Below are 144,179 nucleotides of genomic sequence, written 5' to 3' on the forward strand. Positions count from 1 at the left end.
TATCTCAGATGCTTCAATTGACTTGGTTAGGATTGGCCTCTAGCTTGGTGGGAGAAGGTTTCCTTGTACAGAACGTTCCCTGCCTCCATTCAAGGAGGGAGGCCAGCCAGAGGAACTGGCTGTTTATTTTTGAGCCCATGTAAAAGGAGCTCATGAGTAGACACCTCCTGCTGTAGGCCAAGCCTGGCAAAGAGGTCATCTTTGTTGCAAGTGGTTGAGGAATTGCCTCCCCTGCTGATGATTGGAGATATTTTTAGCAACAAGCTGAAACTTTTCATTCTTGAAATTGTTTTCATTTCCACTCAGAGGCAAACTCCATGAGCTGGGGAAGAAAAACAAAATAGGAGGCATATGTGCTAATAGGAGCCGTGTGTCCGTGTAAGAAGAAACTCGATGAAATTGCTTCCCCTGGTGCTGACAACTTAGTCCTGGCACCAGGATGGTTCTAATAGCTGTAGGCTAAAAGAATCATTTCCATAGTGCAGCTCATAATGATAATGTAAATTTCACTTAAGTACACATGATTACAGAAAATTGCACAGAATTGCAACAGACTTTGTGCCATACTGTTTATGGAGCAATATAGATTTACCAATTTTTTTCCCCCTAAATTCAATGAAAGACAAGCTATTTTGACTCTGGGAGAGGATAAAGGTCTACAGCATTGTGTTAATTTGTATTAAAATTTGAACTCAGGTTTTCCACACATTTTCTGAGTGCTAACGATGGGGTGAAAGGTGGGGGGAATTCTACCACATTGACCAGCCTGAAAAACTTCTAATGAAGTGTCATGGAGTCACCATGAGTCCTAGCTCTATATGTGTGTTTATGGCAGGTAAAAACACTTCAAAGGCACTCATGGTTGAGGAGTAATGTGAAGACACATGTCAGAGCATGTGAACAAAAGTTCTCTGAAAAGGAATTTGGAGGAAAGAGACTTTATTCCAATGAACAGTTTGCAAACAGTGAGATGCAACTTTCAGTGTAAGATGAGGGTACCTTCTAGAGAACAAAGAAAGGGTTCATGTTTTATGGCAGAAGTTCCTGTCCATATTCCAATCAGGTTTGCTTATGCAAATGAAGGATTGAAACTTGCTTAGTTCTGATTTATTGATGCAGCTGAGCTCTGATGGCTGAGGCAGATGAGCCCTGAAAATCCCTTTTCAAGGTTGCAGGTTTTCAAAGAACTGAGTGCATGCGTGACGTCTAGTTAGCAAAGGGTCTCTTGGCTGTATTTTAAATTCAGGCCCAGTTAGCCACTTGGGATACATCTTGAAGGATTAGTTCCTTCAGGCTCACATTTGTTCACAGGCATCTGTTTTGCCAGAACTCTTCTAGCACCATGTGTACATCTTTGAGTCACTTCCATGTTCCATCACTCACTATTGTGGTTTGTGTACATGTTGATTATTTCTCCTCTCTTGTATGTTTACAAAGAGTAAGCACTGCGTTTTTGTAGTCGTTGTTGTTTTTTATTTGGCTTAAACTCAGTACCTATTTGTTGAATTAAATTAAACTGGAGTGGAATGATTCCTTCTATTAAAATACAGCAAAATCTATGGCAAGAAATAATATTAAAATCATGATTACCATCCTATTGGATTCTTACCATGGCAGAGGAATCCATTACATGTGGCAAACAGATTTCAAGTAATATCATGTGCTTTTGGAATGTTTTGAGAGAGCTAGCAGAGAACTATCATTTGAAAAGAAAGGAAAGGAAAGTAACTTCATCAAAAGGAATTATTCCTCATTCACTCATTTAATCCTCAAAGAATCTCTCTGAGAGATATTTTTATTCTCAATTTACAGATAAGTAAATTTAAATTTAGAAAGGCTAAACACATTTCTTCGGCTCATGTAGCTAGGATTTGACCCCATCTTTGTCTACATTCTAATTCTAAGCTTCTTCTACCACTATGCCATGTTCCCTAAAAAAGAAACATCTTATCTGTGCTCTTGTGGCATAACTAAGTGTCCATTTCAATTTAATTTTCCTAAAATATCACTAACCAAGCCATCTTCAGAAAGAGGAACTGTAAGATACTGACTTAATAGTATTTCAGTCAAGAATACAAGAAGAATTCAATGGCTTCCCTCTACCTATTGATGATTGACTCATTTTATAGGTGATTACGGGGAGTCAGAGTGGCACATAGCTCACAGACAGCTGCCTCTTGCCTTTTTCCATGGGTGCTCTGAGATTCTACTCCTGCTTCTGGGTTATAGTGAGTAAGAGCATTCCTCAGTAGTGATGGTGGAGGCAGAGGTGCTGAAACTGGCCTCCTCTCCTTCTCTGTGGTTTTGATGGAATGAAATAGTCAGGGAGAAGTGGAAGACAAAGAAGGAGAGTCAAGTAGATCATACACAGGATCCTGCTGTAATAGAGAAAGATGATTATCCTTGGCCATGAGTTGTCTTTTGGGGGAAAAAAAACAAGAAAAAGAAATGCAAAGGGGATATTTCTCTACCCATCACACATCCTATCCCTCACTAAAATATACAGTAGTTAGCATATTCATTTCCCAGGCACAAAAACAAAAGGCCCTGTATAATTATTTCATAATTAGCTGGTAATTACTATGTCATAAGTGAATATCCATAAATGTTTTTAGACCGTCCAGCCTACTTGGTAATTAGACCTGGAATTCTTAAGAGAACCTGGGATCTTTGAAAATGCTTTCCAGCAGTATTTGTTATTGGTGCCATATGAAACAGAGTGTGACTGAAATGCATATGACTTTTGCAGCATTTTGGTTTTTAGGCAGCATTCCCAGGTATGCATGAGGGTTGCCAACAACTATGTCTGTGAGTTGTTTTAACTGAAATCACTAATACTACATACTGATTTAAAGTAAGTACAAATTTTGGATATGAAAACTAGATCCATATATTTCCTCTTCACAATCACAGTAAATAACTTACATCCTCCTGCATGAGTGAAGAACCAGGGGAGGTGACCAAGTATAGGTACGAGAGAAGAGGGTGATGCCGGTTTGTCAATGACGAGGAACTATATTTTTAATGAGGTCACTTCCTCTGAGGTTTTCTATCAATTCAGATTGAAGGCTTCAAGTGTGGGGCAATCATTTTGGAAAACTTGAATACAGTAGTAAAATCAATTTGTATTCAAATACTGCCCAGAAGCATTTCGAGTATAAAGGGCATCTCTTGTTCATCTCTGCATGTATTCTCTGCTACCCATTATCCAGGGCTTATGACCCTGTGGTTACTGACTGTACTAACTTTTTGTGTATTGTTCAGTTGAGAACAATAAATAGTTTTGGCATAAATGAAGGAAAGAAAGAAATGAGAAAATCCAAAGAAACCAATATTTACAATAGGAAGACTGATATTTTGAAAGTCAATGGCTTAAACTTTTCTAATTTACAAATAAGGGTTGAAAACTAAATTTACTTGCAAAATTTGCAACGTGACAAAAAATGAGGAGATAATCTCTAAATCCACTTTTTAAAAGTAAAGAATTAAGGAGGAGACTGATGAACTCTTTTCTGGAATGCTTCATTACTTTTATTTCAAGGTAGGTTTCTTTTATCTTGTATCTTAGGTGTTTCAAATCATTTGTTTTACCAGATTTTGAGTTCAAAGTGATATCAGCATCTGAGACACTGTAATTACATTCTTGTGGTAACTTTACCACTTTTCAAGATATTTATTATTTTCTACCAATAAGTTATAGGCTAATAATTCGCAATTTGTTGATTCCCTGGGAAGGCAAACCTGTCTCCTCATTTCTCTACAGCAGAAATTCTCAAGCCTTTTGGTTTCAGGATGTGCTTAAAAAATGTTTGAGGACCTCAAAGAGCTTTTGTTTAAGTGGGTTATATAATATTTACCATATTGGAAACTAAAACTAAGAAAGTTTAAAATGTTCATTTCTTAATGCTTTAAAATAGAAATAAGAAATCCATTACAGATTAACATAAATCACATATTTTAGAATTTTAAAAAAAAGGTTATGTTTCAAAATGAAAGCTGTAGTGAGAAGATTAGCATTGTTTCATAGCATGGCACAACTTTTAAAGTTCTGGCTTGATAGAAGACAGATGGATTCTCATATTTGCTTCTGCATTCAATCTGTTGTGATATGTTGTTTTGGTTGAATTATATGAAATTGAAAGAAGAGGAGTATTTTTTAAGCTTTTCAGGTAATTATGGATATGATTTGATACTATCCCCAAACTCATCAAGTGTTAGTTTCTTAAAGGTTAGTTGCAATGTGGAATCTGGAACCATGTCAATGAATTTTTCATGCTCTATTATATCAAAATCTATTGATTAAGCTTCTATTTTTATACATTAATGATGTATAACTTGAGTTTCTTTTTTTGTTGTTGTTGTTGTTTTGTTTTGTTTTTGAGAGATTGTCTACCAAATGCTGAAGTCTGAATAGTTTGTCTACAATGTGGTCTTTCAGGTAATTTTTTATTGTGTTCTGGAAAAAGTGTTGCAAGTTCAGTTCACAAAACAAATTAAAAACATCATGGAACTTGTATTTGGTATAACCTTCCTACTTCAATATGTAGCCTTCAGAAATACATCCCATTTCATCAAGTATCAGAAAGTCTAAGGAGTTCAGATTTGAGATTGCATAAAATTAAAAATGTTTACTGCTTTATCAATGTCATTCTTCAGTGAAAGACATGCAACATTTTCGGTTGCAAATGTGTGAGGATGAGCAACATAACTCCCAGTACAGATGGGTGGCACTGCTTTAATTTGTGCTAAGGCACAAGCAATTTTACCCATCATTGCCTTTGCAATATCAGTGCAAATGTCAACTCAATGAAAAGGCAAATCACATCTTAGTATTAGCTTGAAAACAGTTTTTAACTCTGTAGGCCCTTGAAAAGGTCTTGGGAATCTCAGAGAATCTAGACTATACCTTAAGAGTAGCTGTTTGATAAAAACTAAATGTTAAAACAAGATTAAATTCTATTCACCAAATATGTTCTAAGCATGGATTCTGTAGAGAGAATGGTCCATCAAAGAGAAATACTATGATGACATAGTCTTTGTATTCAAGCAATATACCACTTGAGAAACGGCCCTGTTGAGCTGTGCTTTGATTTAAATCCACATTACCTTAAAAGCCTCATAACTACCTTAAAAGATGTTTCCTGTTTTAATGAATTTACACACAGTGAAAAACAATGAGGTACACAAATATCTAGTTGATGCGAGTTTTGAGATACGTACAGTTGTGTTGATGATAGAGCTCGCCATACGTAATACAGTGTGGATGTCTTGAAATAGAGGCCTGCACTACATGTCGGGGCCATCACAGGAAGAATTTGGATTGATGGAATCTGGATTGACTGAGCTGTCTGAAAATGGTTCTTCCCAACGGAGAGAAGGGCTGCCTCTGCAAATCAATCATTTGCTATCCCAGAATGGCTAAAGTTATCTCTCCTGACTCCCCCAATTGCACTCATTCCCTCCCCTTGCCTCCACCCCAAATTTTAGCTGTAATTCATTCTTTGTCTGAGCAATGAAAAGAGCAGTGTATTTCTTTCTTTCTCAGTAACCTGATCTTATGCATATATATGCATCAGACAAAATAAGTGAAACTGAGCTTCCAAAACTATGTTAAACTTCACTACAACCTTTCAACACAGTCCCCTTAGAAAACATTTCCTCCTCTGTGTTCTTCTAATACTACTAAATAGCTATGGGGCAATGGAACACAGTTATTAACACCAATAACAAAAAAAAGGTCATCCTTTGATTCTCTCCATTCCAATTTTTTTTTAAAGTAAGACATATTGATTTCACATGGCAGCAGATAAACTAAATATTAAAAGTCTCTTTATTTTAAGTTGCTGTGATTTATTTGGTTTCATATAATCCTCAGGTTTCTGTCTTTATATTAACTTACTGCATGTTTATATCTTTCTGATAGAGGTAAGTGATTCTTTAGAAACACTATGGATCAATTCTGACAACCTCTCTGCATACACACCACATAATTACATATACATATACATATAGTGTGTGTGTATATATATATACCCACATGCACTTAACATACTTACGTGTTTGAATGACAAAATGATTTGGGGCAGTCACAATATGAACTATTAGGTGTTGATAATTTTTTGTGGTTTTTGAGGATAGGTATTAGGCCTATTCTAACCAAGAATACTTAGTCATTTCTACTGATGAGTTGGTATCATGAACTAACTCATCAGTGTAACTGGGCCATGTTGTAGCCAGGTCCCCCAAAGAAGTTGATTGTTTAAGAGACCCGAATATCCTCCACTTCTAAGGGATTACCTCTGGTTAGTTTTGATATAAACATGGGTGGGAAATTCCCTTGGTTGTTTTTTCTCTACTTTATTCATTCTGAATAAAGAGACATCTAAGATCCTGTTACTCCACCAGTATTTTGTAACTTAAATAAAAAAAAATATATATATATATGTACTTTACAATAGAGGTAGACAGATGAAATATTTACCATAGTAAGATGAGCCAATCTTTTTGTTCTCTATTTATACGCTTATATTCTCCACCCAACTCTTTCTCAAGGGACTGCTCAAGATCATTCACAGAAAAACAAGGCTTTGATTGTTGAGTTTGGCTTATTCTGCTATTTAGAAGGTGTGACAATTTTATTCCTGAAATGAAAGAGACAGATTTTGTAAGCCAGAACACACAAGGGAAATCCACTTTCCTTGAAAAGTCTGGCATCTTGTTAACCTGGCACTTAAGGCAGTTCTACAAAAGGTCTACTTTCCATTTCCACCCAGAGTCAAAGAATTTTTAAAGCAAGTTCAGAGGCATGGCTGCACAGATTGAAACTGGAATCTTCAAGAAATGAAGAGTATGCATCCAAATTCTCCACTGCTCAGATTTTCTTAGGAACATCCTCTGCTTACCTGGTACTCCCTCTGTGTTTGAGGAAAACCCCAAAATATATTAGAAACCTTTATCTTTGTGTGATAGATAACTAGAAACAACTGGCTGATTCCTCTTGTCTACCAATACCAACATACATTTTTGCCCTAGAATATTATACCACCTTTTATTTTTCAACCTGGCACTGCTGTGGGTTTTCTCACACTTAATTTGGTATATTATCATCATATCTTCAAATAGAAGAGATAGATGTTAATAATTCACCTTACATTTTATAGAACTTCAAAGATTGTTGAAAGAGTCTCACATATTAAGTTATAAGAAATATCTCAGAACATCACTAGGCATTTTATCAGCAACTATCCTGAAAATGTTGGTGATATTTGACAAAACAACCTCTATAGCTATCCAATCCAATATCTTTGTAACTTGTCCTGAAAAACATAGCATTTCAAGCAATTTATTAATATATTATCCAAAATAATACATATAGGAATCCCTTATTCAAAGCCATAAACGATAAGGTATTAATACCTAAATGTACTTTAAACACGCATCACTTAAATATTTTGGGAGAATGACTATGGTCGAAATATCAGGAATGTAATAACAAAGTAAGCTCAGGAGGCATTTGTACTGAGGCTAATATTTGATGGATAACTGAGGCAATTTTATCAGTATCCTTTTGCAAGGGCATTAAAACTCAACTAAGATTCAAATTTTAGATCTTTTTTTCTTAATATAACATCATTCTGTGTAGGCATTTGATTGTGGTAGAGTCTAAGTGACACCAATTCAACTAAGTCAGGAAACAACAGATGCCGGAGAGAACGTGGAGAAATAGGAATGCTTTTACACTGTTGGTAGGAGTGTAAATTAGTTCAACCATTGTGGAAGACAGTGTGGCAATTCTTCAAGGATCTAGAACCAGAAATACCATTTGACCCAGCAACCCCATTACTGGGTATATACCCAAAGGGTTATAAATCATTCTACTATAAGGATACATGCATGCATATTTTTATTGCAGCACTATTCACAATAGCAAAGACTTGGAACCCACCCAAATGCCCATCAATGATAGACTGGATAAAGAAAATGTGGCACATATATACCATGGAATACTATGCAGCCATAAAAAGAATGAGTTCATGTCCTTTGCAGGGACATGGATGACACTGGAAACCATCATTCTCGGCAAACTAACACAGGAACAGAAAACCAAATACCATGTTTTATCACTCATAAGTGGGAGCTGATCAATGAAAACACATGCACACAGGGAGGGGAACATTACACACTGGGGCCTGTCAGGGGGTGTGTGGCTAGGGGAGGGATAGCATTAGGAGAAATACCTAATGTGGATGACAGGTTGATGGGTACAACAAACCACATGGCACATGTATACCTATGTAAGAAACCTGGACATTCCTCATGTGTATCCTAGAACTTAAAATATGCTTAAAAAAAAAAAGAAAAGTGAAATCACTAAAATCAGTGTCAAGCAAATGTTTTGATGGACATTCTTCAAGTGAATTGACTAAGTTGGCTTGTTTGGCCAACTCCTGTTTCATGTAGACACATTCTAAGAGAAAAATAGCCCTACTTATTTCCTTTGGCATTTATCAGGGAAATAGGTTCCTGTAGTCGAGTTGTTCTCCAGTAATAGAGCAGCTAATAAATCTAACCCGAAGACTCGTCTTAGGATACCAATTATTCCAGAGTGTTTGAATCTTGTTTTTATCCACTTGCAGTTTATAGCAAACTTGGTTTTTTTACCATTCATAAATCCCTACTGCTCTTCTGTTCTTGGCTGTATATGGATAAAATGTGGTGCTCACTGAAACTTTAGAGTCTCAAAACATTAACTACAATTTCAAGCATTTCAACATTCCACCATCCTAATGGTTTGAACAGTTGCTTTTTAAATCTCAGTCACCCTTCTTCACTGTTTAGGCAGAATTCTCACAGTCTTCCTAAGACTCATTAACCAATCAAATCAATGCAAAAGCAAACTTTTGGTTCTAAAAAGGAGTTGTAACACAGCAACTTTTCTTTATTTTCATGTTCCCAAAGAAGTGGGAAACTTATTGCATTTCAGCTGGACAAAGCTCATCTCATTAAAGTCATAGCTTATAAAATATATACAATTGACCTTACTGTTGACCAGAAGCCTAACATGAACAGTCAATTAATACTGTTTTGTATGTTGTATGTGTTATATATTGTATTCTTTTAATGAAGTAAGCTAGAGAAAAGAAAATGTTATTAAGAAAATCATACAGAAGGCCGGGCATGGTGGCTCACGCCTGTAATCCCAGCACTTTGGGATGCTGAAGCAGGTGGATCACCTGAAGTCAGGAGTTCGAGACCAGCCTGGCCGACATGGCAAAACCCTGTCTCTACTAAAAATACAAAAATTAGCTGGGCATAGTGGCACATGCCTGCAATTCCAGCTACTCAGGAGGCTAAGGCAGGAGAATCACTTGAACCTGGGAGGCAGAGGTTGCAGTGAGCCGAGATCATGCCCTTGCACTCCAGCCTGAACAACAGAGTGAGACTCTGTCTCAAAAAAAAAAAAGAAAAAAAGAAAATCATATGAAGACAAAGCATATTTACTATTTTATTGAGGGGAAGTGAATCATCATGAAGGTCATCTTCACATTGAGCAGGCTGAGGACGAAGAGGAAAAGGAGGGGGTGGTCTTGCTACCTCAGAGGTGGCAGAGGCAGAAGAAAACGTATGTATAGGTGGACCCACACACTAGTCAACAGTAGGGTATTAGTAGTTAAGTATTTAGGGAGCAAAAAATTACATGTAAATTTTTGACTGCCTGGGGGATCAGCACCCTTAACCCTCACATTATTCAAGGATCACACACACACACACACACACACACACACACACACACACAAATATATATATATATATTTTTAAAGATGAGTTCTGAGACATAAAAGTTGACTGGTAAGACTCTCTGCTTTCACTGCAGTCACTATCCTGTGAACAACTCTCTTATCACAATAATACCATACAACATCCTATTGATATAATGATTCTATATACCAGCAATTCCCTTTCTTCTTGCCTTAGAAAAGAATTCCATATGTGAGCCCACCAGTCATTTCAGTGGAAGTTCCAAGTGGTTTGGATAAAACAAGATCTTAGTTGAACCTTTGCCTTAAACTGAAATTGAACCTGGATCATGTTTGAGGTTCAAAAAGTTGAGTTAACTTTTTCCCCTTTATTTTAATTTTTGTGCATCTCTGCACTTCCTGGTTTTGGTTGGGAGTAGAAACCAAAATACCACAAGAAAAGCTATTCTTGTTGCATTTCCAGGCTTTCAAAGCCAAAAAGCACTAGAAATCTTATGAAGAAAACAGTTCCCACCTAATTTCTAGCCCCAAAAGGTTCAGATAAGTTTGAATAAACTTTGGATAATGTTGTATCTATTACTTGGAGAATACCTAAGACAGGCAGTGGTAAAATAAAAATGCTTTAAGATTATAGAAAGAGGGAAGGAAATAAGATGATAACAAATTGGACATTTCTTCAAATTAAACTGAGGACATTATCATCATCTAACCATGGTTTTTTCATCGCAAGGAAAAGCCAGCATATCATACATTTTGGAAGAAAGATTTAAACTTAGCTTTTAACTTCTTAAAGGTTGCCATTTACAAAATACTCCACATTTTGATCACTGTCTTAATATTATTTAAAATGAATCGCCAAAAGCCATTTTAAGATAACTCCACTTGTTACATGAGGAATCTGTGGAAATAAACTATTAAAGCTATACTGATGTTTCTTGAGCTTCATTCAATGCCGTGCAATAACTTTTCATTTATTCAACAAGTATTTGTTGAGTACTTAGTATGTGGGTAGAGTGCAAACTAAAGTTCTGGGGAACTAATAATGAGTATGTTAAATACTTTCCCTCAATAACTCATACTCTGGTGGGAGATAGTGTCAAGTGAATGAGCAGAATCTAACAGAGTTTGCTAAGGGCTGCGTTAGGGATAGGCAGGACAGATTTGGAGAACTTGTAAGGCAGTCCGTATGCTGGCCTGGTGCTCATGTAGATCTTCTGAAAGAGCTGAGGTCTAAAAGAGTAGGAGTGAGCAGGGTGAAAAACCCTTTCTCTGAACTCCAAACATTTCCCTTGTGTCTTACTTTTCCAGGGATAACTTGACAGAATCAAAACCTGGCAACACGAGAAGTCAAAAAGGAACAACGGGATGGTGAAGGCAAAATGGTGACTCAAAATTCCAGACAAGAGATTGCGGAGGGCAAAGGTCAAGTTGGGAAGATGGAGAAGCACAACATCAGGAGTATCTGACAACAGTTAAGAAGCAGGTACTTGGGAGCTGGGAAAAGCCTGAGCTGGGGAAGATGGTTTTGGGAAAAGAGGTCCAGCCTCTCTTTAGACTCTGCAGGAACAGATTTATTATTATTATTAAAGTTATTATTTAACACAGGTTGGTGTTATGGAAAACCATAGGCTTTGGAGTCAGACAGATACAATTTTAATTCCTGGCTCCATATCTCATGTATCTGTGGCTTTGAATAATGTGCTTTACTTAGCGTTTATGTGATCAGGATAATGATATCGCCACCTTAGGGTTCATATGAGAAACAAATGAGATTCATTATGTGACTGTGCCTACCATGATCTCGGGTATGTAGTGATGCTCAGTAAACAGTAGTAACCTTCCCTCTTACTTCAAGTACTGACCATTTGGCCTGTGGACAAAATGTCCCTCTGAGCAGCAAGGCACTCAGGTTACCAACCCTTTAGCTGTCTATCCTTAGAATTAGCATTTTCTCTCCTTCCTCACTGACACCTTTGCTGTTGGAGTTTCACAGCTGTTGTTACACCCCCAAACACCAATGGTGGTTAGCTCATTTTAGAAATGAAGAAACATGATCAGACTGGTTAAGCAATTTTCCCAAAGGGATAACTGATAAATTATGGCATTAGATGAAAACCTGAGGCTACGTGAATCCAAAGTTGGTGTTCTTTCCAGCCATCCCCTGTCTCTGTGTAACATGTAAGAGGTACATCTACTGGGAAACTGATTTTGTAGTTTGGAGTCTGGACAGCAAAACAAATTCCAGGAATTTTGCATTGGGAGATCCCATTTTGAGAGAGGTTAACATACATTTCCTTATTCTACCAATGTAGTAAAAACAGAATAAAGAAAATTTTTATAATCTTTACTAGCAACTTGGAGGGTTGAGAGCTAAGCTGCTCCCTACACTTTTGTCCAGTCAAGTGAGTACTTTGTTCTTAGAAGATAAATGCATATCTGTTTAAAGATATTCTATATAAGCTGGTTCAAGTATTAAAAATATGCAAGGCAAATAGTCCAACACTCAGTATTCTTGCCAAAAAAAAGAAGGAAAAAAAAAGGCTTTACCCTGAATACAGACAGCTCATATGTTGACCACCAGGGCAGATCTGAAATTTAAGTCTGTCTGAATTCATTGCTTGAATTTGCAGCTTTTGCCCTGAATTTCTCAGCTCATTTGTAGAGAAGGAGAAAGTTTATCATCAATAGCACCAGGATTTTACCATTTTCTTCTCACAGAGATGGGTACTTTGTACAAGGAAAAACATTTTAATTCTCTAGATTTCGTGGCTAAGAGATTGCCACAATAGAGAGAGATATTCATAAACAGATGAAATAACATTATCTTTTGTTTTATCTGTATATTAGGATTGCCTAGATTCTTAAAATGAACTCTCTCCTGTGAAAAGACTCATTCAGTTTTCCTAAGGAAAACCTTTAATTAAAGATACACTCATAGCTGTCTGTTTGCCAGAAACTGCAGTTTCAGGTTTCTCCAGGGGAGGATGACCACAAATGCCACTCATTAGCCTAAATTAAAGCACCCATCTATAGCTGGTATTTGAGGTTGAGCCATATACAAATAGAATTAGGGCCAGCCTTTAACAAGATGACTCAAAGAAGTGCCCTGAGTTCTGCACTGGGCAAGGACTGTCATCTACAGTGAACTTCCTTGGTTTTGTGGTATCCCAAGCAGAGTGTTTTGTGGAAAGAGGGGAGATGATGAAAGAGTCAAGGGAGGAAATTGCTTTTCTTATGTGGAAGTCTCAGATCCTCTGCATCCTTTTCTCATACCATTTACCTGTTTTGACCTGACTTAAAATAAAAATTTCCCTATTTTATACTAACATTTAGATAGAATAATAATGAAAGGTACAAACTATGGGCTGAATTGTGTCCCCCTCCCCAAATTCATAAGTCGACATCTTAACCCCAGCACCTAAGGATGTTACCTGATTTGAAGAGAGGGTCTTAATAGAGGTAACTGAGTAAAGTGAGGTCCTTAGGATGGGCCCTACTCCAATATGAGTGGTGTCCTTATACAAAGGGAGAATTTGAACACAGAAATATGCTCAGAGAGAAGATGATGTGAAGACAGTGAATAGGTGGCCCTCTGAAGCCAAGCAGAGAGGTATGGAACATTTTTTCTCACATCCCTCAGAAGAAACCAACCCTGCTGACACCTCAATCTTGGACTTCCAGCCTCCAGAACCATGAGATAATAACTTCCTATTGTTTAAGCCACCCTGATTGTGATGCTTTGTTATGATAAGCAGCCCTTAAAAATTAATATACAGTACTATTTGCTGTCTACTTACTGTGAGCCAAGTACGGTCCACTTGCTTTGTATTCATTATCTCATCTAATTCCTACAAAAAATCTATTTAGGTGGTTTGTTTCTAACCTAATTTATAGATGGGGAAACTGAAGCTCAGAAAATCTAAGTAATTTACTCAAGGTCACATATTGCAAGTGGCAGAACAAGGATACCATCCCAAAATGTTTCTGAAATCCTTGTGCTTCCTAATTCCAAAGGGCTGATACTAAACTATGTCAAAATAACCTTCATATATCACGTTGTTAGGGAATTTGTTCAGTTATGAGGACAGTTTAGCATAAACATAATTTCTTTGAAATGAAAACCTATGGTAGTTCCCCAAGTTTGCTTTGTGGTAGAGATTCAACAACACAAATGTGAAGATTTTAGAAGAACAACAGTTAAGAAAAACAAGGCCTCCAGTTTTAAGTTTTTCTTTTCTTTGCCAGAGCTATCTCTTTAAATGCAATATAATTGTTATGTCTTCCAAATAAAAATTTAGTCTATGATACTTTTAAAGTAAATTCTAATTGCAGATATTTGTTGATTAGTCCTTCTGAATTTGTGATGTGCAATTCTATTAAGAACAATGAATACAATAATTTAGCTGGTTTGAATTTGTTTTCATATGATTTCAGGTGTAAATTCTCTCACTGAAATACAGTTGAATGTGTCACTGTAGATCTAATAATACTTGCATTCACTTAATCTGATATATATCATATATATGATACATATTGAGTTAAATTTATAAATTATACCTAAAAATTTGCACATATAATTAATGACCTGTTTGACATTTTTCCTGACATCTTCTATATCTCCTGTTTTCTGTGCTTTCTGATTGTATTTTTTCCGACTTTTTGTCGGAACATTTGATTTTTCTTTACTCTTTCTTTCTTCTAATGGTTTGAAAATTATATATCACATTTCTATTGTATCTATAAATACACTTAGCATTTAGTAAAAATGTTTATTGAGAACATTGAGTGAGCTAACTGCTTATCCCTTTTCCTCTTTAGATTTTAGGCTCACCAAGAAACAGACATAGAATCCTGTTAGAAATTAAAAGTGGATTGGAGAAGAAACTGATGCTGAGGCTGAAACAAGGCTTCTCACCTCTCTCCTACAAATTGAATATACCCATGTAAGAAGAGAAGCAGAGAGAAAGGGGGTTGCCCAGGTGAGCTAACCTCTTGGTTAAATAGGAATGTTTAACAGCAGCAGGAAGCAAAGAGTGCATGAGCAACTTCCAGCCATGAACAGAACCATTAATAGCTTCTACCCAGCCTCATGAATTAGATAAAACACCCTGAGGTTATTTCAAGACCTTTGCAGCCAGGCACAGTGGCTCAAACTGTAATCCCAGCACGTTGGAAGGTTAAGGCAGGCATATCGCTTGATGTCAGGAGTTCAAAATCAGCCTGGCCAACGTGGTGAAACCCCATTTCTAGTAAAAATACAGAAATTAGCCAGGCATGGTGGTGGGTGCCTGTAATCCCAGTCGGGAGGCTGAGGCAGGAGAATCACTTGAACCAGTGAGTGGAGGTTGCAGTGAGCTGGATTGCGCCATTGCACTCCAGCCTGGGCAACTGAGCGAGACTCTGTCTCAAAAATAAATAAATAAATAAATAAAAATAAGAACTTTGCAGACCCTGGCAATCCTTATTTAGGAGGCCCTATATGCAAATTAAATGGATTTAAACATACTCCCTTATATGTATCTATAATGTAGATATAATTTTTAAAAATAATCTTCAAAACGCTTTTGTGATTTTGGTTCTGAAAAATATTTAGCCCTAAATAAATTCTAAAATGTATGCTTAGCTGTGATTTCTTGGCAATTGTTATGCAGAGTGAGATATTCTGATGAAATCTATAAATTGTTTCCAAAAGTAATTAATTTTTCAATATCACATTTAGTAATTAATAAAGTTAATATATGGAATGCTTTTAAGCATATGATTATATATTTGTTAAAATTTCAACTTTGCAGCTTTCTTCTTTTGGAGAAAGCACTTTTCTTCCCCCTCAGTTTCAACATATTCATGGGTCCCAGACACTGGACCTATAGCTCTTAATCGATAACACAGTTCTGTGGGGAGAAGTCAGAGTGGGTTGAATGACAGAACATTTTCTAAAGCTTCCTGGAACATTTCTAGAACAATTTCCCAGAACATCTCCAAGAAGATAAAAATTTCTGCTTTAGGGACTGGGGATGGGATACTTGAAGAGTTAGAGAAGAACTTCCGATGATGTAGCTATATTTCTCTATTATGTCTTCATTTAATTGGTATCTATTTTCTTCCACAAATATGGAAAAAAATATGTATTGTGACTTTACTTCCTGCTGAGAACTTCCGTGTTGAAATAACTTATAATTTTTGATTCAAATGCTACTATTTTTACATATGATCACCAATTATTTAAACTTAAGATTTACTGAATTTCTTGCTTTTCAAACAAGATTTACTGTTAGATTCACCGTTTTTCCTGTAGGTCTTCATATTAGGTAGATGATGAAATTCTGAGCATAAAAAGTGGGTCTAAGGCTATAGATTCAAAATTATATTTCCTCAGAATGAGGGAGTTAATTGTTCTGTTTTTTTTTTTTTTTTTTTTTTTTTTTTTTTTTACATTCAATGCTGTCAGTAAAAAGTTTGGTTGACAGTCTTATTTTTCAATACTTGATAGACAACATATTTTTTCTTTCTCAAGACTTTTAGCATTTACTTTATATCCTCGATACCTGAAGATGTAGGTCTTGATTAATTCATCCTGCTCAGCACTTGGTTGATTCTTTCAATCTGAAGATTTGGGCTTTCTTCAGCTGTGGGAAGCTTTTTCTATTGTTTCTGTAACTCTATCCTTGCCTCAGTTTCTTCCGTGCTCTACTTCTGTAACTATTACTAGATAGCTGTGAAAAATTCTGGATCATCCTTGATGTCTTCTAGCTCTGCCCCACATATTCTTTGTTGCCCTTTTACATTGCATTCCTGTAGATTTATGGAGCTTAATCTATCAGCTCTATTTTACTCTTCAACTGAAGGTTGGGGTGGTTGTAGCAATTTTTTAAAATAAAACAACAATGAAGTTCGCTACTGTGATTGATTTTTCCACTCACAAAAAAGTTTTCCATAGCATGTGATGCTGTTTGATAGCATTTTACCCACATTAGAACTTCCTTCAAATTTGGAGTCAATCTTCTCAAACCCTGCCACTGATTTATCTGCTAAGTTTCTCTATGACTTTAAGTCCTTTGTTGTTATTTCAATAATATTCACACTATTTTCACGAGGAATAGATTCCATCTCAAGAAAACTTTCTTCCTCATTGATAAAAAGTAACTCTTCATCTGTTACAGTTTTCTTTTGCTTTTTTTTTTTTTTTTTAGATGGAGTCTCCTCTGTCACCCAGGCTGGAGTGCAGTGGCATGATCTCGGCTCACTGCAAGCTCTGCCTCCCGGGTTCACACCATTCTCCTGCCTCAGCCTCTCGAGTAGCTGGGACTACAGGTGCCTGCCACCACGCTTGGCTAATTTTTTTGTATTTCTTAATGGAGACCGGGTTTCACCGCGTTAGCCAAGATGGTCTCGATCTCTTGACCTCATGATCCGCCTGCCTCAGCCTCCCAAAGTGCTGGGATTACAGGTGTGAGCCACATCTCTTACAGTTTTATGATGAGATTAGAGCAATTTAGTCACATTTTCGGGCTCCACTTCTAACTCTAGTTCTCTTGCTGTTTCTATCACAGCTGCAGTTACTTTCTCCACTGAAGTTTTGAACCCCTCGAAGTCATCCATGAGGGATGGAATTGCCTTCTTCCAAACTCCTGTTAATGCTGATATTTTGTTTCTTTCCATAAATTACAAATGTTCATCTAGAATGGTGAATTTTTCTTCAGAATATTTTCAGTTTATTTCACCCAGTTCCACCAGAGGAATCACTGTCTATGGCAGCTATAGCTGTAACAAATGCATTTCTTAAATAATAAAATGTGCAAATAAAAATTACACATTAATCCATGGGCCGAAGAAAGGATGTTGTGTTAGCAGGCAGGAAAACAACATAAATCTCCTTGCATAGGTCCATCACAGCTCTTGGGTGACTATGTGCATTGTTAACGAGCAGTGATATTTTGAAAGAAATCATTTTTTCTGACCAGTAGGTCTCAACAGTGGCTTAAAATATTCAGTAAACCTTGGAGCAAAGAGATTGTGCTGCCATGCAGGCTTCATTGTTTTATTTCTAGCACACAGACAGAATAGAAATTATCATCATTCTTAAGGGTCCTAGAATTTTCAGAATGGTAAATGAGTGTTGGTTTCAATTTAAAGTCATAGCTGCATTAGGATCAGACCTAAATGGTTCTTACAGAGACTTCTTCTGCTCCTTATGTTTCTTAATTCCAAACGTGTAGAAGTCCCAGAATTCCTCCAATCTCTTTTCTTTTACCTTTTTCCACATATTTAAGCTCTGGGCTGTGGTTTATTTTCATTGATCTGATCCTAACAAGATAGTCATCAGCCTGTCCTTTGAAGCGTTAGAGCCAGACATTGACTTCTCTCTAGCTAGGAAAGTGGAAGATGACATCTTCTTCTAATAGAATGGGGCTGGATCACTAGCAACTTCTCCATCAGCACTTGCTGCTTCACCTTGCACTTTTGTGTTATGGAGTCGACTTCTTTCCTTCAACCTTGTGAACAAACCTCTGCTAATTTCAACCTTTTCTTCGCAGCTGCCTCACCTGTCTCAGCCTTCATAGGATTGAAGAGAGTTCTGGATTAGGCTTTGATTTAAGGGAATGTGTTGATTGGTTTGATCTTCTCTCCAGACCACTAAAACATTCTCCATATCAGCAATAAGGCTGTTTTGCTCTCTTATCATTCATATATTCATATATTCACCACAGTAGCACTTTTAATTTCCTTCAAGAATTTTTCCTTTGCATTCACAACTTGGCTAACTGGCACAAGAGGCCTAGCTTTTGGCCTATCTCGCTTTTGATATGCCTTCCTCACTAAGCTTAATCGTTTCTAGTTTTTGATTTAAAGTGAGACACATGCGCCTCTTTGTTTCACTTGAACACTTAGAGGATATTTTAAGGTTATCAATTGGCCTAATTTCGATATTATTGTGTCTCGGGAAATAAGGAGGCCTGAGGAGAGGGAGAGAGATAGGGGAATGGCTGGTTGGTGGAGCAGTCAGAACACACACAAATATTTACCAATTAAGTTTGCCGTCTTACATGGGAGCTGTTCATGGCACTCCAAAACAATTATAATAGTAACATGAAGTATCATTGATCATAGATCCCCATAATGGGTAGAATAATAAGGAAAAAATTTGAAATATCTTGATAATTACCAAAATGTGCCACAGAAGGAAGCACAAGCTATTTTAAAAAATGGCGCCAATAGACTAGCTTGAAACAGGGTTGCCACAAACATTCGATTTGTGGACAATGCAGTATGTGAGAAGCACAATAATGTGAAGTGCAATAAAATGTGGGATGTCTGTGTATTTTCTAGGATATCTGTTCTTCTAATAATAATCTCAGCTATACAATGGAATCTACTGATAACTATTTAAAAATACTGATGCTTTGGATCCATCCCAGATATTTAATTAATTTATGGCTTAGTCTGGACATCAAAGTTAAAAAAAAGGTTTTCAGGTGATTTTAAGGTTGAAAAATGCTCTTCTATATGTTGAGTTATATGCCTCTTATTCAGGCTTGCATCTTCTTGCTTTGTTGTGTTTTTCTTTGTACTTGTGGTCTCTGTTCACCTGATAAAGAATGCTTTTTCTGGTTCACATAGCTTGCTTCTGTGATTGTGGCCAAAGAGAAGATCATTGTCAGAACAAAGTGTCCATTTCAGTAGTGGAGAATCCCTATTCAATATGAGTATGACCAACTGTCTATGATTTCTCTGCTCCAAGTACCCACACTGTCCTATTCAGTGCTTGCTTAGCACAAGTTAGGGGAGAAGCTTTATCTGCCTATGCACTATGAATGCTGTTTGGTAGCCAGTACCCCAGATGGTTTTTATAGAGAATCCTTCTGCTCCTTAAATTTTTAATTCTAAATATGTAGAATTCCCTGAACTCCTCCTACCCTTTTTCATTTACTTTTTTTTTCATATGTAAGCTCTGGAGTGTGGCTTATTTTATTAATCTGATCCTACCAGCTTTTAACCTTTCAGGGAACTCCTCCAAATTTCTGGGCCATTATTGAACCTTTTTCTTGTTTCCTGGAGGAGTTGTGGATTTGAGAGGCATCTTCTCTGTTCTTTCTATAGATTTTAAGTAGGAGAAGTAGATAGGGACATGCTTGATTTAATTTCCCTCCTTACATTACATAGCATGTTCATATATGCTGTATAAATGTCCTTTATACATACAATCTCATTTAATTGTAATAATAATCTTGTCAAAAATGTATTGTTCCCATTTTATAAATAACAAAATTAAGGGTTTTAGACATTCATTGGGTTACCACTGGTTCCACAGCCTTTTGGTGGCATAATGGAGACTGGAGTTGAGATCACCTGAATCGAGTTCAGTGTTCTCACTGTACCACACTGCCTTAAAAATATTCTCAAATCATTTACATTTTCCACAAAAGCTCATATAAACTTGTAGATTCCTTTTATTCCCCTTCAAATCTCTGAACAGGTTGATACTGGCTGGTAGTTACTCTAATGTGTTTCATACAAATAGGCTGGTTTGACACCCATATCTTGAGTAAACAGTCAAATTCAATAAACATGGAGAGTCAGTACTCATTTGGATAGAAAATTCCTTTAATTTCTTTGGATTGTTAGAACAGGCACCAGCAGAATTCTGCCTTCAGGAGAAAGCATTTCTTAGAAGTATGGTGGTATACCCATCTATATGAATGTACAGTGACCATCATCTATTTGGCTGGTTAGAAGATGTAAAACAAGCAGGTAAATACAAATGTGGGAAGGTAGGTCTTTGTTAGGCAACAATATACTTCAAGTGATGAGGCATGAGGATTATCTTAAACAATGAAGATATACAGTTTCTTCGTTCTCAGAAGTGCTAGGAGAGAGAAATGAAAGGCTAGCCAAACTGGAAGAGGAGGACCAAAAGTCTTGCACACTATAGTCAGAGCAATTCTTACTTTTGAAATTCAAACTTTCCTTTGAGTTTAGTGTTTAAAGGGCAATTGGCTGAAATAAAAATAACTTTGGTTAAAAACAAGTGGTGATTCAGTTTAAATGCTGAACAACATTCAGCTTCAACTGTTTTGAGAACAAGCTTATGCTGTGGGACAATTTGGATTAACAGTATTAGAAAGAAACCTGATCAAGGTCTTCAGTCTTTATCAAAAGAGATGAGTTTAGTGAAGTTAACTCCTTTCATCTCACCCCATCTAGGCAAAAACAAAGGGGACGGAGTGAGAAATGGAAGTTTAGCTAGATCTTTATGGCAAACAAAAAGTTTAAATAGGTTTTGAAGCTTTTTATAAAAAGATCTCAATCTATCTGTCAAGGTCATGAAAAGTATTTGTCTTTTTATTCAGACCTCATGATTAAAAGTACACTGGTATTCAGAATTTGCCAGTGGACAGTTGGGGTGGATAGAAGCTTCTTTAAATATTCCATATCACACAGTCATATAGTTAGCTATTTAGGTATTATGCCTTCTAAGCTATGACCAGTCAACCCCAAAACACCTCTGTCCAAAGACTTGATTCATCCAGATACAGAGATAAATAGAGTTAAACAGTTGAAAAATTTATGAAAGAAATGGGCTTGGTCTTTGGTGTGCTCAGCCAATTTTCTGTATTAGATTAATCATGTGCTTGTTATTCTCTATTTGTCCTGCTAGATCTGCACTCCACCCTTTTCCACTTTTCTCTGTGCCCAGGAGATTGATTTATATGGAATTCATCAACTGGAATCTTTCCTTGTTCTCTTTCATTTGCATTTGGCCAATGAGAGCCACTGGCAGGAGGCTTGAGGGTGGTGGGGGGAGGGACTGGAGTATTTTCCTTGCAGCCAACTTCCTTCCTGGCCAGGACTTGGCACTGGTTGCCTTCCTCTAATGAAGGCACTGTTTCCATCAGTGGTCCTCTCCTACAGCCTCTGCTAGAGCCACAGCCTTATCTGAGATTCCCTTTTCTCTTCAGGGATACAGACCCTTGCTGTTGCTAGCCTCTTGGTGTTTCTACTTCTGTTATTATTATTTTTTTTCAGTCCTGGCCTCATCACCATAGATAGTCTCTTCATTAACTCTGCTTAACAATGTTGTTTGGGTGTGCAATCTATGTCCTGTCAGTCTTAGATTGTTACACCACCTAAATCACATCTTCTGCAGATGTAAAAAGGGAGCTGGCACTAGTTAAATTGTTAATGAAATTATCCACCATCTATGTTTAATTATCCAATTTCAGTATATACATATAGTGGTTTCAGAATAGTCAACCCATGCTCCCATGGGAAACAACTTTACTAACTAAAGTACAGTGCTTACATGCAGTTCCTTTGCCTTTAGACTTATAATCCACTTATTTCCAAAGCTAATAGCTTTTGCTAAGTAACTAAGTTTGTTAATAGTAACTAATATTTTAAAATTTTATTTTATTCAAGAAATCTTGTTTGGTGTTAACTATGAGTCACACATGGAATTTACGAGTCTAGTGGGAGGGATAAACTAGTACACCTAGCCTTTACTTTACAAATTAATTTATTTCCCAAAACACTGCTGTTAAGTTCAAAACTGTTAAATAAGAAATTATTTCCATTTATTTTAATGGAAAAAATTTGATTTGTTTTTTCTTAATCCCAAATGTACAATTTTCAAAGATAGAAAGAAAAAAATATTAATGGAACAATTTAAACAAGTTCATGAATTAATTTATTTCCAAAACATTGCTATTAAGTTCAAAGCTGTTAAATAAGAAATTATTTTCATTTGTTTCAATGGAAAAACTTTGATTTGTTTTATCTTAACCTCAAATGCACAATTTTCATAGATAGAAAGAAAAAAAATACTGATGGAACAATTTAAACAAGTTTATATAAGGTATAAAACTTTGAAAGTGAAAAAGTAAAGTTTGTATATAAATTACAATGCTATAAACATTTGTTACATTTTCCAAAGTAAGAAGGAAAGACTAGATGCTAGATGGCAAGTGGTAATTGGGAATCTCATGGACAGCACAAGTTTGAGAATGCACAGAGTATTGAGAGAGGGACTGAGAGGAAAAAGTGAAAAATAAAGTCACTGGTATCTCAGTTCCTCTGCCTCCTACATCTCATCTTTTAAAAGGGTGTGCAATGTTCTTTATCTCCTTCCTCCATCAAATCAAAGAGTGATCTGATGATAGTTGTGTTATAGGATAAAAATATTATCAAGATCAAAGCCAAAACACATCATTAATAAGAGCTACCAGGGCTCTCACATGTTGTATAAACTGAAGTCACTGCCTTTTCCAATCTTAGGTCCGAGGCCTGAATTTATAAATCCTCCAAATGGAGGTGTTCCCACCATTTCTCTCCTTTTGCCTCACAGGACCCCATTACAGGGCTCCATTCTTACACTCTCCTCACCAATGGCTTCCACTGTTCTATTTTATTCTCTGCTTCCATTATAGTTTGGTGAACCAGTGCTTATACCCAGAGCTGACCATTCCATGATCTGGAGTTGTGTTGTCACAAACTGTTCAGCAGCAGGGACTGGCTGTTCCTCTGGGGAAAAGAAGGGTACTGCTACATATGGGCTGCCAAATGGGAGACAGATGGGGGGATGATAGGGATGATATTGGAGTCGAGGGATGGGGAACTCTGTAAGAAGGCCAGGAACCTCTGTGTGAGTCTACTTGAGAGGGAGGGAAATGGAGAGAGAAACTGGGCTGTTGGGAAACCTATTCTGAAAGCTTCACTTTTGGATAAACATCAGTATGTGAAGATGAAGATTAAGCTGTGAATAGAATGAAAGAAAGAATTTACATTTATGTTGCTTATAGCAAAGAGGAAAACCCCAAATTCTATTTCACTATTAAAAGTAATTTCCAAAACAATTGTTCCATTTATTATTTATGATGACTCTCAAATGCATATGAAGAGTTGAGGCCAGGAGCAGTGGCTCGCGCCTGTAATCCTAGCACTTTGGGAGGCTGAGGCAGGCGGACTACCTGAGCTCAGGAGTTTGAGACTATCCTGGGCAACATGGCAAAATCCCATCTCTACTAAAAATTCAAAAAAAAAAAAAAAAATTAGCCGGGCATGGTGGCTCACGCCTGTAGTCCCAGCTACTTGGGAGGCTGAGACAGGAGAAATGCTTGAACCCGGGAGGAGGAGGTTGCAGTGTTCCGAAATTGTGCCACTGCACTCCAGCCTGGGCAACAGAGTGAGACTCTGTCTCAAAAAAAGAAAAAGAAAAAGAAAAAAAAAAGAGTTGGTTCATTAATCCACTTGTTTATTCAACAAGTATTGATCACCTACAATGTGCAAGGGTCTGAGCCATATGCTGAGGACATAAAAGTATATCACATGGTTCCTATGCTTGAGAAGTTCATAAACTTGCTGTGAACACAATGAAATAGCTATCTGTAATGGAGAAAAATAGTTGTTACAACTATCATGATAATGTTATGATATGATGACATATGTTGTAGCTGTCATATAATGTTATGACAGTGACTATGATAATACATAGCTGAAGAAGTAGTTTACCTTATGTCAAAAGGTGGATTCCCCGGAAGCAGATCTTAAGGCAAGGATTTTTACATAAATGATCAGTTAAGGAAGTGCTCCCAGGAAAAGCTAATAAAGGCATGGAGAAAGTAGGACAAGGAAGGAAAAGAAACTGAGAAAGTGTGCAAATGTTAGGCAAAGTTGCAGTCTTAGTCTGATACTGTAGGGAAGTTGCAGAGTTTAAATAACACCTCAGAGTATGTTCAACTGGAGACAAAGGGCATGAGGCTTTCATACTCTGCATCAAGCAGTTATTGACTATGAGCTACCCTACAGGGGGAAGACATAAACTCCCAAGCACTCTCTATCTCTCTAGATGCAGGCAGAGTAACTCCAGCAGCCCAAGGGCAGACTCCCAAAAGGGTCTTGGGTGCAGGGACAGGACTGTTATAAGCAAAACTGTGCAGGAGCTGGGGGACTGATGTGTAGAAATGGAAAGAGAGCTTCAAGGGGATCTCAGCTGGGCACCAAATGTATCTGCTGTATCCTGACAGACAGGATTGGGGAAGACTGCAGAGGAAGTATCATTTGAGGGGATCTTTGAGGATAAGTAGGAATTTTCCAGGTGAATAAGGGAGAGAGCAGCATAAGCGAAGACTTGCACTATATAGACAAAAGCATGGTGAGGATTAATGAATGCTTGTATCTGCTCAGCCTTCTGTTAATTATGTGGGAAGGCTGCTGCTCACAACATCCTGGTTTTTTTTGAAGCTAACCTAAGATATTATATAATTTCATCCATAAATATGTCAGTATGTAGCTCTAAAAATAAGGGTTCCTTTAAAATATCATTAAATACAAGCATGCCTTTTTTCATTGCACTTTGCTTTATTGTGCTTCACACATATTGCATTTTTTAAAAGTTAAAAGTTTGTGGTAACTCTCTGTCTAGCTAGTATATTGCTGCCGTTTTTCCATCAGCATGTGTTCACTGCATATCTCTGTGTCACATCTTGGCAATTCTCACAATATTGCAAACTTTTTCACTATTATTTTATCTGTTATGGAGATCTGTGATCAGCGATCTTCGATGTTACTATTATGATTGTTTTGGGGTGACAGGAACCACACCCATTTAAGATGGTGACTTAATTGATTAATGTTGTATGTGATCTGAGTGCTCCACTGACTGGCCATTGCCCCATCTCTCTCCCTCTCCTCAGGTCTCTGTATTTTCTAAGACATACAATATTGGAGTTAGGCCAATTAATAACTCTACCATGTCACCTAAATGTTCAAGTGAAAGGAAGAGATGCACATTTCTCACTTTAAATCAACAGCTAGAAATAATCAATCCTAGCAAGGAAGACACGTCAAAAGCCAAGATATGACAAAATCTAGGCCTTTTGTGCTGGCAAGCGAAGTTGTGAATGCAAAGGAAGAATTCTTGAGGGAAATTAAAAGTGTTACTCCAGTAAATGTATGAATGATAAGAAAGCAAAACAGGCTTATTGCTGATATGGTGAAAGTTTGACTCTTCTGGATAGAAGATCAAACCAGCCACAACATTCCCTTCAGCCAAAGCTTAATCTAGAGCATGACCCTAACTCTCTTTTACGAAGGCTGAGAAGAGTGAAGAAGCTGCAGAAGAAAAGGTTGAAGTTGATTTAGCAGAGGGTGGTTCATGAGGTTGAAGGAAAGAAGCCATCTTCATAACATAAAAGTGCTTAATTAAACTAAATAGCTTCTGCACAGCAAAAGGAAGGCAGCAGATTAAGCAGACAACCCACAGAATGGGAGAAAATCTTCACAATCTATACATCTGACAAAGGACTAATGTCCAGAATCTACCACAAACTCAAACAAATTAGTAAGAAGAACAAAGAATCCCATCAAAAAGTGGGCTAAGGACATGAATAAACAATTCTCAAAAGATGATGTACAAATGGCCATTAAACATGAAAAAATGCTCAACATCACTAATGATTGGGGACATGCAAATCAAAACCACAGTGCAATACCACCTTACTCCTGCAAGAATGGCCATAATCAAAAAATCAAAAAATAATTGATGTGTGCATGAATGTGGTGAACAGGGAACACTTCTACACTGCTGGTGGGAATTTAGTACAACCACTATGGAAAACAGTGTGGAGATTCCTTAAAGGACTAAAAGTAGATCTACCATTTGATCCAGCAATACCACTTCTGGGTATCTACCCAGAGAAATATAAGTCATTATACAAAAAAGATACTTGCACTTGCATGTTTTTAGCAGCACAATTCACAATTGCAAAAATATGGAACCAGTCCAAATGCTCATCAATCAATGAGTGGATGAAGAAATTGTGGTATATATATCTATACAGTGGAATGCTACTTAGCCATAAAAAGGAATGAATTAATGGCATTTGCAGCAACCTGGATGAAACCAGACTGTGGTTCTATGGAAAGTAACTCAGGAATGGAAAACCAAGTATCATATCTTCTCATTCATAAGTGAGAGCTAAGCTATGAGGATGCAAAGGCATAAGAATGATACAATGGACTTCAGGGCCTCAGGGGAAAGGGTGGGAGGGGTGTGAGGAATAAAAGACTACAAACTGGGTTCAATGTATACTGCTTGGGTGATGGGTGCCCCAAAATGTAACCAAATACCACCTGTTACCCAAAAACCTATGGAAATCAAAAATTTTTTAAAAAGTGCAAGATGGAGCAGTAAGTTCTGATGGAGAAGCTGCAGTAAGTAATCCAGAAGATCTGGGTAAGATCATTCAAGACGGTGGCTACACTAAATAATGGATTTTCAATGTAGAAGAAAGAGCCTTTTAATGGAAGGAGATGCTGTCTACAACTTTCCTAGCTAGAGAGGAGAAGTTAATGCCTGTCTTCAAAGCTTCAAAGGACAGGCTGACTAATGCATCTGGTGACTTTAAGTAGAAACGAAGCTCATTTACTGTCCTGAAAATCATAGGACCCTGAAGAATTGTGCTAAACCTACTCTGCCTGTACTCTATGAGGTAAGCAGCAAAGCCTGGATGACAGCACATCTGTTTGCAGCATGGCTTACTGAATATTTTAAGTCAATTGTTGAGACCTACTGCTTGGGGAAAAAAATTCTTTTAAAATATTACTGCTCATTGATAATGCAGCTGGTCAACCAAGAGCTCTGATGGAAATGTACAAGGAGATTATTGTTGTTTTCATGTCAGCCAATACAACATCCATTCTGAATCCCATGGATTAAGGAGTTGTTTTATTATGATACTCACTTTATTGCAGTGGACTGGAACCAAACCCTCAGTATCTCCAAGGTATGCTTGTAATAAGTATCACCATTAACAATGAACAATTGTTCATTAATATTATCAAATTAACATTAAATTCTTAATATCATCAAATATCCAGAGTTCAGATTTCTCTAATTGCATTTTTTAAATTATACTTTAAGTTCTGGGGTACATGTGCAGAATGTGCAAGTTTGTTACATAGGTATACGCGTGCCATGGTGGTTTACTGCACCCATCAACCCATCATCTACATTAGGTATTTCTCCTAAAGCTATCCCTCTTCTAGCCCCACACCCCCTGACAGGCCCCAGTGTGTGATGTTCCCCTCCCTGTGTCCATGTGTTCTCACTGATCAACTCCCACTTATGAGTGAGAACATGTGGTGTTTGGTTTTCTGTTCCTGTGTTAGTTTGCTGAGAATGATGGTTTCCAGCATCATCCATGTCCCCGCAAAGGACATGAACTCATCATTTTTTATGGCTGCATAGTATTCCATAGTATATATGTGCCACATTTTCTTTATCCAGTCTATCATTGATGGGCATTTGGGTTGGTTCCAAGTCTTTGCTATTGTGAACAGTGACACAATAAACATAAATGTGCATGTGTCTTTATAGCAGAATGATTTATAATCCTTTGGGTATATATCCAGTAATGGGATTACTGGGTCAAATGGTATTTCTGGTTCTAGATCCTTGAGGAATCTCCACACTGTCTTCCACAATGGTTGAACTAATTTACACTTCCACCAACAGTGTAAAAGCATCCCTATTTCTCCACATCCTCTCCAGCATCTGTTGTTTCTAATTGTATTTTATATGTGCATTTATGTATGATACAAAATATGTTTGCACTATATATTAGATATATTTATATTTATACATAAACACATAAATGTGTGTGTTTCCAGTCAGTTTGTTTGATACAGGATCCAAACAAGATTTACACATTAAATTTAGTTTCTATGTCTAATTATCTTGTATTCTGTAGGTTCCCTCCTAGTACTCACTTTGTTTTTCTAGCAATTTATTAGTTGGGGAAAACAGATTATTTGTTCAAGTGTCTGCATTTTGGATTTTCATGATTGCATTACTGTGATGTCATTAAAATGCTCCTCCATTCTGTGTATATTATGTAAACTAGTAGTTATATTTGAGGCAATTAGATTTCTTCATTTGTTTGTTCATTTGTTTTACAAGAATACTTTCTAGTTGGAGAGTTGAATATTACCATATCTCAAAACTATGTATTTACTTCTTGACTTACTAACTGTACTTTAGAAATTTACCCTCAGGAAACACCCCCACCCCACCCATAATACAAAATAACATACATAGCAGAGACATCTCCAATAACAAAATATTTGGAACAACCTAAATGCCTGTGTTTAGGAAATTGATGAACTAGACCATGGTACCGCCACACAATGTACCATAAGTCATACAAAAAAGCAAAAACAAAGAGAAAAATGAAAATCTCTATGACCTAACATGGAACAATTTTCAGTATTTATTAAGTGAAAAAATTCAAGGGGCAAAATGATAGATAGAGTACACTACAGTTTGTATAAGAAAGCATCATGTATATGTTTATACACTTATATGACTATTTTTACAAGAAAGAAATAAAGGATTGGTAAACCATCAGCTAAAGAAAATAGTTAACTATCTTTAGAGTGACAACTGGATGGGAGAGTAGACAAAGGGATGACTTCTCAGAATATACCTTTTGTAAATATAAAGTCTTTACTTTTGAGTCATGTAGATGTTTTACTTATTTAAACATGGTGCATGTAGACAAAAATAAAATTTAATTAAAAATGGTTGATGACAAATAATTTCTCGTTACTACAGAAAGCTTTTCCTCATATCTATCCTTTCTCAAAACGCAATTTTACAACTAATGTATCTTTCACTGTGGATCCCCGAAAAGGAACATGTCACTTTAACTCTCTGCTTAGAGTTATCTAATAAAATTATAGGCTTAGGCAGCATTTTTTTGTGATTATAACCATAATTTAATTGATTTGTTTAGTGCTCAGAATATCTGAAAGTGATATTTTGACACAAGATGTGGGCTCATATTTTACGAGTTGTTCAAAATTGAATTGACATGGTAGCATTCCTATAGGTCTGCTTTGAAAGAGAATATTAAAATCATACAGTTGAGAAGGTGGACACACAAAATAACTTGATCAAACATGCTGAAATGTTATATTTAAAATAATGTTTCAGGGGATCTCAAAACAAAAATATTTATAAATGGTGGCATTTATTATAACCTAAATTAGTAAGATGTTCCTTTATAAGCCTAAAATAGAAAATTGCTTCTCTCCTCTAGATGGTCAGTCTATTTTGCGGCTGTATTATGAAGTCATCTTTCTACAATTTTGAGAGCTGTTAAAAGCATTCTCAGATAATTTGGACGGGCAAGCAAGGAGAGTAATTTTTTCTTTGTAGGTGAATGTGGAAAAATAAATGGAAAGCTTAACAGTGATACCACAGAGCATATCTGCAAGGCCACATCAGAGAGGAGAAAGAACTGTTCCAATGTGGAGAGGGGTATTCAGTGTGCATATTGCTGACTGAGATGTTTCGAAATGTGCTTGAATGGCTTAGATTGTGGAACAAGTATGCTGCTCCAGAGGTGTCAAATTATTTCTCCTCAACTGGAAGAATCAGCACTTTAGTGCCATAATTCTCTAGACTTTGGCAAATGTCTTATCCATCATTGGTATATATGCCCTGCAAAATGAGAGAATTTTTCAGTGATGTTATGTAAAAGTAGAACATTTGTTTCCTGATTTTACAAGGGGAGCGTGACTGTTTGCCTTTATCTAACATTTAAATCATCAATGGAGGGGGCCCTGAAGTCTTGAAGGATTGGCAAGAAGATAGCAAGTCTTTCACATCCAGGAGTTTTATGGCACCTGGGTTCAGATAAGTGGCATCACCCATAGTTATTGTTCTCATGATGTTTTTTATAGACTCTAATACTACTTATGGCTTCCCTTCAAAGATTTTTTTGGCTTTCATGATATGGCACAGTCTTGACTGTTTTCTCACTTCATTTCTCTTCTGTCTTGCTTGATTTTGTTGTATAAATCTTCATTCTCTTACCCCAGATTTTCTATTTTGTTTTATAAACTATTTAGTTTTTAAAAACACCTTTTCAGTTAATATTCCTGGGATTTCAGAGTATACCGTTATATCAAATGCAAATGGTGATAATTTTTATCCCCTTTTCAAAAAGCGTATTTATCTTTTCTGCCCTATTTTTTTGCCAAGGCCTTATATAACAGTATTAATGGAGTTGAAAATTTGAAATTCCATATTTCTGATGCAGTGAGACCTTACATTTCCCACTGTGCTCCAGAAATTGCCTAGAGGTACAGTGAACTGTAGAATATCACAGAAGCCACTGGACCCAGTATCACCACGGTCAGCTCCTACAGGTAGCCTAGGAGGAGGAGGAAAATTTGGAGAAATCATCAAAGACTTTTATCATCTACAGTTTGGAACTCTTCAGGGAGTTATTCATGACTTTCCCAGGTGAACCAGAGAAGTCTCTTTTTTGGTAGGAGAGAGCCTTTTGAGGACATCGGTTGGCTGGGCTTCCTTGATACTGACATGTTCAGCCACAGGCAAGTTATAAAGGGCTCCCTCCTCTTGTGTGGATAATTGGATAAACCTCCCATTTTCTCTCTCCTGCCTGTTTACTCCATATTGTCTGAACTCTTCACTCCACATTTGGTTCTTGTCTCTATGTAGACACTTTGAAATTGATGCTTTGCTTCCTGAAATGCTTATCTGAGATGCTCTTTATAGTTCCTCTTTTGTCCTGTGTCTTGAGAGTTACCACTTTCTCTTCCCTAGGAAGGAAATGAAAATTGATCTTGTTTAGGAGCATAATCCCAGAGGGGTTTTGATTTGTTAATATTCTAGTTAGATTTGAATCTATATTAATTAGAGATGGTGATCTATATATAGTTACTTTTACTATGGTTTAGAATAACTTAAACAGTATTTGAATTATGCAGTAGTATGGTGGTGTTTCAAGTAACCAGCTCTCAGGGCTGGGGGATATGGGTGAATTGCCCTAGTTGGTAGTGAATGCCAATTACTGTGGTGTAAACACTTTCATCATAGCCGTCAATGTAATGTCACTGTACCTGGAGTTGGGAAAAGACACAATTAGCTCCTATCCACTGTTCTAAGAATCTCCAGCACATCCCTGGGATTATCAATTCTTTAATGATAAGAAGGTGTGAACCCAGCCACTTTCTTTACCAGAATATATTAGAAGATTTGCTAGTTGTTTACTACAGCCTTTTCTCTTCTCTCCCTGGCACACAGATGATTTTGCAGCTTCCTTTGCCTGCTGCCTTAAATGTGGCCCAAGACTGGGTTCTGGCCCAGAAATGTAGGCAGAATTTATGTAAGTCATTTTTAAGGCTGGCCCATAAATAAACTTCCTATCTGATTCTTCATGTTCTTTTCTTCCATTGCCTTCCTGCCAAATGCAGAGGGTAGCAAACATCTACCAGGGTCTAGAGAACGGCAGATCTAGTTTACAAGATGAAAGAGCAAGTGGCCCTGAAACATTGCTTGGGGGAGTTAATCACACCTGTTTAGAATTGATGTAGCTAAGATATATACTTCCATTTACTAACGCACTGAGGTTTCTGGGTTTATCTCTTGTAATAAGTAAGTTACTCTGATTGGTACCATGGCAAAGCTTATTAATTTATTTCATATGTCTTCCTTGGAAATTAATATATTCATGTTTCTACTTCATGACTTGATTTTGGTAATTTGGGTTTGCTAGAAAATCATTCATTTCCTTCTCGTTTACAAACTTGTGGCTGTAGAATAGAACATAATATTTGCTTTAAATCCTATTCTCATTTGATTTGTGTTTATGTATTGTTTTGTATACTACTTCAATTACATTATTGTATTTTTTGTTTTAATTGGTTTATTGGTTTTTTATAGATTTTATCCGTTTTCATTTTATTAGTTGTCTTCTACTCTTTTCAAAGAAGCTGCTTTAGAAATTTTGTGTGTGCTTCCTACTATTTTTGATTTTTTAAAAATTAATTTCACCTTTTAACTATATTAAATTTCTCTTACTGCTATCTTACTCTTACTGTAATTTCATATACTATCTCTTAGTGAAATTTTATATAATTTTCATCAGAGAATGTGACCTGTAAAATCTCTAAGAAAAAAATTTCAGCCAAGTATCAGATTTTTATAATTTTTGTGAATGTTCATTGGATGCGGAAAAAGCTTATTCCCAATTTTTAGGGTACACACACACACACGCGCGCGCGTGCACACACACACACATGCAAACACACACACTTTTGTTGATCAGATTACGTGTTGTCTGCTAGATCTATGAAAAAGTGATATTAAAATAGCCTGCAAGAATGAAATTTTTAATCAAGTTATTTTTGAATTTCTAATAATTTTGGTTTTGTTGCACTTGGATTTATTTCTGACAAATCTCCTTCATAAATTTCACCCTTTATCATTACACACCTCTCTTTTTGCTGTCTTTGAAGTGTTTAACCTTAAAGAAACAAGCAGACAGATCTGCTTTCTGTTTGCTTTTGCGCGTGGTTGCTTTACTTATCTTAGTGTTTTCCCCGTTCTTTTATATCACTTAGATTTAAGAATGTTTCTCTTAAACAGTAGAAAGCTATCTTTTGTTTCTTTATTACATTTTGAGTATCTATGTCTTTCAGTAGGGTAATTCATACCACTGAGATACTTGGTTTATTCCAAATATATTAATTTATTACTATATTTTTAGTTCGTATCTCACTTATATTTTCTTCTTTTTATTCTTATTTGGTTGTTGTTATTAATTTAATTTTTTCTTCTTTTGCTACCTGTCAGCAGGAAGTAGGTTGTTGTTAAAAGTTACTATTCATTTCTGTTTTCCCATTACCAGTTCAGAAGTTCTATTATGCTTTTCAATTCTGCTAATAGTTATCTTCTTATCCCTAAAATTCAAAAATATTCACCTATTTCTCCTGTATTAAATAAGTATCAAATAGCAATATCATGACTCATAAAAATATGGTCTGCAAATTGAAAAAGCACAAAATCAGGATAATTTTTCTCTACTATTTCTTTTATTATTGCCTTTCCATATTTTCTGTTTCTTTCATTCTTTCTGGAGATTTTACTATTTACATGATTGGCTACTTTGTTCTATTATATGTATTTGCTTAGTGACCATCCCATTTTTAGTTTATTTATTGATACTTTTAATATAAAAATAAGGAATTATATTTTGTTATAGGAACTCCTTAAGTCTGCATACTATTGTTATTATTTTTGCTAATATTATCGTCTGTCTCAAACAGCAATTCCGTTTCTTTAGAGGTTTCTCTAGTCTAGGTACTCTACTTGCTATTCTTACTTTTGAGTTTTGGGTCCCCTTATGCATGTCAACATTTACCTTTATCTACTCATAGTTTGATTAATCTTGGGGTTCACATAAAGCCACTTGGGCCTACTAAACAGTGACAAACAGATCTGAAGGAAGATTCAGCAGTCTGTGCTCTGGTGAAATGTCACACTGAGTAGTCAGTGAAAATGCTGAGCTGAGTCACCAGGGAAAAGCTGTCTGCCTCCATGCTTCTGTGACTCCAGAGTTATGACTCCCAGTTTCAGGGAGAGACATAGCTCTCTGGGGTTCTGTCTGATATAGCAAGTCTTTCTAGGAACACACACTTCAGGGCTGCATGGGTCTCTTGTGTATAGAGAGCTCCAATCCTTCTTCCTTGTCATTGGTTCTCTGGTTCCCATCTGCTCCAGAAGGAAATGAAGGGATGTGCTTCGGTAGAGATTATGGCCCAGCACATACTTTCCAGGCTCTGAACACCTTTTGGTACTACTGTTCCACTGGACAAATGGATCAGAGTTAGAAGAAGGAGTGGATCTATCAGAAGACTTCTCAGCAGAATTCTTTTATGTTTCTTGGTAGGGGAGTCTAGCTTATTTGTCCTGTTTTCTTTATTTTCCTTTTTATATATAAACAACGAGTTGTTTGCTTTCATCTTTTGGCATGACATGCAAAGTAAAAGTATTAAATTATGTTGGTGGTTGTATTTCAGCTTAATGAATATGTATTTCATCCTTTATTTTTTCAAATTATTAAGATACCAGCTTTTGCTTCAAGGGAGCATGTCTAATGATCGGGTGGTCTTTGGAATCAGATTCCTTGTGTTTGAATTTGATGTCCACTACTCACTAGCTGTGTGACTTTGTTAGCTTCCACATATATAAAATGAAGACATAACCTCATGGGGTTGCTATTTGAATTAAATGAAATAATATAGGTAAGGAACCTAGGGCAGTACTAGAACACTGTCTAGCACACAGTAAGAATTCAATATATATTATCAGTATCATTCTTAATCGTAGTTTCACCATTATTTATTCTTCACTCATTGTTTTATTTGATGTTCGTGATTACCTCCACTCCTTTTTTATAGAAATGTTTTCTACAGGGAATGTTCTTTTAAAAAGTATTAAGTGAGGGACATATTTTACATGCACAAAACACTTTTGGTCATAAATCTAGTTCAGTAGAGATCCAGCACCAAGTGCTCATAGAAACAACAAAGCAAGCATGCTTGCATTACAATATAACTACTTATTTCTAGTGGTGTAATTTATCACAACAGTGGATGATAATGGTAATAAGAATATGTATAAGGCGTTGATATGGTTTGGCTGTGTCCCCACCCAAATCTCATCTTGAATTGTAGTTCCCATAATTCCCACATGTCGTGGGAGGGACCCGGTGAGAGGTAATTGAATTATGGGGGCGGTTACCCCCATGCTGTTCTCATGATAGTGAGTGAGTTCTAATGAGATCTGACGGTTTTATAAGGGGCTTTCCCCCTTTTGCTTAGCTCTTCTTGCTGCTGCCACGTGAAGCAGGACATGTTTGCTTCTCCTTCCACCATGGTTGTAAGTTTCCTGAGGCTTCCCCCGCCATGCTGAACTGTGAGTCAATTAAACCTCTTTCCTTTATAAACTACCCAGTCTTGGGTATGTCTTTATTAGCAGCGTGAGAATGGGCTAATACAGTCATTGTGATATGTAACTATTATTGGTGATACAATTGGTGATTAGTTAGCAAAGCTAATTGTAATCTGTTGCTGGAATTCCTCAGTAATGTTTAAGTTTCATGGTTATAAATTGCAATGCCTCTCTGCTGCCTTCATTAGTGAGAATTTTGTAGAAAAAATGATTTAAATCCAGATTTTCTATTTAAATTATTGTTTTTATAATGTGTTTTTAAATAACCTAGGTTTCTTATAAATATAGTTATTACCATATAGTAGGATCAATTGCATCATGACATTTCTTTTTTTTTTCTTTTTTGAGATGGAGTCTCACTCTGTTGCCCAGGCTGGAGTGCAGTGGCACAGTCTCAGCTCACTGCAACCTTTGTTTCCTGGGTTCAAGCAATTCTCCTACCTCAACCTCCATAATAGCTGGGGGTGCAGGTGTGCGCGACCATGGCCAGCTAATTTTTTTGTATTTTTAGTAGAGACAGGGTTTCCCCATGTTGGCCAGGCTGGTCTTGAACTCCTGACTGGAAATGATCTGCCCACCTGGGCCTCCCAAAGTGCTGGGATTATAAGCATGAGCCACCACGCCTGGCTCCATTATGACCTTTCTTGATTTCATTTTCTGCTCAACTGAGATGACTATTCAAATAATTTTCTTGGGAGAAGGTATATGTTATTACGTCCCTGAATCTGAAAACATCTTTCTATAACTTTCCACATTAATAATAATTCAATCACATAAAATTGTGTTGTAAACTTTTTTTAATCTGGAAGCTTGTAGGTATTTATTCCTTTAAATTAAAAAAAATTCTAAAATTTATTTGTGTGTGGGATACATCTTCTTTCTGCAACCTGCTTCTCAATACTGCATGTAATTTTACATGAAACTCACAAATCTTTTTAATCTGCAGACTCAGATATTTGCATAACCAAGGGCATTTTTCTTACTTGCTATAATTTACTAGTTTCTTTTTCTACTGTTCTGTTCCTGTCTCTTCTGGAGTATCTATAATTCTTCAATGGGCTTACCTTCATCTGTCTTTCATATATAACAACTGTGTTATCATTTTTATCTGAGAACTGCAACATCCCTTATAAATTCAAAATTTTTCTCTAATGTTTTTATGTCTTTGTTACCTTGACTAAAACCAGGCTATTCCCTGAGGTCAAGTTCTCCCCAAGTCTTCTGATGTCTGACGTAAACAGTGTTTTTCTCTTACGTCCCACATACATCAAGGCCAGAAGGTGAAAGTAGGTGCTCTTCCTGCTTGCCATTACTTTCCAACAATTAATCTCCTTTTCTACTGAAACAAAAACTAAACCCAAAACAAGTCTAAGCAAGACTTATTCTTTGAAATGCATGCCATCCAGCTGCATTACTTTCCACTCCTGCTGGTTGCTGTATCTATTGACCCTTACTGGTCTCTCTCCTTTATTGATTAAAAACATTAACTCCAGATTCAGATGCTCTAACCATTCTGTGATGAGTCTTTTTTGCTCTTGCTGCTTTCATGATTTTTTTTTCATCTTTGGCTTTTAGCAGTTTGACTCTGATGTGTCTACGAGTGGATCTCTGTATCCTACTTTGAGTTCATTGTACTTTTTATTGCTTTCATTAATGTTCTTCATTGAATTTGGAAAGTTTTTGGTCACTATTTCTCGAAATATTTACATGTATTTATTTTTAACATTTAATTTAATTTTTAATTTTTTAAATAAAAAAATAGAAACGGAGTCTCACCATGTTACCCAGGCTGGTCTCAAACTCTTGGGCTCTAGAGATCCTCCCACCTTGGCTCAGGAGTTCGAGACAAGCCAGGCAACAAAGTGAAATCCCATCTCTACAAAAAATACAAAAAAATTACCCGGACATGGTGGCAGCTACTTGGAGCCAGAGGTGGGAGGATCGCTTGAGCCCAGGAAGTCAAGGCTGAAGTGAGCTCTGTTTGTGCCACTACACTCCAGCCTGGGTGACAAAGCAGGATTCTGTCCCCAAAAAATTTTTTTTAAAGATTGTTTTTCACTATTTTCTCAGTGTGATGCCCAGTAGGCACTGAATCTGCAGATCTTAGGCACATATTTTCTCTTTTCAGATTGACTGGTTCTATGACTAAACTAAAGCCTCAGATGCAGTTACAATGCTCCTTTGAACTACACAGAACATGAGAAACTTCACCTCCTGCACCAACTGTGCCTTCTCTTTATGCCCACTCTTGCAATATCTAATCTTAGGTGACAAATTTTGCCAGGATATAAACTTTCTCTACCTGTGCACTTCCTTCAACTTCTTTCAGTGATGTCCAGGAATGTATGGGAGAGCAGAGAAATGGCAGTGACTTTGCCTGATACAAAATTCCTACGCATTTGTCGAATGGGCTCCTATCTTTCTGAGTAGCACACACCCTGCTCCTCTGAATTGAGGCAAAATTTGTCTTACCTTCTTTAGGGCCTTCTGCCGGGTTCTGAATCAGAGGGTGGAACCTATGTTCTGTAATCCAAGAACATGCATGCCATTCCATTCTCATTCAGTGGAAACTCTTCCTGCATTTTGGCCTATGGCTTTTTCATGTTTTTTATTTACAGCACTGTCATCACTTTGACTTTTTGTTTAAATTCATGGATATTTTAATTTAGTGGGAAATTTGGAAAAGCCATATTAGACACAGTGTCTGCCAAAATTATAACTTGTAAACATTGGTCTCTTATTTTGTTTTTAATAAAAAGCTGTGATATTTGGAAGAGGACACCATCCTTTTGGACACATTCTGTACAGAATCTAGGTTTATGTTTACCAATTTTTTCCCATCTCCTTTTATTAGGACAAAGATATGAAGGAAATGGTATTTGCTGAATATTGAGTAGCTCATATATGACAGCTATGGCATGAAGCATTTTTACATATAGTTTTGTACTTGATCCTGACAAAAACCCTGCGTGTAGGTATTTTCCCATTTGAATGAGGAAACTAAGTCTTACAAAATGTAAGAACCTTTTCATAGAAGTGTGTGGTGAAAATGGAATTCAATCTAAATTCTTTTGTCTCCAAGCATTGAAGTCAGAAAAGTCAATTTCCCAGTTCCATGAACAACATTGTGTTATTTCTTCTGCTCCCACATGGATTGGTCTTGTCCTCTGTGTAGCAGGGCTTATGGGCACTGTGGGCATTTGAATTGTGATTTTACAAATGGAGTGGGCTCCGTGAAGGTGCTGTACTACATCTCTGGCTGAGGATAGCATCACACAGATGAGCTCCATCCTGGATAGTCTCCAGTAGTACCACCTCCATTTGGACACAGTAAGGCTGTTGGCTAAGTTATCATTCTTGATGTAGATATATTTTGACAAATTCACATCTCAGAGCACAGCCTGGTATGGTCAGGTGGAGGCCTCCTTCTTAGCCTCCCATGTCTGGAAGGGCTTTACTACCTGCCTTTGTAGCATGGGGGTTCCTGCCCTCATCTGGCCTCCCACTCTCTTTAACATGATCGTTTCACCTTCTCAGGCTCCAATCAGGAGTCCTTCTGGATGCTGTTGTTCTCTTCTTCAGGAAGTTCTCTCTTAAGGTTCAATTCTAGTTTTCATCTCTTAGGTTTCTTTGGGTCTCAGTCACTTTCCTGACCTGGTAACCACTAAAACCTCTCCCTCCTTTTCCAGACACATTTTTCCAAAATATTTAAATTGAGCCACATTTTAGCTATATGTTTTCCGTCGTTTTTAGAGAAAAAAAAATTTCTTTTTTCTTTTGTTTATTTTGAGACAGAGTCTCTCTGTTGCCCAGGCTGAAGTGCAGTGGCATGGTCTCAGCTCACTGCAACCTCAACCTCCTGGGCTCAAGTGATCCTCCCACCTAAGCACAGCTTCCTAGCTAGCTGGGACTACAAGTGCATGCCTCCAAGCCTAGCTAATTTTTTTTAATGTTTTTGCAGAGACAGAGTTTCGTCATGTTGTCAACGCTGGTCTTGAACTCCTGAGCTCAAGCGATCCTCCTGCCTCAGCCTCCCAAAGTGCTGGGATTACAGGCATGAGCCATCATGCCCCATCCAAACTATTTCTTAAAGTGGAAAAGTCTGCCATCTAAAACTTTCTGCAGTATTTCTGATTCCCAAGGTATTTGCACTACTTCTGTGTCAACATAAACTTCAAGTGAAGGTATCACATACATGTACTGACTTTCTTTAATGGTTTTTGGGCCTTTGTTTTAATGAGGATTTCAATCAGCTTTCCGTCTACCTTTTTAGTGCAGGTTAGATCTCTGGTGTGTATAGTAGTGGCCATCATTTCTTGTTATTTGTTTCATATAAAGTCCTCTAGTTTTCTGTGGGTAAAAAACTGCAATACAAATCTCTAAGATTCACAGTGTAATTAGCACATGTGGATCAAAGTGGCACAAGTCACCCAATTTCTGGATCATTCCTGCCTCAGCTTAGGATGAAAGTCAATACTACAAATTCCAAGGTGAAAATCTTCTAATGGCTTATAGATCTGGCTGAAATACAGCAAAGGGCATTAGGCCATTCAACTCATTAATGTGTGGATTGGTAAACTTTTCTGTAAAGTGCCAGATGTTAAGTATTTTACGCTTGTGGACCATACGGTCTCTATTGCAACCACTCCACTCTGCCACTGTAGCGTGAAAATAGTCTTAGACAACATACATAGTGAATCTTAGCTGTGTTAAAGTGAATTAAAATGGAGTCTAGGCCTGAAGAATCGCTGTGGGGACAAACCCAGTGAAGCCTCATAAGTGACCTTAGCTTTGCTTGATTTGCAAACAGAAGTGAAATGTAATTTGAGCTGTTTTTCTTGTAGTGCCTATATTAAGGAAAAACAGAACTTAAGCTCAATCAATCAGAAGCAGCCAACAAACTTATAATTCTACAACTAGGGACTTTCTAGTGGGACAGACCAGGTAAGGCAACTTTATAACTGTAATGAAATATTTCCTTTGTGTGATTTCAACATTCATTCTATGAAAACCTGTCACTCAGTCTTCTTCAATGGAGCCCCTAGACCATTTCTGGTTTGAAGCTGCCCAATTCATAAATCACCATTTGCTCAAATAAACTCTTTAAATTTTTATTGTGCCTCAGTTTATGTTTTAACAGCTGTGTTTCAGTAAAACTTTAATTTTTCACTAAAACACGCAGCAGGCCATAATAGGCCATGGGTCGTGGTTTGCTGACCCCTGCACTCATGCCTGGACAGCTGGGGCACAGAAGCTGTCCTAAAGTGCAACTTCAAAAGAATTAAAGGAAGCAGGCAAGGTCAAAGATGTACATGACCTCTATTAAAGCCCAAAGCTCAAAACATGCTTCATGTAACCAAATATTTTATTTGTATGATTTTAACATTCATTACAATCTACCATGATTGGAAGCTTCCTGGGGCTTCATCAAATACCTCTAAGCATAGTTTTGTTTTGTTTCCATCTGCAAATTTCATTCCCTGTCTCTTTCTCTCAAAATTAATGGCACTAGATATTGGGATCATGAGGCAAGGAGGACCAATAATAACAGCACTTTTTCCTATCCAAGGTCTGAACCATTTGAGACATAATAAAAAAGTTGGCCTGTAGAAACCAATATTTTGCTTTTTTTACTATGGAAAGCTAGATCGAAGGCCATGGCTTATAACTGCTGACAAGTAAGCTTCTCCCTATTAAGCATCAAATTTAGGCTTTCTCATCAACCGAAAACTTATGCTCCCTACAGGCAGTTTGCATTCAAGTAAGAGAAAAAAGACCAGGGTTCTGCTTACTTTTCCTATTCCTATTTACCATCCAGGTAAGTGATTCCATCTAGCCTGGGCAGGAGTGATGGATGGAGCCCAGAGAGTCCAATTAGGGTGTCTTCCAGAGAAGAAGGAGGAAGTATTCTCTTCAAACAATGTCAGCTGAAACCTTCAACAATGAGGTTGAAAGGATCATTTTGTGTCTAGTTGAATGAAGCAACTGAAGATACCATAACAGATGGAGGAAGCCAGTGGGAATTTTAGGCTGAATGACATCCACAGACCTATTTAAAATCTCTGTATTTTAAAGAGTTATTCTGCTCCATTGCTCCCCAGAGGATGCGGGAAAGTCAAGAACATTCTGAAAGCTATGATTTGATGAGGTTCCAGGTTTCTTATCTTTAAAGTTATTTATTTTGCAGTAGCCCAACCCTTGAGAGAAACTCATGGTCCTGCAGTATGATTGACAACTCTTTTTTTTTCTCCCTCTACCAGCACCTACTACACTGATGATTAAATAAAAATCTTCAAAAAATATTGTTTAAATAAGTGAATGAATGCAACCCTTCTAAGGTCTTGATTTCCTACCTTCACCATCTTGTTTCAATAGTTAACAATACGTTCCTTCTAAATGATATCTGTCAGACTACTCTTAAAGGATCCCACTCTTCAGTTCATAGACATTTAGATTCATCTTACTATCTTACTTTTCTTGATTAGTTGCTCTTGAGGAAAAAAGAAGGCAAAGTAACATAAGTATCCAATGCATAGCATATAGCCAGAGGTGATGATGTAACTGAAAACTGACAATAATTCTTGTAATAAAGAGGCATCTGCTAATCTGTTGCTAATTTTTATTTGAAAATTGTTGTTGTTGCTTAGGCCTTAACAAGGTCAGGAAAATACAGAAGCTCCTTTAAAAAGGGAAAATGAAACAAAAAAGTAAGTTTCATATTTTCCTTGGTCTCTTGCTTAAGAAGGTTACTGTAGGAAATGTAAATAGACCACAGGAAGCTTTAGAAACTCAGCTCTTTGATTGAAAAAATGGAAATTCTGTTTTTTACAGAAATAAAGTAATTCAATGAAAATACAAAATACAGTTGGTTATCATTTAAAAAGGGTTTGTTTTTTGGATTATGGTTTCTTTGATATAGTACAACTCTGGCACAGACCATTCCAAGTGTATTTCTGAAAGCAAAATAAATGAAAACTGTTTTCTCTCTTCATTAATGTTTTGCTGTGTTCTATTTGTGGAATTCCAAGAGGAGCATGCAGTTTTCCTGGATCGCTTTCAGAGAGGGAAGGATGAATGGGATGAGGGAGTTGACCCCCAAAGAAAAGAATGAGTCAACATGAAGAAATAATGCTTCTCCCAGGCTTGCATTTGGATCCTCTAATTGTAAAAAATAACACCTTTTCCAGACTTCTCATACCAGCCTCCTTAAATGAAAAGAATCCAAAAGACTGTGGGTAGTGGAGGAGAGAATTTGTTTGTTTACCAACCATAAAGTCCTCATGAACCTAACAGGCTAATAAAATGTTCTTTTTGGATTATTCTCTTTGTCGTCCCCTGACCATCACCACCACCTCCAACATCACCACCACCACAACACACACACACACACACACACACACACTTCCCTTCCCTTCTTTTCTTCTCCATTCACCTTGAACTTTGTATCATCTCTTGGTGATGCTCAACTTAACTCCTTTTCTTTCTTGAAATAAGCTTGAAATAAAAATTAAGACACCTTGAAGTTCTTTTTAAAAGGTCCTCATATTTTATAATTGATTTTTTATATTTTTTTATTATTATTTTACTTTAAGTTTTAGGGTACATGTGCACAATGTGCAGGTTAGTTACATATGTATACATGTGCCATGCTGGTGTGCTGCACCCATTAACTTTTCATTTAGCATTAGATATATCTCCTAAAGCTATCCCTCCCACCTCCCCCTACTCCACAACAGTCCCTGGAGTGTGATGTTCCCCTTCCTGTGACCATGTGTTCTCATTGTTCAATTCCCTCTTATGAGTGAGAATATGCAGTGTTTGGTTTTTTGTTCTTGCGATAGTTTACTGAGAATGATGATTTCCAATTTCATCCATGTCCCTACAAAGGACATGAACTCATCATTTTTATGGCTGCATAGTATTCCATGGTGTATATGTGCCACATTTTCTTAATCCAGTCTATCATTGTTGGACATTTGGCTTGGTTCCAAGTCTTTGCTATTGTGAATAGTGCCGCAATAAACATACGTGTGCATGTGTCTTTATAGCAGCATGATTTAGAGTCCTTTGGGTATATACCCAGTAATGGGATGGCTGGGTCAAATGGTATTTCTAGTTCTAGATTCCCAAGGAATCGCCACACTGACTTCCACAATGGTTGAACTAGTTTACAGTCCCACCAACAGTGTAAAAGTGTTCCTATTTCTCCACATCCTCTCCAGCACCTGTTGTTTCCTGACTTTTTAATGATCACCATTCTAACTGGATGAGATGGTATCTGATTGTGGTTTTGATTTGCATTTCTGTGATGGCCAGTGATGGTGAGCATTTTTTCATGTGTTTTTTGGCTGCATAAATGTCTTCTTCTGAGAAGTGTCTGTTTATGTCCTTTGCCCACTTTTTGATGGGGTTGTTTTTTTTTTCTTGTAAATTTGTTTGAGTTCATTGTAGATTCTGGATATTAGCCCTTTGTCAGATGAGTAGGTTGCGAAAATAATCAATATTTTTTTTTATCAGTGACCATATGCCAGAGCATGAGGACATCATGGAGAATAAGCCAGGCATCCTTTCTGTTCTCATGAGGCTTACTGACTGTCTGAAGCATCTGAAGCAGGTGATAGGGATAGGGTTTGGACGTTTTGTCCCCTCTGAATCTCATCTTGAAATGTGACCTCCAATGTTGGAGGTGAGGCCTGGTGGAAGGTGTTTGGGTCATGGGGGTGGATCCCTCATGAATGGCTTCATGCCCTTTTAGCAGTAATGAGTGAGTTATCACTGCTTTGAGTTCTTGAGAAATCTGGTTGTTTAAAAGAGTCGGGAGCACCTCTCTCCATCAGCTCTTGCTTTGGCTCTTGCCATGTGATGAACCTGCTCCACTTTCACCTTTTGCCATGAGTGGAAGCTTCCTGAGGCCCTCACCAGGAGCAGATGCTGGCACCATGCTTCCTGTACAGCCTGCAGAACTGTGAGCCAAAATAATCCCCTTTTCTTTATATATTACCCAGTCTCAGGTATTCCTTTATAGCAATGCAAACAGACTAGTATAGCAGGGATCAGCAAACTGTAGTTCATGGGACAAATTTGGCCCATTGCCTGACTTTGGAAATATAGTGTTATTCTACACAGGCACACTCATTCATTTACATGTTGTTTATGCTGCTTTTGTGACATCACAGCAAAGATGAGTAGTTGTGACCAAGACTGTTGGGTCTGCAAAGCTTGAAATAATTACCACCTGGTCTTTTACAAAAAGTTTTCCAATTGCTGCTTGGGAAAGGACACCAGTTCCTATAATACGCAGAGCTAAAGACAGAGATAGCCAGTAAAGAAATTCGGTAGAAGGGCATGTCAAAGCTTACTAGTTGGCCCCAATATCCATTCTGCCCTTCTTAGAAAAATAGAACTGATTTTCAGTTGGACTTTTTCACTTGGAATATAGATTGTGTTTCACAGTCTCTTGCAGATAGAGGTAGCTTTTAATTAAATTCTGGCTAATGGGATTGTATTAGTCTATCTTCTTATTGCTATGAAGAAATACCTGAGACTGGGTAATATATAAAGAAAAAGAGGTTTAATGGACTGACTCACAGTTCCACATGGCTGGGGAGACCTTACAATCATGGCAGAAAGTGAAGGAGGAAGATCTTACATGGTGTCAGGCAAGACAGCATGTGCAGGAGAACTGCCCTTTAAAAACCATCAGATCTCATGAGACATATTCACTATCATGAGAAAAGCAGGGGAAAAATCTGCTCCCATGGTTCAATTACCTCCCAATGAGTCCTGGGTCCCTCCCATGACATGTGGGGATTATGGAAGCTACAATTCAAGGTGAGATTTGGATGGGCACACAGCCAAACTATATCATTCCACCCCTGGCCTCTCCCAAATCTCATGTCCTCACATTTCAAAACCAATCATGCCTTTCCAATAGTCCCCCAAATTCTTAATTCATTCCAGCATCAACCCAAAAGTCCAACCCCAAAGTCTCATCTGAGATAAGGCAAGTCCCTTCTGCCTCTGAGCCTGTAAAATCAAAAGCAAATTAGTTACTTCCTAAATACAATGGGAGTACAGGAACTCAGTAAATACAGCCATTCCAAAATGGAGAAATTGGCCAAAACAAACGAGCCATACGCTCCATGGAAGTCCAAAATCCAACAGGGCAGTCATTAAACCTTAAAATTCCAAAATGATCTCCTTTGACTCCCTGTCTCACATCCAGGTCACGCTGATGCAAGAGGTGTGCTCCCATGTCCTTGGGCAGCTCCACCCCTATGGCTTTGCAGGGTATAGACCCCCCCTCCCAGATGCTTTCACAGGCAGGCACTGAGTGTCTGCAGCTTTTCCAGGTTCATGGTGCAAGCTGTCAGTGGATCTACCATTCTGGGGTCTGGAGGACAGTGGCTTTCTTCTCACAGCTCCACTAGGCAGTGATGCAGTGGAGACTCTGTATTGGGGCTCCAACCCCACATTTCCCTTCTGCACTGCCCTAGCAAAGGTTCTCTGTGAGGTCCCTGCCTGTGCAGCAAACTTCTGCCTGAACATCCAGGCATTTCCATACATCCTCTGAAATCTAGGAAGAGGTTCTCAAACCTCAGTTCTTGACTTCTGTGCACCTGCAGGCTCAACATCACATGGAAGCTGCCAAAGCTTGTGGCTTGATCCCTCTGAAGCCACGGCTTGAGCTGCACCTTGGCCCATTTTAGCCATGGTTGGAGCAGCTGGGATGCAGGGCAGCAAGTCCTTGGGCTGCACACAGCAGGGAGGCCCTGGACCTGGCCCAGGAAACCATTTTTCCCTCCTAGGCCTTCAGGCCTGTGATGAGAAGGGCTGCCACAAAGGTCTCTGATATTCCCTGGAAACATTGTCTTCATTGTCTTAGTGATTAACATTTGGCTCCTTGTTAATTATGCAAAATTCTGCAGCAGGTTTGAATTTCTCCCTAGAAAATGGATTTTTCTTTTCTGTTGCATTGTCAAGCTGCAAATTTTTCAAACTTTTTTCTCTGCTTTTCTTGAGTGCCTTGCCGCTTAGAAATTTCTTCCTCCAGAAACCCTAAATGGTCTCTCTCAAGTTCACATTCCTGGGCTCTCTAGGGCAGGAGCAAAATGCCACCAGTCTCTTTGCTAAACCATAACAAGAGTAACCTTTGCTCCAGTTCCCAACAAGTTCCTCATCTCCATCTGAGACCACCTCAGCCTGGACTATCACTATCAGCATTTTGGTCAAAGCCATTCAACAAGTCTCTAGGAAGTTCCAAACATTCCCACATCTTCATGTCTTCTGAGCCCTCCAAGTATCTAGGAGTTTCAAACTTTCCCACATTTTCCTGTCTTCTAGCCCTCTAAACTGTTTCAACCTCTGCTTGTTACCCACTTCCAAAGTCACTTCCACATTTTTGGGTATCTTAATAAAAACAGCCCACTCTACCAGTACCAATTTACTGTATTAATCCATTTTCATACTGCTATGAAGAAACACCTGAGACTGGGTAATGTATAAAGAAAAAGAGGTTTAATGGACTCACAGTTCCACATGGCTGGGGAGGCGCCATGATCATGGCAGAAAGTGAAGGAGGAGCAAAGTGATGTCTTATGTGGTGGCAAGCAAGAGAGCATGTGCAGAGGAACTGCCCTTTATGAAACCATCAGATCTCATGATAATTATTCACTATCATGAGAACAGCACAGGAAAAACCCACCCCCAAGATTCAGTTACCTCCCACTGGGTCCCTTCCATGACATGTGGGGAGTATGGGAGCTACAATTCAAGATGAGATTTGAGTGGTGACACAGCCAAACCATATCAGGGATGTGAGCAGAAGTATTATGTGCATCTTCCTAGAAGTTTCCCTAAAGTAGAATATGCATCTTTCTTTAGGACCCCTTTCTTCTTCCTGGTAGTTGCAGTGCAGTTATGATGGCTGCAGCTTGAACAGTCATCTGGGACCATGGCACACAGAAATAATGAAGCAGTAGGAGATAAGGGGCATAGGACTGAGGTGAAATATCAGGTTTGTTTTAAATTGCATTTCTCTATTGATTAGTGATGTTCAACATTACGAATCATCAACTATTAACCCCTTATCGGGTGTTTACTTTGCAAATACTTTTTCCCATTCTATAGGTTGTCTCTTCACAACCTACAAAAGAACCTGATTGATTCCTTTGCTGTGCAGAAGCTTTTTATTTTGATGCTATCTCATTTGTCTATTTTAACTTTTTTTGCCTTTGCCTCTGAAGTTGTATCCAAAAAATCATAGCTTAGACCAGTTTCACTGAGCTTTTTCCCTATATTTTCTTCTAGTAGTTTTACAGTTGCAGGCCTTACATTTAAGTCTAATCAATTTAGCTTGATTTTTGTATATGGTGTGAGATAAACGTCTAATTTTATTCTTCCACATATGGATATCTAATTTTCCCAGTACCATTTATTAAAAAGACTGCTCTTTTCCCTATTGTGTGTTTGTGGCAACATTGTCAAAAATTAGTTCACATGGATTTATTTCTAGGCTCTCTATTTTGATCCATTTGTCTATGTTTCTGTTTTTATGCCAGCATCATGCTGTTTTGGTTGCTGTAGTTCTGTAGTATATTTCAAAGTCACGCAGTATGATGCCTCTAGCTTTTTTCTTTTTTCCGTATGATAACCTTTGCTATTTGAGGTCTTTTGCTGCAAATTTTAGTATTATTTTTTCTATTTCTGTGAAGAATGTCATTGATGTTTTTGGTAGGTATTGCACTAAGTTTGTAGATTGCTTTGGCTGGTATAAACAATAATATTAGTTCTTTCAATCCATAAAAATATCTTTTCATTATTTTTATCTTTTCAGTTTATATCATGGATTTATGATGGTTTTATGGTTTTCACCTCCTTGGTTACATTTATTCCTAAGTATTTTTTGTAACTCTTATAAATAGGATTTCTTTTTGATTTTTTTAAGATAAGTTGCTCTTAGTGTATTGAAATGCTACTTCTTTTTGTATTTTGATTTTGTATTCTACCTTTACTGAGTTCATTTATTAGTTCTAACAGTTTTTTGGTGGAGTCTTTACAGTTTTTCATGTATAAATCATGTTATCTACAAACAGAAACAATTTGAATTCTTCCTTCTCAATTTGGATACTTTTCATTTCCTTCTCTTGATTAATTGCCCTGGCTAGGACTTTTAGTCAATGTTGCACAGAAGTGGCAAGAGTGGTATCTTTGACTTCTTCCAGATCTTAAAGAAAAAACTTTAAACTTTTCCTAATTGTGTATGGTGTAAGCTGTGAGTTTCTTGCATATGGTCTTTATTGTGTTGAAGTACATTCCTTCTATACCTAATTTGTTGAGAGTTTTTGTTATGAAAGGATGTTGAATTTTGTCAGATGCTTTTTCTGCATCTATTGAAATTATCATGTGGTGTTTGCCTTTCATTCTATTAACATGATGTATCATACTGGTATGGTTTGGCTCTGTGTCCCCACTCAAATCTTGTCTTAAATTGTAATCTTCGTAACCCCCATGTGTCAAGAGAGGGACTTGGTGGGAAGTGATTGTATCATGGGGGCAGTTTCCTGCATGCTGTTCTCATGATGGTGAGTGAGTTCTTACAAGATCTGGTGGTTTTATAAGTGTTTAATAGTTCCTCCTTCACATACTCTCACTCTCTCCTGCCTCCTTGTGAAGAAGGTGCCTGCATCCCCTTTAACCTTCCACCATGATTGTAAGTTTCCTGAGGCCCCCCCTCAGCAATGCAGAACTGTAAGTCAATTAAATTTCTTTCCTTTATAAATTGCCCAGTCTCAGATATTTCTTTATGGCAGTGTGAAAACAGACAAATACACATACCTATTGATTTACATATATTGAACCATGCTTGCATCCCTGGGATGAATCCCACTTGATCATGGCGAATGATCTTTTTAATGTGTTGTTCAATTTCATTTTTTAGTATTTTGTTGAGGATTTTTGCTTTTATGATCATCAGAGATATTGGCCTGTAGTTTTCTTTTTTTGTAGTATTCTTGTCTGACTTTGGTACTAGGGTAATGCTGGCCTCATGCAATGAATTTAGAAGTATTCTCTCTTCTTTAATTTTTTGAAAGAGTTTCAAAACTCTAGATGCATTTCTATTAATACCAATTTTTATTCCTCCTCCAGTGTAAGTTGCACTGAACTGTGAGCATACAGTTCAATAAATTTTTACAAATGGAACACAACAGCATCATCAGTAGACAGATAGAAACAGAATATTACTAGTACTCCAGAATGCGTCCATTTTTTCCAATAGCCATCTTCCACCCAAAAATAATAACAATTCTGACTTGTAATAACATTGATTATGATTATTTTTTGTTTTTTTATACAAATGGAATCAGATAGACAACATGTACTCTTTTATGTCCAGCTTCTTTTGCTCAGCATTATGCATGTTGATTTTATCCACATTGGTGTGAATAGATGTGGTAGTTCATTCTCACTGCTATATAGAATTCTACTGAGTGAATATATCACAATTTATTAATACATTCTATTTTTTATGAAAATTTGAGTAGTTTCTAATTCTTTGACTACCACAGTTCTATGACAAATATTTTAGTATACGCCTTGTGGTGAACACATATACACATTTCTGTTTGGTACATGCCTAGGAGTAGAATTGCTGGTCATAGGGTGTGCACGCATTCAACTATAAAAGATACTGCAGTTTCCACAACGTTTGAACTGGCAATGTATGAAAGTCCTGATTGCTCTAAATTCTTGCTAACACTTGGGATGTTTTGTTCTTTATTTTAGCAATTTTAGTGTGTATGTAGTAGTAGTGCATCAACTCTTTATTTGCAATGTTTTGCTCTCAAGTATGTATTGATCTCATGATTTGATCATGATATGATCTCATGTATTGATCTCAAGTATGGAGTCAGGTGGGGATGGGATGATTTGGCAACTCTGCTGTTCTTAGCTGGGCTTGCATACATGACTGAGGGTGTCCACTGACGGCTGGCAGATTGAGGCTAGCTGCAGCTGAAGTGATTGGCATGACTCATCTCTGCTCTGCAAATCTCTCATTCACCAGCAGAGTTGCCCCAGCATTCTCATGGAAATGGCACAGGTGCTAAAGCAAAGAAACCCAATTGTGCAAGTGCTTTACAAGCCTTTGTTTGCATGGCATTTGCTAATATCCCATTGGTTAAAATGAGTCACTCAGCCTTGCTCAGATTGAGAGTTAGTCAGTTCTACCAAGTTGCATGGAAAAGGGTGTAGAGACAGAGTTGGAAGAAGTGATTCATTTTTGCAATCTAACATACTATGAAATTAAGTACCTTTCAGATGATTATTAGCCATTTAGATATCCTTTTTGTGAAGCTGTTGCTCAACTCTTTCCTTATTTCTTCATGGGATTTCAATCTTTTTCTTTTGGCTTGATTGACCTTTATATTTCTAGATATAAGTCTTTTATTGGATATGTGTATTGTCAATAACTTCTTCCCTTCTGTGGGCTGCCTATTTACCCATCAATGATGTATTTTGACAAACAGAACTTTTAAATTTTAACACAATTTATCAATTTTTCTTTATGTTTAATGCTTTTTGTGTTTATTAAAAAGCCTTGCCTACTCTAAAGTCATAAAGTTGTTTACTTATACTTTTAAAAATCTTTATTATTTTATCTTTCATATACAGATAATTTTTCATATATATATATCATAACAGCTTGATAAATATTATAGCTTAGTTTGGGCTGTCTTTTGGGTGTCAATATCAATTCCTGTGTCTATGCCTGGAGAGATACACTAAAGATTAAGTTGAATCCAAGGGAGGAGACAAGATGGCCGAATAGGAACAGTTCCGGTCTACAGCTCCCAGCTTGAGCGACGCAGAAGATGGGTGATTTCTGCATTTCCATCTGAGGTACCGGGTTCATCTCACTAGGGAGTGCCAGACAGTGGGCACAGGTCAGTAGGTGCGCGCACCGTGTGCGAGCGAAGCAGGGCGAGGCATTGCCTCACTTGCGAAGCGCAAGGGGTCAGGGAGTTCCCTTTCTGAGTCAAAGAAAGGGGTGACCGACGCACCTGGAAAATCGGGTCACTCCCACCCGAATACTGTGCTTTTCCGACGGGCTTAAAAAACGGCGCACCACGAGATTATATCCCGCACCTGGCTCGGAGAGTCCTATGCCCACGGAGTCTCGCTGATTGCTAGCACAGCAGTCTGAGATCAAACTGCAAGGCGGCAGCGAGGCTGGGGGAGGGGCGCCCGTCATTGCCCAGGCTTGCTTAGGTAAACAAAGCAGCCCGGAAGCTCGAACTGGGTGGAGCCCAACACAGCTCAAGGAGGCGTGCCTGCCTCTGTAGGCTCCACCTCTGGGGGCAGGGCACAGACAAACAAAAAGACAGCAGTAACCTCTACAGACTTAAATGTCCCTGTCTGACAGCTTTGAAGAGAGCAGTGGTTCTCCCAGCATGCAGCTGGAGATCTGAGAACAGGCAGACTGCCTCCTCCAGTGGGTCCCTGACCCCTGATCCCCGAGCAGCCTAACTAGGAGGCACCCCCCAGCAGGGGCACACTGACACCTCACACAGCAGGGTATTCCAACAGACCTGCAGCTGAGGGTCCTGTCTGTTAGAAGGAAAACTAACAAACAGAAAGGACATCCACACCAAAAACCCATCTGTACATCACCATCATCAAAGACCAAAAGTAAGCTGAGAGAAGAAGGCTTCAGATGATCAAATTACTCTGAGCTATGGGAGGACATTCAAACCAAAGGCAAAGAAGTTGAAAACTTTGAAAAAAATTTAGAAGGATGTATAACTAGAATAACCAATACAGAGAAGTGCTTAAAGGAGCTGATGGAGCTGAAAACCAAGGCTCGAGAACTCTGTGAAGAATGCAGAAGCCTCAGGAGCCGATGCGATCAACTGGAAGAAAGGGTATCAGCAATGGAAGATGAAATGAATGAAATGAAGTGAGAAGGGAAGTTTAGAGAAAAAAGAATAAAAAGAAATGAGCAAAGCCTCCAAGAAATATAGGACTATGTGAAAAGACCAAATCTACGTCTGATTGGTGTACCTGAAAGTGACGGGGAGAATGGAACCAAGTTGGAAAACACTCTGCAGGATATTATCCAGGAGAACTTCCCCAATCTAGCAAGGCAGGCCAATGTTCAGATTCAGGAAATACAGAGAACACCACAAAGATACTCCTCGAGAAGAGGAACTCCAGGACACATAATTGTCAGATTCACCAAAGTTGAAGTAAAGGAAAAAATGTTAAGGGCATCCAGAGAGAAAGGTCGGGTTACGCTCAAAGGGAAGCCCATCAGACTAACAGCTGATCTCTTGGCAGAAACCCTACAAGCCAGAAGAGAGTGGGGGCCAATATTCAACATTCTTAAAGAAAAGAATTTTCAACCCAGAATTTCATATCCAGCCAAACTAAGCTTCATAAGTGAAGGAGAAATAAAATACTTTACAGACAAGCAAATGCTGAGAGATTTTGTCACCACCAGGCCTGCCCTAAAAGAGCTCCTGAAGGAAGCACTAAACATGGAAAGGAACAACCGGAACCAGCCACTGCAAAATCATGCCAAAATGTAAAGACCATCGAGGCCAGGAAGTAACTGCATCAACTAACGAGCAAAATAACCAGCTAACATCATAATGACAGGATCAAATTCACACATAACAATATTACCTTTAAATGTAAATGGACTAAATGCTCCAATTAAAAGACACAGACTCGCAAATTGGATAAAGAGTCAAGACCCATCAGGGTGCTGTATTCAGGAAACCCATCTCACGTGCAGAGACACACATAGGCTCAAAATAGAAGGATGGAGGAAAATCTACCAAGCAAATGGAAAACAAAAAAAGGCAGGGGTTGCAATCCTAGTCTCTGATAAAACAGACTTTAAACCAACAAAGATCAGAAGAGACAAAAAAAGGCTATTACATAATGGTAAAGGGATCAATTCAACAAGAAGAACTAACTATCCTAAATATATATGCACCCAATACAGGAGCACCCAGATTCATAAAGCAAGTCCTGAGTGACCTACAAAGAGACTTAGACTCCCACACATTAATAATGGGAGACTTTAACACCCCACTGTCAACATTAGACAGATCAACGAAACAGAAAGTCAACAAGGATACCCAGGAATTGAACTCAGCTCTGCACCAAGCGGACCTCATAGACATCTACAGAACTCTCCACCCCAAATCAACAGAATATACATTTTTTTCAGCACCACACCACACCTATTCCAAAATTGACCACATACTTGGAAGTAAAGCTCTCCTCAGCAAATGTAAAAGAACAGAGATTATAACAAACTATCTCTCAGACCACAGTGCAATCAAACTAGAACTCAGGATTAAGAATCTCACTCAAAACCACTCAACTACATGGAAACTGAACAACCTGCTCCTGAATGACTACTGGGTACATAACGAAATGAAGGCAGAAATAAAGATGTTCTTTGAAACCAACGAGAACAAAGACACAACATACCAGAATCTCTGGGACGCATTCAAAGCAGTGTGTAGAGGGAAATTTATAGCACTAAATGCCCACAAGAGAAAGCAGGAAAGATCCAAAATTGACACCCTAATATCACAATCAAAAGAACTAGAAAAGCAAGAGCAAACACATTCAAAAGCTAGCAGAAGGCAAGAAAGAACTAAAATCAGAGCAGAACTGAAGGAAATAGAGACACAAAAAACCCTTCAAAAAATTAATGAATCCAGGAGCTGGTTTTTGGAAAGGATCAACAAAATTGATAGACCGCTAGCAAGACTAATAAAGAAAAAAAGAGAGAAGAATCAAATAGACACAATAAAAAATGATAAAGGGGATATCACCACCGATCCCACAGAAATACAAACTACCATCAGAGAATACTACAAACACCTCTACGCAAATAAACTAGAAAATCTAGAAGAAATGGATACATTCCTCGACACATACACTCTCCCAAGACTAAACCAGGAAGAAGTTGAATCTCTGAATAGACCAATAACAGGCTCTGAAATTGTGGCAATAATCAATAGTTTACCAACCAAAAAGAGTCCAGGACAAGATGGATTCACAGCCGAATTCTACCAGAGGTACAAGGAGGAACTGGTACCATTCCTTCTGAAACTATTCCAATCAATAGAAAAAGAGGGAATCCTCCCTAACTCATTTTATGAGGCCAGCATCATCCTGATACCAAAGCCAGGCAGAGACACAACCAAAAAAGAGAATTTTAGACCAATATCCTTGATGAACATTGATGCAAAAATCCTCAATAAAATACTGGCAAACCGAATCCAGCAGCACATCAAAAAGCTTATCCACCATGATCAAGTGGGCCTCATCCCTGGGATGCAAGGCTGGTTCAATATATGCAAATCAATAAATGTAATCCAGCATATAAACAGAGCCAAAGACAAAAACCACATGATTATCTCAATAGGTGCAGAAAAAGCCTGTGACAAAATTCAACAACTCTTCATGCTAAAAACTCTCAATAAATTAGGTATTGGTGGGACGTATTTCAAAATAATAAGAGCTATTTATGACAAACCCACAGCCAATATCATACTGAATGGGCAAAAACTGGAAGCATTCCCTTTGAAAACTGGCACAAGACAGGGATGCCCTCTCTCACCACTCCTATTCAACATAGTGTTGGAAGTTCTGGCCAGGGCAATCAGGCAGGAGAAGGAAATAAAGGGGATTCAATTAGGAAAAGAGGAAGTCAAATTGTCCCTGTTTGCAGACAACATGATTGTATATCTAGAAAACCCCATTGTCTCAGCCCAAAATCTCCTTAAGCTGATAAGCAACTTCAGCAAAGTCTCAGGATACAAAATCAATGTACAAAAATCACAAGCATTCTTATACACCAACAACAGACAAACAGAGAGCCAAATCATGAGTGAACTCCCATTCACAATTGCTTCAAAGAGAATAAAATACCTAGGAATCCAACTTCCAAGGGATGTGAAGGACCTCTTCAAGGAGAACTACAAACCACTGCTCAAGGAAATAAAAGAGGATACAAACAAATGGAAGAACATTCCATGCTCATGGGTAGGAAGAATCAATATCGTGAAAATGGCCATACTGCCCAAGGTAATTTACAGATTCAATGCCATCCCCATCAAGCTACCAATGCCTTTCTTCACAGAATTGGAAAAAACTACTTTAAAGTTCATATGGAACCAAAAAAGAGCCTGCATCGCCAAGTCAATCCTAAGCCAAAAGAACAAAGCTGGAGGCATCATGCTACCTGACTTCAAACTGGAACAGAACAGAGCCCTCAGAAATAACGCTGCATATCTACAACTATCTGATCTTTGACAAACCTGAGAAAAACAAGAAATGGGGAAAGGATTCCCTATTTAATAAATGGTGCTGGGAAAACTGGCTAGCCATATGTAGAAAGCTGAAACTGGATCCCTTCCTTACACCTTATATAAAAATCAATTCAAGATGGATTAAAGACTTAAACATTAGACCTAAAACCATAAAAACCCTAGAAGAAAACCTAGGCATTACCATTCAGGACATAGGCATGGGCAAGGACTTCATGTCTAAAACACCAAAAGCAATGGCAACAAAAGCCAAAATTGACAAATGGGGTCTAATTAAACTAAAGAGCTTCTGCACAGCGAAAGAAACTACCATCAGAGTGAACAGGCAACCTAAAAAATGGGAGAAAATTTTCGCAACCTACTAATCTGACAAAGGGCTAATATCCAGAATCTACAATGAACTCAAACAAATTTACAAGAAAAAATAAAACAACCCCGTCAAAAAGTGGGCAAATGACATGAACAGACACTTCTCAAAAGAAGACATTTATGCAGCCAAAAAACACATGAAAAAATGCTCATCATCACTGGCCATCACAGAAATGCAAATCAAAACCACAATCAGATACCATCTCACACCAGTTAGAATGGGAATCATTAAAAAGTCAGGAAACAACAGGTGCTGGAGAGGATGTAGAAATAGGAACACTTTTACACTGTTGGTGGGACTGTAAACTAGTTCAACCATTGTGGAAGTCAGTGTGGCGATTCCTCAGGGATCTAGAACTAGAAATACCATTTGACCCAACCATCCCATTACTGTGTATATACCCAAAGGACTCTAAATCATGCTGCTATAAAGACACATGCACACGTATGTTTATTGCGGCATTATTCACAATAGCAAAGACTTGGAACCAAGCCAAATGTCCAACAATGATAGACTGGATTAAGAAAATGTGGCACATATACACCACGGAATACTATGCAGCCATAAAAATGATGAGTTCATGTCCTTTGTAGGGACATGGATGAAATTGGAAATCATCATTCTCAGTAAACTATCGCAAGAACAAAAAACCAAACACCGCATATTCTCACTTATAGGTGGGAATTGAACAATGAGATCACATGGACACAGGAAGGGGAATATCACACTCTGCGAACTGTGGTGGGGTGGGGGGAGGGGGGAGGGATAGCACTGGGAGATATACCTAATGCTAGATGACGAGTTAGTGGGTGCAGCGCACCAGCATGGCACATGTATACATGTGTAACTAACCGGCAGAATGTGCACATGTACCCTAAAAGTTAAAGTATAATAAAAAAATAAATTTTCCATAAAAAAAAAAAGATTAAGTTGAATGGCCTGCAGATTCTCACCTGAAGTGGATTTTTGTGAGGAATTTGAATTTGAAATAGTGCAAAAGTTCATTTCACACTACCTGTTGAATGACTGTGGATTAGAGGAAACCTAGTTTTTCTTGGTTAGTGTATTGAACCAGCTATTTTTGAGGTATTTGTAGCTCAAAAAATTTTTTTTAGCTGAATCCAGAAAGCTTTAATTATTCCATCTATTCCTAGGGTGGTGTTATCTTATGTCTATTATGGATTTTGATGTTTTTCATACTAGGATTTAATTAGGCAACAGTGTGTAGAAGATTTGCTTCCTTTCCTTCTGCACAAGGGAAATTATATAACAGAAAAATTATTTTGTGTAAGAACAGATACTTTCTCATTTGTAGCATGGTAAGAAGTGTGGTTTCTAAATATCCAGATGGAGAATCAGGAATGGAGAATGGCACTTTGAATTTTCCAGATCATTTGGAACTGAAGCCTAATAGACCAGAAAGAGAAATTTTCATCATGATATGCCTAAGTTAATCTGATTCCTATTCAGGCCAGACCTAAAAGGGTTTTTATTGTATGTTGTCTGCCAGGAATAGCTATTAAACAGAGGCGGCAAAGTATAATACCAATTATACTATAAATCTAGTATAAATACCAATTTTGGTATTCCTTATGTAATTAGATATTTGGGGCTATTTTATTAGTGAAAGAAATGCCTGAAAATGCAGGTGCTTGATTTGTAATTGCAAATGGATAAATAAACGTTTCAGTAAGAAGAGCTGAGACAGTCTTGAAGCAGTCTAATTCATCTGTGAAATGTTTTTCTTGTTATGATTCCTTAGATAGATTTCCTCTATTATTTTTTAACTATAAGGATGAAAAAATTTTAAATATTTTTTAAAACCCAAACAGATAGATTTAATTTAAATTACTTGTATTGCAGGTGATGAGCTGTGCAAACTGTGAGAAGGAAGTACCAAAGGAGCCTTTGTTCAAGGCTGAAAACAACTTAGAGAGTGATTAAGGGCACTTGCTTCATATAATTTCCTCTTTGTGTCTCAATTCTTCAAGGAAAGAAAGGCTATTGGTCTGCTGGCTCAGTGTCCTTTATATCCATAAAATAAGAAACATTTCTTTTTAGCCATATTTATTTGACAACTACACTCAAATGGTGTTGCTTAATTGTCATTGGCAATGATAAATGAATGAATCCTGCCTTAGACCATTTGTCACAATCTCTATATGTATATGTTGCATCTCTCTAAATTGACTTTCAAAGATAGAAGCTACATTTTAGCATAATGTTCTCCAGAAATTGTAGTATATGAGGTGATGGGTATGTTAATTAGCTTGATTTAATCGTTTCACATTGTAAGCATTGTCATAACATCATATTGTACTCCATAAATATATGCAATTAATATTTGTTAATTACAATAAAGTTTTAAAAATAAGCTACATCTTCATCACTTTTGGCCTCTCTTGTATATTTAGCATACTACTGAGCCAAGAGCAGGTACTCAGAAATTATCAAGAAAGAAAGAATTCCAACAGAGTTAAGAAATTCTAGTGGTCTCTCTCATTCTCTAAGATACACTTAGATCACAATACCTTGAGAAGAGATCTGTAGAATATGATGAAAATTATGAGGATTTTAGGTTAAGACTGTGGGAAGCATCAGCAAAAGCAGGATAGGAACATTGAATAGTTATTAGAGGAGATGGAAAATAATGAGTAAGACAGTCAAAGTAGGGTTTAGGAAATGGGCAGTTTAGGATCCAAGGAAGAGGAGTTTCAGAAAGAAGAGAATTGTCAGTTATGTCAATGTCCCAGAGAGGTCAAGTTAAGGAAGGGAGTCTCAAAATAGATCCTGAAATTAGCTAAAAAGGTCACTTTTGACCTCAGAGAAAGCTTTTTCAATAGAAGAGCTAACAGTAATGAGGTTAACAGTAGTGAACTAAAAATTGAGGGAGAATGGGCATGATGAAACATGAGAAAAGACATTCTTTCTGGAAGTTTTAAGTATTACAAGGAACAATTGGTGTTACTGGAGTTCACAAGAGGAAAAAAGCAGGGAAACGTCATGGAGAAGCTGTGAAGAGGGGAAGGGAAATTCATGACTCATTGGGAAAAGAGCATAAATAATAGTTTAAAATTCTACCCACATATGGGTAGAATAGGAAAGAGAAAAAGGAGAAAGACACTGGAAGATCATGGTGACAGAAGCAATACAACAGGATAATTTGTTGAGTGTAGGGAGGTTGGGAGGTAGATTATTTAGAAATGTCAAGTTTGTGTGATTAGGAATACAAACAACAGTGCCACGAAAAGAAATGGGGCACTTTAAAGAAAAGTACATTTTGCAGGAGGCAAGTAGTGAGATTATATAAGATCTATTGAATATGAGGTGCAAATGGAGCCTCTTGTTGTGGAAGTGGAGATGGCAATGGGAACTTTAGACTAAGGCAGTTATTTCATACCATCCATTCATTGTATCCTAGTGCTTAATTTCCTGGAATTTGAAGCACACAATGTCTTTAATTCACATTGTTGCAACATTCTTATTGCTACTCTTTATCAACTGATATCAAAGCACCTTTTCCAATCTACATCACTAATAGCCTTTATTGATAGTCATCTAATAATTTTCTACCACACAAAAGTACATTTCTGTTGTAATATCATATGTGACAGAGCCTAGACCACAAGTACCTGATTAAACATATCCCCTGACTACAAGACCCTCACTAGCTGCTTTCACTGGTGAAATCCTACTTACCCTTTGCATTAGTTTTCTTTTGCTGCTGTAACTAATTACCACAGCTAGTGGCTTAACACAACACAACTTTATCTTATAGCTCTGGAGGTCAGAAGTCCAAAATGGTCTCACTGGGCTAAAATCAAGGTACCAGCCAATACTAGGATTGTGTTCCTTTCTGGAAGAGAGAATTTGTTTCTTTGCCATTTGCAAATTCAAGAGGGTTCCCGCATTTCTTGACTCTTGGCTTCCTTTCATGTTTAAATTCAGCAATATGAGTTTCTCATATCACATCAGTCTGATACTGACCCTTCTGCCTCCTTCCCCAACTTTTAAGGACCTTTGTGACTACATAAAACACACTCAGATAATCCAAGATAATCTCCCCATCTCAAGGTTAGCTCATTAGCAGCCTTAATTTCATCTTCAACCTTAAATCTCTTTTCCCATAATAATACATATTTCTAGGTTCCGGGAATTAGGGTGCGGGCATTTTGGGGAGATCATTATTCTTAAGGATCACATTTAGGTGTCACCCCAAGCACATGATAACTCCCCAAGATAAAGTGAATCATGTTCTTCTCAGCTTTATTATTCCACACATAATGGCTACCTCTTTTTTTTTTTTTTTTTTTTGAAACAGAGTCTCACTCTGTCACCCAGGCTGGAGTGCAGTGGCATGATCTCGGTTCACTGCAGCCTCCTCCTCCTGGGCTCAATCAATTCTCCTGCCTCAGCCTTCCAAGTAGCTGGGACTACAGGCACACACCACCATGCTGGGGTAATTTTTGCATTTTTAGTAAAGATGGGGTTTTACCATTTTGGTCAGGCTGGTCTCGAACTCCTGACCTCAGGTGATCCACCCTCCTTGGCCTCCCAAAGTGTTGGGATTACAGCCATGAGCCACTGCGCCTGGCCAATGGCTACCTCTTATTCCATCTCTTAGCAAATTGTGCTGTGATTGTTTGTGTCACCAACTGACACCTTCATTCAGGGGAGCAAGGCCTTTGTTTTTCTTATTTATCTCTGTGTCTTCATTCCTCATCTACTTGCCTGGATTTCCATCAAAGTGTGTAGAAAACAGCAAGCTCTTAATAAAAAAAACTGTTGAGTTAACTGAGTGGAGGAAACAGAATATTGGTAGGGTTCTATGAGTTGGGTAAATTGTTTGCGAAGTGGAAGTGAATTTCAGGGCCATTTGGTGATAGGATAGGAATATATGAATGGAAGTCAGATAAATCTTTATCTTTGGAGACAAGGCTGGGAAATCACACTCAATGAAATAGGCACAAGAATTTAACACCAGGCAATGACTGGAATTTGTGTAATTTTATCTCATACTGTATTGTAATTTAGGAATTGCTTATTTATGAAATTTTGCTTCATTAGGAAGAAAGCCTAAAGTGAAAGTCAGGCTGAATGTACTAACATATCACAAAGAGGTACCATAATGATATGAAGTTGGGAAACCAATAAGTACATTTAGTTTGTTTGTTTTTAAGTATAGGTAACTAACACAAACAAGTAGATAAAAGAACCATCCCTGTTTATTCATCACTCCCAAGGGATATTGGTGTTTTGATTTAGATGATAAGGATAGTTCTGTTTCCTTCATAGTCTGAGCTGTCCCTTGGGTGGAGAAGGTCAATAGGTTGGGTTGTATAAGTATGACGCATATTTCCTTCAAGCAACAATCAATTTCCTTTTTTCGATTTTGTGCTTCCTACACGCCCTCTGATAAATAGTCTGGTCTCCCGGGGGAACCACTCACCAGGAAGGGAGTGCCCTGTTCAGATCTGACCAGTCCTGTTCCCAGCCCTGGTAGTGGTTGGACCACTGAAAATTAAGAAATCTGTGTCCTAGTTAATAGCTGTCTTCATGCGTGTTATTAGAATGAATCAATTTTCCAGAGCCTACTGGGCAGTCTAAGAAATAGAATGTACCTAAAAACATATTGTCCAAGACCAGCCCCTTGCTCATAACCAGCCCAGGAGGATGTAACCCTCTATGAGTCCTGTCTGTACTCAGGTATCTGTCTGTGAGTGCTACTGTGACAGTTAATTTTTTGACTAATATAGTTATACCAGCTAGCTGATGGTGTGATTTCATGTGGCAGGCAATAGATAGCCATTGTACCTTCTTAAATCATTAGGGAAGTAAGCATGGTGAAAGTGGAGCTTCAGAGGGATTTAATCTGACCTTGCTGTGTAGAAAGGATTAAAGGGCTACAAAAGACTGGGTAGTCAGTAAGGAGACTGTGAAAATATTTCCTGAAGAAGAGGCCCTGGAAGAGAGGGATGATGTTTAGACATTATGAAGGAAGAAACTGACCACTACCATGGATGTGGGGTATGAAGAACCAGTATCAGCCTAAGATGACTCTTTGATTTTGATTGTGGACACCAGCGTGTGGCTAATATGACAGAATAATTAATCAGAAACTTAATAAAGGTTTTGGTGGCCCCTAAATTAAAGGTATAAAATAATTTCAAATATAATTGTTTTTTGAAAAAAAGAATGTCAGGTAAACTGTTTTTTCCAAAAGATTTATTAGCAACAACTCATATCAAGGATTAATATCCAAACTTTTGAACTATGATTATCAGTTTCATTTGCTAAGCTCTCATTTGCTTTTTAAAAAATTAATTCATATTAGGTGAAAAATTATTTCAGGGAGCAACTGCAAAGTTCAATATAGTCTCTGACATACAGTGCTTAGTAGGAAACATGTTACTCATATCATTTTCTACTAAGAGAATAATAATGGCATTTTAAAAAATTCAATTGCCTATTGTGAAAGGCAACACTAAATGATGGATATGTACCAAGTCTCTTTCTAAGTTATTCTCATTGTGTATAATTATGCAAGAAATCTTTTGTAAAACCATGAGGAATTCTAACCAACACCTAAGAAGCTCGTGCTGTAGATGAAATCTCATCAAGTTTTTAGAGCCCTTGATGATGCCAACCCAGGTAGCATCTTTAGGAGACTTGTATTTCATTTACAATCAAAATCACATTAAATTGTGTGTAAACACTCTGGCTGGACTCCACATCCAATATTCTTTTCGAAGTCATATGAACACAAAAGTAAAGCTAAAATAAGTAAATATAATTCATAAAGAACAAGAGCCTCATTGTCTGGCTTGGCAAATTTACCTGAAGCTGTTCTCTTTCTCTTTCACATACACACTCTTTTTTTAAAAATCCTTAATTGAAAAATTGAGCCTCCGGCAGCCAAAACATACACTGCAAAGCTAAAGACGTTTGGGCATTGGCATTTCCAAGAACCTGGCACTTGTGACTGCTGTAGCTAGTTTTCACACTGTGAGGCTGCTTTTGATTTATTGCTGTCATAAAATGAGACTAGGTGTAGTGTTATGATGATTTGCGATTTGTTCCTAACTCAAAGGGCTCTGGTGGCCTCTTAAACTTATTAGAACAACTTCTATTAGGAAAATGGAACTAATATGACAGGATTCATTCCTTCAGGTCACACAGAAATGGTGGGGGGTTTGCCTCCTACGTGTGGGGTTTGAGCAAAGGGGGAGAATAGAGAGACAGAGGGAAGCAATGGGAAGCAAGAAGAAGAACGTGGCCCCCTAGATGCCCTTACTCTAAAGCATGCATTTTAGGGTTGTTGAGGTTCAGCAGCAGGTATTTAGGCCTTTCTGTGTGCAATTAAAGATATTTCTAAAAGATCATTTAAATCCTCATTTTATTTGCTCCTCCTTATATTTTTCACTCCCCTAGGAGGGTTTCAATGGGATGAGTTTCCTGCCAACACTTGACAACAATATCCGTGCTGGGTCATGGCAGTTTGATTGGACATCAGGGAGAAAAAGGCTCAAACGGGCCACCCAAGACCTCAGCATGAGTGAGTAATTGTAAAAGGCTCCCCACCACGTGTGTTAATACTTAGAAATACAGAACTAAATGTCAACACTTTTCCTCTCCCGAGAGTGCTCACATCTGAGCATGGAGGCTGAGGGTAACACCATGCCAGCCCAGAGTTCAGAAAAGAAAGTCTATGTTATCTGTTTTAAATCACTTGTCAAAAATGAGTTTTTCTTGAGCTCTCTTCTTAGGGGAGGAAAAATATAGAAGAGCCTTTGGCATTAGCCACTTGCCTTGGCATTGAGTAGCAGCCATAAACACTGAGAATGGGCTCCCCATACCAGAATGGCTAACACATCCATCCATCATCACTCAAAAACAAAGCATTTATAGGCAGAAGATTGGGTGGGTATTATTATTCTGCTGTTTTAATCTGCAGCAAGCCTCAAGAATTCTCTAAACCTCAATTTTCTCACAGATAAAAGGCAATGTAATCTTTTGTCCATCTAACAGGTTTGCCATAAGGAACAGTGATGCTGGTCCTTGTTTGTGTGTGTGTGTGTGTGTGTCTGTGTGTGTCTGTGTGTGTCTGTGTGTGTGTGTGTTTTCGTGGTGGAGAGGAACTTCTGCAGTGTCAAAGTGGCATGGCTGTAGCAAAGTTGGAAAAGAATCCTGTACCCACTGAAGAGCTAAATCAATACCATTCGTAAAATCTAGCCACTGCTAGAATCTTAACTATCACTGGAGAGACAAAAGAATTAAGTCCCTTGGCAACATGGCGAACAAGAAATTGCTTAGGGTCTTACACAACACAGCTTCTGCAAAAGAGAAGTTAAATTGTGGGAAACAGAGATATGCCATGTTTCTACTTTAATTCCCAAAGTTTTTCCACCAGTTAGTGTGCCAAAAGAAAGGATAGCACTGTTGGCAAACCCTAATGATAATCTTAGCTTGTCTGACCTCTGTCTGTGCAGCTTGGTGGTGATTCTGCATGACAGGCTGTGCAAAGCTCTCTGGCAAGGTTTGGTCAATTTTGATCAACCCCCCCCCCCAACACCCCCAGAAATAAATTGTCTTACCTCAATTTGGTTTAATGGAAATAGCTCTTTATCAGGCACCAGAATAACCCAGTTCTAGTCTAGCCATTAACTCTTAGCAAATCATTTACCCTCTTAGCCTTAGTTTTCTAGTCTGTAAGGTGTGTGTGTTTGTGTGTCTGTGTGTGTGTGTGTTGGGGATGAGGTGATAGGTGAGTGGGTAAACTAAGTGTTTAGGTTCCTTCTCAACTCAGACATTTCTGATGATGATGTCCTAATGCAGGGATGGTATAACAAAATAGATACAACATGCATAGTCTGGCAGATGAGGAATATTTTAAATAGCTACCAATCATTTAGCATTTTGTATGTGCAATAAACTTTTCTTAGTAATTTGGATGCATTATCTCATTTCCTCTTCTCAACAACCTTAAGAAATAGGTGGTATCACTACACATGCTTTACAGATGAGGAAACTGAGGTATAGAGAAAGATTGATTTTTCCAAATAACGTATCTAGGAAGTAGGAGATGCAACATTTCAGCCTAGGTCCTTTGGCTCCAGCGTTCATGTGCTTAAGCTCCAAACTATAGTGGCTTTCTGCAACATATTTGTAAAAGAATTCTAAATCATCAATGGAAATAATTTCATGATTGATGTTTGCCTAAGTCTTGGAAGTGTGGTGTGCTGAGTGTCCACCCATGCTGAGTGTCCGCTGATCCTGGGGATAGTATTAATTCTCCAGCAGCATTCCTGAATTATCGAACCCAGAGGGATATTTACATTTTTGGTTACAATGGCTGGGTACCTTCACTTAGGCCTCCTACAAGGCTAGGACAGACTGGGGGCAAATGCAGCCATGCTTCTCATTGAAAAGACTATGGCATGTAGCATTAGCCTCTCCTCATCTGAGATCAAGAACTTCAACATCTATTCTTCCACCGTTCACCTCCTTGCTTGCTATCTCCAGAATTTCATAAGTCTTTGGAGAGTAATGCAAAGTAATTCTTTTGCAGAAAAATAATGGCATCTTTTGCTTTAATGCAAGCAAACAGTAGGATTAAGACTAGATATTCTAAATGGTAGGAAGGAATTTGCAGTTGTAGAATTGTCTTCTCAGCAGTACAGCTTTGGCCCCTTGCATTTCCACATAACGTAGATTTACATATAGAGAAATAATATATATCTTGTCAATTCCCAGATGGTTTGTATATTTTCTTGGCTGGGTAGAAGGATACACTATGATGCCCAGAAATAAAATAGAATTCAAATCATGGTAGAGATTTAGCCTAAGTTTAGTATTCGATCAGTTGTCATTTTAAGGCACGTGTAAATAAATGAGGATAAAATAAGTATATTTTAAACACATGACTTATAAACAAGCACAATTATTAACTAGCAAGAGCTAAGATTGTATTAGGTATATAAAAGGTCAGTTTTCTCAGGAACTATCTTTAAGGCATAAAAAAGGACTAGTATAAACTAAATATGGCCTAACTTTAATGTGATGAACATCTATCTAGGTCATCAATTTGTTTCTCTCTCTTTTTTTTTTTTGTTTCCTAAAGTACCTGGTTCAGATCTCTTGTAACACTAACTATATTGTGCTGTTTATGTACATGTCTCTCCAATTAGATCCAATTTCTCAAAAGCAGAGGCTGTCTCTAATTATTGATATCCCCAGGGTCCAGCACAATGCCTAGCACGTTGTCAACAATTACTGAAAAAATGCTTAGGAACAAACTACACTCAAACCAGCATCATACGAAATGTATCACTGATACTCCAGAGCGTCACTCTGTGGTTGGCTATGGGTCGGCAGATCTAGGCTGAGCTCAGCGGGGAGGCTCTCCTTCAAGTGTTGGATCTAGTTATCTTGGCTCTTTGCTGTAGGCTGAGCCATGTTTGTTCCTGGGACCCAGGCTGAAGGTGCAGCAGCTGATTAGAAGAAAAAATTCCCATAGCGAAGGCAACAGCGCAAAAGGCCAAGCCCAATCACACACACACGTCAAACATTTGCTTATGTCATGCTCACTAGTATTTTATTGGTGAAAGGAAGTCACATGATCAAGCTCGATATTAATAAGATAGGGAAATACACTCCATGCTTAGTGGAAGAAACTGCAAAGCCACATGGCAAAAAGTGTGAATATAGAGTAGAGTAAAAAGATGGAAATAGTATTGCAGCCTACCACAATAAGTACTCAAAAAGGCTTATAGAATTAGTGAGTTCATATTTCTACCCTGTCTATTCATACCTTATTTGAGTTTCTAACTAATGACTACATCAAATGCTGTGGGGTTTTTTGCTCAGAATATTATTAGTGGTTGGTACGTATTAAATAATTTGAAGTCTAGAAATTATCCCCATAGAATCTGCATCAGAAGGATTTACTAAGGTGAGGTTGGAAGTTCTGCAAATATCCTTTCTGGCAGTGTGTAGCATTTCTTTTCATGATCCAGACCTGAGCCAAGAAGGAAAAAAAAAAGAATAAAAAATGGAAAAGATTTATAGAAGTATCCACTAGGATTTGAGCTCATAAACATGTGGAGTCTGTTGTTTTCAGTTCTTTTATTTAAGGGCAATGGTTTGAACCAGTGGGTGTAACTCACCTATTTCCATCCTAGGCATACCTAATAGATTTTTCTTTTCAGGACAGTGAACATGATATGCAAAGCTAGAACTCTAAAGGCAAAGGCCTTCCAGGAAGTTGCTGCCCTGTGGGACCTTAGCCTTCTTTCCAGAACCACTGAATGATTTCTGCCATGTTTCTATGAAGCTGACACACCTGTTTTGAATAACAATTTGCCGGTGCCTCTGGATTTCCAGGTGGTGATTTTTATTGCTTTCCAAAGCATGAAATTTGAACTTGAGTTTTCCCTGATGTCAGATTAGCAAAAGCACCTTAACAGTGAGCTTTTTAAATAAAGCAGCTATTTCTGGTGGTTACCTCATATTTTAAGAGCCCATTAGAACTATATAGAGAGTTTTCTAAAAAGCAAGGAGAAGAGTGTTAGGCATTTAAAGTTTCAACTGGTCATCTCTCTATTAAAATATTAGGTGTAGACTGGCTTACATACATTTTATGTTACAAACCATACATCTGATGATAGAGTAATAAGCCTCATAGGCTGGAGATTGAGTTTTTCTTGTCTACTTTTCAAAGAAACTCTGTATCTTTTATGTTGGAGGAGGGGTAGGGAGCAAAACAATTCTAGATGGCCCGGGTACCCTGCTGGTTGCTACAGTGTGAGGTCATTTTGCACTATAAGTCACAGAGCACAACATGATCCTTATAAACTCATAACCTGTTTTAGTGAACACCGGTAATTACAAACGAAACACCACACAGACTGAGATTTTTACGTGGTACCCTATTTTACCAAAGATGAAATGTAAAGCAAAGAAAACTGTGCAACTTGCCATGCAAATTGGTTGCCTGGGGTATAATTATCTGATTAGTCCTTGCAAACCCTTGCTTGTATGTGCAAATTTGATTTAGAGGCCTCTCATAAGATGATAGCTAACTGCTTTGTGTAAACACTGTCTTTACCATGCAGAGCCTACCGCTGAGACCATTTTGCAGGTCTAGTTATGGTTGTTCTATGTATGAAGCAATGGAGCTTGTGGGAATAGCAATGCAGCTATAAGCACACAAATAACTTTTATTGCCAACTACTAGGCTAGAAAAGTATGCATATGATCCATTATTATAGTTCTAACCTGTCACAAAACCTTTCCTACAGAAAATCAAAAGCATTTCTGGCACTTCCTTAAAGCTTATCTTAAATCAGTAGATTTCTAAGATTTTATTTCTATCTCCACCAAGCAATAACACCAGCTTAAAAAATGTGTTAGTAACGTGTTGTCAATTGGATAAGAGTGTAAAACATTATGGCCAGTGAGGCCCTAGCATTTGTTGAGTTCAACCATTTTATTTTTCAGCTGTCAAAACTAAAATTCAGGGAGCCAAGGGCCTGTGCAGGGAACAGAGTACCCAGACTGAATGCCAGATCAGCTGCCCCCTCTCCAATCCCCTATTCACCAATCAGGGCTGCCTCTCACAGTAAAACCACAGTGCAATTTGTATTGAATTTTATAGGTCTGCAAACTGAAACTGAGAAACATGTGACGGATGCAACTGGAAACTGGGAGCAGGAACGTGGCCTCCCCTATTCTTCACTCAAACCATTACCTTCAAAGACTTTATTTTTGTCCTTTCCTTAAGCATTCAAAAAATAAAGAAAAAAAGAACACAACGTATATATGAACATCTTTGCTGCACTCTAAAACTGTACTATCTATGCAACAGCCACCAGCCACCTGTGGCTATTTGGATTCAAATAAAATACAATTTTAAAAGTTGTTTTAAAACATCTTTCAGTTTCTAAATCCAGCTAGCCACATTTCGTATACCCAATAGCCACATGTGGCTAATGGTGACTGTATTGGCAGCACAGGAAATGGAACGTTTCTATCACCACTGAAGGTTCCGTTAGACGGTGCTGCTCTACCATCAGAAAATGAAATTTTGTGCTTTCTATTCTCTTAGACTGTTGTTGGGAACATTTTTTCACAGTTACTGGTGGTCTCAAAAATCTGTCCCTGAGAAAGTCCTGGTTTGTGTAACTGTGTCACAATTGTAACACCATTTTCGTGTGACACGTATTCACATGTGCAGTAGTTTGGCGTTTCAGGCTTTTCATGTTCATATCAATACTTTTCTCTTATCAAAACAAACAAACACATTTCCATTGTGTCCAATTTCTAATGGGAATTTAGGTCCTATACTTTGTTGGAAACATAACTTCAGGCTACTGAACGAAAAAAATTCATCACTTTCATTTTTCTTTTCTGCCAAAAAAATAATCAATATATTTAAATATGAGGCATTTAATCAGTTGTTAATTTGAGTTTAATGTTTGTATCAAGGGTAAGATCATCAGAAACTAAATGTTTATGTCAACTGGTGAAATAAATGATATGAAACCATAAGGACCAGTGAGATCATGTTGTCCTTAATATTGTATATTGTATGTATCAGAGATCACTGGATGGGTTTTATATTGACCCTTCTAGGTACACAAGTGGTTAAAAGTATTTGTGCTTCTGGAACTACTTATTTGTGCTTCTAGAACTGCCTGGTTGTTGCAAAGATTTACTCCATCTGACAACCTGAAATGTGTTTGATCTGTCAAGTTTTAGAAGAGAAAATAATTCCCTTGTGCTATGATCTACTAGAGTAAAAGTCTTTGTAAGGTAAGGAAAATTAAAACAGTGACAAAAATAACATGAGAACTGCCAGGACTCTGGAGCATAAGAAAAACATAAAAATAATTAAATATAGTTATTTGGTGGAGGAAATGATGAAAAATTTCCCACTTGAAGGCAGTATGCATAGTGATTAAAAGGACAGGTTCCAAAGTCTATCCTACTTACTGCCTAGATTCCAAAAGTCTGTTCTACCATTTTCTAACTGTGTGACTTTGAGGAATTTGATTAACCTCCCTGAGGCAACTCTAGAAGAGCCCTTCTAAGAAAGATGCTGATGCAAATGGGCCATTTTTGTGAAATAATCCTGTTATGGGTCAAATTGTGTCCCTCCCCAAATTCATGTGTTAAGGCCCTAAATTACAATGGGACTGTATTTAGAGACAGGGCCTTTAGAGAGGTAACAAAAGTTAAACGAGGACATAAAAGTGGGGCCCTAATCAAATAAGACGGTTATCCTTCTAAGAAGAGAAAGAGGCCGGTGTGGTGGCTCACGCATGTAATCCCAGCATTTTCAAAGGCTGAGGCGGGTGGATCACAAGGTCAGGAGTTCGAGACCAGCCTGACCAACATGGTGAAACCTCATCTCTACTAAAGATACAAAAAATAGCCGAGAGTGGTGGCATATGCCTGTAGTCTCAGCTACTTGGGAGGCTGAGGCACGAGGATTCCTTAAACCCGGGAGGAGGCGGTTGCAGTGAGCCAAGATAGCGTCACTGCACTCCACCCTACCCTGGGAGATAGACCAAGACTCTGTCTCAAAAAAAAAAAAAAAAAAGAGAGAGAGAGAGATAGAAGAGAAAGAGACACTAGAGAGCTATCTTTCTCTCTCTCTGCTCATCACAGACAAAAGAACTTGTGAAGATACAGGAGGAAGGCAGCTGCTTGCAAGCTGGGAAGAGAGGCCTTAACTGACACCTACAACCCTGATGGCATTTTGATCTTGGACTTCTAGCCTCCAGAACTGTGAGAGAATAAATTTTTTGTTGTTTAAGCAGCCCTGCCAGTGGTACATTAGTTTCCCCTTATCTGTGGTTTTGCTTTCCATGGTTTCAGGTCCCCATAGTCAACTGTGAAAATATTAAATGGAAAATTCCAGAAATAAATAACTCATAAATTTTAAGTTGTACACTATAGTATCCTGATGAAATCTCTTGCTGTCCCACTTAGTGCCCTGGGAGAGTCAAGCAGCCTTTTGTTGACCATATCCACACTTCATATGCCACATGCCCATGAGTCATCAGCATCATCTGCTCCTGACATCCAACCATCAACACTGTCCTGGCTCAATGAGTCAGGATCACCCTCAGCAGATGACGCTCCTTCTGACATAATGTCTGAAGGTCAATAGTAGCCCTAAACTATGCCACAATACCAGGTCATTCACCTCTCTTCATCTCATCACATAGGCACTTTATAATCTCACATTATCACAAGAAGGGTGAATACAGTACAATAAGATAAGTTGAGAGAGAGAGAAAGAGTGAGAGAGACCATATTCACTCACGTAACATTTACTTCGGTATATTGCAATAATTGGTCTATTTTATTATTATTGTTAATCTTTTACTGTGCATAATTTATAAATTAAACCTTACTATACGTATGTATGTATAAGAAAAAACATAATATATGTTAAGTTTAGTACTATCTGAGGTTTTGGGCATCCACTGGGGGTCTTGGAATGTATTCCCCTCAGATAAGGGGATGACTGTACCACAGTTTGTTTATTCATTCATCTATTGAAGGACATTCTGGTTGCTTTTAAGTTCTGGTCATTATGAGTGAAGCTGCTTTAAACACTCGTGTACAGATTTTGCGTGAAACTGTCGCATTTTCGGTACATTTGTGCTTTGGATCATCCTTCTGCCAGAAATGACTTTCCCTCTGTTATCCACTTGCTAAATCTATTTTCATAAATTGAATTCAATTTACTGTATTTTGTTGTGGTGGTCTGAGCAGACTAATACACATCACCAATCCAGTTTTCCACTGATGCAAGCCTCCTCGTGTTTCTGATCCCTGGTTTTCAACGCGTGCTTTATTTTCCTTTTTCTCTGTAGTCCATCCATCCAGTTTACCATCTACAAAGCAGCTTCTCCTTCTTGTGGGTCTGGATCATGTGCTACATGTACAGTGCAGAGCTGCCCTACCAAATTTGAGACATCCAGTATTGTTTTCCTGCACAGTAACTGTTTGTCCTCGGGAAGCAGCTGATTCTTTAAGATTTGTGTCTGATAGGATATCTTGAATAAATAGCTTTAGAAACTGTACTTGTTTCCTACATCTCAGACACCTCCAACCCCGTGCCTTCAAGCACTGCTGCAGGGTAGTTCTGAGACAGCAGGGATTAGCCTCTATAACCTATCTTTCCCTCTTTCATCCAAGACCCCGAGGACTAGCAGGAACTTCCCCTAATTAACACATATTCCCTTTGCCTGGTCCAAACAGGGGTACACTAAATGTTAAGTGAGACAAAGATGCTCAAAATGCAGAAGTCAGATTATTCCTTGAAGAGCTATTTGTGTGCTGGCCATTCTGGGAGTGGAAGTCATTTAAGACTCGATCTTTTCAATGAGTAACTTAAAATTTATTCTGGGAAGTATACAATTGAAAAGCATGCCGCAATAGTAAATATAAATTTCTGGATTCCATCGCTATTCACAGGTCAGATTCCAAAAACTGGCCTTGATGAAATTTCCACCAGCTTGCTAGGAAGGACAATACCCACCCAACTGCACTTAAACTTCTCTACATGTTTATGGTTATGGGAGAATCACGTCCAGCCCAGGAGAAGGTCTGGTTCCCAGGAGATAAGCTGAGTTTATAATTTTAAGGAAGGGAGTGAATGTAGCTTGTCTTCCTGGCACCAGAGAGATGAAGGGCAAGGAACAAAGATATTCTCTTATTAATGTCAGCAGGGCTATACAAATCACCAGGGGCAAATGCTCTTAAACTGATGATGTCAGTTGTCATTTATTAACGTTTTCATTCATGAAAATTTATAATGTATTAAAATAAATGGCTTTTCTTTGTTGGTAATTTGTGGATGGCCAGTATAGTTACGTCCTTTGGGGGAGAAGGTCACTGAATTTGTTTCAAATTTCTGACTCCTGAGACTGATTTCCAGGAACTGATTCTACTGGTTGGGTGAGGTGGCTCAGCAGCTACTCGAGGTGACTAAAATAGAAGGGACTCCTGATGTAAAGAGACAGCCTTGGAGGTACAGACAGAAGATGTGAAAGGAAGAGATACCGTGCATAGCAGGAGTTAGGCAAAGCTTATCCATGATCTGGGCCCTGGCAGATAGCGTTGTGCTTGATAAGTAAAGAGAATGTCACAAAAAATCAAGAGAAAATAGGAGAAAACTGATTGAAGAAGTACATGTTGCATAAAACCCCACATTACAAGGTCTAGGTTTTCCTATTATCTCACCATAGCCAACTTTCTTATCAAGTTCGCATGTCCTGTTCCGTTCCAGACTCAGCCTGGGAACTCTCCTTTCCGCTCCTTCCCTCACCCCCTCCCTTCCACAGGAGGCGTCTTGGTCACACAGGAAGAATGGGAGAGAGGTGAGGGGAAAGAATGATGTCACCCTATGTGTGAAAATTTGCATGATTGCTGTAGTATTTTCTGGACTGTAATTTCCACAGCAATTTCCTTAATGGCAGAATAGAGTGGATCAATACCAGTCTCGCGTATGGGCTGTTCTTGGGTTAGATGGCCATAGTAGGTTCAATCAGCTGGGACTGAGCAGTTGATATTGAATAAGACCAGAATTAGTGAAAAGAGTAAAACACTGTCTTTTTGTGCAAAATTTAATGGAGTGCCAAAAAATCAGTAATCAAGATAATATTTAATACAATAGTTAAAATGCAAAATTAGTGAAAAAGAAGTCCTTGAGGAAGAAATAGTAAAATTTTACATAGAGACAGGATGGCACTGTTTGTGTGTTTTACGACCCTGTGTTTTTTGCACAATGGGGGTTTATGAACCATGTGTTTTGCACATGGTTGCTGGACCCTGTGGCTTTTGCCTCCCTCACCAGGTCCTCATGGGGTAGGTTTATGAGGTTTGACAATGAGGTGTGAACAGATTATGCAATGCAGAGCCCTACATGTAGTCACTTTTTTTAGTTGTAGAACTTTAATTATCTTTTCCTGCTTGGTTCAAAACATGGAAGGGTGTTCTGATAAGTATATACATAAGAGCACACACCTTTCCTTTTGCCTCAAGCTTCGATCTGGCTCAGGGTGGCACTGATACTGAGCAATCCATTCACCTGTTAAAGAGGGGAGTAAGGAAACTTTCTGCAGAAGGGGCGAAATGTGAGACAGGTTGTGGCAGGCATCTCCAGTACATTCCTCATATATTTAAAAGCAAGGGATATCCAAGAGGATAACATGACAGTGGCAGAGGTAGTCCTGGGATTCAGATGCTGAATTGAAGGTGAAATTTGGAGTAACAGAATGAGGGCCCCATGGTATGCCCACCCCACTACACTTAAAAAATTCCTCTTCTGGGCCAGGCGCAGTGGCTCATGCCTGGAATCCCATCACCTTGGGAGGCCGAGGCGGGTGAATCACGAGGTCATGAGTTCGAGACCAGCCTTGGCCAACATGGTGAAACCCCTAAACATGGTGAAACTCTACTAAAAATGCAAAAAGTTAGCTGGGTGTAGTGGCGGCCGCCTGTAATCTCAGCTACTTGGGAGGCTGAGGCAGGAGAATTGCTTGAACCCAGGAAGCTGGGATTGCAGTGAGCCGAGATCTCACCACTGCACTCCAGCCCAGGCAACAGAGTGAGACTTCGTTTAAAAAAAAAATTCCTCTTCTATTTTTCTTCTCTTGCTAAGATAGTAAAGGAGTAGATTGTGTTTCTTTTGTTGAGGATGTTACAAGACTAAAGGAGATTGTGAGTTGACACTAGGAAGTAGAAAAACATCAAGAAATTTTAGAGAGAGCAAATGAATAATGGGGGAAAAGCCTGAAGAGGGAATTAGGACCAGACCGAACAATTTCAAATGCTGGTGAAAAGAGTCTGAATTTTAACTGTAACTTAGGACTTCTGATCTAACAGAGACACCTGGATGGTCAGTCCACTGTAGCAGAAAGATCACAGGATTTGGAATCTGATACCAGATTTGAATATAAGAACTAAAAACAAAATCCTAAGCACACCCCCAGCAGCTGACTGAAGAGACCCCTCTTGGCCAAGGGGACCCCAGAGAATCCTTAAAAACTGAGTTCCAGCCCGTGACAGGACGGGAGGTTGGACACGCCTCATTATATCCCCTCCTTTTGTAGTTCAGACAAAACTGACCAGCATTAAAGTTAAAATAGAGATTATAAGACTGACAGAATGGACTCTTTGTGACAATAAAATACCAAATTATAAACAGGACCTAAGGCCACACCAGGCCTTAAGCTGAGCTACGCATCCCTCCACGTAAAGAATAAACTATGTTCTAACTACCACAAGGTTTTTCTTTTTCTTTAGCACCTAAGCAAGCATTGACCTCAAGAAAAGCAGTATTAAAATAAGTGCAGCTCATCCACTGCTGGCTGCTGACTCACTGACTCCCCTGTTCCACAAGCCATTACTGCAGCTTTGATTGGACAAGAAACTAATTTCAATAACCTTGTCCAGATAAGAAGACCCCTAACCTTAGATGGGTTCTGGCTGGTTTACAGAGGCTGCGTACTTGAATGCCTTTGTGTCCTTGCCTCACCTTTTGACATATAGGGCCTAATTGTAATGCATTTAAATGTTAAATGTCCACCTCAAAGTGAACATGGGATGCATGTAATATGTGTGCTTGTTCAGTACACATGTCTCGGGTACTGAACCCTTCATGAATATTCATAGCTCTTCTTATAAACTTGGAATATGTATACTTAGCCAACCCCTTCACCATAAATTTCTGTCTCACCTTTCCTCCTTCAAAGTGTCTGCCAATGGTCTCTGCCAGAGGCTACACTTCCCAGCCTGTCAGCGTGGCCTCCCTGCAGGCTGTAATCCTCTATAAGGAATAAAGTCTCCTTTCTAAATTTAAAAATTTGTGATTTTTTTCAGTTGAAAAATATGGCAAAATATGTTTTTCCACATTTCAATTTTATCATCTATAAAGGGAATAAGTCACTGATTATTATATAAAGTAAGTTCAATGCATGGCTTATAAACTTACTCAATAATTATAAGCTATTCTTATTAATAAGCTCAATTACTTCAGATTTAGTGATTGAATGTAAGTGACAAGAAGTAGCTAGGAATCAAAGATTACATTGGTGTCTAATCTCAGTAAGATGTAGACAATAGTGTTTTCATGGATATCAACTCATACCAAGTTATTAGTTTTCTCTTCTACATAACAAATTTAGCCACTTAAACCAATACATAAACATTTGTTATCTCATAGTTTCTATGGGCCAAGAGTTTGGGCATGGTTTAGCAAGGTCCTCTCCTGAGGGTAACACAAGGCTGTAATGAAGGTATCAATCAGGCTGTGTTTTCTCAGGAGGCTCAACAGGCTCAAAGAATCTACTATGCTCAGCCAGGCTATTGACAGAATTCATTTTCTTGAGGCTATATAACTGAGGACTCACATTTTGTTGCAGTCCTGTCTGGAGTTCTTTGCTGTGTGGGTTTCTCCAATGTAACTGCTTAATTCATCAAGCCAGCAAGGAGTCTCTCTTGCTCCAGTCTGCTAAGTTGGAGTGTTATATAACATAATGTAATCATGGGAGTAACATCCCATCACCTTTGTCACTTTGGCATTTTCTTTTTTCTTTTCTTTTCTTTCTTTCTTTCTTTCTTTCTTTCTTTCTTTCTTTCTTTCTTTCTTTCTTCCTCTTTCTTTCTTTCTCTTTCTTTCTTTCCTCCTCTCTTTCTTTCTGTCTTTCTTTCTTCCTCTTTCTTTCTTTCTCCTTCTTTCTTTCCTTCTCTCTTTCTTTCTTTTTCTTTCTTTTTCTTCTTTCTTTGCTTCTCCCTCCCTTCCTTCCTTTCTTTCTTTCTTTCTTTCTTTCTCTCTCTCTTTCTTTCTCTTTCTTTCTTTCCTTCTTCTTTCTTTCTTTCCTTCTTCTTTCTTTCTTTCTTTGCTTCTCCCTTCCTTCCTTCCTTCCTTTCTTTCTTTCTTTCTTTCTTTCTTTCTTTCTTTCTTTCTCTCTTTCTCTCTTTCTCTTTTCTTTCTTTTTTTTTTGAGCATTGACATGACACTCCAAGGAAATGTTTATTGGAGGATTTTAGATTTCAGATCTTTGGATAAGGAATGCTGAATCAGTAAGTATAATGCAAATATCCCAAAATCCAAAATTATTTGAAATCTGAAACACTTCTGGTCTCATGAATTTTAAATAAGGGATACTGAACCCATGTAAACAATCACTGAAACTTCAGGGGCAGATACGATTTCTGGGGAAGAGAGGACACAGGAAGAAAGATACAAGAATAATGGTTGAACCTCAGCCAAGATCTCTGAAATGTGGGAAGAAGAGATGTGAGGCAAACTGCAGAGTGAAACATCACTTAGAAAATCATCATAAAAAAATTAATAAAGAGTGGCATTTAATGAGCCATGTGCATTTAATGAGCTACTCTTTATTAAATATTTTATTAATGTTAAAAAAAAAAGCCTTCGTTGGAGACCCCAGCTTGCTTCTCAACCTCATGTGCCAGGATTATTTAAAGCACTTTACAGGTATTGGCTCACCTCATCCTCACAAAACCCTGTTAAGTAGGTACTAATATTATTTCCATTTTATAGAAGTAGAAGCTGAGGCAGAAGGTTTTTAAGTAGTTTATGCAAGGTTATGCAGCCAGGCTGATGATAGAATATGGCATTTGGCTGCTAGAGAAGACAGCTGGTAGAAGCAACTTCAGAAAGCCTGGACCTCATCCATGGTAATGACTGGCCTTGTCAGGATGGAAAAGTCACTGGATCCATTGATTAAGCGAGCACCTTTAAGAGCTGTGTCAACACAGTGATGGGTGTAGCATCCAAAGGCAGGACAAGAGAGTAGAGATTTCAACTTCTGTGGCTTAACAACTACACTCAGAAAAAGGGAAACAAAGATAAGCCTTCCTTGGAGATCCCAGCTTACTTTTCAACCTCATTTTATTCGTGATGCTTATATGATGTTTTAGTCCTTTTGTGTTGCCATAAAGGAATACATGAGGCTGGACAATTTATAAAGAAAAAAGGTTTATCTGGCTGAAGATTCCACAGGCTGTACAAGAAGCATGATGTCAGTATCTGCTTCTGGTGAGGGCCTCAGGCATCTCCCACTCATGGTAGAAAGCAGGGAAGAGCAGCTTCACATGGCGAGAGAGGAAAAGAGAGGGGGAGGGGGTGCTAGGCTCTTTAACAATCAATCATTGTGGAAGCTAATAGAGCAAGAACTCATTCATACTGTGAGGATGGCAACAAGCCATTCATGAGAGATCTGCCCCCATGACTCAGATACCTCCCACTAGGCCCCACTTCCAACATCGAGGATCAAATATCAACATGAGATTTGTAGAGGACAAATATACAAACTATATTATACTACATAATTAATGGTGATGATTTCCTTATTTCCATGCCTGTATTGATTATAATATTTAATATTTTATTACATATTATGATATATCTCCAATTATTTTGTTATTTATACATTAGACAGAGTAACTGTGTAACAAACTGGTTAAGAAGTTAGACTGACATTTCAAATTGTGGCTTTGAGCTTCGCTGTTTAGCTGCATGTTGATTAGCTAATTAAGCATTTTGCTGTTGTTCAGTTTCCTCATCTAACTGTGTAGATATAATATTTAAACACATGGTGTAGTTGTGAACATTAATTTAGTTAGTATATTTAAAATGCTTTAGAGAGACCCATAAATGCTAGCTTAGTGTCACCACTTCTTCCTAATTCCCTTATGAGCAACCCATGAAAAGAACCCACGTCTTCTATTATTTGGTAATAGTCTCTCTACTTTGATTAACTAGCACAATGGAAGGCATATGGTAGCTGCTGGAAAAGTGGATAAAGAAAAAGTCATATTGCCAGGAGGAATGTATGAGAATCACAGGTGATGTTAGAAGTGAAAAATCGAAATGAAAAGTTAAAAGAAAAAATAAGATTTGTTTTCAGAGTGAAAACAAAGATTAGATATGAAAACATCCTATAAATGTGCATTTGAATAAGACTGAGAAACTGGAGGATGTGAAGAAAAGGGAACCCTCGTACACTGTTGGTGGGAATGCAAATTAGTACAACCACTATAGAGAACTGTTTGGAGTTTCCTCAAAAAAACTGAAGATAGAGCTACCATACAATCCAGCAATCCCATTACTGGGTATATGCCAAAAAGAAAGGAAATCAGTGTACTGAAGAGATATCTGCACTCCCATGTTTATTGCAGCACTATTCATAATAGCCAAGATTTGGAAGCAACCTAAGTGTCCATCAACAGATGAATGGATAAAGAAATTGCAGTACATAGACACAATGGATTACTATTCAGCCATAAAAAAAGAAAAAAGAATGAAGGACATTATATTGAGTGAAATAAGCCTCACATGGAAAGACAAACATCACTTGTTCTCACTTATTTATGGGATCTAAAAATTAAAACAATTGAATTCATGGACATAGAGAGTAGAAGGGTAGTTATCAGTGGCTGGGAAGAGTAGTAGTGTGGTTGGGTGGGAAATGGGGATGGTTAATGGGTGCAAAAGTATAGTTAGAATAGATAAAATCTAATAATTGATAGCACAACAGGGTGACTACAGTCAACAATAATTCATTGTACATTTTGGAATAACTAAAAGAGCATAATTGGATTGTTTGTAACATAAGAAAAGCATAAATGCTTGAGATGATGGATACTCCATTTACCCTGATGTGTTTATTTCACATTGCATGCCTGTATCAAAACATCTCACGTGCCCCATAAATATATACTCCTACTATGTGGCCACAGAAATTAAAAATTTTACATTAAAAAAAAAAGACTGAAAAACTGGGACATATGAGCACAAAGCAGCATTTCCAGCTCTGACCTGACATTGTTTGTACAAAGCCATCCCAAGGGCATCAATAGGATGAATGTATGAAAAAGCTTTTTGTAAATTTCAAAGCCAGAAACACACATAATACAAGTACGGATTGAACATTCCTAATCCAAAACTCTGAAATCTGAAATGCTCCAGAATTAGAAACTTTTTGAGTGCTGAGATGAAGCTGAAAAGAAATGCTCATTGGAGCATTTCAGGTTTTGGAGTTTCAGATTAGTAATGATCAAATGGGAAGTATAGTGTAAATACTCCACCATTTGAAAAACAAACCTGAAATCCAAAACAATTCTGGTCCCAAGAATTTTGGATAAGGGACACTCAACTGTATTGGATTAATGAGATGACCTGTGAGTCTGAAAGTGAGTTACAATCAAGGCTTAGTTACTTTCCTAACTAAGTATCTGGATTATCTAAGCCTAGATCAGAAGATTTTCACCCACAAACCTGCTTGAGGGTTCCTTGTCTTGTGTTCTGGAGTGGCTACACAGGTAGGACCTCCCTTCTATTTTCTAGCTCCTGGCTTGTGCTTGGTGGAAGTAAACAAAACCATTTCAAGACAACATATTATGGTAGAACCCGGTCTGAGGAACTCTAGCTGGGATGGGTGGGTATCCTAGCACTACCTGGCCAGCTCAGGAGTCAGGTCTGGCTTGGGATGAGCCTTCTAAAGCCTGAGTTTAGAGTAGGTTCTTAGTTCAGAGTCACTGAACTAAGATGGAACTGGGGTCTTAAAATGCAAGCGCATCTCCAACTCCTTCACAGGATTAGGACTGGACCAGGAATTTATTCTTAAGTATTAGAGAGTCGGTTTCCTCTTCTCTAAATTTCATAGCTCCTGTTTGGAAACTGCTCAACTCCTGCTCTAATGAGAAAGTTTCCCCCTCCCCACCCAGCCTTTTATTATATTTAATTGCATAATTACATAATTACACAGGAATAGATTATGGTTGGGACTGTTAAAGGATGCTTGAGGCAGATGTCCCAAGGAACAGATCTTGTCCTGCTGTGGGTAGTATCCTGGCTGAATGGTCTGAGCTGAGGATTAACATGAGAAAGTCTGGAGTGCGTACTCCCTGAACTTGGGGCTAGTCACCTCCAGTAAGGGCACTGTCTCAGGTTCCCAACATTGACTATGGGGTGAATACCACTGGGAAGGAAATTTGTCTAGAAATGCCAATTGCTGCTTTTTTGTTATTCTTTTTACTTTAGTATTCTTTTTCACTGTATTTTGCTTAGCTTTTTTAAAAAGAGAAATTATTTTTATATTTAAAAATTGTTCTTTGGATAAAAGCTACTTGAGAAGGTTAATGTTTGTCTCCTTTCTCTTTCTCTACTCCTTCCTCATCGTTGTTCTGCCTTTCCTAACCACTAAATTTCCACCAACACATACCTTTATCCTCTATAAAGAGAACATTTTCAGGAAGAATATTTTCACCTCTAGAGGGATGAAAATTTTTCTGTAACTCTGAGCTGAGGCAAGTGCTAGTACATAGTATCAGGCTGTAATAGCACATAGTTCTTTGGTGAGGCATGCATATAAATTTATATTCAACATAAATATATGTAATATATTCAAATACAAGTATAATATCAGGTTATGATAGTATATATTCTTTGGGGAAGTGTGCACATAATTTTAGATGCAATAATGTATTCATTGAAATTAAAGAAAAGCTTTACAACTGAATTCTTCCATATAGATATTTTGGAATTTCAAAAAGTATATAAATCACTTGCCTATTATTTTTGCTTATGTTTGCAGGCACACTGAATGGCCAGTGAGATTTTACTAATTAAGCTGCTCCTCACAGGCTTATAGAAGTAACCAAATTTCAATTGAAGCATGCCACTTCTTGGGTTAATACATCAACAAGGATATTATTTCATTTTCTTGAATACTGAGAGTGAATTCTGCTTGGCTAAGAAGTCATAAATCAATAACAGTATAATCCATGCTAAAATATATGGTCCCTGCTATCACTAATTTACAGACTAAGTGATAACACATGTTGTGGTTCATTTTATGTGTCAACTTGACTGGGCCACAGATTACCCAGATATTTGATCAAATATCATTCTGGGTGTTTCTGTGTGGGTGTTTTGGATGAGATTAACATTTAAATCAGTTGACTGAGTAAGGTAGTAAACCATGATATGGATGGGTCTCATCCAATCAGGCCTGAATAGAACAAAAGGCACACACACACACACACACACACACACACACACACTCACACACATGCATACACACATGTAGAAGAGAATTATCCTACCTGCCAGTCTTCAGAATTGAATTGGGACATTGTCTCTTCTTGGTTCTGCGGTGGCCTACCAGTCTTTGAACTCAAACTGGAACGTGAGCTCTTAATTGGTTCTATCTATAACAGCTTCCAGCCTTCAGACTTGAACTAGGACATCAGCTCTTCAGATTTTGCACTGCCAGCCTCCATATTGTCTCATTTGCCATGAGCTGATTCCTTATAATAAATCTTTTTGTGTATATATATGTATATGCAATCTTTATCAATCTACATATATATATATATATATATATATATATATATATATATATATATATATATGTATATATATCTCCATTGGTTGGTTCTGTTTCTCTGGAGAACCCTGACTAATACAGATCACCATAGTTGACCTTTTTGCTATTTCTTGGAGTACTATGTCTAGTGTGTGTATACATGGTGGTGGTTGGGAATTTAGACAGAGCTCATATTACATATACATATTTGTCTTCCTGGGATTTTTCCTTTTTGCTTAACATTATATCATTTTTTTCTGTATCATATAGTTATTGGAAAACAATTTTGGAATTCTATATAACATTTCATAATATGGATATGCCATTTCCCTATTATTAAACTTCAGTTTATCTTACTTTTTTGCTAACACGCATAAAGTTGCAATAAACAATTTTGAATGTAAAATTTGCCTTCATTTCTGATTGTTTCCTTGTGGTAGATTCCTATAAAGGGAATTGCTAGGTCTTGTTCATGCTCTGGCCAGCAGAGCCTGAGAGTATCTTGGTCCCATGAGCTCTGGTACCTGAACAACACTTTTGATAGTGAGGATGATTAATTAAGGTACAGGGCAGTGGCTTAAACAAGTATACTTGCCTGTCCCTCACCACCATCAGAACCTCCTAGGACTGGGGCCCAAGTGGTTATATTTATAAAACTTTCAAAGGGGTTTTAATGGTCAGCCTTGCCTGAGAACTCCTTGAAAGCCTCCTACATACTTTTGACGTCTAGGCAATATGCATACTTGACTTAAACTTTTCTCCCAAGTGCAGCCAGCTAGAAAACCCATGCATTCCTCAGTGACCCAGCTCCAGAATGAGTTTTGTCTGTTTTTTTGTGCTTGCTTTTGTGTCACTCTTGAATGCCAATATGTTCATTATTCTCAACTCTCACTTTTGTATAATCATGCTGTTGGCGCTATTTTGATCCTCTTCCATCTGGCCCTATTGATATTCAATGAGAGAAAAGTGAACAACATCCAGCTATCTAGGCTCCTATGGGGTCTACCCTTCATCTCCCCTCCCTCTGCCTGCTCAGAGGTTGACTCTGTTTGCCTTGAAGAAAGGCTGAGTCAATACTCCCTTCTTTCACAACTGGTTTTCCTTTCTTCTTCTTTCCTGTGCCATAATTTTCTCTTCTATAATCATCTAACCATATAAGACTACTCCAGTTCGTCTTCTTGATCACTGTCCTACTTAAGAACCTCTGGACATTCTTTGTCACTCTTCTTAAAACCACTGATGGATAGTATCATTCTACAGTGCCTGGATGGGGATTGTGTCTTTTGTTAATTAACAATAAAGTCATTGATGATAACAATAGTTATTCTTTTCTCTCTTTTAGGGGTATTTTGTATTTCAGTGAAATATTACTGAGAGACAGATCTTAAACCTAAAGAAACAAATCTTCACAGATAGTATTTTGCAAATAATGTGGTTGTCTGGTAGGGACTTGGGGAGTTTTTTGCTAATGGTGACTCATTAAATGTCATCAAATAAATGAAAACATGTTTTGTTAACAAATGAGAGGGTCCTGAATTACAGACATGATAGTTTAAGTTTGTAACCATACTCTGGCATGTAAAATACCATGCATTCTGTGTGGAATGTAATTTAAAATTCAACCACCCATAACACCAATGCAAGAGAGTAATAATAAGGAAAACTGAGGAAGTGCATAGGAACTCTGTCTACTTTCTGCTCCATTTTTCGGTAAACCTAAAACTGTCCTAAATGTAGTCTATTAAATAGAAAAGTTCAACAACTCTATGAGGTAGGAACTTTCATAGAATTCGCCTGTAGGTGAAGAACCAGAGACTTGAGCAAAGCTGGGTGGAAATTGTTAAAGACCAAACTCATGATCATCACCGATGCTGCTTCTCTTCCTCCCTTATGGAAGCTGAATCCCAAACAGGCCTATTTATGCTTTTCCTTCACATTTATCTTCAAGGACCCTGGAAAAATTTGTCCCTGAGTTGAGAGCGGGGGAAAAATGTTCATTGAAGAGTCAGCACATGAGCCTACACAGGATTTGTGCAAATTGAGAACACCCAGATTGCCTTATGTTTATTCTTACCTCTGATAGTGAGAACACGACAATGCTGTAGTTTCTCACCACTCCAAGTTAGTTCCAAAACAACTGAAATCAAGTTACTTCACCTTTCATATGTAGAGATCTCCCTGTGCAAAGAATAAAGAAAACCATTCTTCTCAGAAGCCAAGGGTGTAATCCATGGGGATACGCCAGTATCTCTGCTGAAAGATCCACCATTCCTGTTTATGATGGCAGAGGAGGCACAGAAAGATTCTGAGAGCCTGCAATACTTTTAGCAGGCATCTGGCATTTAAGACAAGGCCATTTATCCAGAAAACTGCCTTCTCTTTCAGCTTGGTAACCATGGACACTAGCCAGAGTGATTTTGGCCCATACCCGTCCTTTCTGAATTCCTCTAAAGGGTGAGGGAAGGAAAGGAGAGATTTTTTTTTCTTTTTGGTAAATTAAATTAAAATCAGTGAAAATATCTATTTCTGTAGGTTGAAAATCCTTGGATAGTTACAAAGCTCTGATTGTATGAATAGAAAGCCAACTGTTTGATAAATGTAAAAACAAACAAAGCAACAACATACACAAAATCTTTTTTTTTTTTTTTTTTTTTTTTTTTTTTTTTTTTACTTTTTAAAATGGGCTAAGTTGAGACCTCATAGTTCTGAAGCCAGGGCACACAGATTTTAGCTTACCTTCTCTGGTCTGGCACCTTCCTTCTATTGGCAATAAGTTTGGCTTGTACAGTGAGATTCTGAAGAGAGGTCTGAGTTTGATTAACTGTGCCTTTATGAATAACATCCTCAGAGAATTCCAAGCCGTGTTTAGATTCTTGACGGCAGCCGCCATGGAGCACTGCTGTGTGGCTAAGCTGTTCCTTGCAACAGAAGATTCTGACAGATTATAACTCTCCCAACCTATAGCAATCATCACCTTTTTTGCAGGGCGATAGTCCTAAAATTTTCATTTGACTCACCCCTCGGCTGATTTGTCAGTTTACTAAGAAGTATCAAATCCATTTTAAGATGCAGTTCTCTCCCTGCTGAGAAGTGGCTTATCAGACATGGACTTGAGATATTCTCAGAGGATAAAGAGGTGGCTAATTAGAAGGTTAAGACCCATAGAAGAGAAGGGAGAAATTCCTTATGATTATTTTAAGCAGAGGCACGTCTTACTAGTTCAGTTGTGGAGCCTTCCCTCAGAGAGTTGCTGTCTGTGGACTATTCTGATCCGGAGAAATAGCCTTGCTAACACTCCTGGGGCACACCCATGGCGAATCCAGCTACTGAACGGACGGACTCTCTCAGTTGGTCTGTCTGCCAGTTGGTAGATGCAATTGAGTGGAAAATCAAATGGCAGTTCATGTTTTTTCCTTCTCAACAGAGACCACCAAAGGGGGGGAAAAGTCATAAATCTTTCCTGTGTTAATTGAGAACACTGGATGCCATTATTAAAGCATTTCCCTCAGGGTCACACTACTCATTTGAATCCCAGTCCAAGTTTGTTGAAATCATAATGGTAGTAGGCATTATTATGTCACAGGGTACCACATTACAGCATGATTGCTTTTCATTCCACATGGTTCACAAAGCAAAATAAAATTTGAATACTCAATAGTATGAGTTATAATTAGTATGTAAATCTATATTTTCATGATAAGAAAATATTCCAGTTGCAATATACTGCATTGATCATTCAATTTTCTCTTCACTGTGCTATTAAAGTTGCAAAAAATTCATACTATATTCTGATATGCTACCTCCATTCTGCAGAAGAGGCAAAAATCTCAGCACTATCATATGTCATATGTATGTGTGCCTTGGAGAATAAAAAGGCTATTTGCTGTGTTGACTTAAAAAAAATAAGCCATTTCTCTAAGAGAATAATTTCTAGATGAACAGTCATCTTTATTGTAGTGGGAAAGTCCAGAATGACTAAGCAAAATTGCCAAGTCGGTGAGTTTATTTGCACCTCCTCCTCAATCTTTTTTCTTTTTAGGAACTTCTCCCCCTCCTACCCTAGCTGCCAAAGATAATCTGCTAATGCCTGTGCCAGGACAATATCTCCAATCAGATTTTCCAGATGATACCTCCTGCTCTGGATCTTTCTTATTATCTACTCTCTTCTCACCTTCTTCACCAAACTCTATCATAGATTCCTTCAGGAACAGTGACCAAAGATAAATAAACAGAATTTCATTCAGTGCTATATGTCTCAACAGTGACAATGGAGAAAAACCTTCAGACTTCTATATGAAACTTATTTTCAACTCACAATTTTATGTTTAGCCAAACTAGCCGTCAAATGGAAGGCCATAATGACAATCTTCTTCACAAAGGCAAGGCAAAGACTCCAAAGGTTTGTCCTCCATAGACCTTTTCTTAGAAAGTTACTAAGACATGTTTTCCAATAAAACAAGGAACGAAGTCAAGAAAAGCAGGACACGGTTTTCAGGAACTACTGGATTAAAAGCAGGAAAACAGTGGCATCTTTGTCCCAAATGCATTGATTTGAAGAAACCCTAGAAAATTGACATTGGAATAGATGGAGCCCTCTAGATAAGCCTTGGAAAATTTTGAGGTTCTGTTAGAGGAAAAAGACCTACGATAAAAACAGATGGCTTTCAACTTAACTGTAGGATCATTTTTTCTTTGAGTGGCGTAGGAATTATGATATTGGATTATGATGTATATAGGACATGTAACAAAGAAATGTAAATATAACACACACTGCTCTCAGAGTTTAATAATTTGTATGTGGGCACATAGTAAAGATCGCTAATTGGTTTTTAACTTCTAGAATCAAATTATAAACCAAGCACAGAAAATGATTATAATTCTAGAATGGAATATTAGTGTTTTCATCTTAGAAGAAGGGAGGAAACGTAGACGCAAGTATTGGAGTACTAGTGTCTTCATTTTGCAAAATGGGAAGTTGAGGTACTCTTTGTGTTTGATAGGAGCGCTCTAGTATGTTGCTTTAAGTTGCAAAGTGACTAGTGGAGTATCTGAGGGCAGTAGTGTTACTAAACTAGGATTAAGTAGTACGTCAGTCAGAATTCTTAATTGTAAGCAACAGAGACCAACTCTGGCTCACTTAAGAAGAAAAAGTGAAGAACTTAGAGGACTGCAGAATCTTGGACTTTGCAGCCCAGGAGCAATTTGAATAATCACCCAGCAAAATTGGTCTAATAACGGAATTCCTCTCGTCGCGGGGTGCAAGGCAGGAGAGATTGTATTATAAACACAAGTGGCATGAAGACTGGGTGCTTCAATTAGCACTGCTGCTGCTGCTACCCAGAAACTCAATCTTACCACAAATGTGTTAATATCTGTTGATTCCAAGTCTGAGGTGGTATGTCTGATTTGTAGAGCCTAGCTCACATGCATGAACCCAGGTGCAAGGAAGCTTGAGAAAGTGAGTATCTGGTGTTTTCAGTTTCTCTAGCCAGAAGCTACCTCTACCTCTCACCTTATAAGATGGGAAAATTTCCCAAAATAGCAAAGGGTTCAAATGCTGGGTGGACAAAAAAGAAACAAAACAAAACAAAGCAAAACAAAACAAAACAAAACAAAACAGATGTTCACTGAAGGCTGGGAGGACAGAAAGTGAGAATTGGTTTAAGAGAGCTAAATTACCATCTACCATACTAGGAAATCAATTGAAAATCTCTCTAGTTGGTAAATTTTAAAAAGTGGTATCTGTATTATTTAGGTATATAGGGGTAACCCTTCAAAGAACTTAAAACAAATATTAAACATTAAAAGTGGTTATTTTAGAGGAAGTGAGACTTGTGGAAAGGTGTGGGAAATTAGGGAAAGTATTCACAAGAAATCTTTCCCTATACATGGAAATTTTGTTATCAGGTACATATATTATTTGGAAAGCAAGATGTTTTAATTCAAAAGAAAATTACAAGTCAACTGCTTCTGTGTGAAAAGAGAATGAGAAGAAAATAATTTTGGAATTAAAATATCCTCCCAAAAGTTTAATTCTATGACTATTGCTTGTTTTATCACAAGTTTTTATCCCTGAGATCCTGAATTGCAAAAGATATAACTATATAGGCATTTGTTGAGTGGATAAATGAGTGAAAGGAAATATTATTTTATGTCTAATAATAATATCAAGACTATGAAATTAATCATATATTTTGGGTCCTATTGGTGGGATTGTCTAGAAAGCTAGAGTTAAGAAATATCAAGTCATTCTCTTCTGTAACTCTTGTTCATAAAGACAAAATGCACTGCTTGTGGAATTCAAGCACTGACCAAACTTTGACCAATGTCTTCATCTGAAGAAGAAGAGTACTGAGGTTTTAATTGATAACAGAATGCAAATATCATCCAAATAAACACTTGGTAATAGTTGTTCACTGTTTACAGAGATAAAGTCAAGTTCAGTTTTTACTGCCTTAAACTATCTTAGAATGTATTTTGTCTATACTTTCCAAAAAAAATCCTGCCCATAATTTTCCCAAAAATAAATAAATGTTTTAAGGTTAAAGAATTGAAACACATGTGAGCATTTATTAAGAAATAAATAAATATTTATTGAATCAATCCAATTCATAGAAAATTAAATGAATGCAGGTATAGCATTTAAAAGGCAAGAAGTTAATGAAAAAAGAAATTAAGGGGGAGAATTAATAATGGGAAAAATATCTTGAAAATTCTAGAAGAAATTTATGTCATTCCTGCAGTGTGTAAGAAATGCTAAATCTGGTGATAGGCTAGTGAGTTAATGCCAAGTTCTGGGGTTCAAACTGGAGGGGTAGAAGGCATCCACCAGCACCCCCAAGACCCATCACCCAATCAAAGCAGATATGACTTCATCTTGAAGTCCCCTAAAACAAACAAAAAGATGCCATTGTGTTTTGAACAGATAAAAATCTGATCAAAACACACCCTAAAATTTGTGAAGAGAAGATTTGGAGAGCATGCTTTCATTAGGAAAACCAGGCCTGGGCAGGTAAATGTAGGGATGGATTAAGAGTGAGGGGGTAAGGCTGGGCATGGTGGCTCATGCCTGTTATCCCAGCATGTTTGGAGGCTGAGGCAAGAGGATTGCTTGAGCCCAGGAGTTTGATACTAGCTTGGCAACATAGCAAGACGCCCTTTTCTGCAAAAAATTAAAAAATTAGCCAGGTGTGGTGGTGTGTGCCTATAGTCCTAGCTATTTGGGAGACTGAGGTGGGAGGATCACTTGAGCTCAGGAATTGGAGGCTGCCGTGAGCTATGACTGCACCACTGCACTCAATCCTGGGTGACAGAGTGAAACCCCCCTGTCTCTAAAAATTAAAAAAAAAAAAAGACTAAGGGGTGAAGGTGTTGGAAAATTCACATGCCCCAAGGGTGACACACACAAAAAAGAAGTTTCCAGGTAGCCTAACACATCCCACTATCCATTAATTCTGCAACAATGTTGTGAAGAGGGGAGGAGGAGATAGGAGAGGTAGGTGGCATAAATGGTTAGACATATAGGAGCTTTCCTTTTTATGAGAAAAATCTACTTCTCTTTCAAACTGCATTTTCCAAGAGAGAAATACCAAAGATATTGAGAGTTTATAGAGATTAACCAGAGAAAGCAAAAGCATAAAATCTGTTGTTGTTGTTTTCTGAAAATAACAAAAGGCCTGGACTTTCAGAACACTAATGTTTTCTTTCACCATTCACAGTGGAGGGCCTTCTGGTCCAATACTGGTCCAAGCCCCTGGCTGGGATGGGTGGTGCAAGTGAAGTCATCCCTTCCTTGATTGAGTGATGTGTCTTGGGAGTGGAGCGGGCTGTCTTCTGCTTGTGCAGTTGGGACCCCAGAGCTTGGCACTGGCCTACTAGCCTATTACCAGGGAACACTTCTCTCTTCTATTACCCATGGTAGGGTGTCTGCAGCCTGGAGGGGAAAGTGCAAACTCTTTCATCAGGAACAAAATTATGTAACCTATGGCTCTTTTATCACCACAAGGGTGTGGCTCCTGAAGCTGGAAAGGAAGGCAATAAATAGCTTTCAAGTGTTTCATTTTAAGATTTCCAGTAAATACATTTGTTTTTACTTCTTTTGCTTTGAGAGGCTTTTGAACTTTATTCTTTTTTTTTTTAACTTGGGAGCATAACATTTTAACCCATCAGCATCAAGAGTCAAGACAGCATGTTATCTTGAGCAAGTCATTTAATCTCTCTGGAACTCAAGTTTTCTTTACTTGTAAAATTAACTCTCTTCTAAGGTTCTTTTCTTTAACCTTTTGTGACTTTATGATTGAATTCAGTAAGTTCATTTTGTTTCCTGTGTATTATTTGCATTTTTTTCTCTGTTTAATGAGAGACATTGTCAACCAATTTCAAGTTTTAAGCAGAGGTAAAAATTTAACTTTAAGATCTAACATTCTCCTCTGCCCCATGAAGAATCCCTTGATTATACACATGTAGGTCTGAGAGAAGGACATTTTTTTGTGTTTTTAGTGGCCTAAAAATACATCTTCACATTATTCATAATATCTGAAAGTGGAACAATCTAAATGTCCATCAACATGAATGAATAAATTAAATGTCATTTCTCTGTATATAAAATGTGATGTTATTAGGCAATTAAAAAGAAATGAAATACTGATATATGTTGCAATGAATGATTCTGCAAAACAGTGTAAATGAAAGAAGCCAGTCACAGCTGACCATATAATAATATCCAGAATAGACAAATCCACAGAGACAGAAAGTAGATTAGTGGATGCCTATAGTTACCCTAAAAATTAGGCTCACGCTTTCCCTAACTTCCCCCACCCTTTCACAAGTCTCACTTCCCCTAAAATAACCACTTAATTTTTAGTATTAGTTTTAAGTTCTTTGAATGGTTACCCCTATATGCCTAAATAATACATGTACTGCTTTTTAGAATTTACCAATTAGAGAAATTTTGCAAAGATTAGAAAAAATATAATTCTGAGAAAAAGGAATTTTTTTTTTTTTTTTTTTTTTTTTTTTTTTTTTACCCATTTTGGGTTTACTGACTAGGCCCTGCACAAAAGACAGATTAACAAGAGAAAAAAGTGCAAATCTACCTAATATGAGTTTTACATGACACAGGAGTCATCACAAGGAAATGAAAACCTAAAGAAACAGGTAAACCTGAGTGTTTTTATATTAGGTTTGGTAATGAGTGGAAAGTCATGGAAAAATGTGATGGACAAAGGGCTAAGGGGTAATAAACAGGAAACTTAGTGAGGCCTGTTTGTTCGTTTCTTCTTGGTGTCCCTCCCTCTTTGGAGATAAGGACCCTAAGGAGAAGTACATTGGGTATAGAAAGGGCACCTGTCCCCTGAGGATCCTGTGATCTGCTTCAGGGGATAGTCAGAGAGTCCTTCCTCCACTTGCCATTCCTTAAATACCTTAAGCCTAAAATATTTAAGATGCCAAGATCCATATTTTGTCATAGCCTGTCCTGAACCCCGTCCCTTAGGACTGGAGGTTTGTGAACTTTGGGGGTTGGGTCACAATAATGAGTGACTGCCAATGTAGACAGGTGGTTTTTTGGGGGTTACAAAGATGTTCTAAAATTGATTATGGTGATTATGGTTGTATAACTGTGAATATACTAAAAGCCATTGAATTGTAAAATTTAAATGGGTAAATAACAAGGTGTTTAAATTATGTCTCAATAAAGTCATCATTTAAAAAAATCTTCAGCCCCTCAATAATCAGTTGGTTGCAGAGGAAGAAAGTGTTGGTATTTGGGGGCCTCATGAGGTGAGGCCTCAGGATTAGCCTCCTGAGGTCTGTTTGCATCTCATGAAGTGGCAACAACTGTGAATTCAAGGAACTTTGAGAGCAGTAACCCTTAAGGCTCAAGTTCATCAGAGAGTGCAACTCCCTTAACTGAGAATGACACATGGGGACATCTGCTAAGAGAGGCCCAGTTCTGGCTCCACAGAAGACACAACTATGATCCATGGGTCAGTAGCTTCTGAGGCCAGCTTTAATGGCACACGCTGTGTTATGTCCTCTGCCACAGAGGCATCTCTGTCACTGCATTCCTGAGCAGTTTTGTGTACCTCAGAGACACACGACTGTATCCCCAAATCCTAAGTTCAGTGGCACTGAGTCTCCTGTTCTTGAAGAAAGCTTGCAACAAGGATGAGGTTTCCCCAACACCATAGCCTTTATCTGGCCCCCATTCCATTATCTGACATGGTTTCATGAAAGTCGATTTCTGCCGGGCAGTCAGTGGCTCTGGGAACTAGGATGGAAGCTGGAGGTCTTCCCCTCTAAACATTCACACACTATTCATAAGGTCCCTAGGAAGATAAAGAGGGAAACATGTAAGATGTTAGAATGAGCTGTGGACGTTGCTGCTATCACTGGGATGAGGAGTGTCAAGCTCTGCACTCTGGGGGCCATTTGGGGCATCCCATTTGCACTGCAAAGTAAGTAGAGGGAGTACTCGGTTACATATTCTCTCATTCAGTCATTTGTCCAGTTAACATTAGTTGAACACTTACATACTCTGTGGCATTCTAAGTAGGCCGGAAGAATAAAATGCTTCTCACATCCGTGCTGCCCTGGATTGCTGAGGGTCTGCTGGGGAAGTTAAGCATGCACAGAAAGAGTAATGATACAAGGTGGAGTTGGTGCATTTTGGTTTCAGCAATGAGATACCTACTTAGACATGGTAATCATTAAACCTATTATTTTCATGATGAAATTAATCTGCACAGAGACAGAGAGCTTTTATAAAATATCAATTACGGAATGTGAGACCAAAGACAATAGTATGTTATAGAGACTGCACAGATAAGTCTAACATGCAGCTAGAGTTGAGAACTCATTGCTGTCAACAATTTATTAAAAAGTAGAGAAATAGTATAGATAGTTGTTACATGTTTTAAAAGCAAATTTGGGCTACATAGCTTATCAGAGGATTCCTTTCTGCCTTGTGAATTAATTCATGTGGAAAAAAAGTTTTTGTCAGGCAATTGATTTAAATCAATAAGTCTCAGTTTTTTAGTCTCAGGATCCATTACATTCTAAAATATTATTAGTATCTAAAGAGCTTCTGTGTATGTGTGTATATCTGTGGCTATGTATTACATAGCTGTATTTACCATATTAGAAAAAAAGACTTTCAAATCTATTTTCTATTAGTTCATTTAAAACTCCATGTTAACACCAATTGCGTAGTTTTATGAACAATAGCTGTGTTTTCAAAAACAAAATGAGGTAGTGAGAGGAGAGGCACTCTTTCACATGTTTGCAAATCACTGTAATGTCTGGCTTAATAGGAGACAGCTGGATTCTCATGTCTGTTCTGCATTCAGCCTGTTGTGATATCTTACGTGATGTAGCCTCTGAAAAACTCCATTGCATTCTCAGGAGAGAATGAGAGTGAACAAAGCAAGTTACTTCTTGGACTACTATGAAAATAGTTTCAATGTCGGGGGCTCAACCAAAAGAATTTCACAGATCCCCACTATGGAAACCTTTACATTCATTTTCATGGCAATCCTATCTTTAAAAACAGATGAGGAAGCTGAGGGGGGCTCAGGAATGGAAGACACTCACCATGGGTCATGCCGTGGTCATGAGCAGGGCTGGGATTTGTTCTCTGCTGGCTGGTGGCCAGGTGGGAGCCAGGCCACCGCATGTCCCTTCATCAGTCCACACAGTTCTTAATAGTTGTTTTATTTCTTCACTCATGTACTGTTGATGTTGATAGGATATTGTTCCCCTTGGACTTGTTGGAAGAACTTAACCAACTCAGGAGTAGTTACTCTTAATTTTCTTCAAATGTGTCAAGGCAACTTTCTGACTAATTCTTTTGGATTAAGAAGAGGCATTTTAGAGTTTCAACAGTTATTAGATGACTTTTCTCATCTCGCAAATTGTAAATCATTGAAAGTAATCATAATACTGGCAATAAACGCTTGATTTAAAATTTTTGAGTAGTTTTGAAAACAGTTTGTTGTATTCTAACTCAATATTTGACGTAATAAATGTGATGCTTTAATTAGAAAAAGCTCATTGTTTCAATAAAGTACAAAGGGGTTAGAAGCTCAGATTCACAATAAAACTTTTTTTCATGCAAAATTTTAATAATAAAGTTTTTTAAACCACAAGCATATAGCTATAAAATTTACTGTTATGGAGCAAAATCAGGCTCTGATTATTTTCCCCCTTCTTACAAGAGCAATGTCTTTCCCTTTTAGCCACCAGCACTAATCAATGTAACATGTTCTTACCACTTTACCAGTAAAACCCCAAGTCACATGCAATGCAGCCAAATTGCATGAAGATTTTCATTATTATTTGTTGTTTGCTTTTGTTTTCAGTTTGTCTTTTTCTCTAGGTGTCAGTTGTAAGTCTCCGATTTCTATTATGTTACAGCAAATAGAATGTCCTGTGATTATAATTTGTTTTCACTCTTTATTAGGTCAAGTTATAATTACTTCTGTTGTAAGAACTCAAATTGTTGAGTTCATGAGAACTCAATCTGTTCTCATGTTCTTGTGCACACACAGAAAAACATTAAAATACATAACATTTTTGATCCATAAACACTTTCTCATTTTTAAGTAATTGTAAAGATAAAGCTATGAACACAAATTCATTTCTAAGATAAATGCAGAAAAATAATGGAAAGCTCACTTAAAAAATTGCTACTTGTTTCCCAACAGTTTTCCATTTAATCTTTCTTTATTCTCTTATGAATCCTAGAATAAGTGATAAAGACAATCAAGGTTTGTCATCTGAAGATTTAAACTGGATAAATTAGATAGTTTAAAGAGCAATAGTCTTTACACGTTATAAGAGTCAAATAGGATTTTATACATCATTAGCCATATTTATCTTTAATTCTTTTACTGTAAGTTACAGCATTTAATTTTTTTCTTTCTTATAAATTTAGAAATGAGAATTACTATTTCACACAGACTTCCTATTCTGATAGTCTGTTATATTATACTTTGAAGATAGCTCCTGGGAAGAGATTGGTAACAGTGTAGGAACTGATAGGGAAATTCTGACATAGTATTTTCCAAAACTTTCTTAAAAATGAGAGCATTTTCAACTTTGAAAAAAAAAAAAAGCCTGTAAGGGTTGGGTTATTATTAGTTTCCTCTTAAAAGCTGTCAAAGTTCTCAGAAGCCATATGTTTAAGTTGTCAAATTTCTCAGGACAAAATTTACCTGCATTTTGCTTAAATGAAAATTTTAAAATGATTTTTACATCTCATTTGGTATACATATAAAATATATTAGAATATTTTTATCTAATAAAATACCAAATATAATATTTTAGATATGGACTATTTCTCACTAATATAGAATTATTTAACTCACTAGTTGTACAAAAAGGAGCCCAGAGCCTTTATTTGTGCTTTTTTGACTCAGCATTTTTAGTGAGCTGCTAATGATCTGATCAACAGCTCTGCTGCTTTTCAAAACATGGGGAAGCAAGTACTTCACCTTTCAGGGCATCACGCTAATTCCAGGACTTTTATGGAGATATCTTACCAAGGTTAGAAAAACAGCTCTTTTATATTTGTTACAGGTCTGATAAAATAGTAAAACATGAAGTTTTTTTCAACCCTTGTTGCCAAATTGTTGGAGTATCTATGACGTTTTACACAACTTTTAAATTTTTTGTTTAAGCACAATAAAATTCCCAGTGAAACTGGAAATGCGCAATGTGTAGTTTTCATGTGGTATCTGGGCTTAATGGCAAGATATGCAATTTTGGTTTCCTTTGCCGCAACATCTCTTGTAATAAAACTGTATTTTAAGAGAAATTTCTTTATCGAATCTTTGAGATCAAAAGAGCTGAAAGTGAACTATATTCATTGGTTATTATATGCAAAGCTTCCTAGATAGATGTCAGGAACAGGGAGCAAATTTATCACCTTACTAATTTGGATGCAAGTATTATCTGAGGTCAGTCACATTTCTTTTTAAAATAATATTTCTCATTCACAGCCTCATTTAAAGTAGATTTAAATTGACCTTAGCACTTATTTTATCATTAATTTTCAAATCTTTATCAAAACTTTATCATTATTTGATAATTATTAATTATCAAAACTTTATCATTAATTTCAAATATACCTCAAACAATTGTGAATCACCGGCAAAAATTTGCATTCATTAATACCTAGAAATAAATGTTCCTTCATCTTTTTTGCCATCTCATTAAGTTTGCATTTTTATAATTGCACAGGCATTTACTTTGACATGGTATTTGAGACTCATCGCTTCTTTTTGGGCGGTGGAGGAACATCACTAAAATGCATATTCAAAAATTGTATTTTGCTTATATATCTGTGTTTGGTGAATAGTAATACTATTTCTGGATTTCAGCTTTAGAGGCATACATAATGTCAGGATAGAGATGGCATAATAAATGATACTTCTGTATTTTCCCCTGGAGTTCTAAACTGGTTGTGAAATGAAAAATAAATCAGATAGGAATCATGTATCACATTTATCATACATAAAGCTGATATTGGAATGTTGGGCTTTTATTTATAAGCAAGTGGACTCATTACTGAACTCCAAAATTAGGCAAAATTAGTCACCTAGACACTGGCAATACTGGAAAATCACAGCTCCCTCCTCCCAGTTTGGAGAAAATGAACCCAAGTTTCCTACAGGCAGCTAGTTCCCAAAGGGATAAGATACATCCAAGTCTAGGCAGTGATTTACAAAATGTGGTTCTAGCATTATCATCATCATCATCATCCGAGAACTTATAAGAAATTCAAGTTATCACGACCCATCCAAGACCTACTGAATCAGAAACTGGGGGTAGGGCCCAGCAAATCTATTTTCACAAACCCTCCAGGTATTTCTGAGGCAAACTAAAGATTGAAGATGATCAGTTTGCACCAGTTTCTTCTTTCAAACTGACCAGTTATACTGAGTTATAGGGAATATTTTTACATGATATTGATGACAGGGAAGTATCAGTGGGAGTGAGGAAGAAGTGTTTGGTCTCTAAAACTAATTTAGAATTATAATTTTTTTTAACTTTATTTGCTGTTTTATTTTAGTATGGTAATATTATTGGAAATTCCAGATCACTTCAATAGTTTATGGGCACAATAGAAAATAATAGATGACACTGGATTGTTGTAGAAAATGGTGTAAATAGTTGGCCTAAATATGGAAGATGGATTAAGCCTTCATAATTATGCTTTATTTAGGAATCCATGTTTACATCGTTTTGCCTTATTTTCTTTTTCTTTTCTTTTCTCTTTTTTTTTTTTTTTTTTTTTTTTTTTTTTTGAGATGGAGTCGCGGCTGCGGCCCGGGCTGGAGTGCAATGGTGCAATCTTGGCTCACTGCAAGCTCTGCCTCCGGGGTTCATGCTGCCATTCTCCTGCCTCAGCCTCCCTTGCATTATTCTCTATAATTGACATTCAGGGCTTCTCAAGTTAATATCCAGGATCCAGAGCACATTCCCCAAAGCTACAGAAATCATACCTCACAAGACTTATGCTAATATGTGAAATAAGGCGATACAGAAAAGCTGGGTTTAATTAAACACAGTCTCCTTCAATTAGTGACTGTATGTATTATCTTATGTAAATTACTGAACCTCTCAGGCTTACTATAAAAAAGAAACAAAAACTTGGTGTTCTTTTATCTTACAGAACATGTGAATTATATAATGCACCCTTTTTAAAAAATGCACTAGGAAGCTTAGAGAAAAATTGGGAGCCTGTGTATGGTAAATTCATCTGTTAGCAATAGCTTAAACATACCCTAAGAATGACCCCCTATGGCAGATGCACCCGAATGTAAGCAGTTTGCAAGCAGTTGCTTTTCTGCCCAGCCTGCCACCACTAGGCCATATGGTTCTCCTGCCCAGCCCACTGTCCCTGGACTCTCTCCCCTGTATATAAACCCCCAATAAAACTCGTGTCTTTTTTTTTTTTCTGGCCCTGGAACTCTTCTTAGGCATCTTAATTAAACCTGGTGACATTCCCACTGGAGTCAATAGGGATTGGCATAACTGCCAGTTTGCAACGTTTATATGTTATCATAAAGCATTTAATTCCTTGTATTAACATTCTGCTTTTATTACAGTTTTGCCCTGATCTCTTTTTCTATTTATTTTACAGATTTACAGCCCACATTTATTGTGTGCTCACTGTGTAACGTGTTCTGTGTTAAGTGCTTGATACTCATGCATTTGCAAAAACTCTCTGAGGTGGGTAATTATTTTACAGAATACCATTTTATAAGCATCCTTAAATGCTTTTGATTGTAGCAGTAAGTAAATAGATGAATACACAAGTTAATCTCTAACGCTCATCTATCTAATTCTTATATAGAGAGTAGTCAAACTATACATAGTATACACAATGAGATGAGATATTACTTAATTCTTTATCAGTCTGGTTTGCATAGGGGACTGGTACATGACATGTTCATGAGTGGATCCATCGGATAGCTGAACATAGCACATTCTGCTTAACCTTCTGAATAACACGAGAACAAATCTATCACATGCCCCTTCAGTTTTTAGGAGAGTAATGGAGGAGAGGGATTTCTTGACACAAAATGGAAAGGGAAATACCCAAATTAATTCAGATGAAGTAGAGATGTCATAAACATTAGGTAACTCTAGGAAATACAAGCTCCCAGATTTTTCAAAAGGCACTCACAAAATGAATACTAAATAGCATAAAATGATAACATCACCAGGAAGATGGCTCTAGGTCTCAGTACAAGAAGAGAGGCACCTATAAAGCCTGGCTGGCTTCAGTGTAAACTAGATTTTAGAAAGGCTGCAGGTGTTACCAGATGGTGCTGCACAGTTCCAGGCTCTTGGTGTCTTAAACAAAGAATTGGGTGAGACACACACAGATAGCAAAGCAAAGCAACAAAAGTTTATTAAGCCCAGTATTACAATCTCAGAGAGGGAGAGCAGATTGACCTCTGCGAGATGAGATCAGCCCGATTTATTACACTTCACGGACTTTCATGTTTTTCCTCACTTGCTCACCCTCACTTTAACTCTCGTAAGCTAATTGCTCATCCTTACTTTTCCCTCATTGTGCCTTAACGTCACTTTATTGTTTGTAAGCAAATTGCTCATCCTTATTTTTCTTTTTGTGACCAAATTCTTACTGCAAGTCCTTCTGACGTATTTTTCTGATCTTGTGTGTTCCAACTCACTGCTTATTCCCTTATCTACTTACTGCTTTCTCTTTTATTTCATATGTTCTGTTTCTGCTATCTTACATGTTTTGTTTTTGCTATTGCTTACGCTAGCCTACATCCAAGGATACCCTTTGCCCCCGACTTTCTCTGCTATTCTCCTGCCTCATTTCCCTCTGAGAGACATGATCCCCATAAATCTTTATGGGTTGTTGAAAGGCAAGTGTCTGTCTTCTGTACCTGCTTCCTGCTGTCTTTGGGTGGTGACCCTATCTAACAGGGGACCACGGAACTCTCACTCTGCTCTATCTAAGGGAGATGTCGGGGGCCTGGGCTGGTCATGGCTAGATGTTCTTCCAAGGCCATCAGAGTCACTATTATTTGGAACTTGAGGGCTTCCAGGCAGTCAGATACATACTGGACAAGGCAATTCAAAATGCAAGGTCCTAAGAGTAGTAAAATGAAGATTGTTATTAAAGGTCCCTAATATAAGCAAGATAATTGATAATAGCCAATTTTTAAAAGGGTTTAACAAGCTTTTGAACCAGCTTGGTTTGGCTTCCACTTGTTCCCTTAGCCTGTTAATGCAGTTAGAATTGGAGGAAAAAGTTATCAGGAGTTTAAGGTTACAGGAGAGAGTTATTATTTTAGGTTTTCTCAAGGGGAGAAAAAAATTGAAAGCAGTAAAAGTACTGAGAAGTTTTTAGAAAAGAAAGAGGTTATAAAATTAAAAGTGAACATTTTGCAATCTGATTGAGAACAAATTAATACTTTAAGGAAATCATATTTTAATATGGGGGATTGATTTTAGAAAGACTATTATAAATGATTTCCTTTTGATGATAATCAACTTGATCACATACAAAATTCCTTTCATAAATTCCCCTTCATGAACCTTCTGATGACTTAGAACATCTACAACACGCTTGGACTTTCTGACTTGCCCTAAACTTCTCTCTTTCCTAAATAATCAGCCATTTTACTTTAAGACAAAATTTACCATAGACAATCCTTTCTTGTACAACATTATTATCTTTTTAAAATAACCTTCCTTACCAAAAAAATACATCTTCAGAGCCATATTTTTCTTCATACCTTTCCTCTTCTACTTATTAGTTCCTTTCTAGCTTACTTCATAAGTAACCATTCTTAATTCCATAATTTGAATTGATCTTTAGTCAATATAGGCAAAATGATCAGTAGTAGCCAATTATGAAGTAAGTAACAATTCTTAAGTCCATAATTTGAATTGACTAACTTCTCTAATTTGATTTGACCTTTAGATATTATAACTTCTGAATTAGACAAAATTAGGTTTTTTAATAAGACTAGATCCTGGGAGGCTTCTGGCCTCTAATGCTGTCCAGAGAGATGCTGAATTAAACAAATCATTAATAGCAGAAGGAAAATGATACACATAAACTTCAGGGTATGCAAACATGGGGCAGTGCTTGAATTGTAGTAGCATCCCTATTTTGATAATAATGTCCCTTTCTATTAAGGGAACTGGGCAGCCTGGCATTACTAGAAATTCCTTCTGTAAAACTTGTGTTTCAAATGGGCAGGTCAGGGGTGGAGTGAAAAATCTAATTTGCTGCTTTCCTTCTATTACCACAATACTCTTAGAGAGGAAAGTTTTTCTGCATAAGCACTAAGGAAAAAGTAATTTGCCCCTGTGTCAAAAAGAAATGAAATTTAGGTGTCCATAATGTAGGGGATCATCTATTATGTCTAATTCTGCTTTGGGATTCCCCTTATGAGGACCTTTCCTTGGGACTTTGCACATGGATAGATTTTGATATAAGGCCATAAAGAACATACAGAATTTCTGACCATTTTCCTTGTCTTTTGCAGAACAGATCTAGCTGCAGGATGGTGTCAAAATTAAGGCTACCATTGACCACCTATTGTTCCTGACTTGCTAACTGGTAATGTGGCCAAACTGTGATACAGTACAATATTAGGTGTTTTTCCCACAGATTTTCAGGGTTGGATTGTTCCCAGTGGTTGAGAATACAGCCGAGGAGAGAATCGGGTGGGACTGAGACAGAGTTTCCCATGTTTAGCTGTGGAAGAGAATAAGGGAAAACGTAAGGATCTCTGGTCTAATGCATCTCATTGGACATCCCCTGTGGAGTGCCTGTGCAAGAGATGAGGTCCACTAGGGCATCCCCTGTATGGTCCTCTTCTTAGTGTTCCAGACATCTCTGGCCTTAGAGTGTCAGATGTTTCTGACCTTAGATAGGTGCTGGTGCCACTTGAGCCACTTGAAGGAGGATCCTGCCATAGCCGGTGACCTATAAGTTTCCCTTGGCTTTGGGCATCCCTGTAGCTGGCCAAGTTAGTTTTTTTTTCCCGCAAATGGTTTCCTTAACTACTCTGGTACCTATACTTTGAAGGGCAAGGAATTGCAGACTGCCTAGCTTAAATTTGTTACGGACTGGCCTCTTAATAAGGGAATAAAATGCCCTAATTTGGACAATGGAGAAAATAATGTAATATGTTCCACCATGTCCCTTGGGTTAACATGCAGCCTGTTACACAAGGTGGTCCCCCTAGGTCAGGGCCATCCCAAGCACACAAAATCCCTACTTTGTTTAGGCAAGAAAAAGTTCCCAAGTATAAAATTAATGAGAGCATTTCAGTTCCCCACATAGCATCTGCAGCCATTGTAATTCTCTCTTTAGGAAAACTGTCCTGCATTGGCCTAAATTTATTATTGGGATTTAATGCCTTTGCCCACTTATCCCTAAATATGCCATAAAATAAACATGTCTGTTCACAAGTAGGAAAGATCTGAAGTCATGATATTATTGCTGCATATACATCTCACTGATGCAGGGATTTGTCTTGTGCCTGGCAGCCTAATTGCTCTGTTCCCCAACCAGGTTATCTGTCATAGGAGTCTTCCAGCAGCAGGCACCCTAATGGCTTTTAACTGCCTGACTGCTGCCCACAAGGGAGCAGCCTGGACACAAGAGGACAGAAAAAGATAAAGAAAAATAAAGTATCCTCGCTGGCTCGTCTAATCGATGCTACTGGATGGTGCCGCACAGTTGCAGGCTCTCGGTGTCTCAAAGAATTGGATGAGACATATACAGATAGCAAAGCAAAGCAGCAAAAGTTTATGAAGCCCAGTATTACACTCTCAGAGAGGGAGAGCACACTGACCTCTGCAAGATGAAATCAGCCCTTGTTTATTACATTTCATGGCTTTTTATATGTTTCTCCTCAATGGTTTACCCTCACTTTCTCTTGAAAGCTAATTCCTCATCCTTACTTTTCCCTCATTGTGCCTTAACCATACTTTATTTTTTGTAAGCCAATTGCTCATCCTTAGTTTTCTTTTTGTGACCAAATTCTTTCTGCTAGTCCTTCTGTCTTATTTTCCTTATCTTGTGTGTTCCAACTCACTGCTTATTTTCTTATCTACCTACTGCTTTTGCCCTTATTTCACATGTTCTGTTTCTGCTATCTTACCTGTTTTGTTTTTGCTTTTGCTTAAGGTAGCCTGTGTCCAAGGGCCCCCTTCACCTCTGACTTCCTCTGCTATTCTCCTGCCTCACAAGATGTCTGCCAATTCCAAAGAGGATTTTCAAATAAAGCGAGAGAATGGGTGACATATAGTCACATTCAAGCAGTCCCTGGCCTATCAGTTTGATACAACAATCTAACTTCAGCCTTTCCTTGGGTTTCCAAGTTCAGTCTATCTCATTTCCCAGAGGCTCACTGCTGCAGAAGTAGGAAGAAGAGCTTTCTGCTGTCAGATCCTTATTGTAGGTTTAAGACCTATGGGACTGGATGGTACATTTACTCTTCATAGTCCCTGTCCTCCTTAAAGTCTCCCCCACCCCACAGCTGGTGCCAGTTTCTACAAGTCTGTTCAAATTCTATTCAGGGACTGGATACATAAATAGGAAATTCTAAAATCATGAAAGAAAGGGAAAAAAGAAATATGAATATTCTACATATTTATGCATATACTCAATTTAATTAATAATAGAGAAATGTCAAGTACTCTTATTAAAGAGATAACAATTTTACCTATCAGAGTGTCCAGGATTGAAAAGAATAACACCCAAGGTTGGTGTGAGTGTAGGAAAAGAGGCACAAACTTGCACATCTGGTCAGAGAGTAAATTGATACAACCATCTAGAAGGTAGGTTGTAAATATATGACAAGATTCCTGTGAAACTGCAAACGTTTCATCCTAAAAATTCAACTTCTAAGAATTTATATTCAGAATGAATTGAAGCAGACAAAGTTGTAAGTGCTAGAATATTCATTGTGACATTTTATAAGGATTGAAAGCTCCATTGCTTACTGGGCCAGACATGGGAGTTAGTGAAGGTGCAAAACATTTCACCTAGTGCAGACAGCAAGTAGTGGGAACTATGGCAAATTTCTATATCTAATGCTTTTTAGATTTCAAAAATACTGTAAGGACCAAACCAAACACCAGCTTGTTGCAACTGGTTTATAAATTTCAAAACTTAGAAACACTATAAATGTCTGAAGACAGGTGAATATGTTAATCAAATTACAGAACCACCCAATAGAGCACTCTTTATATATAAAGTGGGAATACTATGCCCTGTAGATATAAGCTGATATGAGAACATTGTCCTTAAACTACCTGGCAGATGCTAGGTGTCAATAAGTGTTAGCTTTTCTTCCTTAAGTGAAAACTCTCCTAGAGAGAGATGTGTTAGGCAGAATTCTTCCACTATAAGCCACAGAAACACCACTTACTTTGGCTTAAGTAAAAAAGAACACTTATAGGCTCACATAACTGAGAAGTTTAAGGGGTGAACTTCAAACATGGGTAGATGCTGACTTCAAGCAATACAGATCACATTTTTCTAGCTCCGTTTCTCTTTCTTTGGTTTTGTTCTCAGGCAGGTGCAACTCATGCTGCGGCAAGATGGCCATCCATAGCTCCAGGTATAAATCCTATCAATCTTGCAACATCCTGTGAAATCAAGCACCTCTTCCTCATGGCTCTACAAAAGTCCTAGTTATGGCTCTTAATTGCCCCAGACTTTGGTCATGTGTCCACACTTAGCTGTAAGGAACATGGCTGTGCTCTGGTCAAGGATAGGCCAAGGTAGGATGCTTACATCCTGCGTGACTCAGCCGAGTTTAGAGCACAGGCATATAACTCTACTTGTCACAGCCATGTAGCCATAACATGGGAAGGCCATCACTTGGCTGTAAGCAACTATTGTCTGTAAAATATATAACTGCCCTGCTGACATTGTACAGGTGCTTGCACCCAGAGAGAGAGAGCCAGAGCTGTTCATCTTTGCAGACAGACTAGGGGAGCTTGAGGACACAGCTCAGCTTGTTCGTGCCCAGAGACAGAAAGAATTAAGCTGCTGACCCTGAAGGCAAGGAAGAGCCAGCCGCACAGCTATGTGTGGGAGCCACCGGACTAAGCAACCAAGACAGGGTGGACTGTGTGAGAAAGCTGTTGATGAGAACTGCTGCTGAATAAAATCATCTTTCACCTGCCTACAACACCCCAAGTGTTCTTTCTGCTCATCCACCCATTGCCTTCAGACATCAGCATGAGCTGCAACCTGACCCTAGGCATGACAATAGGCATAGTCATGAACCTGACATTTGGCAATGTCGGCAGGATGAGGTGAGTGAGTCTTCAGCCCCTGAGGGCTCCCAGGTCAGCTATGTGGCCACAGCATGAGCTGTGGTACCTGGTGGCAGTAGTGCTGCTTGGATGAGCCCCAGTGGAAACGTGGGAGGCAGTGGATGGATCTCCCGTGAGTGTTGAGAAAGCACCGAAGCAGCTGGAAGAACACAGCACCAAGAAGGAATGCACCTTGGCTGGCAGAGTTGGACAGGTGTTTCTTACTGCACTGTGGGAAGTACATGCTCAGTCCCACAGTGGCTGCAGCTGTGCCAACAGGTTAGCACAAGGGCAAGATACTCTGGGAGACGGGTATGCGGCAGGCTATGTTTGATCTGAATATCTGGGGGCCGAATGATGAATGCCTTACCTCCCACATAAGGGATCTTGTGCTGGGCTCAGTGTCCCCTGAGTGTTTCTGGCTCTCTGGCCGCTGTCCTCACCTTGTATGTGGGGTGCCGCATACTTGAAGTGACTACTGCTATGGCAGCCCTCGGGGTGGCAGAAGGCTATCAGCGGGATTGGGGAGTCCATACCATAAAGAACGGAAGATGCCTCATCCACAGCCACCCCACGAGATAAAATGGGGCCACAGCTGGTGACCCGCATGGAGATGTGGATTGATTTAATTGGAGCTGGGGTTGTTCAGGAGAAAACTGACAGGCAACCCAACGGAATGCTATTGGCTCTGTGGAGGCAATTGTCCCCAGAACAGCAATTCTGGAAAATGCCCAAGAGGGGGCAAAACAATGTTACTCAACCCAGCCCTACCCGGACACTTCAACTCAAGGACTCTTTGCAGACAGGTGAAGATACGAGGCCTTTCTTGTTTGATTAGAGAACTGGCTGAAGTGCTCAGCTTGGGGGAGAGCTGGATGACCAGAGGCCATATGTGGAGCTGGCAATCCACTGGTCCCACACTAATATACAGCAGGTCCTAGCTCTGGTAAATACTGGTGCAGACTGCAGTCTTTTTTATGGGAACCCAGATAAGTGTCCAGGCAAAGCTGCACTTATTGATGGTTATGGGGGCCGATTGGTGGAAGTGAAACCTGTGTTTCTACATCTTGGCATTGGCCACTTGGCTCCCCACCTGTACACCGTGTATGTCTCTCCCATACCTGAATATATTCTGGGGGTGGACATTTTGCATGATCTGGACTTGCACACCAGGGCTGGAGAATTCAGAGTCTGAGCTAACATAGTAAAGCTGGTCCTGTGTGGACATACACATCACCAGCCCCAAGTTCTGCCACAACCCAGGTGGGTTACCTGCACTCATCAATACCACTTGCCAGGGGGGCATACAGAGATAACTGAGACTATTAAGAAGTCAGAGGAGGTGCAAATAGTGTGCGGCACCCATAGCCCCTACAGTTCTCTGGCATGGCCAGTCAGAAAGCCTGATGGGACTTGGCAGATGACAGTGGATTATCAGGAACTAAATAAAGTACCACCTCCTCTGCATGCAGCTGGACCTTCCATCACAGACTTGATGGACTGCTTGACAATGGAACTGGGACAGTACCACTTTGTGATGGGACTTAACTAAGTCCCATTCTTCTCCACTGACATTGCTCCAGAGAGCCAGAAACAGTTTGCCTTCATGGGAGGGCAACAGTGAACTTTCGTAGTGTTGCTGCAGGGCTATATGCAAAGCCCCACCGTGTTTCATGATCTTATTGATAATGTTATGCTAACCTCTGATTCTCTTGAAGGTTTAGGAGTATCAATGCCCCTCTTGCCTGAGATTGGGATGATGCAGCTGAGACAGCATATCTGGTAGCTAAGTGGGCTATTTAGCAGGCACAAGCCCTGTGAGCAGTCAACCAGGGGTGCCCGTTCAAGCTAAAAGTGCAATGACTACAGATAGCTTGAGTTAGGGCCTATAACAGCACACAGAGTGTCTGAGTATGCCAATAGGCCTTCCGTCTTGAGTATAGAAGGAAGCTGAGCTCTGGTAATCCTTGATAAAGAAGCAGTTAGTAATAGTGGGATGGGTGCATTCATGGGTAACTACCCCTCACCCCTAGACTGAGAAAGCAGTTAGTAGCTGTATATGCTGCCCTTCAGGCTCATAAAAGCATGGTACGTCAGGCTATTGTTGTCGTGCAGATGACTTACCCAATAACAGGATGGATGTGCTCATGGATAGCAACCCCCACAGACTGGGACAGCACAGACATCCACTTTAGCAAAGTGGGTCATTTACTTAGAACAGTGGAGTACACTGAGTACAAGTTCCTCAGCAGCTGAGTTACAAAAGATCTTAGGGGCTGTAGTCCTAATGCAAAATAAGGCCATGGGGCCCGAGGCACCCCTAGACCCTGAGCCTTTACCGTAATGAAGGGCTTCCTCCCATTCCTAATAAGGCATGGTATACAGATAGGTCTAGCCAGAGTACTGCTGCTGCCTGGATTGCTGTTGCAGTCCTGCCCAGTACTGACATTAAATGGTTTAATACCAAGTGTGGGCAAAGTAGCTAATAAGTTGAACTCAGAACAATGTGGATGGTGATCACCAAGGAGGTGACACCTATGGTAATCTGAAGCAATAGCTGGGCAGTTTATTGAGGCTTAACCCTGTGATTAATTACCTGAAAGTTACAGAATTAGCTAGTTAGTTACTGACCCATGTAGGGCCAGGCCACGTGGCCAGATCTATGAGAGGAAGGACGACCTTCTCCAACCAGGTATGGGGATGAATGGTAATCTGTTATTGCCTGCCCCAATAAGGCAGGGAAAGAGAAAAACCCGGTGTTGGCCATGGACCCTTCAAGGCCCTCATTGCATATGGTTGGCTATGGTAGCCCCCTGTGGGGAGGGTCTGCAGTATGATTTACCTGTTACTACTTAGTTATTTAATGTGTGGCCTCTGTGATTAACTGTTTGTAGCGGAATAGCCAGGGAAGGGACCCTCCTGTGTAGCTTATTATAAGTTGCCCTGTGACTTTGGCATGGGCACAGGACCCAAAAGAACCATGGGAAGTGGATAAGGTGTGGTATCACCCAGGGCAGAAGCCGTTGGCGGCTGCACTGTCATCCAGAGATGAAAAGTTGGCCTGTATTTTGCCTGAGGGATGTGATTTACCCCTGTTAGTACCTGTGCTTGCATTGTCATGTTGGCCATAGGTTGGCATGCTCAAACAGCATTGCGGACTGGGCCCACACCTACGTCAAGGTGACCAATGTCTCCAGCTGTTGGATCTGCATTGCCCTTCCAGCACCAGCTGTGGACGGTTGCCCTGGCACATGCATCCAGCTTCTATAAATAACTGGACGTGGCTAGAGACTTGGGCTCCCATGGACAATGGTCGGGATGCAACACAACGAGCCTTGGATAGGGGGCGTCAGAAAACCCATGGCAAGCCTGCCCCCTGGCTGACTCATAGTGTCCATGATGGATGGGGCTGGCTAATGGGAGAACACATGGTCCCTCCTTTGCAGGTACCACAATGTATAAAGCAGCACCAAGGTAAAGTCACTGTGGGATGATTGCCTGCTGAGGTTTGTGCAGACATAACACATGTCGCCATACCAAGGCGGTGGTGGAACAAGCAGCCATACCAAGGCCAGGCCCCCATGGACTTTGTGCCCCTCGGAAGTTTATGGGTCTGTGGGGACAACTGGATGGCCATATCTGCCAGCCAATTAGACTGGACGTTATACCTGGGGGTGGCCTTATGTGCCTGCCACTTGCTTCCCACATTGCCTAGTCACCTGCATGACTGGAAGGTGCTGCATTCCCACTTTTTGCGAGTGCAGTGGGCCCCTTGGTGGCTGTACCCCTTAGCAAGAACTATCCCTAAAGCTGGTGTCATTACTGCAGAAATGCAAGTTACAGCCCTTGCAGACACACAGTTCAGGGCCCAAGTTACACCTAAGTTGCTCTCCTTTTACTAACTGATAATGTTGATCAGATCAGGAAGGCGATGCTGCCAAACCAGATGGCCTTAGACATAGTCACAGCTGCCCATGGTGGCACCTGTGCCCTTGTAGGGACACAATGTTGTACATTTATCCCTGACAACCACCAGAACATAACGGCAGCCTTACAAGGGGTGACACAGGAGATTAAGATGATTGAGCCCCTTACTAACAACCCCCTACAGAGACGTTGAGCATCTCTGGGCTCTGGCCTATGTTGGGCTCTCATAATCATAGGTAGCATAGCAGGAATATTAGTGATAGGTTGTTGCTCCCTATATTGTTGCTGTGACCTGTGAGTTCAGGGTGCTGCCCTATGTACACAGATCCTCACTAAGAGAACTCCCTCAGCCTAGGGGGTGGAATGTAAGACCTGTGTGCCATGCCTGTATATCAAACCTATGTGCCCAAAACTTATGTGTAAAGCCTGTGTATGTATATCAAGCCTATGTACCCAAAGCTTATGTGTATAACCCATGTATCCAAGGCCTATGTCTCCCTTGGCCTAGGGTATGGAGTGTAAGGAACATGGCTGTGTTTTGGTCAAGGATAGGCAGAGGTAGGATGTTTACACCCTGTGTAACTCAGTGAGTTTACAGCACAGGCATGTAACTCTACTTATTATCACAGCCATGTAGCAATAACATGGGAAGGCCATCACTTGGCTCTAAGGCACTATTGTCTGTAAAATATATAATTGCCCTGCTGACACTGTATAGGTGCTTGCAACCAGAGAAAGAGAGAGGGAGAGAGAGAGAGAGAGGCAGAGCTGTCTGTCTTTGCAGATGGACAGAGGGGAGCCAGGACACAGCTCAGCTTGATCATGCCCAGAGAGAGAAAGAGTTAAGCTGCTGACCCTGAAGGCAAGGGAGAGCCAGCTGCACATCTGTATGTGGGAGCCACCAGACTAAGCAGCCAAGACAAGGCAGACAGTGTGAGAAAGCTGTTGATGAGAGCTGCTGCTGAATAAAATCATCTTTCACCTGTCTACGGCACCCCGAGTATTCTTTCTGCTTATCCACCCACTCCTTTCAGACCTCAGCATGAGCTGGAACCTGGCCCTGGGCATGACAATTGGCATAGTCGTGAACCTGACACTAGCCAATCAGTGAGATTCAAGTTGGCCAGCCTTGGATTAAGAAGCCAAACCTGAAGCCAGGGGCTCTAGTACCTAAATTTGTGTCCTGACTGTTACCAATGGAGAGTCTTTACTGTGAGTCATCCAAGTTCTTGGTGTTTTGAACAAACAATTGGACAAAATGCACAAACAAGGCAACAAAAAATGAAGCAATGAAAGCACAGATTTATTGAAATGAAAGTGCACTCCACAGAGTGGGAGCAGGCTCAAGCAAGCATGGCAAGGGCACTGGTTACACAGTTTTCTGGGGTTTAAATACCCTCTGGAAGTTTCCAGTTGGTCACTTGGTTAGATCCTATGTAAATGAAGTAGAAGCCTGTGACCAGTCTGACTGGTTGCCTTCAGCGACCAATCAGAGGCTGAAGTGAAGTTACAGAGTTACACCTTATGCAAGCATCTGATTGGTTGCAGGAGGGGACCAAGCAGAGACTGAAGTGAAGTTACAAAGTTATATCCTTATGCAAGTGAAGACTAGGCCAGTGACCAGTCTGATTGGTTGCAGTGGGGGACCAATCTGAGGAACTTTCCATTTTTCACCTGGGACACTTTTGATTCAGTTTGATTCCTTTTGATTCAGTTCTAGGAAGTCAGCACAAATAGGCCTTAGGTTCCCTGCCTCCAGACCTGATTCTCTTGCCTCACTGACAATGATGGAGGAATGGGTCTCCATGTGGGAAATCGAGATGTCATATCGAGGAGAAGGAAAACTGGGCAAAAATAGATGTTCTATGTAGCAGATGCCACATCATATCTTTATCTTTCTGAGGGCCTAATGCACTGTCTTGCATACATGCACATAGTAGGGTCTCAATAAGAAGCACTGAAGTTTAAAAATTGCCAGGGGCCTGCAGGAGTGCCCCTTATTTTTTTTTCTCTCTGTACATGGATGTCATTAACCCAAGTGTTCAAATCCAAGTGTTGATAGCAACTACCATCTTGGCTTCCTTATTTATTCCTACAGTGCTATTGCAAATTCTTGCCTGCTGTGAGACTATAGGTGTTCTTTCAAGTATGTTATTATCACCAACACCTGCTTGTTGTGCAATATGTAATAACACCATCACAATGGAAATCATGGAGTGTACTAGATGCTCACAGCAGCCCATCCAAATAAACAGTTAAAGATGAAAACATATTTTTACACAAATATATTTAAAACCAAATCACAGTCATCTTTTAACAAGGACAGGGCAAACATTTGCATGGATCTAATTAATTGCTGGGCTGACTTAACTACATATATGTAAAATATCATAAAGGAAAATAATATTCCTGCTCTAGGCAATGCTTTTTTTTTCTTTTTGGAACATAACTTCATCTTGTGGTATATTTTTCTAGTAATAATAAGCCGAATTTCAAGGAGATGAAAGCAGCAAGAATGACAAGATTGGCTTCAAGAACTTTATTCTTACAGATTTTCATCATTTCTGCCATGGCATTTCTTTCGTTAACCTCAAAAGATCATGCATGATCCAGTTTGGGGGTGGATAGTTTTGCTCCATTGCATTTCCTACATAATTAGCCATTTGTGTAATGAATTTCTCTTCCCATCCTCCTACCCAGTATGATTTCATGTCTTCTTTAAGCACCAACCTTAGCAAAGCTTACTGAGTGCAGGTGGAAGGAATGCCCTTTTCTGGCACTTACTTAATTAGAGCGTGTGAGGTCTTAGACACTGGATTCTGCCTTTTGGGAATAAAAAGCAGGCTGGTCCTGGTGGCTCATGCCTGTAATCCCAGCACCTTTGAGGCTAAGAAAGAGTATCATTTGAGCCCAGGAGTTCAAGACTAGCCTGGGCAACATGACAAAACCCGGTCTCTACAAAAAATAAAATTATCTGGGCATGGTGGCACATCCCTGTGGTCTCAGATACCCAGGATTCTGAGGTGGGAGGATTGTTTGAGCCCGGGAGGCTGCAGTGAGCCATGACTGTGCCACTGCACTCCAGTCTGGGCAACAGAGTGAGACCCTGTCTCAAAAAAGCAAAACAAACAAACAAAAAACCTCAAAAAACAAATAAGCATATGCACAAATAAAGCCCAAACAAAAACTCTGGTAATGTTCTAAGGGCTAAAAGAAGTTCCTCTGAATTTCCTACCCTCTCTCCCTAGACATCTCTCCTTCAAAAACTATATCACTTTTTGTCTCCTTAAGTACTTTTCCTGAACAAACATCATTCATATCAGTCAGTCTGGTTCCCTGAAAAAAAAAAAAAGAAAAGGGTGGGGAGCATTTTCTAGTTGCCTTTAGGGTCTGATTGTGGGAAAATCCCTGCTCCAGCCTTTCCTCCCTGAGTGCTTGCAAAGCACAGCACAAATGAAGCAAAGGTGCTGACACTTGCAACTTGGAAGGAGTGAGGGGCAGAGAAAGAAGGAATGGTTTCTCACATGCTCTTTTCAGAATGTGGCAGTTCTATGATTCATCTTATCATGAAGAGGTAACAATACTCACTAGAGAGAAGTGAGTCCATTTAGACCATGTCTGAGAAATTAATCTCAACACACTTATTCATTCATTAATTTATTCATTCATTCTTTTATAAAGCAGCGCCAGCTAAACTATGATCATGGGCAATAGAGGTAACTTCCCCACACCTCAGTAAAAGGGGGATGATGATGTTATCTATTCCACAGGGTTGCCGTGAAGTATGAGCAATCAATCACTGTAAAGTAGTCGGCACAAAGATTGGCATCCAGGACAGCTTAGAGCCTCTTGTCAGGCATACTTTTGTTACTGGAGAAACGGACTCTTCCTTTTGACTTCCAAGTCATTCAGAACCAAGTCACTCCTGGGAATCCTGTTTATTCTGGAATAGAAAGAAAAAGATACTTCAAAAAACAAAGGAGGTAGAGATTTTTGTTGTATATTCTCTTTACCCTCCCAATGAGATAGCCAGTAGCTACATGTGGCTATTTACATTTAAATTTAAATAAGTTAAAACTAACTAAAATAAAAAACTTAATTCCAGCTGGGAACTGTGGCTCACTCCAGTAAGCCTAATGCTTTGGAAGGCCAAGGCAGGAGGATCGCTTGAGGCCCGGTGTTTGAGACTAGCCTGGACAACATAGTGAGACTCAATCTCACAACAAAAATTCTTAAATACACAAAATTTAATTCCTCACTCACACTAGCCACATGTCAGGTGCTCAATAGCCACTTGCACCTTAGTGACTACAGATGTAGTAAAGACATAGACATTTCCAACATCATAGAAAGCTATTGAACAATGTTATTTAGGCTGCATTCTCCATATTAGACTACGTATACCGCTCTTGCTTAAATTTATCCCATTTAATACTCATTAATTTCCTATACGTATATGCAGAAAGCACTACGTTATATTCAGTGGGATTACAAATATGAATATCCCTGCCTTTAAGAGAGCTCAGGCTTACCACCATCTATGAGGAGAGGTAAGACATGCTCATAACTGACAATACACATAGTGGGCGATGGCTCAATATTCATTAGTACATGCAGTACATAGGGCTAATAGTGATGGATCTCTACAAGACTGATGGGTCTCTCCAAGAAAGAAACTTCTGTAGAAACAAAAATTGTACCAGTTTCTCAATTCTAGGATGGAAGCAGAAATTAGCCTATGTGGCAGTGGAGTGGGTGAGGGCTTCCTGCATTCTGAAAAGGATCACTGCAGGAAGCTTTACAATCATACGGCTCTAGGGCAAGTATCTACCCATTCTTCATAGGGACGTTCCGAATGGGAAAACTAAAACAAATACGAATGCTTAAGTGTATCACTACCAACATTATTAAAATGTCAACTGACTTTTAATCTCCCTTCAGGGGAAGCTGGATACTTGTCAAAAGATTAGAGATCTAGACTTATGGAGAAAGACATCAAAAGAGCATTCTTGATATATGAGATGCATAGACTGTACTACCTAGTGGCATCTGGAAGGAGCTGAAGGGAGGAGCAGCCAATGAGTTACCAGGAGGTGTATGGCTGGTGAGAGAAGTGATGCCTACTTATCTACATTTTGTACCTCCTCCCTATTGTGATTTCATGTTATCTTTTAGCATTAGTAAAGGTTGCCAACATGATCACCTAGTGTGTGCTGTGCTTTGGAGAAGAAGGTGAGATATACATGCCATGTCTTCGCTTTGGGGTTACAGAGAGCTGAGAGACCCATAACAGTCTGAGATCCAGTGACGAGTCAGCATGCAGTGACTGGGAGAACATACTTAAGTAGCACCGGAGTTCAGCTAACATATTTATATTTTTAATTTTATATCCCTGGAATGGTGGAACTACAAGCTAGGAGAACCTGAGTCCTGATAACATTGCTGAGCAGAGCTTCCTCCTCAGTTTAGATTTATATGTGAAAAGAGACACAAATTCCCTTCTTCTGCAAGCTATGTTACTTGGGGTGTCTGCTCCACTCGGCCTAAATAATCACATAATAAACTCTGTCACTGGAAAATAAACTGGAACATATTAAAGACTGAGCGTTATTATTGTTTAAAAACACTAAGTGGAATTCATTTTAATCAGCATATATACTTGTCAAATTGTACAGAAAAAGCAATAGTGAAATTAATTTTTTATTGAAAATATATATAGCTATTTAAAATTCCTTCAAGTCTTAATCTAGTAAAACTCCTCACGTCCACGGGAATAGCTAAATGGTGCACTTTGCTTTAAAGTCTGCCAAATTGAATATATCTAAATTTATTTCACAGAAAAATCACTCCCTTGCCATTTCAAGATCTAAATCAGGCAATACTAAAGAAGGGTCTTTTCTTATCCATGTTACCCAGATGTCAGCTTGGGTCACCTTGCCCTTAAGAAATCTATTGCCTTCCTAAGATTTCTTCAAACTCTGAGGTGTTTGTTTTTCTTAGCTACATCTGGCTCTGGTTTCTGGCATCTGCTGATATTGTCCAATGTGCATCTTGCAGCTGGGTAGTTATCTCATTCCCACATAAACCCTTCTTGATTTTCTCCCTCCAAAATACTACTGGCATGCAACATCTGCGTATGCTGACTAGAGATTCGGTGGAAATGGTAAAAAGGAATGGACCAATTTAGCAGTTAATTTCAACATGTATATTAGACTTCCCTGTTCATCAAAAGCCTCTGGGCCATGTCCTCCAACTGGGATTCTAGCCACCTACCACTTTATCAGGCTTTTACTTTCTTCTCTCCTTTGTTTTCCACAATGACTTACAGTTGACTTCTTGGACAGAGTAGTTTAGCTCTCTCCTTGGTGGGAGTATCTAATCCATGTCCTCAGGGTCACACTTTCCTTCTCTAAACATTTTATCACAATATTTTCCTAAAAATGACCATTCTTTGTCTAAAATGAACTCTGGTGCCTACTGGCTACATTTGGACCCATTAGCTATTCTCATGGGGGAAATGAAATCCAATCTATCTTATTTTGTGGTTAAGCAGTTACTTTTTTGGTTTATGACTTCATAGCTTAAAGTAAAAAAAAAAAAGTAATGATGTCCTAGCCTTTAAAAATTTTAGAATAGAATCCAATTTAGTATATTCAAATCTCATACTGCTATTGCACTGTCTCAGTATTTTTGCTTTTCCTCCAAGTATGATCAAGCCTGTCCTGTATCCTTCTGCTGCCAGTGCTCTCAGAAGGATCAGTTCCATGAGGGTGATAGAAGGTCTTCAAGATCTTGATGTTGTAACTCCAGTCTTAGGCTTCTTGCATGTCTCATGTCTCTGGGGATAGCTTTTTGTACCTCATCTGGTTACCAATTTCTAGCTCTCTTTTTCCATTTCCTTGTGTCCACTCCACTTACCTTCTTATTAAGCATGGACTTCAAACACTTACTTGGATGCACTTATTACCACCATAGCATTCCCTGCTTCTTTAAGCACTGGGAGAATATATTCTGTCTATTGCATCTATGTTTCTTAACAGCCTCCAGTACAGAATATTACTCAATAAATATTTGTTGTATTAAAAAATGTAAGACGTGCTTCTTCCAGTTGTTAAAAGATATTTAAAATACCTGTTTTTTAACTTGTGAAAGAGTCCAATTTGTTTTACTCTAGCAGATTCAAAGCCAGACGCAGAGAGCTTTTGGCTACTGTGTTAGTCACAGTTCTCCATAGAGGCAGGACCAATAAGACAGATGGATAGCTAGATACATAGATAGATAGATAGGTAGATAGATAGATAGATAGATAGATAGATAGATAGATAGATAGATAGATGATAGAAGATTTGTTAGGGAAATTGGCTCACATGATTATGGAGGCTGAGAAGTCCCATATAACTTTCTGCAAGCTGGAGAACCGGAGAAGCCAGTAGTGTGGCTCAGTCCAAGTTGTAAAGCCGGAGACCAGGGAAGCCAATGGTATAACTCTCAGTTTGAGGTCAAATGCCCAAGAGCCATGTGAAGCTGTTGGTACAAATCTCAGAGTCCAAAGGCTGAAGAGCCTGGAGTTCCAATATCCAAGGGTAGGAGAAAAAGCGTGTCCTACTCCAAAAGAGAGAGTAAGAAAGAGAGAAAGGGAGAATTTGCCCTTCCATCTAGGACCCCAGAGGATTGGACAGTGCCGCCCACATCGAGGGCGGGTCTTCCACACTCAGTCCATGGACTCACATGCCTATCTCCTCCAAAATCACCCTCACAGACACATCCAGAAACAATGATTCACTAGCTATCTATGCATCCTTCAATTCAATCAAGTTGACACCTAAAATTAACTGTCACAGTTATAGAATCCTATTCAATTTAATACCCAATTTTCTTTTTTAGTCAGATTTAGTTGTTTATACAAATAGCTCATGTTTTCATTAGCACTTGCAAGATTGATTATATTTTTCTTCACTTTTTCACTTTACCCTCTGGGGAAAAAGTCAGATTTAGAATGCTATGCTAAGATCAGTCTTTGAACATGTTAAAAGGACAGTTCCTGTTGATCAGTTTCCTTTCTTTACCCCTTTCACACCTCAGGGGCCTATGTAAAACTCAGTTGACTTCTATGTTCCTTGGTTTCTAATATTTTCGTTTTAGGATTTTAAATAACAAATAGTTTTAGAGGGCATATTTTATTTCCAATGTTCTGGTATATCCAGGGACTTTTAAGTGTCTTTAGTAAGATTTTATAAATAGGTTATAAAAATTAAGTACTTAATCAGTAATAAGTGTTTTTCACTTATTTTCTTTTCAGGATAAGTATTAAAAGAAAAGATATTTTATTTTGTCAACTCCTTTACCAACTCTGTAAGCCCGCAATCTAATCAGGAATAGCACAGTGGGTAAGCAAGAGCTATATATATAAAGGTAGAGTGGTTATCATTCAATATGTGTCATGAATATACTCTTGTTTTGTAATCTCACTTTTCATAACCTCACTTTTGAGGCAGGAAATAGCATAGCTCCACTGTATACTGTAGGATTTATAGAGGCCTTCCCAGGAAAGTTTTTGAGTATCAGACTCTTGGCAATAGCTTTGGTTACTTCATTCTTCTTCCTAAAATCAGTCTTTTCTGAGGCATTTAGCTGGCACCAGATTCAATTTCTTCAGAATTTCTATAGTTATTTTAGCCTACCACATAATTTAAACCTCAATTATATGCTTTTTATGTTAATATTGTTATAATTGTGTAGTACTGGGAGTTTTCATGACATTGGAAGGAGAACAGAAAAGCTTTAGTTTGAATGCTGACTTACTATTTACTACCCATTTGGCTTTACCCAAATCACATCCTGTCTGAACCTCTTTCTCATGTGAAAAAAATGGGAATAATAACTTACTTTGCTGAGTTTTTGGAATAACTTTATGTAAAGTACCTTTCGAGAAGTATTTCCTGAATAAATATTAGCTATTATTATAAGTTGCTATATTTTATTTTTATCTCATCCAATGCAAATGTAAATTGTACATTCAGCAAGTATATACCAAAAATGGTGAAGGTTCTGAGATTTCACCCTACTTACAAGCTAACAAATTTATTCTGTCACAGTTTCATGGATGATAGTAGAAAACATGAGACTTGGCTGGGTATGGTGGCTCACGCCTGCAATCCCAGCACTTTGAGAGGCCGAGGTGGGCAGATCATGAGGTCAGGAGATCGAGACCATCCAGGCTAACACAGTGAAACCCCATCTCTACTAAAAATACAAAAAATTAGCCAGGCATGGTGGCGGGTGCCTGTAGTCTCAGCTACTCGGGAGGCTGAGGCAGGAGAATGGCATGAACCCAGGAGGCGAAGCTTGCAGTGAGCCGAGGTTGTGCCACTGGATTCCAGCCTGGGCGACAGCGCGAGACTGTCTCAAAAAAAAAAAAAAGAAAAAAAAAGAAAAGATGACACTTCTGGGGTCAGAGACAAAAGACAATTTATTGCTGACAGCAGTAACAGCAGACAGAATCTTAGCATTTTGCAGCAGCTCTTCAAGCCCCAATTTTCTTAGTGAAGAGGGTCAGAAGATGACTATAAATACAGTGAGTTTTTTGCAGGACAGGAGCCTTGGGAACGTAGGGAGCTTAGGGAACACAAATTGTTTTAAAAAGAAGTAAGTATGCCTGCCATTGCTCCAGAAAGAGATACTATCTCGATCTTCCAAGGCTGTAAGACAATCTGCCCTTTGTTCTGAGGGACAGTATTTCTGTCTTTCAAGATTGTTTGCTTAAAAAGGTCCTTGAAAAGACAGTTAGAAACAAAAGGCAATTAGTGTCTTGTTCACAAGATGTACAGACGTGTGAGAGACCTGTGGGAAATTGGCTTCCAACAGCATACTTTATAGGATAAAATCAAAAAACAAGTTAAGGTTTAGTGAGTTTCAGCTATGATAAAAATATTAGGTTGGTGCAAAGGTAATTGCAGTTTTTGCCATTAAAGGTAATGGCAAAATTACTTTTGTACCAACCTAATAACTGGGATTAAACTTATTACTCCATAGTAAATAATAGAAAACTGAAAAGATACATAGGGCAGTGGTTTTTAGGCAGTGGTCAATAGACATCAGAGGACTGATTCCTGAGAGAAGGCAAATGAATGATGTGAGTTCTACGACAGTCTTTGTTCTCTGCTTAGAGACTTTTATGCAGCTCAGTGTAGGGGGGATATACCAAATAAAGCATGGCAGACTGGCTGAATCAAGAAGACAGAGAAAAGAGTTCAGGGAGGCTGAGGTGCCAGACATGTTTAGAGAAGAATACTCAGAAAGTGGGAAATGCATAAAGAGCTCTAAAAATACGCATTAGGGGTTCCATTTAAATGACTGTTGACTATTATGCTGCCTCATGAGGATAGAACCCTATGAGGCTAGACCAAAAAAAGTGTTGTGAATTTGTAAGATAAATAGTTCCTAGATTTTACACAGGTCTGGGAAATATTTAAGTTCTAACCACCTAGAATAGAGAGTCCTTGTTCAACAGCTGAGCCATTAATAAAGACTCCAGAAAAGTCATGCCTCGATAGTGGTGCTAAACAGTCTTTAGAGTAACATTACTCTAAACCTTCTCTTAAAAAGCTTGAAAACAAGGCTTAAAAGGATAAAACTGATCACAAGTAATTTAACTAATTGCCAGAACAAAAGCCAATACCATTTAAAGAAATACAATAAAATACAGCACTTGAAAGCATGAAAATGACAATCTAGTAAAAATTTATTATACATACAAAGAGGCAGGAAAATGTGACACATTAACAGAAGAAAAATAGAAACAATATAATATATAACTGGTCAACAGAAACATACCTAGAAATGACAGATATGATCTTAGCAGGAAAAAACTTTAAATAATCTAGGTAGTTTTTAATGTTCAAGAATTTAAAAGAAAGCATGAAATAATGAATAGAAATGTGGGAAATATTTTTAAAAGATTCAAATGGACTTCTGGAGATGAAAAAATATAATATCTCAAGTTAAAAATACTTTAAGAAATAGAAGCAGGTTAGAAATTATGTTAGAGGCAATCCATGAACTTAAAATATAGTGATAGAAACTAGCAGATGAAACAAAAAGAAAAAAAAAGTGGTAAAACTTTTGATAGAACCTCTGTAATTAAGTGGGAGACAATACATGAAATTAGAAACCAAAATGGAGGAGAGAGAAAAAGTATTTCAAGAAACAATAGCTGAAAATTTCCCAAATTTGATAAAAATTATAAACTCACAGATCTAAGATTTTCAACAAAAAATGTTTGAAAACTGCCAATAAAGAAAAAAAATTTAAGTAAAAAACAGAGTAAAAGACACATTATATAGAGAGGACAAAAATAAGAATTACAGCACATTTCTTGTCTGAAACTATGCAAGGCAGAAGACAATAAAATTACATCTTTAAAATTATATTAAAAAATTAAGTTAACCTAGAATTCCACATCCAATAACAATATAGTTTAAAAATTAGAGGTAAGTTTTCAGACTAAAAAAAGTTCAGATTTTTAAGTCCCCAGTAGACCTACACTATAAGAAATATTAAATAAAATACAGTAGACTCTCTATAGCTGTGGGTTCTGCATTCATGGATTCAACAAATTGTGGATAATTTTTTTTAAAGATTGTTGCATCTGTATTTATCATAATATAGGAGTTACTAAGAAATTATTTCAGGCAGATAGTAAGGGTCAGGAGTCCTCGGTAGGTGTAACTAACGGGTATCAAGCTCTATTGTCAGTTATGGTCTATAGAACCCCCACAAATGGTGGTAATCTTAACACTTACATTCTAACACTATATTTTAAACTTGTAAAATTTATCTCTTTCCATCTAGAAGCAGTCAAACTCCAAACAGTGCTGTGAGCAGAGCCCACATGGACATGCCATTCTTCCAAGAACCCTTAGATCAACCTCAGAAGAAGGCTCAACTGCTGTTCCCCCGCACAATGAATGCCCCTTTTCAGCAGGAAGTAGCCAGAAAGAATCGTCGTCCAACACCCCAACAGCAGTTAGGTTTACTTCTCTTCAGGGAGGAATAATGTAGGAGTTATTAAGAAATTATTTTAGGCAGGTAGTAAAGGTAAGGAGTCCTTGGTAAGTCTTCTTATTTAAAAAAAAAAAAAAAAAAACAGCTCCCAAAACATTTCTTTTCTGACAGAAAGGCCGCCAGACCAGCAACCATTGATATGCAAATGCAGGCTATTAGAAAGTACGCCCAACGTGGCAGTTCCCACCCTCTTCTCCTTGTCACCACATGTGCCAGGTGTCATGGCCGCCTTCAGATAACACCACATGTGCAGGACATCCTTGGCGACCTGTATTTGCATATTAAAAGACTTGAGTGGGAGCGCCAGTTTTTTCAAGGACTACGTGAATGACACACCTGTCAAACCAATCCCATGGGCCCTATGCACATCAGACACCGCCTCCTCCCGCCTCCCAATACAGCCAACTGCTTTCCGCAGCATGCAGGGTTTCTCCATTCAGAGACTCCCTCCCTGTGTACAGGAGAGACGTTTTCTTCTTTCTTTCTTCTTTCTTGCCTATTAAACTTTTCACTCCTTAAAACCGCTCCATGTGTGTCCGTGAAGTTAATCGTATCGGCGTGAGACCAAGGCCCCTGGTGTTTCTCCAGTCATCAGAACCACATCATTTATATGCAGACTTTTCTTGTCATTATTCTCTAAGTAATACAGCGTAACAACTATTTATATAGTATTTACATTGTATTAGGCATTACAAGTAATCTAGAAATGTTTCATAATGTATGGGAAGATATGTGTAGATTATAAGCAAATGCTAAACTATTTTATAAAGGAACTTGAGCATCCATGAATTTTGGTATTCTCAGAGGGTCCTGGATCCAGTCCCCCACAGATACCAAAGGATGGCTGTACTTTAAACAAATGTATAATGATACTAACTGGATTTTATATTTACACACACACAAAAGCGGTGAAAACATTAAGTAATGAGTAAATGTAAAAATATAGCTTTGTCTCTTTTTAAATTTTTTCTTTAAAATGAGGTTTACAGCTTAAAGCAAAAATATGAATAATAAATTGTGGTGTTCATAGGAAACAGTAACTTATATGCCTCAAAAGGTAGAACAAAGGGACAGGCACCGCTGGCTCACGCCTGTAATCCCAGCACTTTGGGAGGCCAAGATGGGCAGGGTCAGGAGATCGAGACCATCCTGGCCAACATAGTGAAAACCTTTCTCTACTAAAAATACAAAAATTAGCCAGGTATGGTGGCGCACACCTGTAGTCCCAGCTACTTGGGAGGCTGAGGCAAGAGAATCACTTGAAGCTGGGAGGCAGAGATTGCAGTGAGCAGAGATCATGCCCCTGCACTCCAGCTTGGTGACAGAGGAGACTCCATCTCAAAAAAAAAAAAAAAAAAAAAAAAGGAGCACAAAGGGTGAAAAGGGAGTAAATATAAATATTGTAAGGTTGTTATATTACAGATAAAGTGACATAACATTAGTTCACGGCATAGTGAGATATTTTAACATGATTTTTATAAACCCTGGAGCAATCAACAAAAATTAAAACAAAGATAAATAGATAATAACCCAAGAATGGACATAAAATGAAATAGTAATAATTCATCAATAAATCCAAAAGACAAAAGGAAAAGAGGGGAAAAGAAACAAAGAACAGACGAAGACAAGTAGATTCCAAGGTCAGGCATTGTAAGACTGAATAAAAAAGCAAGACCCTTATGTTGGAAATAAGAAATTTACTTTAGATATAAAGATGAAAGCAACTTAAAAGGGAAGTGGAAAAATGCATAATATGAAACACTATAAGAAAGCTGGAATGATCTCATTAACATCAGAAAAGTTACTGTTCAGAACAAGGAATATTAGCAGGAATGTTATCAGAATATTACATTTTGCCATGATAAATATTTCAATTCAGAAGACACAATAGGGTTAACTATGCATACACTCAATTATAAAGCTTTCATATAGAAGCAAAAATTGACGGAACTGAAAAGGGAAACAGACACATTTATAATTATCCATAGTTAAGTTGGAGACTTAAACATTCTCCTCTTAGGAACCAGTAGAACAAGCAGGCAGAAAATCAGAAAAATGTAGAAGCATTGAATAACATTATTAACCATATTTACTCAATTGATATTTCTAAAACATTGCATGAAACAACTGCCAAATATACATCCTTTTAAAGTGCATATGAGGCTGGGCATGGTGGCTCACACCTGTAATCCCAGAGGCCGAGGTGGGCAGGAGTTTGAGATCAGCCTGGCCAACATGGTGAAACCCCTTCTCTACTAAAAATACAACAGAAAAATCAGCCGGACATGGTGGTACATGCTTGTAATCCTAGCTATAATCCTAGCTACTCGAGAGGCTGAGGCAGGAGGATCGCTTAAACCTGGGAGGTAGAGGTTCCAGTGAGCTGAGATTGCGACACTGCACTCCAGCCTGGGTGACAGAGTAAGACTCCGTCTCAAAAAAAAAAAAGAAAAAAAAAAAAAGAAAAAAAATGCGCATGGAGTTAAAAGGATTGAAATCAGAAATAGTTTGTTTTTGCACCGCTGTGGAATTAGATTAGACATAAACAACAGAACAATACCCAGAATAACCTCAGCATTTTGAATTTTAAGCACTTCTCTAGTAAGTACCCATGGTTAAAAAAGGAAAAAAAAAAAACAAAAAACAGCACAGGAAAATTAGAAAATGTTTTGAACTGAATGAAAATGAGCCCCTGTTACACCTCTGCCACCTCTGGTGCAAACATGTGCATGGACGCCAGCAAATCTGCCCTTCCCAGTGCCTCACCCCTGCTGCACAGTCACCACCACTGGCGGGAGCTTACAGAGAAATGTCACCACCCCACTCCCACCAGTGGCCATCTCAAGCCAATGTGCATGCACTTCATCACACTGCTGTGGCTGCTGGCATGTGCAAGCAAGCATGTATCCCACTGCCACTGCCCTGATGAAGTACTTTGCCTGACACCCCCCCATCAGAGTGTTGTGACCTACAGACTGAGAACACCTCGGCCCCTCCAACACTACAGATTCCTAACCTCAAGGGGCCAGAGAACAAAGCAAGGGGCTTGGTCCCAGACCTTCAGAGCCAAAGCACACATTCCAGGACTGCCAAGCTGAGCCATGGTCCCCTAAAATCTTCTAGAAGCAAAGCCAGCTGACTGAACCCACCTTATACCACAATCAAATACCCAAGGGCATCAAAGAAGATAAAAGCAAAAAACCCCACCCAAAGGACAGCAACTGCTAAGATTGAACAAACATCAGCTCACACAAATGAGAAAGAGCCAGCACAAGAATTGTGGCAACTTAAAAAGCTGGATTGTCTTCCTACCTCCAAATGGCCACACTAGTTCACCAGCAGTGGTTCTTAATCAGGCTGAAGTTGCTGAAGTGACTGAAATGACAGGCACAGAATTCGGAATATAGATAGGAATGAAGATCATTGAGATTCAGGAGAAAGTTGAAACCCAATCTAAGGAAAACAATAAAATGATACAGGAGAGGAAAGATGAAATGGCCGTTATAAGAAAGAACCAAACTAATTTAACAGAGCTGAAAATCTCACTTCAAGAACTTACAATACAATCACAAGTATTAACAGCAGAATAAACCAAACTGAAGAAAGAATCTCAAAGCTCACAGACAGGTTCTCCAAAATAACTCAGACAGACAAACATAAAGAAAAAGAATAAAAATGAATGAACAAAACCTTTGGGAAATATAGGATTACGAAAAGAGACAAATTCTATAACTCATTTGCATTCCTGAAAGAGAGAGAGAGAAAGAAAGAAAACAACTTGGAAAAAATATTTGAGGACATGGTCCGTGAAAATTTATTGAACCTTGCTTGAGAGGCTAATATTCAAATTCAGGAAATGCAAAGAACCTTGTGAGATACTATACAAGACAATCATCCCCAGGACACATAGTCGTCAGGTTCTCCAAGGTCAAAATGAAGTAAAACATGTTAAAGACAGCTAGAGAGAAGGGGCAGCTCACCTACAAAGGGAAGGTCAACAGGTAACAGCAGACCTTTCAGCAGAAACCCTGCAAGCCAGAAGAGATTAGGGGCCTATATGAAGAATTCTTAATGAAAAGAAATTCCAACCAAGAATTTCATATCCAAGCAAGCTAAGCTTCATAAGTGAAGAAGAAATAAGATTTTTTTTTCAGACAAGCATATGTAAGGGAATTTATTACCACCAGACATGCCTTAGAAGAAGTCCTTAAGGGAGTGCTAAATATGAAAGGAATGACTGTTACTGGCCTCACAAAAACACACTTTAGTACATAGACCATTGACACTATAAAGTAACTACAAATCAAGTCTGCATAATAATCAGCTAACAACATGATGACAAGATCAAAACCCACATATAAATATGAACTTTTTTTATTCATCATATTTACTTTATTATTCTTTTGATGTAGACAAGGTCTATATTGATATTGTCTGTGTCTTCAGTGATATTGACAATTTGTGTTTTCTTTTTTTTTTCCCTTGTGAGTCTTGCTAAAGATTTATTTTTTAAATCATTTTGAGGAACCAGACTTTGTTTCATTTATTTTTATTGTTTTTCTGTTTACAACCTAATTGATTTCAGTTCTGATCCTTATGATTTCCTTCCTTCTGCTTGCTTTGGGTTTATTTTGCTCTTTTTCTGAGTTCTTATGGTGGGAACTTAGGTTATTGGTCTGAGACTATTCCTCTTTTCCAATGTATGCATTTAGTACTATAAATTTTCGTCTATGTACTACTTTAGCAGTTTCCCATAAATTTTGAAATATTGTATTTTCATTTTAATTCAGTTCAATGAATTTTTATTTCCTTTCAGACTTCCTCCTTGACCTATGGATTATTTAGAAGTGTGCTATTTAGTTTCAGTGTGTTTGTAGATTTTTCCTGTTTATTTTTCTGTTAATTGATTTCCAGTTTGATTATATTGTAGAGAACATGCTGTATAATTTCACAACTTTTAAATTTGCTAAGGTTTGTTTTACAGCCCAGAATATTGTCTCAAAATATATTCTGTTGCCATTTGAGTTCTGCTGTTGTTGGGGGAAGCGTTCTATAAATGTCCATTAAATCTTGTTGCTTGACTGTGGTGTTGATTTTTTTCTACATCCTTGTTGATTACCTCCCTAGTTGTTCTATCAGTTGTTGGGAGAGGTTGTTGGAGTCTCTGTCTCTAATTGTTGGCTTGTCTATTTTCAGTGTTAGTTCTACCAATTTAAATTTGACGTATTTTCAAGCTCTGTTGTTTGCTGCATAAACATTTAGAATCACTATGCCTTCTTCGTTGTTCGACCTGCTTATCATTATGTAATGCCCCTCTCTGATTATGGTGATTTTCTTTGCTATGAAATCTAGCTTATCTGATATTCAAATAGCTAATCCTGATTTTTAAAATTAATTTTTATGATATATATAGTTCTATACATTTTTAAAATTATACTTTAAGTTCTAGGGTACATACGCACAACGTGCAGGTTTGTTACATATGTATACATGTGCCATGTTGGTGTGCTGCACCCATTAACTCGTCATTTACATTAGGTATATCTCCTAATGCTATCCCTTCCCCCTCCCCCCACCCCACGACAGGCCCTGGTGTCTGATGTTCCCCTTCCTGTGTCCAAGTGTTCTCATTGTTCAATTCCCGCCTATAAGTGAGAACATGCAGTGTTTGGTTTTTTTGTCCCTGCGATAGTTTGCTGAGAATGATGGTTTCCAGCTTCATCCATGTCCCTACAAAGGACATTTACTCGTCCTTTTTTATGGCTGCATAGTATTCCATGGTGCATATGTGCCACATTTTCTTAATCCAGCCTATCACTGATGGACGTTTGGGTTGGTTCCAAGACTTTGCTATTGTGAATAGTGCTGCAATAAACACACGTATAGACCAATGGAACAGAACAGAGCCCTCAGAAATAATACCACACATCTACAACCATCTGATCTTTGACAAACCTGACAAAAATAAGAAATGGCAAAAGGATCCCCTATTTAATAAATGGTGCTGGGAAAACTGGTTAGCCATATATAGAAATCTGAAACTTGATCCCTTCCTTACACCTTATACAAAAATTAATTCAAGATGGATTAAAGACTTAAATGTTAGACCTAAAACCATAAAAACCCTAGAAGAAAGCCTAGGCAATACCATTCAGGACATAGGCATGGGCAAGGACTTCATGTCTAAAATACCAAAAGCAATGGCAACAAAAGCCAAAATTGACAAATGGGATCTAATTAAACTAAAGAGCTTCTGCACAGCCAAAGAAATGACCATCAGAGTGAACAGGCAACCTACAGAATGGGAGAAAATTTTTGCAATTTACTCATCTGACAAAGGGCTAATATCCAGAATCTACAAAGAACTCAAACAAATTTACAAAAAGAAAACAGACAACCCCATCAAAAAGTGGGTGAAGTATATGAACAGACACTTCTCAAAAGAAGACATTTATGCAGCCAACAGACACATGAAAAAATGCTCATCATCACTGGCCATCAGAGAAATGCAAATCAAAACCACAATGTGATACCATCTCACACCAGTTAGAATGGCAATCATTAAAAAGTCAGGAAACAACAGGTGCTAGAGAGGATGTGGAGAAATAGGAATATTTTACACTGTTGGTGGGACTGTAAACTGGTTTAACCATTGTGGAAGACAGTGTGGCTATTCCTCAAGGATCTAGAACTAGAAATACCATTTGACCCAGCCATCCCATTACTGGGTATATACCCAAAGGATTATAAATCATGCTGCTAGAAAGACACATGCTCAATATGAACTTTGAATGTAAATGAGATAAAATTGAAAGGCACAGAGTGGCAAGTTGGATAAAGAAGCAAGACCCAAATGTATACTGTCTTCAAGAGACCCATCTCACATGTAATGACATGCAGAGACTCAAACTAAAAGAATGGAGAAAAATTGACTGAGCAAACAGAAAACAAAAAAGCAGGGGTTGCTGTTCTAAGTTTAGACAAAACAGACTTTAAACCAACAATGATCAAAAAAGATGAAGAAGGGCATTACATACATAATGGTAAAGGGTTCAATTCAACAAGAAAACCTAACTATCCTAAACATATAGGTACCCAAGACAAGAATACACAGATTTATAAGATAATTTCTTAGAGACCTACAAAGAGACTTAGATAATCACACAATCATAATGGGAGACTTCAACACCCCACTGATTGTATTAGACAGATCATTGAGGCAGAAAACTAACAAAGATATTCAGGACCTGAACTTGACACTTGACCAAGTAGACCTAACAGATATCTACAGACTCTTTATCCCAAAATAACAAAATATATATTCTTCTCACCTGCACATGGCACATACTCTAAAACTGACAACACATTTGACCATAACACAATTATCTGCAAATGCAAAAAAACCCAAATCATACCAACCACACTGATGGACCACAGCACAATAAAAATAAAAATCAATACTAAGAAGATCACTCAAAATCACATAATAAACATGGACATTAAACAACCTGCTCCTGAATGACTTTTGGGTAAGCAAAAAAATTAACGCAGAAATCAAGAAATTTTAAATTAATGAGAACAAATTACAATATACCAGAATTTTTGGGACATAGCCAAAGCAGCGTTAAGAGGAAAGTTTGCAATGCTAAACTCTAACATCAAAAGTTAGAAAGATCTCAAGTTAACAACCTAACATCACATCTAGAAAAACTAGAAAAGTAAGATCAAACTAAAGCCAAAGCTAGCAGAAGACAAGAAATAGCCAAAATCAGAGCTGAACTAAATGAAATTAAGATGCAAAATACCATACACAAGATCAACAAATCCAAAAGGTGTTGGTTTTTTGAAAGAGTAAATAAGATTGATAGAATACTAGCTAGACTAATAAAGGAAAAGAGAGAAGATCCAAATAAACACAATCAGAAGTGACAAATAGGACATTACCACCAACCCCACAGAAATACAAAAAACCCTCAGAGACTTATGAACACCTCTATGCATACAAACTAGAAAACCTAATGAAATTGATAAATTCATGAACATATACAACCTCCCAAGATAGAACCAGGAAGAAATTGAAACCCCAAACAGACAAATAATGAGTTCCAAAATTAAATCAGCAGCAAAAAGCTTGCCAACCAGAAAAAGCCTCAGACCAGATGAATTCACAGATGAATTCTACCAGATATTTAAACAAGAACTGGTACCATTCCTACTAAAACTTTTCCAAAAAGTTGAAAAGGAGGGACTCCTCCCTAATTCATTCTATGAGGCCAGCATCACTCTGACACCAAAACCTGGTGCAGGCACAACAAAAAAAGAAAACTTTAGGCTAATATCCTTGATGAACATAGATGCAAAAATCCTCAACAAAATACTAACAAACCAAATCTAGCAGCATATGAAAAACTAATCCACCATGATTAAGTAGGCTTTATCCCTGGGATATAAGATTGGTTCAACATATACAGATCAGTAAATGTGATTCATCACATAAACAGAACTAAAACCAAACAACACATGATCATCTCAATAGGTGCAGTAAAAGCTTTCAACAAAATTCAAGATCTCTTCATGTTAAAAACCCACAATAAACTATGCATTGAAGGAAGATATCTCTAAATAGTAAGAGCCATCTATGACAAACCTACAGCCAAATGGGCAAAGACTGGAAGTATTTCTTTTGAAAACCAGAACAAGACAAGGATATTCTCTCTTAACACTCCTATTCAAGATAGTACTGGAAGTTCTAATCAGAGCAATCAGGCACAAGAAAAAAGTAAAAGGCATCTGAATAGGAAGAGAAGAAGTCAAACTATCTGTTTGCAGATGATGTGATTCTGTACCTAGAAAAACCCATATTCTCTGTGAAATGCTCCTAGATCTGATAAACAACCTCAGCAAAATTTCAGCATACAAATCAATGTATGAAAATTGGTAGTATTTGTATACACCAACAACATCCAAGCTGACAGCCAAATCAAAAATGTGATCACATTCACAAAAACCACAAAAAGAATAAAATATCTAGGAATATAGGTAACCAGAGAGGTGAAAGATGTCTACAATGAGAATTACAAAACACTCCTGAAACTAATCAGAGATGATACAAACAAATGAAAAAACATTACACGATTACAGATAGTAAGAATCAATATTGTTAACGTGGCCATGCTCCCCAAAGCAGTTTACAGAATCAATGTTATTCCTATCAAATTACCAATGATATTCTTCATAGAATTAGAAAAAAATATTTAAAATTTATATGGAACCAAGAAAAAGTACAAATAGCCAAAGTAATCCAAGCCAAAACAAAAACAAAAACAAAAACAAAGCTGGAAGCACCAGATTACGTGACTTCAAATACTACAAGTCTTCAGTAACCAAAACAGCATGGTAGTGGTACAAAAACAGACAGCTAGACCAATGGAACAGAATAGAGAGCCCAGAAATAAAGCCACACACCTGCAGCCATCTTATCTTCAACAAAGTCGACTGATATGGTTTGGCTGTGTCCCCCCCAAAATCTCCCCTTTAATTGTAATAAACCCCATTTGTCAAGGGTGGGGCCAGGTGGAGATAATTGAATCGTGGGAGTGGTTTCCCCCATACTGTTCTTGTGGTAGTAAATAAGTCTCATGAGCTCTGATGCATTTATAAATGGGAGTTCCCCTGCACAAGCTCTCTTGCCTTCTGCCAAGTAAGATATGTCTTTCTTCCCCTTCACTTTCTACCAGGATTGTGAGGCCTCCCCTGCCATGTGGAACTGTGAGTCAATTAAATCTCTTTCCTTTATAAATTACCCAGTCTCTGGTGTGTCTTTATTAGCAGTGTAAGAACAGACTAGTACACAGACAAAAACAAGCAGTGGGGAAAGGACTCTCTATTCAATAAATGTTGCTGAGCTAACCGGCTACCCATATGCAGAAGATTGAAACTGGACCCCTTCCTTACACCATATATAAAAACCAACTCAAGATTGATTAAAGACTTAAATAAGAAACCTAAAACTGTAAAAACCCTGAAGATAACCTAGGAAATACTATTCTGAAAATAGGAACTGGCAAAGATTTCACGATGAAGATGCCAAAAGCAATTGCAACAACAACAACAACGAATTGACATATGGGACCTAATAAAACTAAAGAGCTTTTGCACAGCGAAAGAAACTATCAACAAAGTAAACAGACAAACTACAGAATGGGAGAAAAATTTTGCAAACTATGCATCTGACAAAGGACTAATATCCAGCATCTGTAAGGAATTTAAACAAATTAACAAGCAAACAACAAATGACCCCATAAAAAAGTGGGCAAAGGATGTAAACAGACACTTTTCAAAAAAAAAAAAAAAAAGCATACATGTGGCCAACAAGCACATGAAAAAATACTCAATATCACTAATCATTAAAGAAATGTGAATCAAAACCACAAAGAGATACCATCTTACACAAGGCAGAATGACTATTATTAAAAAGTCATAAAATAACAGATGCTGGTGAGGTTTCAGGTAAAAGGGAATGCTTATACCTGGCTGGTGGAAATGTAAATTAGTTTAGCTATTGTGAAAAGTAATTAGGGATTTCTCAAAGAACTTAAAACAGAACTATCATTCACCCAGCAATCCCATTACTGGGTATATACCTAAAGGAATATAAATATTTCTACCATAAAGAGACCTGTATGTATATGTTAATCACAGCACTATTCACAATAGCAAAGGCATGGAATCAACCTAAATGCCCATGAATGGCAGGCCGGATAAATAAAATGTAGTACATATACACCAGGGAATAATATGCAGCCATAAAAAGAATAAGATCATGTACATTGCAGCAACATGGACAGAGCCGGAGATCATTAACTTAAGCAAACTAACACAGGAACAGAAAGCCAAATACCACGTACTCTCACTTATAAGTGTAAGGTAAACATTGAGTACACATGGACACAGAGGAGGGAAAAACAGATACCAGGGCCTACTTGAGGGTGGAGACTGGGAGGGGGTGAGAATTGAAAAACTACCTATCAGGGACTGGCACAGTGGCTCAAGCCTGTAATCCCAACACTTTGGGAGGCGGAGGTGAGCAGATCACCTGAGGTCTGGAGTTCAAGACCAATCTGACCAACATGGTGAAACCCCATCTCTACTAAAAATGCAAAATTAGCTGGGTGTGATGGTGCATGCCTGTAATCCCAGCTACTCAGGAGGCTGAGGCAGGAGAATGGCTTGAACCCAGGAGGCGGAGGTTGCAGTGAGCCGAGATCGCGCCATTGCATTCCAGCCTGGGCAAAAACAGTGAAACTCCGTCTCAACAACAACAACAAAAAAACAAAAAGAATAACTACTATCAGGTACTACCTACCTATCAGGTACTATGCTTATTACCTGGGTGATGAGATAGTCTGTACATCAAACCCCTATGAACACAATTTACCCGTATAACAAACCTGCACATGTACCCATGAACCTAAAATAAAAGTTAAAAAAAATGAAACACGACATATCAAAATCTGGGAGATGCTGCTTCAGCAGTATTAAGAGGGAAATTTATACTTTAAATATGCGTGTTAGAAAAGAAGTGAGCCACAAAACTAGAAAATCAACAAATTAAATGCAAAGTTAGTAGAAGGAAGCACATAAAAAATAAAATTTCAAAAATCAATATAAAAGATGCACAATAGAAAAAAAGAATAAAAATGTTCCTTTATAATATCAACAAAGCTGAAAAATACCTAAGCAGGTTAATCGAGAAAATAGAGAAACAGATTACCAATATCAGAAATGAAATAGGGATCATCACTGCATATCCTATAGACAGGGTATGTTAAGGAATATCAGGAAGAGATTTATGCCTGTCAATTTGAAAACTTAGTTGAAATGGACAATCTCTTTGGAAGGCACAAATTACCATAATTAAATTAAGAAGAGTTGGAAGGTTATGTTTCTACATAAGAATATAGAAAGCCTCAAGTGAACATTATTCCTACCCTACCACTGAGAAAAACCTGGATAATCTGCAAATAATAATAATAATAATAAAATACTTAAATCATCTATTTTCTTGAGCCCATCAGAGACCTGAGCTTTCATGGCAGCCAAATGATCAGAATTCCCCAGAGTGACAAGACCTTTTGAGGATAAACAGGACTTCTAAATTCTTTTCTTTTTGGCAGAGGATGAAAGACAGAAATGGCCATCATTCAAATCAGTGGGAAGAACTCTGTTAACATTATAAGAAATTTTAAAGGGCAGAGTGTGGGCTGGCATATTTGTTCATAATAGCTGGGATCCCAAGCATAAAGTGCCTTAGCACTCACTAACAAACTTCTTCTTCTTCTTTTTTTTTTTTTTTTCCGGGACGGAGTTTCATTTTTGTTGTCCAGGCTGGAGTGCAATGGCACAGTCTTGGCTCATTGCAACCTCCGCCTCCCGGGTTCAAGCGATTCTTCTGCCTCAGCCTCCCAAGTCGCTGGGATTACAGGTGCCCACCACCATGCCTGGCTGATTTTTTTCTTTTTTTGTATTTTTAGTAGAGACAGGGTTTCGCCATGTTGACCAGGCTGGTCTTGAACTCCTGACCTCAGGTGATCCGCCTGCCTTGGCTTCCCAAAGTGCTGGGATTACAGGCCAAAACATTGTCCACAGCAGTTGTACCATTTTATAATTCCATCAACAATGTATGAGGGTGCCAATTTCTCTGCATCCTCAGAAACAATTGTTTTGTTATTTATTTTTGTTTGTTTTTGTTTTTGTTTTTCGAGACAGAATCTCACTCTGTCACCCAGGCCAGAGTGCAGTGGCACAGTCTTGGCTCACTGCAATCCCCACCTCCCAGGTTCAAGCAATTCTCCTGCCTCAGCCTCCCAAGTAGCTGGGATTACAGGTGCCCACCACCATGCCCGGCTAATTTTTGTATTTTTAGTAGAGGTGGGGTTTTGCCATGTTGGCCAGGCTGGTCTTGAACTCCTGACCTCAGGTGATTCCCCCGCCTTAGCCTCCCAAAGTGCTAGGATTACAGGTGTGAGCCACCACACCCAGCCTGTTATTTTTTTAATTATCACCATCCTAGTGAGTGTGAAGTAGTATTGCATTGTGGTTTTTATCTATTTCTCACTAAAAACTAATGCTGCTGAGCATTTTTTCAAGCATCTGTTGGCTATTTGAATATCTTCTTTGTAGTAATGTATATTCAAATACTTTGCTCATTTTTAATTGGATTGTCTTGTTATTGTTCAGTTGTAACAATACCTTTTATGCCCTGGATATGAACATGTATATACTATTTGCAAATGTTTTCTCCCATTATGTGGGTTTCTCTTCACTTTCTTATGTGAGTTTCTCTTCAATTTCTAAAACCCATTATGTGGGTTTCTCTTCACTTTCTTGAGAGCATTTTGGGGGCACAAAAGTTTTGATTCTGATGAAGTCAAATTCACATATTTTTTTCTCTGTTTACACCTATTGCGTTTAGTGTCATACATAAGAAACCATTGCCTAAGCCAAAATCATGAAGATTTATACTTCTGTTTTATTATAAAGATTGTATAGGTTTAGCTTTTATATTTAGGTCTTTGATGCACTTTGAGTCAGTTTTTTAATATTATGCAAAAGAGGAGTCCAATTTTATTTCTTTCATGTGGATAATCAGTTCTCCCAACAATATTTGTTTGAAAGACTTTTCTTTTCCTGTTGAATGCTCTTGGCACACTTATTGATATATAATTTATTTTTGAACTTTCAATTACATTTTATTATTTATCTATCCTTATGCTAGCAAAACACACTTGATTATTGTAGCTTTTGAGCAGCATTTGAAATTCAGAAGTGTGAGTATTCCAAGTTCGTTTTCTTTTTCAGGATTGCCTGGCTATTCTGGGTCCCTTACAATTCCATATAAATCTTAGGACTAATTTCCCCATTTCTATAAAAAATTCAGTTATAATTTTGATAAGATTTTGTTGAATCTCCAGATTAATTTGAGAAGTATTGCCATCTTAACAATATCAAGTCTTCTAATCCATGAACATAGATATCTTTTCATTTATTTAGGTCTTCTTTAATTTCTTTTAACAATATTTTATAGTTTTCAGTGTACAAACCTTTCCTTTCATAGTTAAATGTATTCATCAGTATTATATTGTTTTTGATGTTACTGTAAATTGAATTGTTTTTTAAAATTTTATTTCAGATTGTTTCTTGTTAGTGTATAAAATTAAAATTTGTTTTCATGTGTGTTGATCTTTTGTCCTACAAACCTGCTGGATTAGCTTTGATAGTTTTTCTGTGGATTCTTTAGGAGTATTGTGTGTATACATATGTGTGTGTGTGTGCGTGTGTGTGTATATATATATAGAGAGAGAGAAAGGGTCATCCTCAAATAGAGATAGTTTTACTTCTATCTTTCCAATGTTGATGCATTTTATTTCTTTTTATTGCTTAATTTCTCTGTCTAGACTCTTCCATTTAATGGTGAAAGGAAGTGGTGAGAGCAACATTTCCATCTTGCTTCTGACCTTATGAGAAAAGCTTTCAGTTTCTACTATTAAGTTAGATGTTAGCTGCGAGTTTTTCATAAGTGCCTGTTGTCACTTGAAGACTTTTCCTTCTCTTCTTAATTTGTTGCATGTTTTTATCTTGAAAGTGTGTTGGATTTTGTCAAATGCCCTTTCTTCATCCATTGAATTGACCATATGTGTTTTCCTTTATCTTAATATGGAGTAATGCATTGATTTATTTTCATATGTTGAATTAACTTTACATTCCTGAGACGAATCTCACCTGGTCATGGTGTATAAATCTTTTTATTTGCTGTTTTACTCAATTTGCTTGCATTAGCTTGAGGATTTTTGCATCTATATTTATAAAAGATATTTATCTGTAGTTTTAATATGATGCCCTTTTTATTATTCAGGGTAATGCTGACAACATAGAATAAATTAAAAAGTGTTTTTCCCTATTCTCTTTTTGGAAGAGTTAATTCTTTTTAAAGCATTTGGTAGAATTCACCAGAGAAATGATCTGATCCTAGGCTTTTCTTTGTGGGTAGTTCTTTTGATCACTAACTCAATCTGCTTACTTGTAATAAGCATATTCAGTTTTTTTAATTTCTTCTTTAGTCATTTCTTATAGCTTTATTTTTCTACAACTTCATTCATTTTATATAGACATCTGATTTTTTGACATACACTTTTTCATTGCATTCCATATTTCTTCAAGCTCAGTAGTCATGTTCCCTCTTTCATTCATGATTTTAGTAATTCATGATTTTGAATAGTTTTCCACTAATGACTAATGAGATACTTTCTGCCTGGTTCTTCTATTTCTGTTCATTTCTTTTCAAGTCTTTTGATGGCTTCCCTTCCTCTTCCTCTTAAATAGTGGTGGTGTGCAGGACTCTTGCTAGAATGTCTTCTATTCCAATTCTATGTAATCTACTGCCATGACATAAAATAATACCACGCTGGCAATTCTCAATAATACATTTTTGGAAGAAATCTCTCTTCTGAGCTCTAGAGAGTATCTATAGTTAGAATCTTCATCTTAATGTGCTGAAGTTACCCCAACATGTCCCCAAAAGATACCTACTTCTCCACTCACTAAACTTGCTGTTTGTGTTACCTAATTCAGTGAATAGTATGACCATCGATCTAAGCACCTAGGAAATAGACCTAAATTTCACATAACTTCTCACATCCTTCATTGACCAAGACCTAAAAATAATGCCTCCCTATATCTCAAAATCTTTCCCCTCTTGTTTATCCCCACCATTTTATTCTCATTCAGGCCTTCACCGTATTCACATGGATGGCTATAATAATCTATTAATTATATTTTTTGCATCCGGTTTTTTATCTCTTCAATCCATACTCTGATCCTTAGCCACAGTGCTCTTTCTAAAACACAAGTCTGTTCAAGTTATTGATCTCCATGACTGTAAAACAAAAGTTCAACTCCTTCCTTTGTTTTCCCAACATTTCCAGTCATTTATCTTACCACATTCTATCACAATATATACTCTTACTACATAAATTTTCTTACTGAGCTATTTCATACTTCTGTGTGTTTGCTCTTATTGTTCCCAATGTATTTCTGCCTGATTGCCTTCTTCTACATTTCCCAAAGCCTGTTTGGTAAACACATCAATTTCTGGAAGCAACACCTGCTCAGTTTTTCATCTGAGGTTAATCACTTCTTCCTTTTGGCCCACATTTTATCTTAACCTCATCTCAGTCTCCATAATGTTGTATCGAATATATTAATTTACATGTCTCTTTCTCCTTTCTATGTTGTAAGATGCTCAAGGGTGGGAGATGTGTATAATTCACTTTACATTCTCATCTTGGGATAACAGATGTTTGAAATACACGTGTTGAAAGAATAGATGAACAAGTGAATGTGGTATTGCTAGATCTCAGTCCTGTTTGACTAGCAAGTAGTGTAGCAGGATGTCAAGGGGGTTGGAAGTAAGGCATTCAAATCTGAGAAAATAAAAGGTGCAAAGGCTCAGATAAATTAATTCCATCGAGTATTGTAGAAACTTCAAGTTTAGAAAATTGATGAAGGGAACAAAATAAATAATTACAGCATGGCCAAGTTGCTATATTGAGGGATTTGAACTTTATCTAGAGGTGATAAAGACTTGTCTCAAGGAATTGTATCTGAGACTTCCCTAGCTCCTCCAGAATATGGCCTAGTGAGTTCCATACATCTTATACCCTAATCACTAAGTCATTCCTTTCTTTAAAAGCTATTATTTGCATTTTCTAACGATGAAGTTCCTGAAGCAGAGAGTATTCTAAAAACATATATTATTACACTGTGGTAGAAGTAGACATCACTTGTCATTGTTAGCTGAATCCTGTGAATTAGAAGTAGATGTGGAGCCGAACATGACTGTCTTTTTTCTCTTTCTGGACACTAACTCCTCTACATATGCATATGATTTTAAAACTTCATTTCCAGCGGTTCCTTGTAAATTTACATCTTTTCCATAAGAATAGCCCAAAAACCTCAAACTCATCATCAAAAAGCTGATGTTTGACTATTAAACATGAACTTGTACAAAATTTTGAAAATAACACTTATATAGTCACCAATCTATTTATAGCTGCCAGGACATATTATATACACAGAGATATTTTCCTTTTCTCTTTTTTTAAGTGTATTGGAAACCCTTGAACTACTCTATTGTCTGTCTGTGTATCTATCTATCTATCTATCTATCTATCTATCTATCTATCTATCTATCTATCTACCTACCTACCTATCTATCTACCTACCTACCTACCTACCTACCTGTCTACCTATTTATTTCTTCATACATTCTTTTATTTAGAAAGCAAAGAATTCAACTAGAATGTTCTGGGTCCTGGGAAGGATGTCCTTGAATCTTAGAATTTTTATAGATGTCCCCTATCTACTCTTAAGCCATAAGTGAACAATATCAATGGGAGGAATCCAGTACACTAGCATCTTTCATGTTCAGAAAAATTGAGTTCTAAAGACATAAAATGGCTCATCTAGGGGAAAGCAGCATGTTTTGAGCAGGACTGAGACTGGAAGACCAGTTTCCTTCTCCATTACTATTTTCACTTCACTGAAACATAGTAGGATGATTTTACTTGTATTATGTCCTATTTCAAATTGCATGCTTTCTAACAGTTCTAGAAGAAGTAGAGGGAATTGAGAAGAAATAAATAAAATGAGATTTTTAAAGGCTTAATTTAAGAGGATCAAATGACCACCTTTGTGATTTGGATTATAAAGTTTGGATAAATTACCTAACTTTCTTCCAGTATATGAAAGAAGATTTAAGATAGAGTAGTAGACAGTGCCTTGGCATCATAGCTGAGGTTAAAACAAGAAGAAATAGACTTCATAATAGTGGATTTGTACTACAATTGAAGAACTTTCTAATTCCAAAAGTTGGAAAAAATACTAGATTCTATGAGTAAGGCCATAGAAGACTCTTCTTTGGGGATTTTTTTAAAAATAAAAGAACAGGCCATCATATCATGGTCATGCATCCCTATGAAGAAGGAGAAGTCTGAGTTTGGATGATATCCTGAAGTCTCTGACTTTACAATTTTGTATCATTTCAAATTTAAAAGAACAAATTCCCACGTGGCAACTTTCAGACAATAGCTGAGCTATGACAAAAGCTGTGAAATATTGCCAATAGATTGCAAAGCATTTATTAAAAGTTTATAATATTATTATTTTAAATCAAATACTTTTTTCATAGAGGATAACATATTAGCATCAAATGGGTAAAAATATACACATTTGCATTTCCTCTTTTGGCCTTTAGCCTTTCTGCATTTTAAAGACTGAAATAATAAAGTGGTTACCTGTAGAGTTACAAAAATATATGAAAAAATAAAATGATTCTAATAATTTTAAATGGTATGTTACTATTTACAACATGCCTTCATATATATTACAATATGTTTTTAATCTCACCTGCCACAGATACCCTAAGTGACAGGTGAGACATATGCTATTATCATTTTTAAGGTAGGAAAATAACTCTCAATGTGACAATGATGATTTTCCCAGTTCCACAGGTAGGAAGCCATAAAGTTGACACATCTGGCTCCACATTCCGCAAATCCTTACATTCTCAATAATTTACTGGTTCTTCAAGGCAGAGACTCCTGACCAATTATATGATCCTTGAAATTTAAAATTAATTCTATATTTTTAGATATTATGCACATTTGATAAATTCAACAAGATTTTTTTGAGACATCTACTATATGACAGCTGATTGTGTGGGAGAAAGAGATACACCTAAACTGTTATTGTGTCTGATAGCAAGAATAAAATACCATGGGGAAAAGTGGGGGGAATAAATTATTTTGGCTGATAAATGAGGTTTCTGGAAAAGGCTTCACAGAGTAGATTACATGTGATGTAAATGCTCAAGACTGGAAGAGCAGAGGCTTGAAAATATATGCTTTTCCTTTATTAAGGCCTAAAAAACTTGTATGAAAACTAATGTTAATAAAGAGAAATTGCCTATCAGTGACAAGGGAAAAAACAGCTGTGAGTAAAAGGCTTCCTTCATCTTGGGGAGAATTTGTATAAGGTCCACCGCAAGGTTCTCTTTGGAAAGTGGCCCTGGAAAGCACATTATGTTCCATTTGTGAATTCAAGGAGCTGGGAACTGTACTGAATGTTTGAATCACTTTAAGGAAGAATTTCCTTTACTAAAAGAGACAGCGCCAAATGCAGGAAGAAGAAAGATTTTTGGGATTGTTGAAGTACACTGAAACCATTTATAAGAAAGTGAAAGAGAGAAAGAAAGAAAGAAAGAAAGAAAGAGAGAAAGAAAGAAAGAAAGAAAGACAAAGAAAGAGAAAAAGAAAGAAGAAAAAGAAAGAAATAGAAAGAAAGAAGGAAAGAAAGAAAGAAAGAAAGAAAGAAAGAAAGAAAGAAAGAAAGAAAGAAAGAAAGAAAGAAAAAGACACATTACTCAGGCTTTAAATTAGAAGAAATAAGAAGTTGTTGAATTTAAATATCATGGGCTTAAGGAAAATTTTTAAACTGGTACAACCTGCCTTAACAGCCAGGAGTACACACAGTGCCATTGGGCAGTGGTGTCCCAAGAAGTCCAGTCTTCTTTCCACCCTCTTTCCCCTGATACCCAAGAATCTCCTTGGGTGCTTACTCATGTTCAAAGAGCTAGCCCTGATTGCTGGCCCTTCATCAGATGAGATGCAAGGAAGATGAGGCTGAAGGACCCCATATTCACTGCCCAGACTAGTTGCTTGAGACGCCTCACCCCCCTACAATTGTTGTCACTAAAGCCAGAGACTGAAGATACCACTAAAACTAACAATCTAAAGAGACATCCTTCATCTCCCATTTTGTCGCTAGTACCATTGATAAAGCCAAAGCTTGCTGTTGCCTCCTCCGAAATCCTAGCAGTCCTATTTCTGCAACCACAAGCTCAGAAAGTCCCTGGCATCCACTTGCTATAGCTGTGAATACTAAAGTCACAATTTTGTGTGGTAGCTCTCCTAACCTTGGCTCCCCTTGGAAATGTGGTTTGGTAGCAGTCTCTTGCTCAGGTCGGTGCTGCTGTTACTGAAATGGGCCACTGCTCAAAATGTAGCAATTCTTTGTGGTACACCAGGATAAGGTATTCTGAATCAAAATTGTCCTGGGCTCTATGGATTCACAAGCACAGCTACTTCCCCAGCACAAGTCAGTCCTAACATGCCTGGGTCAGAGAAGCTGTTTTCTTCTCAGTGCAAGGATGCGAGGCCTATCTATCATACAGCATTGTGGAAGATTCTCAGGTGAATTCTGTCTCAGTGACTTCATCCCTTTTCCTGATTGACCTTATTCTGGGCTACCTCAGGTCAAGTGACATTGTTTAACTACTTTGAGCTTAAAAGACAGGCATTCCCAATCCTTTCCTCCTTAAAATGCCATTATAACATTATGTAAATTAATTTATCTACCTCTTATAACTTCCAAACTATATACAAGTGAGTGTGTCAGGATTAGGGAAAAGAGACAATTCACTTAAATGAACTTTTATATACTAAAGAGCTTATTTCTGTACATCTCTACAGAACTCTAAATTATTTTAAAAATAACTTGTGTAGAAGTTGTGTGTGTGTGTGTGTGTGTGTGTGTGCACATGCACATTGACTGAAAAAGAGCAAGGAGTTCAGCTCACGGTTCTTTGTTCTGGCTGCACCAGTAACTGCTGTTGACTTTGGATAACTCATGTAAAAATCTCTGTGCCTCACTTCCCTTATGCAAAAAAAATAGGGGAGTGGAGTTTCATACTTGCTTGGTTACTTCCAGGTCTCAATAATTCTATAATTCTTTTCTATGACCTAAATTTAATTTATAGCATAATCACACCCTGTGGGTTGTTCCAGAAGCTTCGTTCCTGACTACTAGGTTCATTTTTGGTCATCAGCTTGATTTAGCCAACTCCTGATTACCCATTCTCAGAGGTTCGTGGATTGTCCATGGGTGATCCAGATCTTTATAAGAAACAGGTTGGATTGGGGACTGCCCAGGGGCCCACCATAGGCCAGATCCATCCAAATACAGGGCCAGAACTAAATCCGCCTCCATAGGCTGGTGGAGCCCAAGCAAGATACCCCCAGCTCTGCTTCAGAATGTCCATGTCAAAACTGCCTAAAAGTTTGTTCACAACTACAAATTTCTATGGCAACCTAATAAAAAGGAATTGAAAGAAGAGGTAGGGCTTCACGAAATTCCTCTAGGCTCTGCACAGGAGCTGCCTTTGGAGACTGTCATAAGACTGAATACAAGGGTATAGCCCTTTCATGAAATTACCCTGCACTGTTTGTGTTTTCCTGATGTATGGTGCTCATGTCAAATCAGAAATGAATCCAAGCCTTCACCCTCAGATGCAACGTGAATGTTTTGTAGGTTCCAAACAACTTTGGTTTGTTTTTAAATTTTAATAAGTTCAGTACTTCCTGGGTTTGGCCAGGCCAGACACACCACAGGACGTTTCCAGCCTGAAACCAGAAAGCGTGCAGGCACTCACAGAAGAGACTGATGCAGTGAGCTTTCCATCCCACTTGCCAGACCTAAAAGCATCTTGTGTGGTTAGCTGACTCGTGGTCATACCTACCCAGAGTGCATAACACATGAAGGGAGATTTTGTGTATTGGCTGTCTCCAGTGCCCTATTCCTGCGCTAGCCCTCGTATATGAGCTACTCCTCATAATATTTCTAGGAAGAAAGGTAGACTGGCTTTTTCATTAAGTAGATGAATGTGAATGTTTCTTGACAGCAAGGACAATGTTTCCATGTTCAATTTACTATGAAAAGAACGCCAGTCGTAATTGCTGTTGATGAAGAGGAAATTGAGGCACTGACATCTTGAATAATGCAGTTTAGTGTTGTGAGTCACCCATCCATGGTATTCAGTTCAACAGCTATTTAATTGAATGCTACTGCCTAAGTACCAGGATAATTATAGACACTGTGGAGGATTAGAAACTAGTAAAATTTTAGGGCTTCGAGAACCAAGTGACCACTCAGTTCATCCAGGAAACCACTACATAGTATCTGGCCTCAGAAAAGTTGCACTCCAGTTTAGGAGACAATATGAACTCCCATGAATTCCATGGTAAAATAAAAGGTGTAGGGCAGGTGCCTCCTTTAGCCACTGTTCTACTCATCTACTACCTTTCACAGCTACACTTGTTTCCGGAGAACTTTGCACTGACAATCTCTACTTTCTTCCTTCCCAACTTCCAGGAAGAACACCAAAATCTTCTAACTGTTCAATCCAAATAGGCACTTTGCAGTCTACATCTGACTGGTCTTTCCTGATGCATTCCACACTCTTGACAACTCCTTCCTTCTGGAAACTCTTCATATGTCGAGGATAGAGTATATTGTCTCTCCTTTCTCCTCCACCAACCCTAAAATCTCCTAAACAGATCTTCCTCCTGTATTTCCTATTTTAGTAAAGAACATTACCATCTATCCAATTAGTCAAGCCAGAAATGGCGGCTGATAGAAGATTTGAGGGTGGGGATCAATCACTAGTTCTTCCTTTTATTCACCTTTATGCCTAATCAGTCACAAAATCTTGCAGAATTTCTTTTATAACATCATATG

The 144,179-nt window shown here is 38.1% G+C and overlaps 2 long non-coding RNA genes across 3 annotated transcripts, besides 2 other annotated features; one reads left to right on the forward strand and one right to left on the reverse strand.

The window, feature by feature from the left end:
* Positions 1-4,286: 4,286 nt before the first annotated feature.
* On the reverse strand, positions 4,287-86,104 carry LOC105369711 (uncharacterized). Of its 2 annotated transcripts, none has more exons than XR_931467.3 (3): positions 85,458-86,104; positions 84,796-84,899; positions 4,287-6,641 (listed from the first exon to the last, which is right to left on the reverse strand). It is a non-coding gene; the product is annotated as an uncharacterized LOC105369711 (long non-coding RNA). The 2 variants fall into 2 exon arrangements; XR_931466.3 differs by lacking the exon at positions 4,287-6,641 and adding an exon at positions 29,006-31,385.
* Positions 50,364-50,981: an enhancer, noted in NCBI's record as "OCT4-NANOG hESC enhancer chr12:28912143-28912760 (GRCh37/hg19 assembly coordinates)". NCBI's record gives its function as "activates a minimal SCP1, AML or CMV promoter by ChIP-STARR-seq in naive and primed H9 embryonic stem cells {active_cell/tissue: H9 hESC(naive and primed)}" and the evidence as "EXISTENCE:reporter gene assay evidence [ECO:0000049][PMID:30033119]".
* LOC124902907 (uncharacterized) lies at positions 61,953-71,003 on the forward strand. The gene is made up of 4 exons (XR_007063256.1): positions 61,953-62,010; positions 63,736-63,859; positions 67,512-67,686; positions 70,975-71,003. It is a non-coding gene; the product is annotated as an uncharacterized LOC124902907 (long non-coding RNA).
* Positions 91,500-91,579: a silencer, noted in NCBI's record as "silent region_4317". NCBI's record gives its function as "represses an Ori minimal core promoter by ATAC-STARR-seq in GM12878 lymphoblastoid cells {active_cell/tissue: GM12878}" and the evidence as "EXISTENCE:reporter gene assay evidence [ECO:0000049][PMID:35858748]".

The sequence above is a fragment of the Homo sapiens genome, chromosome 12, assembly GCF_000001405.40.
Source record: "Homo sapiens chromosome 12, GRCh38.p14 Primary Assembly".
Lineage (NCBI taxonomy): Eukaryota > Metazoa > Chordata > Mammalia > Primates > Hominidae > Homo > Homo sapiens.